General features: G+C 32.5%; 6 protein-coding genes and 5 pseudogenes across 10 annotated transcripts; 8 read left to right on the forward strand and 3 right to left on the reverse strand.

The window, feature by feature from the left end:
- Positions 1–8,912: 8,912 nt before the first annotated feature.
- Positions 8,913–21,256, forward strand: LOC130967530 (aldehyde dehydrogenase family 2 member C4-like). Of its 2 annotated transcripts, none has more exons than XM_057892426.1 (9): positions 8,913–9,169; positions 9,644–9,786; positions 18,828–19,211; positions 19,667–19,756; positions 19,847–20,020; positions 20,288–20,425; positions 20,553–20,690; positions 20,767–20,828; positions 20,906–21,256. In XM_057892426.1, exons 1-9 carry the CDS (start codon positions 9,073–9,075, stop codon positions 21,177–21,179), a joined length of 1,500 nt encoding a protein of 499 aa, XP_057748409.1. In that variant the 5' UTR covers positions 8,913–9,072; the 3' UTR covers positions 21,180–21,256. The 2 variants fall into 2 exon arrangements, with proteins under 2 accessions (XP_057748409.1, XP_057748410.1); XM_057892427.1 differs by having other exon boundaries at positions 8,916–9,169; positions 9,633–9,786.
- A 43-nt stretch (positions 21,257–21,299) lies between these two features.
- LOC130967531 (aldehyde dehydrogenase family 2 member C4-like) lies at positions 21,300–26,381 on the forward strand (annotated as a pseudogene).
- Positions 26,382–35,028: 8,647 nt separating this feature from the next.
- On the forward strand, positions 35,029–41,235 carry LOC130969651 (probable sulfate transporter 3.5). The gene is made up of 11 exons (XM_057895483.1): positions 35,029–35,105; positions 35,212–35,557; positions 35,778–35,985; positions 36,797–36,968; positions 37,338–37,403; positions 38,762–39,119; positions 39,218–39,504; positions 39,609–39,796; positions 40,418–40,491; positions 40,566–40,642; positions 40,724–41,235. Exons 2-11 carry the CDS (start codon positions 35,224–35,226, stop codon positions 40,928–40,930), a joined length of 1,971 nt encoding a protein of 656 aa, XP_057751466.1. The 5' UTR covers positions 35,029–35,105; positions 35,212–35,223; the 3' UTR covers positions 40,931–41,235.
- A 27,252-nt stretch (positions 41,236–68,487) lies between these two features.
- Positions 68,488–75,089, forward strand: LOC130970601 (uncharacterized WD repeat-containing protein C17D11.16-like; annotated as a pseudogene).
- Positions 75,090–75,865: 776 nt separating this feature from the next.
- On the reverse strand, positions 75,866–77,448 carry LOC130965954 (polygalacturonase-like; annotated as a pseudogene).
- An 8,406-nt stretch (positions 77,449–85,854) lies between these two features.
- On the forward strand, positions 85,855–90,540 carry LOC130965955 (serine carboxypeptidase 3-like; annotated as a pseudogene).
- Positions 90,541–95,412: 4,872 nt separating this feature from the next.
- LOC130968392 (uncharacterized WD repeat-containing protein C17D11.16-like) lies at positions 95,413–102,879 on the forward strand. 4 transcript variants are annotated; one of them, XM_057893630.1, is made up of 18 exons: positions 95,413–95,826; positions 98,159–98,309; positions 99,024–99,232; positions 99,311–99,495; positions 99,678–99,757; positions 99,839–99,937; positions 100,038–100,158; positions 100,364–100,422; positions 100,525–100,590; positions 100,667–100,737; positions 100,876–100,972; positions 101,254–101,328; positions 101,549–101,647; positions 101,757–101,900; positions 101,981–102,010; positions 102,106–102,168; positions 102,291–102,368; positions 102,453–102,879. In XM_057893630.1, the coding sequence occupies exons 3-18, from the start codon at positions 99,120–99,122 to the stop codon at positions 102,525–102,527; spliced, it is 1,455 nt and encodes a 484-aa protein (XP_057749613.1). In that variant the 5' UTR covers positions 95,413–95,826; positions 98,159–98,309; positions 99,024–99,119; the 3' UTR covers positions 102,528–102,879. The 4 variants fall into 4 exon arrangements, with proteins under 4 accessions (XP_057749613.1, XP_057749616.1, XP_057749615.1 ...); XM_057893633.1 differs by having other exon boundaries at positions 99,316–99,495; XM_057893632.1 differs by having other exon boundaries at positions 99,106–99,232.
- Positions 102,880–103,490: 611 nt separating this feature from the next.
- LOC130965957 (histone-lysine N-methyltransferase ATX4-like) lies at positions 103,491–105,521 on the reverse strand. The gene is made up of 8 exons (XM_057890713.1): positions 105,393–105,521; positions 105,095–105,178; positions 104,934–104,990; positions 104,730–104,819; positions 104,554–104,640; positions 104,362–104,436; positions 103,842–103,942; positions 103,491–103,732 (listed from the first exon to the last, which is right to left on the reverse strand). Exons 1-8 carry the CDS (start codon positions 105,519–105,521, stop codon positions 103,642–103,644), a joined length of 714 nt encoding a protein of 237 aa, XP_057746696.1. The 3' UTR covers positions 103,491–103,641.
- Positions 105,522–106,267: 746 nt separating this feature from the next.
- Positions 106,268–108,303, forward strand: LOC130965290 (histone-lysine N-methyltransferase ATX4-like). The gene is made up of 8 exons (XM_057890040.1): positions 106,268–106,350; positions 106,565–106,648; positions 106,753–106,809; positions 106,924–107,013; positions 107,103–107,189; positions 107,307–107,381; positions 107,797–107,897; positions 108,007–108,303. The coding sequence occupies exons 4-8, from the start codon at positions 106,927–106,929 to the stop codon at positions 108,095–108,097; spliced, it is 441 nt and encodes a 146-aa protein (XP_057746023.1). The 5' UTR covers positions 106,268–106,350; positions 106,565–106,648; positions 106,753–106,809; positions 106,924–106,926; the 3' UTR covers positions 108,098–108,303.
- Positions 108,304–115,517: 7,214 nt separating this feature from the next.
- LOC130969837 (uncharacterized) lies at positions 115,518–117,405 on the forward strand. Its single transcript, XM_057895734.1, has 2 exons — positions 115,518–115,652; positions 116,808–117,405. Exon 2 carries the CDS (start codon positions 116,810–116,812, stop codon positions 117,152–117,154), a length of 345 nt encoding a protein of 114 aa, XP_057751717.1. The 5' UTR covers positions 115,518–115,652; positions 116,808–116,809; the 3' UTR covers positions 117,155–117,405.
- An 831-nt stretch (positions 117,406–118,236) lies between these two features.
- On the reverse strand, positions 118,237–122,735 carry LOC130965230 (uncharacterized WD repeat-containing protein C17D11.16-like; annotated as a pseudogene).
- Positions 122,736–128,568: the final 5,833 nt, after the last annotated feature.

Here is a 128,568-nt window from a genome sequence, read left to right on the forward strand (position 1 = left end):
ATATATCAAAATTAATATTAGTATAAAAGTTTATAACTTATATGAATTTAAGCCAATATATTATAGGTTTACGTGGAAGTTAAATTTTAACAAAATTTGATAGAAATAATCTTAATAATATGCGATGATAATTCAATCGTTGTATGTTCACAAGTTTTATGAAAATGCTTAAAAAAAAATAATTATGTAGTGTAATTTCATTTTAGGATAACTGAGTAAAATTATTTTTCAAATGATTTATTTATGTATATTATTCTAAATAAAAAGTAAATTTTATAAGAAAGATATATGTAGGATAATTTTGCTTAAGTTTAAACTTCATTTATCCTAACTCCTTTTTTTAAATTCAACTTCACAATGAAACTATATAATTTATATTTTTTATATTTGCATACTTAAATTTATAAAAATATTTCTTGAAACATAATTATAATTTATTCAACTAATATTTTACATTATCACTACAACAAATACGGAGATATCTGCGGTAAATTTTTAACAGTGTCACTAACGGCAGCAATTCAGAATGGATAGTTGCAATCTCATCCCAAATCAGTCTATCAATACTGAATCGTTATGATTTAGTGTCGAACTTACCAAGCCCACCGCTAATCCCAATCCATCTAGTGACGATTTTACCCAAATTCAATTCAAAATATCCAAAATAAAAAATTCGAGAAACCCGCCAAAGGAGACTGCAGAACGCGCGAACCTTTTCCCTGCTCCACTATGCCCCACTTTGTCACCATGGAGTCGCGTGGCTGTCAATCTACCATTCTCCCCCTGCGGTCAACCTTTCTTACAATTAGATCCGTCGATCCTTTCGCGCACGAATCTTTGCCGCCGTTCCCCTCCGATCACCAGTATCAGTTGCATCGCGCTTCCCTTCTCAATCAAAAATAAATATATGTATAACGATTTTTTATTTGAATAAAATATTTTTTCACTTCACAATACTCATTTTATCTTAACATGTATTGTTTGTACTATTTATTTTATTTTTATGATTTTGGTAAATATTTTCTAAAAAATGAATAATATTAATAATTTAAAATTATTATTCATACTAATTTTATTTAAATATTCTCCTAACAATTCAATACCATAATTTATATAAGAAAAATTAAATACAGATGTAATTAAATTCAATTTATAAAATTATATAATTACATATTTTTTATTTTTTATTTAAATGAAAAATTCATTGAAATATAATTTCAATAACACTTTAGAATTTATATATTTTGTAAGCATGAAGTCATAATTCATAAGAGACAGAAATAAAGTAAGTTCAAAAAATTTGATGAACATTATTATCATATCAATGATTTACTGAAATAAAGACGGTGGACAAAAGGGTGCATCTACTGTACAGATGTACTTTTGTACAGATTTACAGATTTTTGTCTTTTATTGATTTAAAAGCGTGTCATTAAAAGTGTTGTTTAAAGAGAAAGTGTTACCCTTAATCGTTAACTTGGCTCTGATACCAATTTTTAAATGTAATTTCTTTTTCAAAATTTCTATTAACTCTTCATATTTTGCTTCGAATAAGTTTATAATTTGTATAGATTTGGTTGGTGGTACTTTATAGTTTACAATTTCATAAAAAGTATTGACAATTTCTACTATTACTAATTCTGATTTCATTTTTATAGTTTTTCAATCTTGTTTTAATTTATAATATTCTTTTTTGCATGGATTATTGTATATAAAATCTTTTATCTGTTTGTCTTTTTCTTTAATATAATTTTTCAAATCTTCAAAAACCTCTTTTATTTCTACACTTTCTGTTGTTTCTAAATATCTTTTTAATTTTTCAACTTCATTCTCCATTTTTTCTTTCAACAGCTTTAATTCTTTTAAGTCATAATATGGTTTTCCAGGCATTTATAAATTTTTTAAGTTTAGTTCCAACTTGTTTATATTTATTCTTATTTCTATCCTTTTTATTATAAGGTCATTAATTTCGAACTGAAGATTATTTAATTCCCTTTTATACCCCTTTATTTTACTTTTTAATTTTTTCGCCCTTTTGCTTTTTATTTTGTTTTCTGGTATTTCAATCTTTGTATACTTCATTATTTATCTTAGAATTTCTGCAAATTCTATCATCAATTCATCACTATTTTCTAGAGATTCTATTAATTTTTCTAACTCTTCAACTTCTCCTTTCAATTTGTCATAGATTATTTTTAGAGCTTTAAATGCTCTTTGATTTATTTCAGAAAACTGTAAATAATTCAACCGATTTTCTCTTTCAATGAGCTCTTGTTTCTTGTCTTGATAAGTTACATATATTTTTTCTTTATTTATTGTCATAACTTAGTGTTTAGGGTTTCATTTAATTTTTCGACCTTTTTTGTTAATTCTTTTATTTCAGAATTTTCTTCTTTGATCTTTAACTTAGATAAACTTAACGGGCTATTAATTTTGAATTCTCTTATTTGAAAATTTGATGAAACTAATTTTCCTGATGGTTCTTTTAGTAAAAGAACTGGGTTTTCAATAGCTTTATATTTTGGTATTTCTGTCTTTACAATTTTCTGAAATAATTCATCGACATAAATTCTTTCTCTATTTTTAAATATTATACTATGATGGCTATTTGTTAAAGCATAATTTATTGCATATGTAATTGAAAATGGTTCATCGTCTTGTTCCATTAGATTCTTTCTGTGAAATTTATAAGCCAAACTTATAGATCTTCCAAGATTTTCAGTTGATAAAGGTATAGCATATCCAAGATGGGCATTGAATTTAACATTTACGTTTGCCAAGTTTCCATGAACAATTCCAATTATTTGATCTATTGGGTCATCAGTAATTCTTTTGTCACAGATTGCTAAGCTTATTGGTGAATTAATTCCTTTCATATATGTAGATTTGATTAAGACTTGTATAGTACTAATATGAATCCATCCAATTTTAGATCTTTTTTGTTGATCCTTAATTTTCTCAATCTGTTTACTCAATTCTTCATCATTTATCAAAGCTATTTCAAGTTCTCCATTGGCGGATTTTATCTTTATAGGGGCTTCAAGTTGAATTTTTCCATAGTATATTATATTTTTTCTATTAAAAACTTCTTTTAAAAGATTTTGTTTATTAAAATTTTCATTTGATTTGAGATTTAATTCTGTTTTTAGAACAGCCTGTTTTTCATTATCTAGTAAGGCAGATAATCTATAATAATCAGATTCTTCCGTTAATTCTAAACTTTCTAAATAATTCATAACTATGAGATTAGGATAAAGGCGTACCTTTCTGGAGAAAAACTTCCTTTATTTAAAATATTTACATAAGATGTTTTTATCTCCAAAGGGGAGATTGTAGATACTAACTCCAGAGGAGAGTTTAGAATTGGTTTTTCCTAAGGGAATTCTTCTTCAGACTATAGAATCGCCTTGGCAACTTTCTCCTTGCTCTCCTAGCATATGAGTACTCTTAGCCTCCTGCTTTCTATTGTCTGATGCCTTCTACAATTGTCTAAGCAACCTATTTATAATGGTTGGGTCTGATGGACAATTCCCATCCTTACCCTTCTTATGACGTCATTGCTTACGTCATTGTTTATTATCTTGCACCAGCTACATTGTTGGTGCTTTATGACCTAAGCGCTTACGTCACTATGCAATAATGTTGAGAGATGCTTCAGATGTGCTGTCCTCCTCTTTCATCATGTGACCTTCAGATGCATTGTCTTCTTCCTTTATCATGTGAGTTGATTCCGTTTTATTATTGCTTTCTTCAGATAACTCTGAGACACATAGCTGGCACTTGTGGTCTTCTCTGTCTTTTATCAGATAGCAGAGATTCCTCTTTATCCCTTCGGGGAGCTTTTCTAAGAGTCCAGATAAGTTGTAGAATGCTGATTCAAATTTCACTAAGAGTCTCATCTCTCTTTCTTCAATTTCGTTCCTTTTACTGGACACAAGCAAAGTATTTCTGCTTTTATAATTGATTCTTGTGTGAGATTCTCTTATTATCTTTTGAGTTCTTTCGAAGACCCTTGCTAGTGTGCTGGCTAGTCTTCCTTCATGACTGTAGATTGTTAAATCTTGAACTTGATCGATTGGTTGAAAATTTCCTGGGAAGACGGACATGAAGATTACTTGATGTGCTGGAACCAAGCATTCTTCTTCTTCATTAAAAATAGGCTGACTATTCGTAAATTTTAGGGATATATCCCTTGGATTTACGTTGTCAATCATATTTTTAAATCTCTTTACTGCATCAATAAATCCTGTAGGAAACTCACTAATAATTTTCAAATCATTAAAAATTAAAATTGTATCAATTAATCCATACTGGAAAAACTGATAGGTGTCAGATGGGGAAGCATCTGGAAATATAACCAGCTTTGTTAGCTGTTCTTTGGCAATAGGATAATATCCCAAGATTGCCTTTTTTTCTTCAGTCCAATTTAGGACTATGTTAAGGGTTTCTCTGAGATTTGATCTACAGACCCTTTTCTTTTCCTTGATTTCAGCCCTTGTAGGAATGTTTCTTATTATCCCTGTTCTCTGGGTTTGAATTGGAGCTTTATCTGCTCTTTTTAGGGTTTGCTCTGGATGAAGAGCTTCATATTCCCTGAAGGATTCTTTTGCTTCTTCCAGTGTTAAAAACCCTCCTTTATGAATTATCCTTGATTGATGTGTAAATGGTGCTGCTTTTTCCCAGGCATCATATACTCCTTTCATGGGGCCATTATAAATTACATAATATTTTTTATCTTGGGTGGATTTTTTGATAATTTCAGCAATTGTTTTATTTTTTGAAATTTTTTCTTCACCTGATTTGTCCACCACGCTTAGCTGGCTGAACTCTGATGGTTTTGGTTGTTGTGTTGATTTCATTGCTTCGATGGCCTTCTTGAGGGATTGGATCTGTATCCTTATTTGCTGACAATGCTTGCATTTTTCGAGTTCTTGTTCGTATTTTTGAATTTCTTGATCTAATGCGTTGTAGACGAACTCCATTCTCTTGTTAATGTATCTGCAATAACATTTTTGCCACCCTTAATATATTCAATTTTTATTGGATATTGTAACAAAAATAATTGCCATCTTACCAATCGTCCATGATTATAATCAACTTTTAAATTATATCGTATAAAACCTGTTAGGTAACTTGAATCTGTCCTTAATGTAAATTCTTTGGGTAGTAAATCAATTTTCCATTTCTTAAGAGATTTGATTTCTGCCAGAGTTTCCTTTTCATGAGTAGTATATCTCTGTTCTGTTGGAGTAAAAGTTCCTGAAATATACCTGCAAAGTAATTCCTTTGGGGGATATTTAGAATCTAGTGATTCTTTTTCTTGTTCCAAGCTTTTTATAGCTTTCTTAACTTTTAGACATCCTGACCAGGTTATGTCTGAGGCATCTGTTTCTACTATTAAGTAATCATTTTCTTCTGGAATATAAAGTTCTGGAAGTTTTTCACATAATTCTTTAATTCTTTGAATTTGCATACTATCTTTTTCATCCCATTTCCATTCTTTTTTAGTATTTATTTTTGGAAATAAGCTTTTAGTGTATTCTGTTATATTCTTTAAAAATCCTTGATCAGAAATATAATTTATACACCCTAAAAATCTTTGTAATTGTTTTCTATCTTCTATTTTATTAGGAAATAAATTTACTTTTTCTAGAACATTTGGTTGAAGTCTTAGCTTTCCTTGAGTGGATAGAATTAATCCAAGAAACTCTATTTCTTGTTTTGCTATTCTTGCTTTCTTTTTGCTAAGAACTAATCCTTTTTCTTTACATCTTTCTAAAACTATTAATAATTTTTGAAGATGATCTTCTTTATCCTGTTTTGTAAAAATTAGTATATCATCAATGTACACTAAAACAAATTCATTTAACTCCTTTAAATTTTCTTCCATAAATCTTTGATAAATACCTGGGGCTTGTTTTAATCCGAATGGTAATACATTCCATTCATAGAGCAACACACTTGTTGATTCTTTTGTTGGGCAAGTAAAAGCAGTTAATTTCTTTGTTTCTTCGTCTAAACGAAGTTGTCAATATCCTGATTTTGCATCAAGAGATGAAAACCAAGTTGCTCCTTTAATTTTTTCTAAAACAGAATCTTTTCTTGGAAGTTTATGAGCATCACCAATAGTTGCTTCATTCATTTTCTTATAGTTTATTACCATTCTTTGTTTTCCCCTTTTAATTTCATTATTGTTTTCAACGTAAAAAGCTGGAGCCGCATGAGGATTTTTACTTAATCTTATAATTCCTTTTTCCAAAAGATCTTTACATTCTAGTGAGAACTCTTCTCTATCTCTTGCGGAATAAGAAATTTTATTTGGAACATTTATCTCTTTTGTGGGATCTTTAATTTAATGCTTACTAATTCGTTATTTGTATTTTTAATATCTAAAGGATTTTCAGGACAAATTTCATCCAAAAGTTCTTCTATCTTTATTTCAATATTATTTTTTGGAATATTTATCTGAAAGTATAGATTTAAATAACATGTTTCTAATATAGAAAATATTTTAAATTTTAAGATCTTATCTATAGTAGTAGTTGGTATTTTTATGCGTTTTGATTTTTGATTTATTGAAGAATCGTGTGGAGCTTTTAAAACTATGTATGTTAATTCTTGAATAAATGGATGATATAGCTTTAAAAAGTTATTTCCTATGATAAAATCCATTTCAGAATCTAACATATATATAGATGGAACAATAAACCTATAATTTTGAATAAAAATTTCAACCATCTCTGCTTTTTGGTCAATTTTATGTATTGATTTGTCAGCTATTCTAACTCTTAATGGTTTCTTTAATTTTTTCCAATCAAGTTTTATATTTGAACTAGCAAAGCATTGTGTTGCTCCAGAATCTATGAAAGCATTTATAAACTTTTCTGTTATTTTTATAGTAATAAATGTAGCATTATTACTCAGTCTCTGAGTCTGTTTTTGAGACATATTCAAAAATATAGTCTAAGTTATCATCAGATTCTTCTAATGGTTCCATGAAACAAGACTTAGCAATTTCTATTTGTTTAGTAAGATCCTTTTTATCCTTCTTTTTCGGGCATTCATTTGCGTAGTGTCCTTCTTCTTGGCAATACCAACATTTACAATTTTCTTTTTTATTCGGGCAATAGTTATTTCTTTATCTTTTGTTTTTATTGTTATTTTCTTTTCTAAAATATCTCTTTTTTCTCCAGTTTGGATAGTATTTTCTTTTTCTAAATTGATATTTTCTTTTTCTTTGAAAATTTTTATTAAGACCATATTTTTGAGGTATCTCTTCATTATCCTGACAGCAAATTCTGATTATATTTGCAAATCTTTTTTGAGTTGCTTCTTGCATACAACGTTCTTTTATTTCCTCTCTTATTGCAGAGGTTGCTCCGCCAAAATTATTTTCAATTGTTCCTCTATTTATTTCTCTTATAAATCTTCCCATTATAAATTCATTAGCAGGATATGGAAGTTTTGTTATGTACATACTAAGATAATGATTTTTATCTTCTTCTTTTAATTTGTAATAATGTATTCTATATTCACATATATAAGATTCCACATTACATAAATCATATATCTGAATATTAGCTAAATGGTTTTTTGCTTCTTGATATTCTTTATTATAGACTTCTTGTCTATGATCTATAATATTTTTTCCAAAAAATTCTTTATATAGAATCATCATTATATATAATATCTTATCATAAGCTGTTGTTTTTGTTTCAAATTCTTCTATTATTTGGTTTTCTATTGATGTCATATAATCTCTTATAGTTCCTTTAGTATGGAACCCTATGTAATTCCAAATGTCTCTTCCAGACAATTCACTAAGTTTTGGATTAGTAAAGGCTTCTAATAAGAAGGAATTTAACCAGTTTTCGAAAATTTCTTTTTCGTTCTTTTTGCAGTCTAAATCGAGCATTCTTTCTCCTTCCATTTTCTGGATTTTAGGAACGTATTTTGATGGTATTTTTGTATATCTTGAATCTTTATTTATAAAACCCTTTTTAAAAGCATAATTATCAAAACCTGTTTCCATTTAAATTGAGATTGATTTTCCTTAAATGTTCCAGCTTCATTTTTTACTTGTATTGGAATTGCTGGTTCTTCGTCACTTGAATAATCTAGAATGTGTTCTTCATTTTCTATATTTTCAGAATTAACTAACTCTTCTTCTATTTGAAAACCATGTTCCATAATATTATTTTCTTGAGCCATTTTTAATTGTTTAAAAAGCATTGTAACTTCTTCTAATTTTTCTTCAATATTCATAATTTCAATGGTGGTTTTACTTTTAGATCTGTTATGTTGATTATATTTTGAAGTTTTTCTTCTTTGGGATTCTCTTTTTCCTTATTTCTTTGAAATTTTATACATACTAATATTTCTTCGAGCATATCTACTATAGAATTTAATTGTGGGTTGAAGGTATGATAAAGATGTGGAGAATCATTTCCATGGTAATATTTTTTAGAAATTCCGTGTGAAAAATAAGTTTTTTCAGGTTTTTGAAGTCCTTCAATAAAACTTATAGTAAAATAAAGATTTTGAGAAAAATCATTTTGTATTGATTTTAAGAATTCGGTGTCATTACAATTAACATTAGTTAAAATCATTAATTTTTGATCTATTAATTCTGATAACTTAATTATTTCTTCTCTTAAATCTTCTAATTTACTTTTTTTTCATTAGGTGACGCTTTTCTTTATGAAGAGTTACGATTTTGAATGAAAAGTGTAGCTTTAGGATGGATGGTTTAGATTTTGCCACATAGTCAAATCTTTAAATCTGTACAGATTTAGATCTGTACCATATAATTTCCTTGGACAACAAGGTGCTTCACAGCTTCACCGTTATCTAACAGTAGCCACACACACACACAAAAAAATCTATATATATCGCTGTCCAACTTGTTTTAAACTTTTAATAGTAATATATAGAGTAGAGTATAGTAGCTGGAGCTGGTTCCAATTTCACAAGACACAAGTCACAAGATATATAGACATAGAATTACAATAGAAGAAGTCTTATTCCTCCATACAATCTCACCTGTTTGCTAATCCCACATACAAATTAAGGATGACTGAACTCGCTAATAATGGCCGTGACTGCTCTTCCGTCACCGTCAACTTCACCAAGCTATTCATTAATGGGCAGTTTCTTGATTCAGTTTCAGGTTAATCATTAATTCAATATTATGTATTATATATATATATATATATATTTAATTTATATATCTCTTTTTCTATATATTTTCCATTTATTTATTTGCCCTTTCATTGCAGATTATTCTAGTTTAGTTTCCTAGTCTCTCATCTCTGTCCTCTAGGAGTAATTATATCAAATATCTTAACCAACAACTTAGCTCGAGTCAAAATTTTAGGTTGTCACTATTATTGTTTTTCATCATTACTTGACATACGTATCGACAAGAAAGGAAGGAAGTTCCAAAGCATAAAATTATTGGTGAATTTGATAGTTAACGCGTTAACAATTTAGTCAAATATATTAAATTATCTAAAATTTTTTATTAATAATTTTATATAAAAACAATTACATAGGAATTTTAAATCTTTGGTCTGGTTATTACGTTGCGGCTTTTGTTGTTATTATGTTTAATTTGTATTGTTAAAAAATAGAAAATAAACAGGGAAGACATTTGAGACAATAGATCCAAGAACGGGAGAGGTGATAACAAGAATTAGCGAAGGAACCAAAGAAGACATAGATATTGCTGTTAAGGCTGCACGTCACGCATTTGACTTTGGTCCATGGCCTCGCATGCCTCCCTCTGTAAGTTTTTCTTTTTAATTTTTATTTTTCGGATATAGAGCGAAAGAATTTGAGAGTTTAATGAATAACGAAAAATGTTTGGGGAAAAAAATTCAGCCAAAAAAGTGTATAAATAAATAAACAATTCAACTAAGAAGTCAACAATTATTAGCTAATTTCAATCAATAAACAAATAAATTTAAGTATCACACTTTTTTTTACAATGATTATTTTACTTTTTATTTCTCACAAAATTTTGGAAATTAAATTAGTCATTGAACTGTTTTAATTAATAATTACTAATTTATTAGTTTAAAAATTTCAATGAAATAACTGAATTATAATAGAGTAATATATATATAAAGTTATAAATAAAAACAAAAAATATAAAAAAAATTTAAAGAATCAACTCTATATATAGCCAAATAATTAACTTTTTTTTTTCATTTTTTTTTTCTTCACATCTCTCCCTCCGTGCCACCTCTCCATCTGTGCCACCTCTCCATCTGTGCTGCCTCTCTCTCCGCGCATCTCTTTCCGTGTAACCTCTCCCTCCATGTTTTTTTTTATTACTTTTGGAAGTTCTTGTATAATAATTTTTAGATTTTTTTGTTACGTTTAAAATTTTTTTTTGTTAGATTTTGAATATTTTTTTACAATAATTTTATATATTTTTTATTATATTTTAAATTTTTTATATATTTTTATTTTTTTAAATTTTGAATATTTTTTAATTAATTTTAAATAATTTTTTTAATTTGTTTGCAGCTCAACTAATAATTAATTGATACTCCAATTGATTATTTTATTTTTTAACAAAAATAACCATTGTTTAAAAAACAAGTACATGATAATTGATAGAATCTCAATATTTGTCAATTTAATTATTTCTTAATTTTTAAATTCTTTTTTTTTTAAATATAATTTATATCTTTTATTTTTAATATATATTTAATTTTTTAATAAAAATATTTTGCTTGTTTTTTCGTCATCAAGTTATTCTTTTTTAGGATAAAAATTTTTAAAATGGTGGTCAACATTTTTATTTGAACTCATTTATTTTTCTTCTTTTTAACACTATAATTTCACTCACAACAACTAATTGTCACCACCAACAATACTTCTCCGCTACTGTCAGCCATTCTGCCAGCGGACATCATCATGTCACCACCGTTTTCATCCACTCTAAATTTTAAATATTAAATTTTAAATTTTAAATTTTATATCCTAAATTTTTAATTTAAAATCATGAACACTAAATTCTAAATCTTAAATTTTAAATTCTAAATCTCAAATTTTAAGCTTTAAATCATAAATTCTACATTTTAAATCTTAAATTTTTTAATTCTAAATCTTAAATTCTATACTCGAAATTTATTTTATGTTATTTCATCTTCGCAGGCTTTCCTTTTAATTTCATATGTTTTGTTTTTTTTTTTTAGTTTTAGATATACCAACATCGTTTTTATTATCTAGTTATTTAATATTTCTCTTGATCAAAACTTTTACTTGCGCGTCATAAATCAAATTAGTTGACTGAATTAATGGTGATTCTTTAAACTTTTTCATATACAAATGACAACATAAAATTATAAATAAATGCCAACATCTTTTTTATTGTCTAGTTATTTAATATTTCTCTTGATCAAAACGTTTACTTGCCCGTCCAAGTAAATTTCAAGTGCCTGAACATGGATGTCTACTATGGTACGATTGACCCTGTTATTACTTGAGCAATTTCAAAAGTCGAATGTATTTGGCCGATACCTTAAATGTAAATTGGTGCAAAGTATTTCCAACTACCTTAACTAAGGAGGCAATGAAGTGGTTTGACAATTTTTCTCTAGGTTGGTCACCTGTTTCGACAACTTGGCGAGGAGTTTTCTCACTCGACTCTCCATCCAAAAGGACAAAGTCGAGCACGCCTTAAGCCTCTTGAGTATCAAACAAGAGGTCTCAAGGCTTACATGGAAATGCTTAATAAGGCATGTTTAGAAATTCAAAGCTTGCCCACCAAAGCAGCTATCGTGAGGCTCGTCAGTGACCTCAGAGAAAGTCCTTTCTCGCAATCCATATTAAAAAGTCATCCGACCATATTGTACAAGGTTTAAGAACGATTTGAGAAATATATCAACATGGAGAAAACTACACAACTGAGAAAGCCTAGGTCAGGACCAAGTAGTCAATATCAGCCTCGAGAAAAAGAAAAAAAATCAAAGAAGAAAGAAGAATACAACTTAGACAAATTTCGAAGATACCATTCCTATACTTCATTGCGAGTATCATTGATTGACGTCCATAGAGAAATATACCACATGGAAAAAATACCACCTCTTAAGGTCATAAAGAGCAAGAAAGGCAAAAATCAGTCAGAATATTGTGAATACCACAAAATTTACGGTCATTCTACCAATGATTGCTACAATTTGAAAAACGTGATTGAAGAGTTGTCTTAAGAAGGGTGGTTGGATAAATAATTTGCTGAAAAGTCAGATGAAACTAGTAAGAGGAAAAGAGAAGAAGAACACAAAGGAAGGTGAGAGTGACCACAAAGGACCCGGAAAAAATATCCACACGATTGCTGGTGGTTTTGTAGGGGAGAATAACAAAGTTCTCTTGCAAATGACATTTGAAGGAAGTTTACCAGGTCGAAAAAGTTAGAAAAATGCGTGAATTACCCACAATAACTTTCACAAAGGAAGATACCCAGAGTATAGTACCTGGGCATGATGATCCAATTGTGATAACAATGATCTTAACCAATGCAAATCTTTATAGAACCCCTAGTAGATTAGGGAAGTCCATTCGATATTATGTTTAAACCAGCATTTGACAAGCTAGGCTTGAAAATAAAAGACTTGAATGCGTACCTATGAACTCTCTTTAGTTTGGGAGAATCCCCTATCCAACCTTTAAGGTTCATATCCCTTTATACCGCATTTGGCAAGAGATTGAAGATGAGAACCCTAAGCATCGACTACATCGTGGTAGATATCGCATTAGCCTACAATGCCCTAATAGGTTGGTCAACCTTAAACCAACTTGCTGTAGTAGTGTCAACTCCCATATTTGCATGAAATTTTCTATCTCGAGGGAATATAAACTATAAAGCAAAATAAAAAATTGGCTAGAAGATGCTACAATAAAAGTTTGAACCTACGTGGTGGTACAAAGAGAAAATAGGTAAATTCGATAAAACTCAGGCTTATCTGAGCTCCTGAAAAATTGAGACCTCAGCTTGAAGGAAAAATTAGAGAGGTGCAAATTGGAGAAAAAGTCAGAAAAATCACAAATGTCGGAGCAAATCTGGATCAAAAGTTGAAACAAGATCTTAGCAAGCTCCTACAAGACAATTTTGACATCTTCGCCTAGAAACCCTCTGACATGTTGGTATCCACCTCGACCTCATGTGTTACAAGCTGATTGTATACCTAGAGTCACAACCTATACAATAGAGATGGCGAAAGCTCTACCCTAAAACATCATAAGTCATGGAGAAACGAGTATAAACACTTCTGGAAGCCAGATTCATAAAGAAAATAAAATATCCCTTTATGATTAGCCAATGTTGTACCTATGAAGAAGTAAAATGGAAGGTGGAGAATGTGCATTGACTACACCAACCTTAACAAGGCTTGTCCAAAAGTCCCCTACCATTTACCTAGCATTGATGCCTTGGTAGATTCATCCTCATGTTACGAATTTCTCTCCTTCGTAGATTCCTACTCGGGATATAATCAAATCCTGATGTACAAGATCGACTAAGAGAAGACGTCTTTCATCACCCTTAAGGCCAACTATTGTTATGTGGTTATGTCCTTTGGATTAAAAAATGATGGAGCTACATACTGAGGACTTATGAACAAGGTGTTCTCACCTCCCTTGGAAAAACTCATAGAAGTATAAATGGATGACGTGCTTGTCAAGACCAACGAGGAGGTTAGTCTACTATCTGACCTATCAGAAGTGTTCCACACCATAAGGTAGCATGGGATGATAGTAAATCCCACCAAATGTACCATTGTAGTAGAAGTCTGGAAGTTCCTCGAGTTCATGCTTATCCAAAGGAGTATGGAAGCTAATTTGGACAAATATAGGGATATAATTGAGATGCGAAGCTTGATATGTTTGAAAGAAGTTTAACAACTAAATGGTAGGCTGGCAACCCTATGTAGATTCTTGGCAGGCTAATCCTTGAAGTCATTACTACTATTTTCAATCCTCATGAAAAGGGCATGACTACCAGTGGAATTCAAAAACTTTCTGAGTCGACCCCTGTATTAACCCAACCTGAAATAGGATAAAAACATGTGATGTACCTATTTGTTACTGATAAAGTTGTAGTCTCAGCCCTTGTCCGAGAAGATGAGAAGAGAAAAAGCTTGTATACTTTACAAGAAAGGTGTTGCATGGGGCAGAATTGAACCATCAAAGGATAGAAAAATTCGCCTACGCCCTTGTTTTGGCCTCTAGGAGGTTACGACCTTAATTCTAAGCTGATACCATCAAAGTCTAAACTAATCAACCCATTAAACATATTCTACAAAAATAGATATTGCAAGACGAATACTACAGTGGGATGTAAAGTTATCAGAGTTTAACTTAAAGTATGAGGCTCGAACAACTATTAAGTCGCCGTACTTAGCCGACTTCTTGGCCGTACACTAGGAAACAACAAGGGAGATGTACCACTTGGAACTTGTACATAGATGGGTCAACAAACGAAGCCAGTAGTGGAGATCTAATCATCCTTGAGAATGAAGAAAAAAATTGTATAGAACTCCCATTAAAGGTGAATCAAATGAATTTGCCAGGTAGAAGGCTATATTATCATGTTTTGATTTGACTATTGAACATATTAAAGGTGAATCAAATGCATTGCCTGATTTTCTAACATGAGAATTTTTGCAAGGTAGAAATGAGCACACAGCAAATAAGTAGTGAAAATCATGGTCAACCACTTGACCAACCAACGACGTCATTACCAGCTAATAATAAACAATTATCCATTAAACCTTTGATGATGTCTTAGGCCGTTAAAAGCAAAAAAATCATCTGCATCAACTAAAAGCATATATGAAGTACCTACAGCTAATAGATATGCATTATTACAACCATCTGGTCTTTTTAAAACCAAACCACTATCCGAAGAGTATCCTTATCATAAAAAATCTATGCCTATGAAAATAATGGCCTTAGAAAAGAATGGTTCAAAATTGACCGAAAAACCCTTTATAAAACAATATTCTCAAATACCTTCCATTATCCATTAGTGAGTATTTAAGAAATCCGAATTTTCTATGAGTTTATTCTAGTTGATACAGGATCAATTGAACTAACCCACAATAAAGACCAACCACAAAAAATGTAATATACTCCAAAATCAAAATCATCAAAGTAATAATTCTGTCAGAATAGAAAAAATCTCCCTTTCACTGTAAAAATTTTACCAGAAAATTTGAGTCTCAAAATTATTCCTATTATGATTATATAAATGCTTGGTGGTTTACCATGCACCTATATCTAAATCCACATTCATGGTTCATATGGTTTCACAAAAAAATTTTTCTAAAGTTTCCTAAATAGTTCAAGGTATGGATCCAAGAATTCGGACCGATAGAAACCATTTTTTTAAAGGAGGCTAGTCTGGCCTACGAATATTTTAAAAATAAGACCTCATTTTTAGACGGCTACAAAATGATTTTTTTTCATATCCACTATGGGAATATGCAGAATAATGACATAAGAATATGACTCAACAAGATATGAAGACACTCTTAGTGTGCAATATTTAATTTGAAACGTAAAAGTAAAATGGTGGAATGAATTTGATCTCAACCTAATCAGTAAAAAGGTCATTGATAACTGGATGACCATGTCTCAGAAAAGATCAGATCCCCTGAACCATAGTTCAGGGTTTGATAAAATATTATACGAAAAAGAGGCTCATTTTCTAGCGCGCAAAAAACAGACGATGGCTACCCATGCAGCAACTACCTCAGAAGAAGAAATGCAAAATTTTTTAAAAGCAATAAAATCAGTCCCATCAAAGAAAGATGAAAAAGTTCAGTACAACTCATGACTGTACATATTAGATACTAAAGACCCATTTGAACGTTAAAAAAAAATACCGAATCAAAAAATAAGACATATATTAAACCATAAAAAGAAGAGGTATTAAAGAAATTTCAAAATCAAGGAGACATCATATGCAGAAGACAACAACCTCTACCAGCAGAATACCAGTAGAATATTAACAGAATTATAAGACCAACTAACTACCAAATTTCCAAAATTATAACAGAATTAAAAATAGAAGCTATTAAATTAAAACAGAATTCCTGAATCAATCTACAGAAAAAATAAGCAGATTTGCAAAAATCAGAAATAAAATTGTAAAATAATTATCATAATAAAGGGGATAGTCCCCTGTAAATAGGGAGGGGGAGAAGGTGTTGAAGCATCCGCTTTTACACACACAATCTCTTATACTCTGTAATATCTAAAGCTTTCGTTGTTGTCTTTATATTTTCAGCAATCATTTTTGTATTTTTTTTAAGCTTCTGTAATACAATATAAGTCCGTATTTCGTTCATATTGTGAGTATTATTAGATAATAATTATCCTTATTAGTTCATTAGATATTATTCTATTGTTGATTATTTTTAGCTTTCTCTTATACTTTTGGAATTTTATAATTATTTAATAAAAAATAAAATCAATTTATACTTCTTTGAGTGGTTTAGTAAGTATTTTTAAGATTTTAAAAAAAAATTTATTTTTTAACAAAAATAACCACTGTTTAAAAAATTAGGACAAGATAATTGATAGAATCTCAGAATTTATCAATTTAATTATTTCTTAATTTTTAAGTTCTTTTTCTTCTTAAAAAACAAATATAGTTTATATCTTTTATTTTTAATTTTTTTAATAAAAATATTTTGTTTATTTTTTCGTCATCAAGTTATCCTTTTTTGGGATAAAAATTTTTAAAATGGTGGTCAACATTTTTATTTGAATTCACTTATTTTTTTTCTTTCTAATATTACAATTTCACTCACAACAACTAACTATCACCACCAACAATATTATCTCTCCGCTACTGCCAGCCACTGCTAGTGGACATCATTATGTTACTGTCTTCATCCATTCTAGATTCTAAATCTTAATTAAATTCTAAATATTAAATTTTAAATTTTATATCCCAAATTTTGAACTTAAAATCATGAACACTAAATTTTAAATCTTAAATTTTTTAATCCTAAATCTTTAATTCTATATCCAAAATTTATTTTATGTTATTTCACCTTCACATGTTTTTTTTAATTTCAAATGTTTTATTTTTTTTTAGTTTTAGTTATTTTTTTGTGTTAATTTCTTTCTTTTGTTGGCAAATTTTTAAATTAGTTGACTGAATTAATGGTGATTCTCTAAACTTTTTCATATATAAATGACAACATAAAATTATAAATAAATGCCAACATCTTTTTTATTAGAGAAAATATCACTCCCCTCTCCTACCAGATACTAAAGTCTAAAATGACACTCCTCTCTCCTCTATTTATAAAATGTATATTCTCTTCCCTTATAACTTTTAAAAAACCTCCTCTTTAATTCATTTTAATTTTTTTTGTGTTAATTAATGTTAACTTTATCCAATTTAAAAAAAAATAAATTATTTTTTATAAAAATATTCTTTAGAAAAAATTTTATTTTTTTATTAAATTTTGCTTGCCAAAATATTTTTTAATAAATTATTTTTTTATTGATTAAATTATATTTTTATTAAAATAATTTTTAAAAAATTTAATAATTAAGTTATTTTTTTCTAAAATACCCTTCAATAATTTTACCAAAATTTTCGTTAACAATTTTTTTTATATTTTACTATTAATTTTTTGATATTAATATATATTATTTTAACATTAAATAAAAAATCTTAGTAAGATTATTTTTTAATATAAATAATTAAATATATATTAATTGTTATACATATTAACAATTATAAGATTTTTTTATTTAATATTAAAATAATATATATTGATATCGAAAAATTAATAGTAAAATATAAAAATATTATTAACGAAAATTTTGGTAAAATTACAATTTAATAGTTAAAAAATTATTAAAAGATATCTTAGAAAAAATAATTTAATTATTAACTTTTATAATAAATATTTTGGTAAAACTACAATTTAATTAATAAAAAAATAATTTATTAAAGAGTATTTTGTTAAGCAAAATTTAGTGATAAAAAATAAAATTTTTTTAAAAGATATTTTTGTAAAAAATAATTTATTTTTTTTGAAAAATGGATAAAGTTAACATTAGTTAACACAAAAAATTTAAAATGGATTAAAGATGAAGTTTTTTAAAAGTTATAAGGGAGGAAGAGGAAAATATACATTTTATAAATAGAGGGGAGAAGAGTGTCATTTTAACATTTTACAGAGAAAAAGAGTGATATTTTCTCTTTTTATTATCTAGTTATTTAATATTTCTCTTGATCAAAACTTTTACTTGCCCGTCACAAAATCAAATTAGTCATACACTAATATACCATTAAATATGGATTGCCAATTAACTCTTATATTGATTTTTATTTTAAATATTTTTAATTCCTGATTTATGAAATTAAACGCAATTTGATTTTGAAAAATCAGCCTCCGTCTCCTAAGCAACTATAACTGATAATAATCATAACTTATGATAATTTTCCTCATTAATTTTTTCATATTTACCTTGAATCATTTTATCTTACTCCAGGTGAGTTTGGATTGACCCTTTTTTTTTAAAAATACTCATTATTTTAATCTTTTATAAAAACATCTGTTTTATCAGACAAAATATAATTTGGTGTTTTAAAAAAGCAACATATTGCATGTTTAAAATGAAAAGAGACACTTAATATGAGACAGATCGAGGGAGTATAACTTTACTTGTCACATAAACTCAATCATGATGGGTACTGCATGCAGATGCAGTAACATAAATTTCCCTGGATGTGTTACTTTGAATCCACATGAATGTTTTAAGCATATATATATGTATGTGGTGATCAGGAGAGAGCAAAGATTATGATGAAATGGGCAGAACTAATCGACGAAAACGTGGAAGAACTCGCGGCACTAGATACCATTGATGCTGGAAAATTGTATCATATGTGCAAGGCTGTGGACATTCCTACAGCATCAAACACTCTACGCTACTATGCTGGTGCTGCTGACAAAATCCATGGAGAGGTGCTAAAGATGTCTGGGCAGTTCCATGCATACACATTGATGGAACCAATTGGTGTTGTTGGACACATCATTCCATGGAATTTCCCAACCACCATGTTCTTCCTTAAAGTTAGCCCTTCTTTGGCTGCAGGCTGCACCATGGTCCTCAAGCCTGCAGAGCAGACACCACTCTCTGCTCTGTTTTATGCTCATCTAGCCAAACTGGTACCTACCATTATTATTCTACACATTCTTTTTAGAGTGCAAGCACAATTAGATTTTTGAGGATTTCGACCTTAAACTAATTAGTATCTAAAGAAAAAAAAAAGAAAAAGACTAATTAGATCCTCTATGATAGTGAACAGAGAGCAGTTGATGGTATTGTCCCATGCTTATGTGGCAGCAACAAGACATATTATGTATATAACGAAACATATGGGCAACTCTATTTCGTTTTGAATTATCCATTAACGGAAGGACTTAACGTGTCCATTGTTTACTATCCTGGAGGATCTAATTAGTATTTTTTTCCTTCAAAACTTATGTAATACGAGGTCAAAATTCTCATAGATCTAATTGTCATTTTATTCTGTTTTTTTTTTATTAAAACTACTAGCTAGAGCTAGCATCCTTTTTCATATTCATTTCTCTAATTGTTACCATAATTTCCAATTCTGAAGGCTGGAGTTCCGGATGGAGTGCTTAATGTAGTTCCCGGATTCGGCCCAACTGCTGGTGCTGCAATAAGCTCACACATGGACATTGATAAAGTAATTATTAGTTTAGTTACATGTTACACATTATTTGCAATGTTTTGAGTATGTAACATTTAATGAATAAATAAATATATATATTTTCAGGTTAGCTTCACAGGTTCAACAGAAGTAGGGCGTGAAATAATGCAAGCTGCAGCAAAGAGCAACTTGAAACAAGTGTCACTTGAATTAGGAGGAAAATCACCTCTCATTATCTTTGATGATGCTGATATTGACAAAGCTGCTGACCTTGCTCTCTTGGGCATCCTATTTAACAAGGTCAACAACATACATTTGTTTTCAATTAAAAATTACAAAAATGTTATGCGAATACTAAAAATCAGTGATCAAATTAGTTATTATAGATTTGTGTATAAATATACGTGTAATTTTTATTTTTTTATATATATTTTATATTTCAACGTATATTTTATATTATGACTCATTTTAATGTTGATTTTGATGTATACTTAGCATAGTCATAAGAATTATATCTCTGCCTATAATTCTTTTATCTGTTTCTTACCGCGTGTCACACACCATCAGGGAGAAGTCTGTGTTGCAAGTTCGCGTGTGTTTGTTCAGGAAGGTATCTACAATGAATTTGAAAAGAAGCTAGTAGATAAGGCAAAAGCATGGGTTGTTGGGGATCCTTTTGACCCTAAATCTCAGCAAGGACCTCAGGTAATTAATTAGTTGGTTAGTTAGTTAAGACTCACGATCAATATATATATGACACCTGATTGACACACTAACTCATTATGATTCTTAATTCTCTGGTGGCTAATTATTTTCGATATAATTAATGTAGGTTGACAAGAACCAATTCGAAAAAGTCCTTTCCTACATTGAACATGGAAAGAGACAAGGTGCTACCCTGTTGACTGGGGGTAAAACACTGGGCAACAAGGGCTATTACATTCAACCAACAATTTTTTCTGATGTGAAGGTGAGTAATTCTAAGTCATCAAGAGTTTTAATTAGGTAGATAATTAATTATTTTAACAACTGTACCGTTTAATTAGGAGGATATGCTTATAGCACAAGATGAAATATTTGGCCCTGTCATGGCACTCAAGAAGTTCAAGTAAGTGAGATAGATAATTCTATCGTTATCATTAAGGAAAAAGTGCAATAAGTATATTTGATGATCTGAAAAAACAGGACGATTGAGGAAGCAATTAAGAGTGCAAACAACACAAGATATGGGTTAGCAGCGGGGATAGTGACAAAGAACATAGACACAGCAAACACAATGTCACGGTCCATTCGTGCAGGGACTATTTGGATCAATTGCTACTTTGCGTTTGGGGATGATGTTCCTTTTGGAGGGTATAAGATGAGTGGATTTGGAAAAGATTCCGGATTGGATGCACTTCACAAATACCTACAAGTTAAATCTGTTGTCACACCTATTTACGATTCTCCTTGGCTTTGAATATGACATAAACTATATATAAATTCTCCTCCTGCATTTATATTATGTTTAATAAGGCAGGAGGATCACATTAGTAGGTAATCAATAATTCAATATGTTATTTCCTGCTTTCCGAGTTTGCGTATCGCACGGCAATTCTCGTCGTATAAAATATAGTTTCATAAAGTGCCTTTAATCAGATATTTTGTGATCTGCTATGATTATGAATCCAAAATGATCGATGCAGAACCCTCACGCGGGAAACATGTCACATTACTAAAATCCCATCATATACATTATTAACAGTAAAACGTACTAATTAAAGAATAGTAGTTTAAATCATGAAATTTGATAAAAAAATAAAATAAAATAAAATAAAATAAAGTAGTAGGTGAAAATCGATTATAAAGCTTTAATTTCCAATTTTCCATCCACAAGCATAGCAATAATTGATAAGACCTCTTATCTATAAGACTATAACCCCTCAAAACGATCCTGTATTCTTTTTATTTCTTTCGTTGCTTCCAATAATTAAGGAAAACACTCACGCACGCGCACACACAGGGGCGAGTCCTTACAATAGAGATGGTTGATAATGGTGTCTCTGATTCCTTTTTCAGGATGCCCAGCATTAATTTTACTAAGCTCTTCATCAATGGACACTTTGTTGATTCCATATCAGGTTCCATCTCTATTTCTCTTCTTTTTATTGTTCCTTCATTTCATCTTACTATACCAAGTTTGTTCCTTTGTCCTTTTTCCTTCAGTCTTTTCAATTCGCTGTATTTCATCCAATGTATATACATCTTTATGCTCCATTCCTTTAAAAAATAAAAAATAAAAAAGACAAAGTATTATATGTACCTCAGTTTTAGGGTGGTGGCTTCCAAATTAATGATACTTTATTTAATTGCACTAAAATGTTATTTTTTTCCATTTTTTCCCCTCTCTATAATATAATATAATATATTTATATAAAGCACATAATATATAATCAACTGGTGTATTAAGTAAATAGTAAAGAATTTAAATGACGTATATAAAGATAATCAAAATTTAGCTAGACTCATTGTCATAACTCATAAGTAATACAAAATAGATCCAATACTATGCTAAATAAAGTAAAATTTAAGTGTAGATGTCTTCATGTAGAGTTGTGATTAGGGTGAGTTTCGTAAAAGGTAGATTAAGTGAAAAAATAATGGTTAAGATGAGAGATTTAGAGTAAATATATTTGTGAGGAAAACACTTTTATTAATGACGAATAAGCAATACAAGAACTAATGATGAGAGATAGAGGTGGAGAACAAGTGTTTAAACCTCCACTAATGTCATAAGAGAATGAATGAACTTTGTTTAAAGTGGACAGAGGCTTGTTAATGGTTGTCAAGTGTTCTGGTGAAATACTCGAATGACAGTTTACTCGTGAAGAGGATGAATGAAATGAAGAACAATAAGAGAAATTTTAGCGAGAGAAAAAGATGGGTTTTTTAGCTTCTCAGCTTCAAAAGTAAAAAAAGCATGTAAGAAGGTCAAGATGAAAAGTGCTTTACAGAGGTGATTTGAGATCCTTTTTATAGTGTAAAACCATAATGAAGAGGAAATCTATTATCCAATGGTTTTAGTCTGATATTTGGTTTACTCTTTTTTATCCCAAATATCTTTTGGTATTCCCGTCACTTTAAGTCTTTTCAACTGTTCAATAGAAGAAGTTGATTCCCACAAGTTAAACTAAAGTTTCTGACATGTGACATTAGTGAAGGGACATCTAGTTTGATTTTCTTTCGACTAGACGACGCTCTTTATACTCTAAATCCAACCAATCCACTTCCACCAATATAGTTTCCACTTAAGAAAAATTCATTGGATTCCATCCTTTTATTGAATACCTCTAGGAGAAATTTAACTTTTTTTTGACCATGTTTTTAGATCATTGTAAAAATTATATATGTACAAAAAGGGTTTATATTTTTAGTACACAATCAAGTTATTAATTAAGAATCGTTATATAACAATTTAGTCAAATATATCAAATCATCTAATGTTTCTCGACTAATAATTTTATATGAAAATAACTCTTTATCATTAAATAATAATTTTGTATTTTGCTATACAAAACAAACAGGGAAGACATTTGAGACAATAGATCCGAGAACAGGAGAGGTAATAGTGAAGATCAGTGAGGGAACTAAAGAAGACATTGATGCTGCTGTTGCAGCGGCGCGTGAGGCATTTGACACTGGTCCATGGCCCCGCATGACCGGAGTTGTACGGACTTTTATCCCTCTTTCTTCTGTTATTTTTTCTAGAACTACTACTGTATAGAAAACCAACACGTAATTGTAAATTCAGGTGGTTAACAAAATTTGTTATTTTTTATTAATATTTAACTAATAAATATATTTTTATATTAAATTTTAAAAGTAAAATATTAATTTAAAATATTGCTTAATATTAATAAAAATATTAGTATCTAATATTTTTTAATTAAAATAAAAAATTTAATTTTTAGATATTATATACAAAAATAATTTTATATGTATATTTAATTATATAATATTATGTTAGTAAAAAAAAATTTATATTAATTGTCTGAAAATTCATTAAAAAAGGGATTTGATTATTGTAGAAATGTGTAAAAATTAAGTTGGCCACAATTATCTAACATCTATTCACAGTAATGTCAGATCAACGTTTTTTCTATATCGTTTTAGGGTTAGTTATGTTGCATTTCGTTGACTAAGGGAGAATATCTTGCCGGAAAAGTTTAGGGCGAGCAACTTTATTAAATTTTGGCCAGCATGTAATTAACAAAAAAAAGTGAGTTATTGTATGAAATCTCATACCAATCTCACACCATTAAAATCATCATTGATGGTTATTTGATGGTTACAAATCACAAAAATTATTGTTCCCCTAGCACTAAGCATAAATTTGGGTGTTAATGGCATTGGCTGGTGTGGAAATGAGCAGGAAAGAGCAAAAATTATGGTGAAATGGGCAGAGCTTATTGAAGAAAATGGAGAAGAGTTAGCAGCATTAGACACCATTGAAGCTGGGTTGCTATACCAATTCACCAAGTTTGCGATTCCCGCTGCAGCGGATATGCTGCGGTACTATGCTGGTGCTGCTGACAAGATTCATGGGGAGGTATTGAAGAGCTCTGGACAGTTCCATGCATACACATTAATGGAACCAATTGGTGTTGTTGGACACATCATCCCTTGGAATGTTCCTCTTATGATGTTCTTCACCAAGGTTGCACCTTCCATTGCTGCTGGCTGCACCATGGTCCTCAAACCCGCTGAACAGACCCCTCTCTCTGCTTTATTTGTTGCTCATCTAGCTAAGCTGGCATGTCTCTATTAATTAATCCATTCATTCATTTCTTTAACTAACTTATTTTTGAGTATATATTCAAATAAGTTTCTAAAGAGTTTTTACTTTTTAGGCTCTAACTCATTTTTATCACAAGAAAATTTTATTATATTAAAATTTTTGACTTAATAAAAATAAGATATATAGGTCTTTTTATTATACTTAATAATTTGTTTATTCAAATAAAAATGATAAATATGACTAAGTTAATAATTTATATATCTTATTTTTGTAAAATTTAGAGACTTGAATATAATAAAAAAAATTGTGAATGCAAACGTTTGACGTTAAATTTCTTAGGAGCTATTTGGATATATAGGCTTTATTTTTTTATTTTTGTAAGAATAACATAAATAATTATATTATTCCTGGTTTGAATAAATTGAAGGCGGGAGTTCCGGATGGAGTGGTTAATATAGTACCGGGATTCGGTCCGACTGCTGGTGCTGCAATAAGCTCACACATGGAGATTGATAAGGTTAGCTTTACCGGTTCAGTTGAAACAGGGCGTGAAGTGATGCATGCGGCAGCTAGTAGCAATTTGAAGGCGGTTTCACTTGAATTAGGTGGCAAGTCTCCCCTCATTATTTTTGATGATGCTGATCTTGACAAAGCCGCTGACCTTGCATTCTTCGGCATGTTCTTCAACAAGGCATGTGGAATTGTGCTGTGCTTGCTTTCATTACATCCAATAAACAAGCTAACATTTTTGTAATTTCAGGGAGAAATATGTGCTGCTGGTTCTCGTGTGTACGTTCAGGAAGGGATCTATGATGAGCTTGAGAAGAAGTTGGTGGAGAAGGCAAAAGCTTGGGTTGTTGGAGATCCTTTTGATCCTAAAACCAACCAAGGACCTCAGGTATATATATATATGTAATTATTAATTTAGTTTAATTTGTTGGCTGGATGGTCTAATATATAACATAAAAAAAATGAATTGCAGGCTGACAAGAACCAATTTGATAAAATTCTTTCCTACATTGAGCATGGAAAGAAAGAAGGAGCTACTCTTTTGACCGGGGGTAAATCCATCGGCACCAAGGGCTACTTCATTGAACCTACAATTTTCTCTCATGTAAAGGTAAATTCCAACTTTCCAACTCCACAATGTATCAAATTGGATAATTAGATAATAAATCATCACCATGCAATATTTTGTTCGTTTTTATTCATTAGGAGGACATGCGTATAACTCAGGATGAAATATTTGGCCCCGTGATGACGTTAATGAAGTTTAAGTAAGCTAAATCAATCTCTTCAATATATTATTTAGGTAATTATGATTGATGAGTTAATTATATATGAGAATGTGCATTCAACAGGACAATTGAGGAAGCCATTAAGAGGGGAAACAATACAAGATACGGGTTAGCAGCGGGGATAGTGACAAAGAACATAGACACAGCAAACACAATGTCAAGGTCCATTCGCGCAGGCATTGTTTGGATCAATTGCTATTCCATTCTTGAGAGTGACATTCCTTTTGGAGGGTACAAGATGAGTGGATTTGGTGGAAAAGATCTCGGTTTGAATGCACTTCACAAGTACTTGCAACTTAAATCTGTTGTAACTCCCATTTACAATTCTCCCTGGCATTGAATATTATATGTAACGTAATGTATCCCACTCCCTCCCATTTACACTTTAAATATCTCTCCATCATCTAGTTAATAAAAATGGGAGGTTGCATGCGGTCAATTTCCCATGTCTATGCAAGCACACTCTTGATTCTTATATATGTATTCTATATTTAGGGTACTCTTCTATTTATTATCATTCCCCCTATATATTTGTTAGATGAACTCAAAGTAACGGAGAAATGAGATGATTCTGTTATTGATTTCACTGATTGTGCTATATATACATGTTATGAATGTCACTAACTAACTCTGATACATCTAGCTACTATCTCACTAACTAATTAACTAATTCGATAACTTAATTGATCATGCTTGTTTTTATTAATTAATTAAGAGAAACTCTAGGGACCAATTTTAGCATAAACCAACACAATTTACTCTTTTTTGTATCTAATTTTAAAATTCCAAAAAATAGAAATAGTTGAAGGAACTGTCCGAGAGGACATTGAAGGAGAGATCAGATGAGAGGGTTAGAAAAAGAGTGGAAGACGAGAGGGTGTGAGAGAGAGTGTAGTTCGAAATGGGAGGAAGAGGATTCACAGTTTGAATTTAGGGCACGTTTATCATTGAATTTACCGGTGGATAAATTCGACGGTAAAAAGCTTCACGGATGCTCTAAAATACAACGTTTCGCTAACTAAGATTACCGTTGGATAAATTTGATAATAAATCTGATGGTAAAATATGTGCCAATTTTTTGTTTTTTCTTCTACTTATTATCGGTAGAATTTACTGTCGAAAAACAAAACATACTAATAACATTTTTACCCGATGAATTAATGATCAAATTTGCTGGTAAATCTATCACTAATATCTGATGCTAAATTTAACGGTATTCAGTATTTTTCTTTTTAGTAGACGATAATAATAATGATGATGAACGAGAAGGAAAAATAAAAAGAAAGAAGAAATAAAATCAAGAAGAAAGAAAAAAATTAAAAGAATGAGGAGGATGAAAAAAAAAAAAAAAAGAAAAAGAACAAAGAAAAAAATGTACATATATTATAATTTAGTTGGACTTAGTTACATAAAATATTTAATTGTCTAAAATTATTATTCATTTATTATTTGATATGACTGTAAATTTATTTATTTTCAAATTAAAATTTTAAAATTAATTATAATAAACAGATTCTCTAACTAGTAACTAACTACCACTAAATTAAGAAAAAAAACTCTTTCTATCATTTATATGTAGTATAATTTTATCTAATATGTGAAACAATGAATATAATATATTATAAGAATTTTTTAAAATTTTTACCTAACAAATAAATAGATTAATTCAGAGATTTAAAATTAATTTTAGATGAAGATTGCATTACCACTTGATATTATTTTATTAACTGAAGTACAATTTCATGTGACGCTTTGAATCACATAAGAAATCATGAGTTTCATATTAAGAGTCGTTTTACATACATATAAATCACTAGCAATATAATAAAACTTATTAAAAATCATTCAATTATTGTCGGATGATTTACGTTATGAAAAATGATTATTGAGAATCATAATTTATTTTTCTAATTATACAAAGTTTTAAATAATTTTTTAAAAATATTTTATCAGTTTTATGCTTTCAAAAATAATATATATTTAAATTTTTAAAATTGTTATGTACATACAAAAAATTATTCACTAAATGAATTACTATGTATTTATATATAAATATATATTATTTAATTTTTTAATGTATATTTATATATTTTAATATGTATTTTATATTAATATAATTATTTAATGATTAATTTTTTATATACATATATTATAGTTATTAAATTTTTTACTCATTTAAGTATTAAAAAAGTAATTAGAGAATGATTTAGCTAGGACTCCTAATATTACTCTTATGTTTTAATGTTTTTAAACTGGTGGTAGCTTTGTGTTTAAAGTAATGCTAGAGAGTCAACAGAATTTATTGGTTTTGTCCAACAGTTAGTTAATAATGTTTAAGAATATAGACGGAAAATATGTTATTAGATTTAAACTAAAAGAATTGAACTTATGACTAAGGTTATGTTTGGTTGGAATGAAAGAAATAAAGAAAAAGGAAATAGAAAGCAAAGAAAAGAAAAGAAAGAAATTTAGTAAATTTTTATTTTTTTAGATGTGTTTGGATGGAAGAAAAATAAGAACGAAAAAAATGTTATAAAAATATAATTTTACCCTTATATTATAATATTAAAAAAAGTAAAGAGATAAGATTGGAAATATAGAAAAAAATAAGTTTTTTCTTCTTTTTCTTTTCAACATTATTGGGGAGAAAAAAATGGTGGGTTCACTAATTTTTTTCATTTCTTTTTCTTTTTTTCTAATTTCTTTCCTCAATCAAACAATGAAAAATAGTTAATTTCTTTTCCTTTTTCTTTTCTCCCTTTTCTTTCCTTCCATTTTCCCTTCAAACAAACATAGCCTACACACTACAACAAATAAGGGTTTTCGCAACGGTCAAAAATCGTTGCTGTAGATTGAAAAACCGTTCCTAAAACTTTAGGCAACGCTTTGGCAACAGTTTTTGACCTGTGGTATATGCGGTCGTTGCCAATGCTCAAAGGCAACGGTTTTTTACCTAAGGCAACGGTAACAAAAAAACCATTGCCAAAGTTGCTGGCATAGACAACGGTTTTGAAAGAAAATTTTAAACAACGGTTTCGAACCGTTACTCGATAAACAACGATTTTAAACCGTTCTCTTTCATGATCCAACGGTTTAAAACCATAACTGGATAGGCAACGGTTTTAAACTGTTGTATTTTTATTATTCACAAAGCCAAAGTTTTAAAACATTGCTGTTGGTGTCATTTTTTGGCAACGGTTTTAACACCATTGCCATTTTGTTTTCATCTAAGACAACGGTTTTAAAGTGTTACCGTTAGTGGTTTTTTTTGCAACAGTTTTAATACCATTGCCATTTTGTAATCGTCTTTGACAATAATTTTAATACTATTGCCTTATATGACTTTTGATAACGATTTTTTGTAATATATAATTCTTTAATTATAATAATTTTCTCATTAATGAAATTAGTTCCAACTTTTTTTTTAATTTAGTATCAATAAATAATCTAAACTATTAGAATCAAATTACTAAGATCCACAATCACATTATATCATCATTGCAAAATAACATACACACTAGTCTAAGTCATAACTACTTGTACTTATATCATCACTATTTTTCAAAATACAACAAATATTTTTCTGCTTATACTTTTCAGTTTTCACAACCTAAGCAGGACTAATTAAGTTATGCAGTGTTATTTGTATGCTAATTCTCTAAATAATAACTAACTCTAGCCCAGATGTTAAAATTGACATGGTTAATATTCTTGTATCTTAACATATTACAAAATCATTCAAGCCAAAATTGAAGTTAATAAGGGATGAAACTTTCATGGAAAGAACTATCATATCAATTTTCTACCATGTCCTTCCAAAGAACATAAAAGTCAGATACTGCAACAGCCAGATAAAACATTGCACGTGAGCCAATATCCTTCATTGGCTTTGAAATTATTTGCAGTATCTACAAAATAAAAAACATATTTATCAATGATCAATTTGTGCCAAGATATATAATTATTAAGCACTTATAGTTAAGCTAAAAAATAACAAGTGGCTCTAACAATCTGATAAACCCATGGAAATGAAAAATAAACAAATAAACAAATTATTGCTGGCAAACACCAAGACAGGAAGAAATTATATACACCACATAACAGAATGCGCTGCATTTTTACATGAAATTAATACAAAGAAATTACAGTGGAGTGAAGCTAACCTGAAGATACTCAAATATAGTGCTGAAAGGAAGCTTTAACAGGAGACTACTATCCATACTGCCTGCAATAGTATGATATCGTAGTAAGGCTATACTTATTAACAAAGACAAAATGGAATTAGATGGAAAAAAAGACAATGAAATGACAAAATCTTAGCTACAGATCATACATCATGATGATCCACAATAGCAGTCTTTACTGCTTTAGAATAAGCCTCATGGACTGAAGTATATAACAGCATTCAGCAAAATACAGAAAACCTATATGTTTGAATAAAACAGCAAAATAAGAAGAAATGAAGTGGGCATGTAAAATAACACCATTACAAAATATCCAATTAAGCATCATTTTGAATGGTCTTCATCTAAAGACAAGATTAAAAAATAAAGAAAATTGCATTATATGATGGAATTTTGTCAGCCTTTAGTAAATCAAGATAAAAATTAAGAATCTTATAGAGGAAGAAGAGGGAAAAAAAATCTTACAAGACACTTAGCATCATTGTTTCATACAACTAATGACCTACATGATCAAGTCTTTTATTTCAGTTTATCACAATTTTTAGTGCAAATTCTAATGTGAAGATCACTTATATAACTTTTACAAGCAACAAGTTTTAGAAACCAACAAGTTTAGTATCTTTCAACTTATATAACTTTTACTACAAAATTTCAATTAGGCTAAAGTTTGGTTTGGAGACTCCTAACTTATCAAGCAACAAGTGTGTCTTGGTTGCAACCCAATTGCTATTCAATGCTAAGAGTTACAAGCATTGGAAGCTGATGCATAACTTGCTGAAAACATATTCTTTCCAGCCTTAATCATTAACTTTCAAAAATTCACAACTGCCAATCCTTAACTCCTAAAATTATGAAGTTTTAGAGCAATTAACCAAGTCAATCAAACTTTAAAACAAAATTGGTTTCATTCCAGAACTCAGCTCATAGGAATCGCAGCAAGACAAACAAGTTGCTGCCCTGTTTGAACTCTTCTGCTGCAGGACAGATTTAATGACTTAACTTTAAAAATTTGCTATAAATTTTCTATTTAACGAAAAGTCCTCAAATTTTCCAGTCCAGCTCCACACATTCCCAAGTTTAATCCAGACTTAGTCCCATACAATTCCGATAATCACATAATTAGTTATAGCTTTTCAAAGTTTCTGACTTCGTTTAAAAGTAATGCAAAAAATCAGATTTTGCAATTTAATTTTGAGAAATCATAACAAATTCTCTAGTTAATTCAAACTTCTCAAAATTGAATCCTAACAACAACTTTTATCATAGTTGCCTTTACTCTCATATCATTTCGATTATTGTTGAATAACTAATTTACTTCCAAAGTTATCTTTTAATTTCAAAAATCAGATTTTTAGCAATTGGTTCAACATTTCAAGATTCAGTCTTCCAATTATTCCTTAAACCCAGTTTCAATTAATCACCAACTAAGTCTGTTATAGTAAACCAGCTCAACAGCAACAATTTCAATTTGATCGATCAAAATACAAAAATCAATATAATCTCTCATCAAACAATTCATAATTCAATTTCACAAAATTAACGAATTCAATCAAAGTCCCAATCAAAATCTCAATCATTCCAATCATAATTTCAGCCGCAATTCAACATTCATATAATTAATCAATTACTCACAGCTATTAAACCTATTTGCAGTTATTCAATAAATCTTGTAGGCATTCTTAAATTAAAATAGTTTAAGTTAAACCCCCTACCTCGATGAAGCAATTGCATAATTTAACGCAAAAAGCCCCTTTATCCCCAATTCGTGGCAGCAGTAGCGATAATTCCAACGTAACCGGGACAGAAATAGCGGCACCAACTATGATCACACTCGTAGCAACCATTTCAACATTTCTGGCAGAACATAGCAGTGCTAAAACAAAGACATTGGCTACCGTAATTAAAATTAGAATATAACAGGGAAAAAAATACAAAATAGAACAAGAGTGGAAGCGTTACAGGATTACAAACGGGAGGTTTGGTGTTAGAACGAAGGGGATGGCGCAGCAGCTTGTCTTCTCCGGTGACAAGCTTCAGCTATGACGATTCCAAAAACGCAATAGAGCCAGGAACATCAGAAACAAATATAGGATTGTTACAAATTAAATAGGGTTCAGAGATAGTGGTTCTGGTAACTAGGACACGACTAACTTACCATGAACGACGGCAGCAACCAAGATTTCTGGCAACAGCAGTGGCAAATGAACGACTCCTCCTCTGCTGCGTCACTCATGCGCATCCGTTTCTCCCTTTCTGCGACCACATCGACGGCGACCTCATCTCCCTATTCGGCTCCCCGCAGCGGTGGCTCTCTCAATGGTAGCAGCAGCAAACCCTGATGGCAACGGGAATAAGGTGCGACAGTGATGAAGTCTCGATGAAGGCTGTGAGGCGCAATGGTGCAGGTCAGCATCTTCTCTTCGCGTCTCACCCTCAGCGAACGACAACGGCAATGCACGACCAATGGCGACGGGGCGTGACTCGACGGCGGCTCCTCCCTCTCCTTCGTGGGTCACGTTCTCCTCTCCCTTTCTTCTCTGCGACGGCAGCTCACTAGCGGCACCAAGCTCCACGGCGCTGTTCTTTCCCCTCTTTTCTTCTCCCTCATCCTCTGTGAGTCTGTCTCCCTTTCCTTCTTTCTTCTCTTCTATCTCCCCCTCAAGCTTCCCGTTTCCTTTCTTTCCCTTTCTTCTGCTCTGTGTGCGTGTGTTTTACATTAGGTTAGGGTAAGGAATTTGTAAAATTAGGGTTTTAATTAGGAATTTAGTATTAGGATAAAATTTATATGAGTAATATAATAAATTTATAAAATATTTAAGATAGAATAATAATTTAAGATTTAAATATAATATTATAAAAATTTAAAACGTATAAAATTTTATTTATCAATTTATTAATGAGCTTAAATAATTATTTTTAATTTAAATTACAAAATAAATATACTAATCACATTTTATAAAATACGGTTAGGGTATTGAAATTTGGGAAATAAGGTTTTTACTCAATTTAGGAATTTAGGGCTAAGAATAAGGAATTTTATAAAAGAATAAGGATAAATATAAATAGATATTTTGATAACATTAAAGGGTAGAATAATTTTAAAATTAAATGTGCTCCATTAAAAATATTTAAGAATATTATTTATCAACATATTATTAAGTTCAATTAATTATTTTTAATTTAAATTATAAAATAAATATATTAATCAAATTTCATATAACATAGTTTAAATTTAAAATATTAATTATCTAATTAAATCAAATACCCTTTTATTATTTTTCCATCACCAGAATTTTAATTCTAATTTATATGAAATAATTAATTATAATAAAAATTGTATATAAATATTTTGAATTATAAAATAAATATAATTATTTTTATATGTATTTTTTAATTTGTATAATTATTTAAATAATATTAAAAAATTGTTGTTTGATAAATAATTGTTGTAATAGTTATAAAACCGTTCTTTAAAATAGTCAAAAGAATGGTTTTATTTTATTGCTATAATGTAAAGAAAACTTGAACTTCAACAGCAACACTGTAAAAACCGTTGTCTAAGACCATCTAATAGAACGGTTTTAAAGTGTAGCACTTTGACAACGGTTTTTATGTGTTTCTTTTGTACAATTATTTAAACAACAATAAAAAACCGTTGCTTAAAAATAAATCATGGTAACGGTTATAAAACCGTTCTTTAAAATAGTCAAAGAGAACGGTTTTAATTTGTTGCTATAAAATAATGAAAAATTGAATTCAACAGTAATATTACAAAAAACCGTTGTCTAAAACTATCTAAGAGAACGGTTTTAAGACGTAGCTAAAGGCCATATTTGTTGTAGTGCTAAAAGTCTATGAAACACGAACACTTCCCTAATTTGCATGTCCGTGTTTCGAATATATTTCAGACACAATATTCAACGACACTCGTCCGACACACACGTCTTTTATGTCCAACCGTGTTTTAATAAAAAATAAAAAGTTCTTCTCTAGACACGGTTGGACACACCTAAATACCACCACATGTCAGCGTGTCTAGCCTTATTCTTAACATGTATTTTTAAAATGAGTTTAAAAATAGTATATATTATTAATTATTAAAAAATATTTTTAAATACTTTATATAATTAAAAAATATTAAAAATAATTAAAAAATTAATTTATATTTTAATATCAATAAAATATCAAAATATGATTACAATTTATCTAAAAAATATTTTATATATATTGTGTTCTTGTATTTTAGAAGAATTTTAAATTGAGGAAGTATAGGGAGCTAATGGAGTATTTATACAATGTGTACAATAGGGATATAGGGATGTTCAATTCAGTAGGATATCAAATGTTTATTATCCTGGTACCTGAATGGTTATTCTAGATAATATGAGTGTATTGTGTTTGAGAAATTAGTAGTATTTTACCCTGTATGTTTATTTTTTAATTCATATTGGACCAAATAAATAGCCCATTATACACATTGTATAAATACTCCATTGACTCTCTAACAAAATTCTTTTAAATTTGTTTATCCATATATCTTATATCATATTGAATTCCATATTCGTATCAATATCCATACATCATAACTAAAAGTGTTAGTCCAGAACAATAAACTCTTATAGTGGTTAAATTCACTACATAATTTTCAAGTTGCATGGAGCATTTATTAGTATATGCATATTGATTGAAGAAATGATATTTGCATACAATTCTTTTGTACATCTTTCTGTTAGTACATGTAAAATTCTTATGTTGATTGCACTTTGCCTACGTACTAACGATCTTTTGTTGTATGTAAAACAACTCTCTTAGTTTCTTGATACGAATTAATTATTTAATTAAACATGCATAGTGGCCCTATAATCATCAAAAGGAACAGAATCTATATTAGATTATTATACCATAATATATCAATGTCAGATCAAGAAAGTGAAATTGGTGTTGCGGCGCGGCTTTACGATGAAGTATTGAACTCTACTTTGATTGATCTGAACGGTTGGAGGCAACTTTTGTCAAGTTTATTCTAAGACTCAAAACGATTACTAAAGGCCAAATTCTTATATATAAAGAGCCTAAACTGCTTACCATTCTCCATTTCACTTCAACGGTCAAATTGAATGCCGAGGGTACTAATAAAACAAATTAAAACTTTCAAGTTCATTATTAATTTAAGGTTACTTTGGAGTGTACGTTTTCACTTTAATATAATTTACCTGTTTGGTTATTTTTTAGGGCTAATTAATCATGAGGATGATGGATTATAGCAATTGCTACCCGGAAGATCCACATGCAGTGAACTTTGCTGGTCAGAGAGGATTTCTGAAAGTATTGAAATCAGGATTCAAAGAAACATTGTTCCCTGACGATCCCTTCAGGGAGATTAAGAAAGAGGAGAAGCCGTTGTTTAGAGCTATAAAATGGCTTCAGTACTTGGTTCCAATCTTCCAGTGGCTTCCGACATACACTTGGCGCTTGTTCATCTCCGACTTCTTCGCTGGCATCACCGCCACCAGTATCGCCGTTCCCCAAGCCATCAGCTATGCCAAACTTGCTGATCTTCATCCCATTATTGGCCTATGTAATAATCAACTTTATTGTCACTGGTTAACTTAAAAAATTATTTATTAAATCAGTAATTTATATAGACTATATATTAAAATACAAAATAAATATTAAAAATAAATTAAATACATGTTTTCGGATATCTAAATACCTAATGATTGATTTTGTTATTTAATTTATGTGGTTTCATATCAACTTATTCACATGAAGCTGATTGTGTTGTTTTGTGAGGTTAGATACATGTTTTGTGCCACCTATTGTGTATGCTATATTTGGGAGCTCAAGGCATTTATCAGTGGGGCCAATTGCATCAGCATCATTGCTTATATCTCAAACTATTTCAACCGTGGTAAGGCCAGAAGAAGACCCCATATTGTATCTTCACTTGGTTTTGACAACTACGTTTGTTGCTGGCCTCTTCCAAACTTGTTTGGGTTTCCTCAGGTGACCAACCTTTTTTATTTCCACTACTACATATAGAATAAGTTTTAGTATCATAATTTGAATTTCACAAGTTTAATTAAACTCTTTTTTTTTTCAGAATAAACATACTAGATATACACTAAAATCAGTTATCAAAATTAGTCATTAAAATAGAATATACATTAAAAATGAGTTAAACTATACAAGTATACATATATTTATAGAAAAATGTCAAAAAATATCAAAATTTATTATTTTTTACCATCACTTAATTATTAACTCATTTTTTTTAATCTAATTATTTTAATTTATTAATCTAACAACATATTTTATACCATACTTTTAAATATTGATAGTTAAGTAATAATAAAAAATAATAAATTCTGATATATTGTTTATCAACTTAAATTTAACAACTTTAAAATAGGATGGAGTAAACAATTGGAGAAAAAACTATGGCACTTGTCTAAAGACAAGCAACTAATCAAGAGAATAATATTGTGTGAAATCTTCTGTAAAAATTAATACAACATATTTAAAGAAGAACAATAAAAATTAATAAACATATTTAAAGATTTTTTAAAAAGTTTAATTTTGACACAAATTAAAGTATATATAATTATCCAATTGAATTTGTATGTTTAGTTATTTTTGTCGGTGTAGTAATATACCATTGATTGTTTTTATTTTACCAATGCATAACATAATTTTTTTTAATGAGATAAATTAAATAGAAATACCTAAATAATTAGAAATTTCAATATAAAATAGCTTATTTCACTTTACTATTGTGGTGTGATTTGCACGAGATTTAACAGTGAAATTATTGCAGGTTGGGTATATTAGTGGATTTATTATCGCATTCAACCATCACAGGTTTCATGGGCGGGGCGGCAGTAATGCTTACCCTCCAACAGTTGAAGGGCATTTTCGGCTTAAAACATTTTGCACATAAAACTGGCGTCACAACTGTGCTCAAGTCCATATGGACCTATAGACATGAGGCACGTATGGATCATATCATTATATCACCCTAGTTTAGCAGAAATAATCTGCACCATTATTTGTGTATATATTTTTTTAATAAAAAACTAATTTTTAATTGATTTATATTAGTTAATTTTAAAATTTAGAATTTATCATTTAAAATAAAAATTAAAAAATTGTATAATTTAAAATCTAGAATTGAAAATAAATAAAATAATTTTTAAAAAATTAATTAATAATTTAATTGAAAAAAATTAATTATCTAATATTACTTATTTTTTATACACATTTTTTATTTCATATTAATTATTTTTAATATATATATATATAATTTTTTTAAATTATTTGTCTAAGCAAATAATTGGGTTTTTTTCCTCTATTGACAGATAAGGTGGGAAACCACAGTTATGGGTTTGTTCTTCCTTGCTTACCTGCAGTTTACCAAACACCAGGTCTCTGCTGCACCTATTTAATTTTTAATTAGTATGTTTATTCGTAATAAGGGAATATAAGTTTTTTTAAAATTACAGTTCATTTTTTGTTCTGATAGTATAGATTATGCATGACACGAAAGATTTATAAAATCAAACTACTTTTATATAAAAAAATTATAAGTTGACAAAAGTTTTTGGTTAAGAAGACCAAAGTATTTATAGATAAAAAATTAAATAATAAAATTTTAGTTATTATTTTTATATGAAAAAGTCTAATTTTTTATTAATAATTAATTTTAATATTCATTATCTAAAATTTAAAATAATTTAACGTGCATATTTTTACATTTAATTAGGTGTTAAGTCTGTTGCACAAATAAAAATAATTAATTTTTATACTTGTTATTTAAAAATAATATTTTTTCTCTCTATGTATATAAAAATATAATTAGATATTAACATAAAAAAATTATACTGATAGTTATAAGATTAACTCATCTATAGTTTTTTTAAAACAATTGAATATTGATTTTAACTTTTAATTATAACATTAGTATTATCTCCAAATTATATGTAATAAATATTTGAAAGAAAAAAATGAAAATATAAATTAAAAAGATAAACGGTAAAAATTTAAAACTAAATAAAAAATTAAAAAAATATGTATATAATAATAATAATAATAATAATAATAATAATAATAATAATATTTTTTATATGAATTATATTATTTTATTAATTTTACTTTCTGTAGAACAGAAAGATAGAAAAAATAAAGAAGGAGAGAAAAGAAAGAAGAAAATAAAAATGAAAAATGAGTGTGATATTGAAAGTGCGAGTGAGAGTTTGTTAATTTTAGAAGAAAAAAATTTATTTTAATTGTTGAAGGAAAGAAAGAAATAGAGAAAGAAAGAGGGAGGATCAGAAAATTCTTTAATATTTGAGGAAAATGTTTGATTTCAATTGCAATGAGAGTGATATGTCACATATTTTGGTTGTAAAATTAGTAAGGAAAAGGAAAGAATTTTTTAATTTTAGAGAAAAAAGATTTAATTTCAATTACAATGAGAGAATGACATGTAGCACATTTTGGTTGTAAAATTAATAAAAAAAATTTCTTAATTTTGGAGGAAAAATTTTGATTCTAATTGCAATGAAAAAGTGATATGTGACACACATATATATATATATATATATATATATATATATATATATAATAGATTTACATAAGAAAGAAATTAAAGAAACGGACACTGTGATTTATCAAAATATTGTACCAACTTGTTTTAAACATGCTGTCTTAAATTATTAATTAAATACACCAATGACTAATGAGTATGATATATCTCTTTCCGATATTGAACATAATCTTTCAGAGAAATAGAAACCGGAAACTCTTTTGGCTATCAGCTATGGCTCCCATGACAACTGTAATAGTCGGTGGCGTCTTTACTTACCTCGTCAATGGAAAACGACATGGAATTCAAACTGTGGGTCACCTGAGTAGAGGAATAAATCCTCTTACCATCAAATACTTGAAATTTGACAGCAAATATTTAGCACCGGTGCTGAGAGCAGGTTTTATCACGGGTATTTTGTCCATGGCGGAGGGCATAGCAATAGGAAGAAGCTTTGCTGTGGTTGAAAATACGCCTCATGACGGGAACAAAGAGATGATAGCTTTTGGTCTTATGAACATGTGTGGTTCTGTTACTTCATGTTACTTGACTACCGGTAATTAATCAATTAGTTTAAGCATGCATAATGCTTTAAACTTTTTAGCCTAATATTATGCTTATTGCTAATATTGTTTTGGCCCTTTTTTAATGTAGGACCATTTTCGAAAACGGCAGTGAATTACATTGCAGGGTGTAAGACTGCGATGTCAAACTTAGTACAAGCATTCCTAGTGGCACTCACGCTTGAGTTTTTGGCTCCTCTTTTTGGTTATACACCTCTTGTTGTTCTATCAGCTATCATCATCTCTGCAGTGCTGGGCTTCCTTAATTATGCTGAAGTTGTTCATCTTTATAAAGTTGACAAGTTTGATTTCATTATTTGCATGGCTGGTTTCTTTGGAGTAATCTTCGTGGCCTTGGACATTGGTCTCATGATATCTGTAAGTACTACTCTAATTATATCTATTATTTCCAACTTGTCAAACTCTTAGACATTGGAACATAAGACCTGATATATATAGATTATGTGAAATAATTAATGAAGGTGGGTCTTAGCATTCTTAGAGCACTATTATATGTGGCAAGGCCCGATTCATGTAAGCTTGGAAAGTTACCTGACTTGGGTTGCTATCGAGATACTGATCAATATACAGTTTCAACACTCCCAGGAATTCTAATTGTTCAACTTGGTTCTCCCATGTATTTTGCGAATTCTAATTATGTCAAAGAAAGGTAAAATTGTTTCTTCATAATTATATTTTGACATGTATAGGGGTGTTCATGGATCTGCATATCCGCAATCCGATTCGAAAATTGTGGATATGGATCCAATCCACAAGCTATTGGATCGGATCCGCATACTAATAGAATCGAACGGCGAATTTTGTGTAAGCATCCGGATATTCGTATATCCGTAAAAATAAAAAAATAAATAAATAAATATTCTTCTTATATTTTATTTTAATTAATAATTATCATATATATTGTATTATTTTAATTTATTATTTAAAAAAATATGTTTAATATTATTTTAAAAGTAAAAATATTTAAAAGAATAAAAAATAAAATTTTTTGATATTTTTTAAAAAAATAAGCTCTTAAAAATATTTTTATATTTCGCGGATATATTTGATATCCAATCTGATCTGTAAATGTGCGGATTAGATCGAATCCAAACTTAAAAATTGTGAATATTGAATCTGATCCGATCATTTTAGTGCGGATTAGATCAAAATTTTAGTCATATCTGATCCGATCCAATCAACGATCACCTCTACATATGAATGTCCCAACTCCTTACTTCTGGCCTATTGAAATATATTATTATATTATATTATATTATATTTGTATCAGAATTATGAGGTACATTCGATGTGAAGAAGACACTACTGGAATTACTGTTGAGCAGATCATACTGGATTTGTCAGGTTGGAGATACTAAAATCTTTCTTTAATTTGGAAATTTATAATTAATGATACTAGCTACTACTGGATATTACAGGAGTGACATCCATTGACACCACTTCTCTTGAAGGATTATGGGAAACAAATAAAACTATTGAAAATAATGGAATGCAGGTACACTACAATATACACACTGAATACGTAACGAATTGATATACAAAATAAATAAATAATATATGTTATTACATATTGTAGTTGTCATTTGTGAACCCAAGGATAGAGGTATTAGAGAAAATGGTAGCAGCCAAATTTGTTTCGAGGGTTGGGAAAGAATCATTTTTCCTTACCGTAGAGGATGCAGTGAAGGCAAGTCAAATAGCACTTCGCAAATCGAGGGCAAGTAATTCTGAAGATGGAGTTAGAGGAACAACAATTCATCAATCTGCAGTTGATTCTTGCTAGTCAGCCACAAAATTCCTTTCCGAATTTTGACTGAACAAATCGTGGGGATTTAATTATGCACTCTCTCTAGTTAATAACTTTTAAATAAATTCTAAGAGTTCAACACAAAATTCTTCAGCATATAATTTAGAATCAGTTAAATGCCTTTCTTTTATTATATGCAACATGCATCACTTGAAAGAGGGCAGCAATAAAGGAACAACTCTTTGCCTCTATCAGTCCGCGTGAGAAATGGGAGTGTTTCATTTTATCTGTTACTTTAATTTTTAAAATTTAATTTTGATGGATTTTTAGTGTAAGATAATCTTACACGTACATTTAATTATGTCAATAAAAATAATTATTTTTTATATTAATAATATAAATAAGCATAAAAGTAGATATAATTACACAATTATATAAAATACTATATAATCAATAAATTAAAATTAAACTCTAATTTTATGCACACACTAAATGTTATAACGCATAGAAATTAAACTTTTTTTTATATATTATTATCCTATTTTTAAATTGTGACAAACATGAAAGTTAAACGAGATTTTTTAAGATTTTCTCAATATTTGTGATGTGGACAACTGTTTTTTCTTTTAAAAATTTAGGTGTAATTAATTTTATATAAAATTAATAATTAAAAGTTATTAAATAATAATTTAATTAAATTTATTAAATTATTTAATAATTTTTAATTTCATGTCAAGTTAACTATACCAAAATTTTTACCCTGTAATAACGGTGTTTCTTCAGTGAAGGGATGTGGCGCCAAAGGCACTATCTCACATCTTATTACATCAAAATATCTTTTTTCCAAATTTTTTTTGGCGTTTTAGTTTCGTTTGGATATACCTTAAAAGTTTAACATTTTAATGATTTTTTATTTATATATTAAAATAAAAAATTTTTAAACTTTTACTAATCACAACCTTAATATATATTTGAGAAATAATTAATTTTATTCTTATTTTTAAACACTCCAAATATATTTTTTTTATATTATATATTTTATGAATTTGAAAAAAAAATGACATTGTCAAAATAAGAGAGACAGTATTTTTTTTATATAGATGCAAATTAACTTTCTTTTTTTCAAATATTGTTTGGTCTGAGATAATCCAGCACCACAATTACTAAACATTAAATTCTTGGGTTGTGCTAGGATGCTGAAGATTATTTTTTTTTTTTGACACCCGCTGAAATGAGTTGGCTGTAGACAAAGAGGGACGTGTGGTACTTTTGTTGCCAGACACAGAGACATAAACTGAGGTGAAATAGGTGTGCCAGGAATCTGTTTGATTGATGGGATCTGTTTATGCGGGCTACATGGAGTGGCATAATTAATATGGATTAATATGTTGTTAATTATGCATAGAATTGGGTTGGTCAGTTTTTGGGGTTGGGCTTTTTCATCTGTTTTAGATGTGGATTAAATATGTGTATGGTTGATCCAAGCAATCCTGGCATAAGGCCTTTGATCTAGGCAATCTTAGCATAAGGCCTTTTAATAATAATAATAATAATAATAATAATAATATATTCTGCTAATTCTTATAATTTTATTAAATTTGTAATTAAATTTTTATATATTTTTTAATTGAATTATTATACTACTTTTAATTTTGTAATGAGGTCTCTCATAGTATAAATATTGTTAGAGTTAATTGAATATTTCTCCACAAATTAAAAGTATTCACAATTTTAGAATCTAATTAGATATTTGACCATATATTTTTTAAAAATATATTTTATTAATTTTAATATTTTTGACATGAAAAATACATTATTACAAAATTAAAAGTAGTATAAGAATTGTAATTAAGTCATTTTTATGTCAAAAATATATTAAAATCTTAGTTAACTTTAATAACTTATACTCTATAAAAAACTTCATTATAAAATTTAAAATAATATAACATTTAATTTAAAAAATATAAAATTTAATTATAAATTTAATAAAATTATAAAAACAGAATAATTAAAATTTATTATTATTAAAAGGCGTTATGCCAAGATTGCATGCCTGAATCAAAGGCCTTATGCCAAAATTGTCTGGATCAACTATACACATATTCAGCCCACATCTAAAACAAAAATGCCCAACCCAAAATTTGTCTACCCCAATTCGATGCATAACTAATATCATATTAATCCATATTAATTATGCCACTCCATATAGCATAAACAGACCCCATCAGTCCGACAGGTTCCTGCCACACTTGTTTTACCTCAGTTCATGGCTTCGCGTCTGGCAGCAGCAGTACCATGCGTCCGTCTCTGTCCACAGCCAACTCATTTCAGCAGTGAAAAAAAAAAAAATCTTCGACACTCTAGTGCAACCCTAAATTCTTTAGTTTCCGTTATTTTCGGGTTAACCCAAAGTCACACGTACCAGGTTAAACTAAATACACATCATGTTCAAAGCAAAAAAAAAAAAAAACTAAATGCCCATCCAACTATGATCTCCAATTTGGGCCTCAATTATAGGAATTCGATTAGGAATTTAGGATAGCTCCAAAAAAAAAAAAATATATATATATATATATATATATATATATCTACCGTATATGCTAATATATTATTGTCGCGACTTCTTGATATAGGATTGTTTATGCTCATGTTATGATTTGTACCAACCAAAAGTCTAAAACAAAAAGTTGAAGTCATAAGATAAAAATAAATATTTTTCAGAAAGCTTATTCAATTTTAGATAAATAGAGAGTTGAATGGAAATTATGATGAGTGATGAGAATGGAAGAATCCATGCTTGGGATATTGGGACTATGCTGTTAGGTAGACACTTACATAATAATCTCATGTGTGCAGATACACAGTATCATTTCACGGCTTCACTCTTCATCAAATATGATATGATAGTACACATACAAATAGATCCTTGTGGTTCTTACAGTGATGAACCGTATTATATAGTACTTTTATTGGCTTCTATATACAATAGTGCTAACTCTAACTGGTACGCTTGATAGAGCAGTTAGTCCTCTACATTCTCCATACATGTTATCTAGAAAATTAATTAAAATTCATGTTATATTTTCTTTATTCGGATCTTGCTGCCTGATCAAACAAGAAATATCGCATAACTTTCGTTTAGCAAATCCAAGTTTTCATATATATTAGAAAAGAAAAATTGTTAGACTATGCTACATGTATATCAAAATCAGCTACTAAAATTAGCCACTGATATAAAATACATGTTAAAATATAAATACACATTAAAAATAAATTAAATTATACATGTATTTATACATAAATATATATTGGTAACTGATTTTAGTGACTGATTTTGATGCACGAATAGCATTTTTGAAAATTGTTATATGTATTAACATTCAATCACTATATATTTATGTATATAATTATAATATGTATATGTTCATATCTAGACTCAACTCAGTCAGATCCAAAAGCAGATAAAGCTCAACTCGTAGAGTCCAAACACACACTACTAATGCACCCAACCTCATAAGTCCGACCTAGTATCCAGAGCTTAATGACTCCTACAAACATGCTCATATATTTAAATATGAGATCTCAACAACCCCTAGATAAAAGAGAGTATAACCACCCATCAAGATAGGTGGATAAGTTATAGAAAGATATCTTATCATTCTCCTATATAAATACTCATCAAACATAGGTATGATTCAACCCTAATCTAAACAAAACATGCATAAAATTTTTGCTAATTTAAGTATCAAAATTCTTTGCAGGTACCACTCTCAGTCTCTCCAAAGAGTTTAGAGGGCTTTACCACTTCGGAGGGGACAAAGGAGTATCTCACTCATAAGGAGCTTGGACCTCACATTTATAACACCCTTGCTATCAGAATGTCACGCTTCCGGCTGCGTCACTCTAATAGCTTTGATATTACGACAACTATAACATATCATATACTAAGATAGGAGCTGGTTAAAACTTAAAACCGTATAACCTTTTAAAAGGACTTTTTAAGTGAAAAATATAAATACATACTTACAACCCAGATACAATACTTACAAAATATATATATATATATATATATATATATATATATATATATATATATATATATATATACAAATATTGCATATCATAAATCCTATCTCTCTTACAAAATCATAAGAATAGAGACGAGGAAAAAGTAATAATAACTAACTTTATACAAAGATATCGAATAAACAGAAAATAAGATAAACTCTTTCGAACTTCGTCGTTCATATTCTGAAAAGAAAAAACCTATAGGGGAGTGAGAACATCGTCCTCGTTGGTTCTCACTAGAAGGTTAAAGAATTGCAATAATAAGATACGTAGAATAAAACCATTTCCAAAGTATAGTGATCGTTGCTCGTCTTATATATCTTTTCAAAAATCAAAGATTCACATTGAAAAAACCAAAACTTTTTCCTTTCTGGTAAAATATTAAAAGTTTTCCTAGACAATATGAATGACCAACTTATCCCAAGTATAGGTTCATTAAGTCTATGTTAAACCAATTTGATTTTTCATACTTTACTAAACCATAAACATAAAAGAAGTTACCTAAACTGTATGAATGATCGTTCTGTTTCAAGCATAGGTTCATTAAGTATATGCTGAACCAGTTAGATTTTTCATACAGAACTAGACCTCAAACACAAACCAATCATGGCCTTCCGGCCAATCCCATAATCAAACACGGCCTCAGGTCCAAACAACTCAATCAACATCCAATCCACCACAATCTAACCAATTTTAGTCACAAACACTAGTAAAGAGGTTCAAACACAAATAAAGCAGTTACGTCAAGTATAGCAATTAGTAGTTAAACATAATTATTTACATAGACAAACCAATTACAGTATACACACCCAAACAATATCACATAGATGCTTATGATGAATGTTTGTCTTACTGGCTGTGATATCACATTGTCAGCTCAACTGCCAACCCGACACATTTTCATGAGAATGTCGCCTTTCGGTCACGAATATAAATGGGAACTCCCTACGGATATAATGTCGGACACACTACCCACGGATATAATGCCGGATACACTCTTGTAATCCGAAATGATGTGAGCAGGATACTCTGCCTCCAACCTCACATTACCCGCGCATATAGTGACGGGCACACTGTTGCGACTCACAAACCGCATCTCAATTAAAACCAAACTCATCTTTATCTCGATCTCAAAATCATTCTTGACTCATTTACTTTCAAAACCAAAACGTATCCAGTTCACATCTCGTCAAAAACTACTTTTCTCAAATCAATTTCCTTTAAAACCAAAACCCATTTTTGGTAACATTCTCCGAAAACTCCAAATAACTTCAAAATCATACTAAATTGAAAATCTCTTTGAAAGGACTCAAAAATCATTTAGTCTTAAAATCAGTCATGTAACTATTGTAAATTAGGATTTATAAATTAACCACCATGACAAAGTCTCAAGATTTTGAGAGAACCCACCAAATTTCAATTTCTTAAACTCATTATAGATCCTTAAAAATCATTGCTTCCTAAATTAAACCAACCGAAGCCAATCTCAGTTTCATTGTTAAAACCAATTCTTTAATTTTTTTCAAAATGTCGCAAACGGAGTTAGTCAATCAAACTCCAATTTCTTTTAAAATTACTAAAAACTCCTCTGACGAAATTCTTAAGTCCAACTCAAAATATAAGCCCTTTTTATATTTAAAATTGACATTAGAACATAATGTTTTTCTTAAGTGATTTAAAATCGTAAAGTAATTATTTTCTAAACAAATCGAACTCAAAACATATATTTTTCTTAAATAAAGTAAACTCGAAACATAACTATTTTTTTAATAGATCAAATAATACAATTTCTCAAATCCAAACTTTTCTAAATAACCTTTCAAACAAAGTCTCAGATTTTTATAGAAATTTTGGCAATACCTCTCCTAAAACTTGGACTTTGCCACCTTGTTCAAGGCCCATCCAAACCATTCCGCAACCCTTTTCAACGGGTTCAAAACCAAATCAGTTCAAAAGCAAGTTGAATCCAACAATTCATATCATTTTCACATCTCAAGAAAATCGATTCAAAATCAAATCTTTTTTTTTTTCAACGAATCAAACTCATTTCGAAAACTTTAAAGAAATCATTCGTTAACCTTCCGTTTAACCAAACCAAACAATATCCAATCAAATAAACAATTATATTCATCCAAAACAGCCAGACAATACATAAGACTTATACAATCACTAAAAAATGTATTTCTCACATTAATATCCATTTATAACAATTCCAAATTATAAAATTGAATTTTTAAAAAAAGTCCCTACCTTGATAAGCAAACCCGTAAACTAAACACATCACAGAAAATCTTTTTTCTTGGCCCGCGTTCAACAGAAGCCGCAACCTCAGCTCCAAACTATTTTCACAGCAACCACAGCAACATAAAAGTGACATATAACCACCAGAACCTGACCCTACGTTACCAAACATCATATTCTTTAACCAAACACAACAGAATACTAACGTGAGGGTTTTCAAAAAATAACTACTTACTGAAATAACAAAACGAAGTAACTGCAAACTCTGAGCATAACATACAAGCATCGATACTCAACCCTATAACAGACAACCCCGCAACACCCTAGCGTAAGATAACATAACAGCGACTAAAAGGGCTTTTCCGAATGAAAACGCTTACCAAAATAAAGGATTCAGCGGCAGTTTTCGGCGACAGAGGCAGCGGAGGCAAGGCACGGCGACACCCAGCAACTCTTCCTCCCTCCACGTGACCCACACAGCGGCATGGGTAGCCGCATCAGCATCGAGCTTTAGCTGCAATGGGAAACAGCAAAACAACGCCGTTCTTCCCCTCCTCCGCTTTCCCCTCTTGAACCCTGCATGTCCATCTCTTTCCAGGTGACAATGGCGATGAAGGCAATCTTGGGGGTGATGGTGGCAGCACGCAACGGTGGAGGTCCGCAATGAGGACAACGGCGGCGCTGGCTTCACGTTGAACTAACACAGTCTTCCTTACTCCTAGCAGTTCTGCTTCGATGGCGGCTCCAAGGCGGACCAGTGGATGGCTCCCCCTCTCTTCCTTTCCTTCTTCTCCGCGACCGCCTTCACCTTTCCCTTTTTTCTTTCTTTCCTTCTTTCTTTCTGCTGACCGTGGGTATGGGTAGGGGTGGCAAACGGGCCTTAATCCGCCGGGCCGGCCCGCGTAACCCGCCAAAAAAGGCGGGCTGGGCTGGAAATTTGGGACTGCCGTAAGACAAAAGCCCGCCTAACCCAAACCGTTTAAACCGTGGGCTTTGGCGGGGCGGGGCGGGCTGGCCCGGCGGGCTGAAGGTTTTTTTTTTTTTTTTTTGCTAAACCCATCACCCCATGAACCCAAACCCAGAACCCATGAACCCACCCCCAACCGACCCGACCCGACCCAATCCCCATTCCCCACCCACCTAAACGGCTGAAAGCCTGAAACCCTAAATTGAATCCCCCCATTCGGCCATTCCCCAATCCCTAATCCCCTCTCCTCGGTCACTCTCCTCTCAGTTCCTCGGTCACCCACCTAAACGGCTGCGTCACTCTCACAGTCACAGTCTCACTCTTCGGTCCTCTCCTCTCAGTTCCTCGGCAGACGGCAGCGCCACCCAGGATCTCAGTCGTCTCGTCTCCACTCTCCAGTCTCCTCGACGGATCTCACTCATCTCAGCCTCTCACTTGTCTCGTCGCTGGCTCGCTGCTGCCTGCTGGTCTCGGTCCTGGGCTCCTGGGTCTTGTGAGTCGTGGCTTGTCCTCTGAATCTGCTGCTCCTCGCTCTCGGTCACGGCTGCTCCTCGTTCTCGGTCACGGCTACTCCACGCTCTCGGTCACGGCTGCTGCCTGCTTGTCTCCTTGATCCTTCAAGGTCTGCACAACTCTAACCTTTGCTAATGCTATTACCTGAAGTCCTGAACATATATTTGTAACTAATTCTTTGTTTTCAAATTATTAACACAAGTTGATATATGATATACTTGATGATTGTAATTTATAGTGTGTGTTGCTAAGTGAAGGTGCATGGTGATGTACTGTTGTTATTTATTATGTACAGAAAAAGGGTGGAGTTATCTTAAGAGAATTGAACATGCAGCTGTAAAACTGATCAATGCACAATATTGCTCTATATGCAAAACTGAATTTTCCTTTCCTCTTTTTCCTTCTTGTTAAAGAACCTCCAGTATATATAGCAACACTCCAAATTTTAAACTCTGCAAAGGTTGTACACTCTTACTTCAACTTCCTCCAATCTGTTTCTTGCTGCACCAAAACATACACGTTTGAATAGCTCATAAAATTTTTTCTTAGTCCATAATAACCAAATTTAAATGTGTCCTCACAAAGTTAATTAATTTTTTAATTCAACAGAAACGAATGCTATGTAAATATTATAAATGTGACCAACATTTTGAAACCAAAAAAAAAGACTTATTTCAAAATGGAGGGAGGATCATCCTTGAATTTTAATGCTAACTCTCTTTTACTATACGCAATAAGTTCATCCATAGCTTTCTTAGTTTTTTGCCAAACAGATTAAAATAGTCTTCATGAATTATACAGATATAGAGGTTATTAATGATACATTTGTTTGATATCTTGAATCTTGAGTGTTGATTTTAGAGAGAAAATATTCATCAAAGTGAATCCTTAATAGGTAATGCACTAATACTTTCTGTTACCAAGCCAACTAAAGTTGCTCCACACCAACTCACTGGATAGGTAGATAGCAACAAATTGTTTTCTTTTCCATTGGTGTTTTGATGTTCTTTTTTCCATGCTTTGAATAAAAGTATAAAACATAATATTTATTGATAGTCACCTGAATCAATGAAGTCGCGGACAAGGCGAGTGCACCATCAATCCTTTGAGGAAACAGACTCCTATTTCATAATTCTCATTCTCTCTGTGTTTCTGCTTAGCTACCATATGTAAACTCCAAAATCTATCAAATTATATATTTCAAATATATCAGATAAATTAGCATGTTTTGGTTTCAGAGAATGAATTCTGATTCTATTTCCAGTTTTCAAAATTAGTTACATAGATATGTTTAAGTAGGATAATTTTTGGACATGGGTTTTGGTATTACTCGAATGTTATATTTAAGTAGGATAATTTTTTGCTGGGCTTGCTGATTTTGGATCATAGTGTTAACTGTTAAGAGAGAAAAGGTTTAAAAAACTTTGTTTGATCTACCGGGTCTTATGTTGGTTAAATGCTTGAATTTGATAATGGTTGAGTTTTGAATATACTTCATAATGGTTGAGTTTTGATTATGACTGAATACTTGCTGTTTTTTATTTCAGGAAAGATGAATTCTGAAACTGTGAGTAACCTTGTTACCACTGGAGTTGGTTCTGAGGCTGCTCCGGTCGAGGTTGATGAACCTAGTTCAAAAAGGCTGAGACCAGCAACCTCTGATGTTTGGAATTTTTTCAAAAAGTTCGGTCCAGATAAGGATGGAGTAGAACGTGCTGAGTGTAAAGGATGCAAGAAAGTGTTTAAAGCTGGAGGTAAGCGATATGGCACTTCTACTATAAAACGGCATCTTGATAGTTGTACTCAAATTAAGCATGAAGATATTGGTCAGACTATAGCAGAATTGCAACTTAAAATGGGTTCACTTAAGATTGATTCAGGAGTGGCTAGAGATATGTTTGCTGGGTATGTAGTTGCTGGGGATAAGCCTTTTAATATGGTTGATGATAGAAGATTTAGAAATTGGGTGAAATATATTAGTCCAACTTTGAAACTTCCTTCTAGGAATACGGTTAAAGCTGACATAGTGAAAGTTTACAAGAGAGAAGCTGCGAAACTTAAAAAAGTTTTAGTTTCCATTCCAAATAGAATTTGCTTAACATCTGATCTTTGGACTTCCAGTACCAATGAGGGGTTTATATGTTTGACTGCACATTTTGTTGATGAGAACTGGAAATTACAGAGTAAAATTCTCAATTTTTGTCATATGCCTCCTCCTCACACAGGATTTGAATTGTCTTCTAAAATCTTTACGCTGTTGACTGAGTGGAAAGTTGATAAAAAGATTTTTTCCATTACTTTGGATAATGCCTCTTCTAATGATACTTGTGTTGAACACTTGAAAAGTACTTTGGATGTGCATGGTTCATTATTGTGTGGTGGTGAATTCTTTCATGTTCGTTGCTCTGCTCATATTTTAAATCTTATTGTCCAAGATGGAATGAAAATATGTGGTGATGCAGTGTCTAAGATTAGAGAGGGTATAAAGTTTCTGAGAAAATCTGAAAGTCGAATGGTTAAGTTTAAAGAATGTTTTGAAGATATTGAGGGACTTGAGTATACGACTGCATTATGTTTAGATGTTCCTACTAGGTGGAATTCACTTTATGCAATGCTTGCAAGTGCTATTCCTTATAAGAAAGCTTTTGAAATGTATAAAGTAAAAGAAGCTGGGTTTAGGGAGTTTTGTCCTTCATCAGATGAGTGGAGAAGAACTGAAAAGATATGTGATTTCTTGTTACCATTTTATGAAACTACCAAGTTGATGTCTGGAACTTCTTACCCAACATCCAACTTGTATTTTTTACAAGTTTGGCAAATCCAGCTGATTTTAATGAATAGTTTGAAGAATGATGAAGTGCTTATAAGGAACATGGGAGAAAAAATGATGATTAAGTTCAATAAATATTGGGAAGAATACAGTGTTGTTCTTGCATTTGGGGCAGTTCTTGATCCTAGATTTAAACTCAACACTTTGGTTCATTGCTATAATGAGATTGATCCTATTAGTGCTAAAGACAAAGTGGAGCTTGTGAAGAGTAAGTTATACAAGCTGTTTGAGGTTTATGATCAAAATTCCTCTACAACTGTAGAGAGTTCTTCCCAACTTTCAAGTCATTTTTCTCAAGCAACATCTTCTGCAATTGGAACTCAACTTATTAAAGTTGTTGGTGTAAGTATTTTTATCTACTTGATTATATGTGTTTTTATTTTTCATGCTTTTTAATTCATATATTGTTTGTAATGCAAAGGATTTGATGTCCCGTAATCAAGAAGCTGAAGTGAAAAGTGGAAAGAACCAACTGGATATTTATTTGAGTGAGGCAACATTATTTTGCAATGATGCAATCATTGATGTTTTGCAATGGTGGAAAGACAACCATCATCGTTTTCCAACCCTATCACTAATGGCACGAGATTTGTTGAGCATTCCTATTACTACTGTGGCTTCAGAATCTGCATTTAGCATGGGTTCTCATGTTTTGAATAAGTATAGAAGTCGTTTGTTGTCAGATAATGTTGAAGCGGTGATTTGCACCAGAAATTGGATTCGTGGATATGATGATTTTGGTATATTATATTTATGACATACATACTTGAGTGATTTTGAACATTATTATGTACTATTTTGCTAATATATTTATTTACTTTTTTCTAGAGGAAGATAAAGATCAGGAAGATATTGCAAAAGGAGAAGGCTATTCTTCAGGAGTTGGTTCCAATGATGTTATTGACTTATATGAAGATGAAGATGAAAATTAAGTGTATTGAATTAAGTTTAATTTGCTTTGAAGACTATTTATAATTATGTTTTTGGACTTTGGATTATATATTTATTTTGTCTATGGGACTATTTATAACTATGACTTGAGTATTTTGGATAATTGGAATATTGGATTATGTTTATTTACTTTGAAGACTATTTATATCCTTTGAAGACTATTTATATTTAATATTTGTATTTATATTGATTTAAATAGAAGATATTAGATATGTTCTTCTAAAAAAAATAATTAATTAGGCGGGCTTAGTCCGATTTATATTAATTTAAATAGAAGATACTTTTTCTTATTTCAAAAAAAAAAAAAACTAATTAGGCGGGCTTAGCCCGCCAGCCCGCCATTAGGCGGGGCGGGCTAGGATTTTGGGACCGCCTGAATAGGCGGGGCGGGGCGGGCCAGCCCGCCAGAGAGCGGGCTTCCGGCGCGGCGGGGCGGGGCGGGGCGGGCTTCCCCGCCTGACACCCCTAGGTATGGGGCTAGGGGTTGAGTTGGGGAGTGTGTGTGAGAGAGTGCTGTATTGTGTTAGGGTTAGGGTTTTAATTTGGAAATTCTGAGTTTAATTAGAGTGGGATAATTTTAATAAAATTAGGGTATAGAAAGTATTAATTTAAAATCTAACGTAATCCTTAAAATTATTTAAAAAAATATTATTTATTGTATCAAAATACTAATTGATTCTCAATCAAATACTCTAATTGAAATTATAAGATAATAAGATTAATTTTCTTTATTCCTAAAACTTAAGGTATTAAATCATAAAAATATCAATTATTTGAATTAAATTATATAAAAAATTTTATTATTTCATAACTAGTAATTTTTATAATTTAAAAATATAAAATAATTCAATAATTATAAAATTAAATAAAATTCTAATTTAAATAGTCAAATCTCATTATTTCCAAATTTCTAAAACTTTAAGTTGAAAAAATAGAAAAATACTAAATAATTATAGAATTTGGATAAAAAGATTAATTTATTTCAAATTCAACTAATCAAAACTGTCTCTAATTATCTTTAATAAAATAATTTATAAAATTAAAACTATAAATAAATAAATAATTTCAAATTAGTTCATAATAAAACTTTTCAAAAGTTCTTGGTCTTACAACGTTCAGGATCAAATCACATCGGTTTCAGATAACCCCGGAAACATTGGCGCCTTTACTGAGGACTTGGAGTCTAACACCCAACCATGACAGATAATTACCCACAAGACAGACACATAGCATCCAAATCAGAACACCTAGAAGAAGAACAGATCAACGACGATCGGGCACTTGTTATCCCTTTGCAAAGAAATAGTGAGACTAACAAAGAGCGAGATGGGAACAACCAGGGAGGACAAAGAATATATGGGGTCCAAAGTCCATAGACTGGAGGTTTAGGGGATAGAGACGCAATGGAGCTAATGGGATTAGTTCATGGACATCAAGGCTGGCTGGAGCAGCTTGAGGTTGAGCTAGAGTGACAACATGAGATTAAAAGAGCCCTATAGCAAGAAGTAAGATGGGGTAGGGAGATGGAAGATAAATTGAAAAAATTGGAATCTGACCTTAAGGTTAGGAGATCTTTGGCTGAGCGAGAGACCATATCCTTGGAGAGTGAAGATCCATTCTCCGAAGAGATCATGCGACCCAAAGTCATCAGAAATTTCAAGAGCTTGAACATGGACCTCTACGATGGTACGATTGACCCTCCATCATCACTTGAAAATTTTCAAAAACCGAATGTATTTGGACGACACCTTAGATGCAACTCGGTGCAAAGCATTTCCGACTACCTCAACTAAGGAGGCAATGAAGTGGTTCAACAATCTCCTTTCCAAGTTGGTCACCTGTTTTGACGACTTGGCGAGGAGATTTCTCAGTTGATTCTCCATCCAAAAGGACAGAGCCAAGCATGCCCTAAGCTTCTTGAGTGTCGAATAAGAGGTCTTAGGGCATACATGAAAAGGTTCAATAAGGCATGCTTAGAAATTCAAAGCTTGCCCACCAAAGCAGCTATCGTGAGGCTCGTCAATGGCTTCAGAGAATCCTTTCTCACAATCCATATAAAACAATCATCTGATCTTATTGTACAAGGTCTAAGAACGAACTGAAAAATATATCAACATGGAGAAAACTACACAACTGAGGAAGCCTACGTCAGGACCAAGCAGTCAAGATCAGCCTCGAGAAAAAAAAAGAATCAAAGAAGAAAGAAGAATACAACTCGGACAAATTTTGAAGATATCATTTCTATACTTCACTGCGAGTATCCTTGATTGACGTCCATAGAGAAATATACCACACGAAAAAAATACCACCTCTTAGGGCCATAAGGAGCAAGAAAGGCAAAAATCAGTTAGAATATTGTGAATACCATAAAATTTATTGTCATTCCACCAATGATTGCTACAATTTGAAAAACGTGATTGAAGAGTTGGCCCAAGAAGGGCGGCTGGATAAATACCTTGCTCGAAATTCATATGAAACTAGTAAGAGGAAAAGAGAGAAAAAAAGCCAGAAGAAGGTAAGAGCAACCATAAAGGACCCCCGAAAAACATATCCACACGATTGTTGGTGGCTTTGTAGGGGGAGGAATAACATAGTTCTCTTGCAAATGACACTTGAAGAAAGTTTACCAGGTCAAAAAAGTTGGAAAAATGCCCGAATTACCCATGATAGCTTTCACAAAGGAAGATACCCAAGGTATAGTACCCGGGCATGATGATCCAGTTGTAATAACAATGATGTTGACCAATACAAATCTTCACAAAACTCCTAGTAGATTAGGAGAAAAAGACTTGAATGCGTAGCTAGGCACTCTCTTTGGTCTCAGGAGAAAGGCAGGATACCTTCAACGGGACGGACATTAAAGTAATAGTTCTAAAAAATCATGGGAAATGGCTTGTGCAACGACTTTGAGAGTAACAATTACTCACAAGCAACCTCGAACAGGGGCAATCGCCAGAGGGAGAAGAAATTCGAAGAAATTGAAGCTCTGGAGGCGAAAAGGAGGAAAACGGTTTTGCAGAAAAGGAAAGGAAAGAAGGTGATTTTTGAAGAGCAAAGAAAGCTTTTTGTAAAATGAAGAAACAAAGAAGAAGAAGAAGAAGAGAAGAGTTGTGTTTATATAGTAGTACGGGCAAAACAATAAAGTCACCCCATTTTAAATGATGGAACACAGTTACTGAAAAAGCGCGTGAACAGTTATGGAGCGAAGAACATTACAAAAATGTTACAAATACTTAGATCACATCGATTTTCTTACCTCTACAAATACAAATCATGTCGAGATCCCTAACTTGTTCCCTCAAATCACATCAAGAATCTGACGCGAACGACCTACTCAAGCAATAATGGCAAGATTTAAAAAGCGACTCGGTAGAATGCTCATCAAGCCCAACTTACAAAGAACTTGGCCTCGAGTAAGGGTACTGTTCATATCTTGGTCCACAACTCATCTAGGCCTAAAAGCAGATAAAACCCAACTCGTAGAGTCCAAACACACACTACCGATGCACCCGACCTCATAAGTCTGACCTAGTACCCAGAGCCTAACTACTCATACAAACACGCTCATATATTCAAATACGAAATCTCAACAACCTCTAGATAAAAAGGGAGAATAACCACCCATCAAGATAAGTGGATAAGTTATAGAAAGATAACTTATTCTTCTACTATATAAATACCCTTTCAAACTTAGATATGATTCAACACTAATCTGCATAAAATTTGTCTAAAACTTTTACTAAATTAAGTATCAGAGTTTCTTGTAGGTGCCATCTCCAATCTCTTAAAAAAATTCGGAGGACTTCACTATTTCAGAGGGAACAAAAGAACATCTCACTCACAAAGAGCTTGAACCTTATGTTCAAGTCCAAAGTACACTAGTTTTAAATCATCTTCGAATCAGTATGTATAAAGAATTAGCCACCAAATTGATTATTTATATAAAATATATGTTATAATAAAAAATATAAATTAAAAATATGTCCACCAATATAATACATGTAAATATATACTCATTCCGTTTCAAATTTGTGGTCTCTTTTTAGTTGTACATAATTATTAAAACCATTATTAATTTTTTTGAAAATATAAACAATTAAAAAAACTAAAATATTATTAATTAATACTATTTCTCTGTCTATTTCTTTAGTTTTTTAACTTTCTTTTTATTAAATAATAGAAAGCATAATAGACAAAAATTAATTTGCAATAAAAATAAAAGTAAAAAGAATAATCAATATGAAACTGAGGGAATGTTAGCTAATGTTTATATAGTTTTAACATGTATTATTTAATATGATGGTTGATTTTAAGGTAGCAAATGTTCAAAGAAATTGTAATTAAGCACGTATCAGATTGGTGCCTAACAAGTAACAACAATATATACAACACAACTAATAATAAGGATACGCATCATTATATTCTCCTTGGCATGAGGAGAAATTCAAGATTGCATAGTGCAATATAAATGCTTGCAGTGTTGAACTGCATTCCACTCAAATAATTCATCAATTGCTAGTTAGGCGGGCTTTTAGGTGCAAACAAAAATCTAGTCCGGAAGATGAGTTATGTGTCATCATAATAATGTGGTTCCACCGACACGGCCAACCACTGTAGCAAAGTGGGACATTTAATTATGTGAACACACATGTTTCAGTACACAGCAGGGAGCAATATTAGCAATTTTCTTGCCACTCATTTTTGCTTTTACAGATGCTGATGAAAGGCACGCAAATTAACATGGGAAAAACAATAGTAGAGTGAAAACGAACATATATATTCAATGGAAATCTTATAAACACGTAAGCTTGATTCGAGTGTTACGTTACATGCATATGCCATACAACTGGTGGCACAATTTGTGTGTGGGCCAAAAAAAAACGTATGTTTGTGGTAGTTAATCCGAAATATCTATAATCTATGTTACTATATATTAGGTGTTTGCTACAGTACGATGATAAATTCATACGTACTGATACATTTAAAATATAGACAAATAATAATAAGGCACGTGGAATTTATTTTCCACATCAAAATTTGATTTTTTCTTTTTAAAATATATAGTATATCACCACTTTTACTAATACACCCTTTTAATTAAATAAAAATAAAAAATATTTTTTGTTTAATTTTATAAAAAATCTTAAACATTCTTACTTTATTTAATTAGACAAAAATACCATTTTAAATTAACCAAATTTTAGAATTCAGTTAATCTTAATTTTATAATTTCAAATAATTTAAACAACAAAATAAAAACATAAAAAAAACTAAAAATCAATCGTTCTTTATCTTCTCCAATTTCCCTAATCATTCGTCCCCTCCCTCTGAAGCAAACATATCAAAAAAAATAAAAAATCAATCGTTCTTCATCCTCTCCAATTCCCCTAATCATTCTTGCCCCCTTCTGAAGCAAAGCATTGAAAGTCCCAAACCAAAACGGCAAAACCCTAGTCCTAGGTTCTTTGCCGCGGCCGTCCCCAGGTTCTTAGCGCTTCCGCTTCTTCCTCTTCCCCCTTCCCGGAACCTAGGTAGCTCGGCACGTCGTCCCCATCCTCGCCGACTTCTCTGTCCGTGGCTTGGACCAACTCGCCTTCGGGTCACCGCTTGCCATCGTCTCTGCTCTCGCCGTCATCTCGCCGGTTGCTGCCGTGTCTCCGTTGAAGGTTAGTGGCCCTGCTCTCACAAAAAATACATGTTTCAAAGAAACTATTGGTAAAAGGCGTTTCGGTTATAGAGATTGCGATGCTTTTCATGATGCAGGTATATATATCTTGGGTATTCGACAGTGAAGTAGAAGCTGCAAGGTCCTAGTGACACATGAATTACATTATACCTGCACTGAATTTATTACCCTGAATTTTCAAGCTCACCAGGGCTCCAATCCAATACGTGTATCCCTTTTGATTTTCTGAAATTCAGAGCTTATGACAAGGCTGCCATCAAATGCAATGGAAGGGAAGCAGTGACTAACTTTGAGCCAAGTACATATGAAGGAGAGATGAAATCTCCAGCCATCAATGAAGGTATAACAATGATCTATTTTGCTCCTCTTAATGTACAAGTGACTATGTCACTGTAAAATTGAATTTGTGTTTGTTTTCTACAAGTGGCATTCCTAATCGTGAACTTAATTTGAGCATAGCAACTCCAGGACATGGTCTGAAAGAAAATAGGGGGCAACTCCAGTTCTCCTGGGTCCCTTACAGCATGCATGCTGGAAGAACAATGGTATAGTTGAACATCAAATCTACATTTTTTTTAAGGTTCATTCAAAATTATGCTTTCACAAGCCTTCATTCAAATATGGCTTTCTCTTTTTGAAGGTTTGTTGTATAGTTCTATTAATTCTTCACGTCTTTGTCCTACCTAGTGATCATAACATGTCAGGCTCTCTTCGTTTGCAGGTGAAAACCAATGTTAAAAAATAGTGACACATCTTCTAAAGAGACCATATCTGATGATAACCGTTCCAGCTTATAACAAACACCAATAAATATGTGTTTGATGTGGATAACCTTATTTAATTTATGCTCTTAGCTGTAGAAAAAGATTGTAGAAAAATGTTCCAAATTATAGATCAGTAATTTGTAAAAATGTAGGGGACCATGTAGACCTTATGCTAAGTGAATGTTGTTTTTCTTATTTTAATTGAAATTCTCAGGGCTTCCTAAGCTTCAAATGCTTAAAATTTACCAATGGGAGAAAAAGAGAATGGAAACTGCTTCACAGCCAGAGAATTTATCAGAATATTCCAGAACTATTTACCACATGTGATAGGAGCAGTTCTAATATTTTAACAACATATGTGATAAGCCGAGTCTCTAGCCTTGCTAAAAAATTTTGAAAAAAAATTCTCTGTCATAACCAAATACATATACAACTAAAGGGTTTCCTCTATAATGTAGCCAACATTTTCATGAACAAATATCTGGGGTGTCAATCAGGCATCTTAGAAGGATGTGGACTCCATTTGTAGGGATAGTAAAATGCTTTCCTCGCCAGATTCTTGAATTGGTCCCCTGGTGGTGTGGTTAGGTGATCCACCATCTTCCGGTGAGATGCGGTCAAGGTCGATAACTACGAAATTCTGTGCTGTTCTCAATGCTTCTAGTTCTGCTGAAACTTCTTTTATGGTTGGTCTTTTTTTCCCACCGAGTCTCAAACAACTCATTGCAAGATTTGCAATGACAAGAATGTGACCTTCCCTTGCTTCCTTAAGCACTTTGGCATCCAGAATTTCAAAAAGTTGGTTCTCTTTTATCAGAGAAATTAATTCTGCTATCAGATCCTGACCCTTATTTTCTAATCATATGTGTCATTGTTATGTTAATGCATGGGTATATATATATACATTACCAATGTTTCTTTTCCTTTTGTTCTCCTAATGTCTTCGGCCTAGTATTCTTTTTCTTTTTCTTTTAAATTTTAATAATAATAATAATAATAATAATAATAATAATAATAATAATAATAATCAATTTAAATTTTTGTCTATCAAAATAATTTCTAATAAATAATCCAAACTAATAGAATAAGTCATAATTAAATTAAACTTTAATAATTATAAAATTTTATTTTATTATTTTTGATAAAATATTTTTTTTTAAAAAATAAAATTTCAACAAATATAATGATTCATAAATAATTAATTATTTAATTTTAGTCACAAAAAAATTAATTATTTAATTTTTAAAAATCTGGGTGTTACACAACTTGACTATTACAGTTTTTCGTGAAGAGCTAATTCTTAAATGCTTAAATTTACCTCTGCTCTTCATTATATAAATTAACAATCTTCCAATGAACCTCATTCTACATGACTTTCAATGTTTAGTACAAAGCATAAATGTTAGAAACAGAACGTGGTTAAGAACTTGTTTGTGAGAAACTAAACTTCATATATTACATTTTCAGTAGTTACATATACAAAAACAATAGCAAGAAGGTATAATATCATTTACTATAAATGAAATTGTAATTCTCTGCAAAAGCTATTTCCTAGGATTTTAGTTTCCAATTCCATGTATAATCATGCTTTGGTCAAACATAAAACTACTCTAACAATTGTATGCAACCTAGATTGTCATGACTACCATTCTTGTTTAGTTATGCAGGCTTGCTTGAGCTAGGCTTGTGTATACTCTTCAATTAAGTTCATAAGTGCCAGTTTAGTTGAAACTGCAGGCTATTATATATTTAAAAATTTTGAGGATGTTTTGTGGAATCGGCAAATCAATAGTTATATCCATTGATAAAATGGTCTCTTGTTTTCATTCTCCTATTGCACTAGCAGCATACTTGTTTCTACTTGCCATTATTAGTTGCAAACTTGTTTGTTATAGTTTGGATCTTTCTCATTCATTTTGGTATATGCATAGGGTAAAAAAAAGGGTCACCAGCCAACTTCATAATAAATCACTACTTTCTATGATTTGTTGCCAATCTTATCTCTATAATTTTAAATTGTTTAATATAAGTTATACTTTTTGTTTTTTATCAGCTTGTTTTCACATTATTTTTGTTTGTTTCTTTCTTCATATGAATTGAACAGTAAAATTGAACAAAGCTACATTAAGTATGGACATGCAGCTTAAATGTGATCGGATTTGAAAAGAAAAAAGAAATCAAAATTATTTGTAAATCTTAAGTTCAATGAAATGATGAATCTTGCATTGACATTGCAAACGCATGATAGAAGTTCTGGCCAACTGATTCATGGGTCACAATGAATATACCTATTGAATTTGTTATCAAATTCTAGGCTCTAAAGGCTGTAACAAGAAGTTTATTTGAATCATTAGTAGACGAATATGATAAAGTCAAACAGCACTGATTGACTTGATTAAGAGAAGTCAGAGGCCTTTGGTTTACATCAAACTTGAAACACAATTCTGCATCTTGAGTTCCACAACACTGCATATGGCACAAGCTATCTAGAAATCTGAACATTGCATTGCTTGAGGTGTGCCATTTGAAATGACTATGATAACTTTGATGTAGCTAATATTATGTTATGCAGCCAAAAATGTAAGATGGTTTGAATTCGTCTTTTCAAGCTTTTGAAATGGCTATTTAAAGGAGAGATCATTAGAGCTTTAATTAAACAATGTATGCAGCTAGTGAATAACTTAAAGAAGTGACATAGCTGAAGGTTGTTTCCTTTTATGTAATCCCACATTCTTTTTATAACCTCAGCTCTTGATAACTCACTTTCTCCAGTACCAAGAAAATTTACAAGGGCATTAGATAGTTAAAGAGGTGCAAGAAAACCTGATTTCTCCCCTTCTGACGTTTTTACTTTTTCTTTGGTTCCTCTGATTCTTTCAGAGTAGGTAAAGGATGCTGTGAACATGCTATTTTCATATAAAACTTGTAGCAACAAGTATAGCAACACGAAAACCACTACCACATACCATGAGTTACCCCCAAGTTGGAGATATTAATAAGACAATTTTACAGATGATATATATGAACTTCAAATAGCATAGAGAACCCAGTTTTTTTTTCACCAAATAATTATGTCATTTTCTGACCCCTAAATTAAATGTTCATGTGACCTAAAAATAGTTCAAGAACAACACTATGATATCAGGAAAACAAAGAAAAATATATATTCCCCATAATAGATGATCTCATGAAATTTTGGATCAACTTCCACTGTCCACTGTAAATACAAGTCATAAAGAAAATTGTCATTTGAGCACAAACTAAAGTTTACAATTAACTTAGAACAAACTGTGAATAGATTTGGCAAACAACATTGTACTTATCAGCAATTACACCAGCAAAAGAACAATTGTGAGACTGTTATCAAGTTTCACTAGGATCTTGCAGCTTCTACTTCGCTGTCGAATAGCCCAAGATATATATACCTGCATCATGAAAAGCATCGCAATCTCTATAACTAAAACGCCTTTTACCAATGGTTTCTTTGAAACATGTATTTTATGTCAGAGCAGGGCCACTAACCTTCATCGGAGACACGATGGCAACCGGCAAGACGACGGCGAGAGCAGAGACGATGGCAAGCGGTGATCTGAAGGCGAGCTGGTCCAAGCCACGAACAGAGAAGCCAGCGAGGATGGGGATGACGTGCCGAGCAACCTGGGTTCTGGAAAGGGGGAAGAGGAAGAAGCGGAAGCGCTGAGAACCTGGGGACGGCCGTGGCAAAGAAACTAGGGCTAGGGTTTTATCGTTTTGGTTTGGAACTTTCAATGCTTTGCTTTAGAAGGGGTAAGAATGATTAGGGGAATTGGAGAAGATGAAGAACGATTGATTTTTTATTTTCAGAGGGAGGGGAGGAATGATTAGAAAAATTGAAGAAGATAAAGAACGATTGATTTTTAGTTTTTTTTTATATTTTTATTTTGTTGTTTAAATTATTTGAAACTATAAAATTAGGATTAATTGAATTCTAAAATTTGATTAATTTAAAAGGGTATTTTTGTCTAATCAAATAAAGTAAGGATGTTTAAGACTTTTTATAAAATTAAACAAAAAATATTTTTTATTTTTATTTAATTAAAAGAAAGTATTAGTAAAAGTGGTGATATAATATATATTTTAAAAATAAAAAATCAAATGCTGATGTGGAAAATAAATTTCACGTGCCTTATTATTACATGTCCATATTTTAAATATATTAGTACGTATAAATTTATTATCGTACCGTAGCAAACACAAAGAAAAAATTAGGAAAGAATGAATGGATGCGGCAGGTTTGGGAAAATAGAAGCAATGATGTGCGAACAAGTCAGATTAGTTTTGTGGATTTTCCAAAAAAAACATTAATTACGTGCAACAAGAGCATCATTAATTGGCAGTGATGTTCTTCGTCTCCATGCAATTCAAATCGCATTGCATTGCCACAATGGATATGATATCATCATGAAGGGCCTCTTCAAGAACAAGCCTCGCACCCCTGCGGAGCTCGTCCGCCATGTGCACCACCTCCTTCTCCTTCTCAGCTCCAAATCTGACATCGATCAAAAGCGTGAAGAAAAGGTTACTTAATTTCTTCAAAAAAAAAAATTCTCCCTTTATACTTTCTCTTAAACTGATTATTTGAACAAAAAAAAACGCGATTAAGTCATTTATTTCTTATTTTTAGATTAACTTTTTATTTGTTTTATATACTTAGAAACATATCAATTTTTCTTGTCTATACCAATAAAATATTTTTTGTGGTTTTTGCAAGACCAATTTTATATAGTGCCTACAACATTTTTTTACCTAAATTATTTAAATATAAGTATTGAAAAATAGAATCAATATCTTTTCAAAATTAAAGATTGTATTATTTATATAAACACCGTAGACACACATTCTTTCAATAATGTGATTGTTATTTTCTAAAGCAGTAAGGGACAATCAATATTCTATAGACATAGTTATATTATATTATATAGAATGAAAATTATAGACAGAATAGAATAATATAATTAATTAATTAGGGGGTCCAACTATTAGTAGTAACATGTATGTTTGTGTACGCGTGAATGATGCATTCAATTCGAACATATATATTGATGGTAGATGACTATATGAGTTATCAGCCTCCGAACTTGACTTTGTTGAAAAGTAAAGTTTTATTTTACTCTTTAATATTTGAGATAGTTATTACTATTTGATAATTTCAAAGTCACAGAAGCTCAACATCGAGATTTCTAAGGAGGAAGACCCCATAATGCAACTTGAGCAACCAAAGCTCATTGGCAAGCAGTATTTATGTGTTGAACTTAAATCATCATAACCAAAACCTTTTTTGTCAAAGAAAATAATCATATCACTCTTTTTTTTTTGTGACTATCATATCACTCATATAAAAAGCTTACTATACACGATAATAATAATAATAATAATAATAATAATAATAATAATAATAATAATAATAATAATAATAATAATAATAATATAGCAAAAGATATAAAATGAAAATAAAAAAATTATCATGATATTTTAAAAAAAAAACTTAAATTAACAGAAGAAGAAAATAATCATATCACTTATTTTTTTTTGTGACTATCATATCACTCATATAAAAAGCTTACTATACACGATAATAATAATAATAATAATAATAATAATAATAATAATAATAATAATAATAATAATATAGCAAAAGATATAGAATGAAAATAAAAAAATTATCACGATATTTAAAAAAAAACTTAAATTAACAGAAGAATACAACGTAAACTATTATAAGCAATTATATATCTCTAGGGTGCTAGTATTTATCTGATAATATAAATGATTAGATGATCAAAATATCAAATTTATTGTGAAATAACTAAATAAATAAATAAATGAATAAATAAGAAAGAGGTAACAAATATAAAATATGAAAATATAATTAGATAGTTTTAGTAGTAATGTTCACTAAAATTATTATATTAATAGTGTTACGATAAGAATGAAATGAATGACCATCGGTGGCTCACTTTTTTCATATATGTTACCAAAGTCCTTATATTTAATAATAGTGGAAAAAGGTAGCCTCCTTACATGTATAAATAGAGGTTAAACCTCAGTACGTAACACATAGTTACACAACAATAAGAAGTGCTAGGTAAATAATGATCATCTTAAACAATATGAACAATTACCAATCAAATAAAAATACACTACACCCTAATTGAATGCTACTAATTAAATTTAAGATTAATTTACTCTTTTAACTCTATTAATTCACATTGTTCACACATTGTTCAAAAATGTTGTTGGTAACATATACTTTTTCATATTAAATATTCTTCGCTCTCTCTCTCTCTTATACTATTCTCTCTCTTATATTCTTTACTGCGATATTATTAAATATATCTATTAATATAGTAATTCTAGTGAACATTACTACTAGAACTATCTAATTATATTTTCATACTTTATATTTGTTACCTCTTCCTTATTTATTTATTTAACAACACATTATCAGTATGAGACTCTGATCAAATTTTTAGGAAGACTCAGGTAACAAATTTTCATTATGTCGAAGCTCTCTCATCTTAAATTCAATGCTCTTGATATATCTGGAAATAATTATTTATCATAGATACTAGATACTGAAATTCATCTTGATTCAATAGATCTTGGAGATACCATAAGGCTGAAAATAATGCATCCCAGAAGGATAAAGCCAAAGTCATGATTTTTCTTCGTCGTCATCTTGACGAAGAATTGAAAAATGAATATCTCACATTAAAAGATCCTGCAGATCTTTGAAAAGACCTTGAAGAAAGGTATAATCATCAGAAAATGGTGATACTTCCTCAATTCTCATGTATCTCAAATGATTCTGCAACAGATAATGTAACACAAACAACTGGGAGAACCAACACAAGGAGAAATCATCCAAGGCCTCAACCGTCTGGGCAAAGAATTGTACCTAGAAAGGAGGATCAAGCACCAAGGGTAGAGGTGCCTAACTCGAATAGAGAAGATGGTGAAAGTGAACTTGAGATGTACCAATTTGAGTCTAAAGAACTCTATAGCCCTCCTGCATCTGACGATGAAGAGGAACCTGTATTTCCTCAACATAATCCCAACACGCCATATGGAAAAATAACTCTGGAGTTGAATATGGAGTTCGAGACCATGGACCACTTCAAAGCAACAGTGCAGAAGTATAACATACAAATTGGGAGACAAGTATTCTATCTGAGGAATGAGAAGAAGAGGTGTAGGGTGATTTACTATGACCCCGACTGCCCATGGTTGTGCTACTGTGCCAGGACCAACTACCCAGCATCCTTTCAGATAAAGACATTTGTGGATGAACATACGTGTCCTAGAAGCAACAAGAGTAAGTCTATTAGTTGTTCTTGGGTTGCTGAGGAACTGGTGCCAAAGCTCAGAATCCATCCCAATATGCTGCAGAGGGAGACACAGGAGTGGTTTAAAGTGGAGTATGACATATCAGTTAATGAGAAGATGATGTATAGGGCTATGGACAAGGCCAAAGAAGTTATTGAGGGAGCAGAGAAAGATCAATACCTAAGGCTTAGAGACTATCTGAACGAAATCATGAAGGCTAATCCTGGTTCAAGAGCCAACATGAGGACTACTCCATAGCCAGAGGGGTTGCCTAGGTTTAGGAACTTGTACATCTGTTTGGCTGCTTGCAAAAATGGATTTAAAGCAGGGTGTATACCCTTTATAGTTTTGGATGAGACGTTTTTGAAAGGCTACTTTGGAGGGCAATTACTAACTGCCGTTGGTCAGGACGCGAACAATCAACTTTTTCCAATAGCGTATGGGGTTGTTGATGCAGAAACTAGGGAAAATTGAAGATTCTTTCTGGAGGAATTGCACACTGACATAGGGGACTACAATGAAAATGGCTGGGTTTTTATGTCGGACCAGCAAAAGGTGATGTGCACTAAGACTATTGTATTTGAATTCTTGTGTGTTTCTAGATGTAACTTCTCGAATGTCTCCTAATTAATTGTGGTAACCATTCAATGCAGGGATTAATACCAGCATTGCAGGACGTAATGCCGGGGGTCAAGCACAGATTTTGTTGTATGCATATGTGGAGAAATCTGAACAAGAGATGGAAGGATAAGGAACTTAAGGCAGCATTTTGGCAATGTGCAAAAGCAACAACTGATCAAGAGTTCAATGATGCAATGGCAGCTGTAAAACGGATCAACAAACAAGCATGGGAGTATTTGTCCAAATTTGAACAAGAACAGTGGTCGAGATCAAGGTTTTCAGAATGGCCAAAGGTAGATAATTTGACAAGCAATAACTGTGAGTCATTTAATTCAACAATTGTCGGTCTGCGGGGAAAGAGCATTTTGACAATACTTGAGGAGCTTAGGTTCTATATCATGAAGACAATGGCAACTCACAAGGACTCACTAATGACTTACACTGGACAGATAACTCCTGTACAAGTCAGTAGGCTAGAGAAAGAAAAAAGACAAGCTAACTACTGGGAAGCACAATTGTGTGGTGATGATGGGCACAACCAGTTTGAAGTAATAAAGTGGCAACATAGAGTGAGAGTCAATACACGAGAGAGGACATGCTCATGCAGAAAATGACAGCTGACTGGACTACCATGCTGTCATGGGATTGCAGCAATCCAGAGAAAGAATGAGAAGCCTGAAGACTATGTCCATCACAAGCTCACCATCGAGGCATATAATAGGACTTACCAGTTTCACATTAGCAGCATGCCGAGTCAAGAGTACTGGGAACATCACAAAGGGCTGCCATGTCTGCCCCTCCATACAAGAGGCCTATTGGCAGACCTACCAAGAAGAGGATAAAGGATAGCACTGAGCAAAGCTTTGGGAGCCAATATAAGGCCAAGAGAAGATACGGACAGATAACATGCCAAATCTGCAAGAGGATCAGTAATGTTAATATCTATTTACTTCACATTTTATTTGCCATTTGTAAATTTGATGAATGCTGATTTACCTTATTCATGTGCTCTTTGTAAGGTTGGACATAATAGCAGAACTTGTCTTGAGAAAGGAACTGGAAGAGGAGCTGAAGAACTAGATCTTGATGAGGAAGAAGCTAGGGAGCAAGAAGCTAACTGGGAGGAGACCATGGAGGCTGCACATGCTGCACATGTTGCAAATGAGGAAGACCTCACTCAAAATCATCCACAAAGTCAGCCTGATCAGGTAAACAATGTGATTTATGTTACCTTATTGTTCCAAACTCTTGGATCTGTTTTCATGAATGGAAAAATTGATGCAGAATAACTTGGTTAGTCCAACACAGGGGGGAAGAGGGAAGAGGGAGGAAGGAGCGGGGAACGAAAAGTGAAAAGAGGAAAAAAAAATTTCGGTGCCAAATCAATTTGGACTTCCAAATATTTAGGCCTTTATTGGGCTGGGTTGAGTTTGTTTTAAGGCCCGTTAAGCCATCACCGAACTGGACCATTAAGGGTTCTCCTTCTCCTCCTCATTACTCCCTGCTACTGCTAGCTAGCTGCTGCCACCACCATTCTACACACACACACACACCACTTTCTTCTTTCGTTTAATTTTGAGTCTCAGAATGATTTCAACTATTTTATGGATACCGATAGGTGCTTTGAAGGCGGAACCCACCATAGCTGAACCTCCTTCCAAGGAAGAAATTCAAGATATAATCACCACCGTCGCCGCCAGGTCTTTCTCTACTTCTTCAAAACTCACTTAGCCAATCATAAAATTTTATCAAATACTTTACAATACATGTATGTTATGCAGTACAGCAGACAGTGAAAATGAGGAAGAAGCAGGGGATGAACGCATGAATGATGCCGGTGGCGCCGTTGATGAAGTTGCGCGAGCACTCAATGTTGCTGATGCTCTCGGGAAGGCTGATAAATTGGACGATATTGCCCTCGGTTTGAAGGAGCTTGACATGGAACATTATGATGATGAAGATGAAGGTATACAATAACATCTCAGGGAGTTATCTATCATAGTTAGTTAGTTAGTTAGTTAGTTAGTTAGCGGTTTTAATTAGAGTTAGCTATCGAATCACTTAGCATGATATCAGCCATGGCTATGGTTAGCTAGCTAGCTTTGTCTCCTTGTGTTGTCTGTGTTAATTTGCATCATTTTATTGATCTTAGGAGTTGAGGTATTTAGTTCCAGGATTGGTGATCTTTATTATCCAAGTAACGACCTGGATCCTTATATCAAAGATAAGAACGTAAGTTCTAATACTTTGTCTGCATTCTGCTATTGACCTTTATTTGTGACTCTACAACATCATATTGTTTTACATTGTTAAGGATGATGATGACTCTGAGGAACTTGAAGACATGCTCATTAATCCAACTGATTCCGTCATTGTTTGTGCTCGTACTGAGAACGATCTCAGTCTTCTCAAGGTAAACAAAACCTAACTGGGGAGGAGACCATGGAGGCTGCACATGCTGCACATGTTGCAGATGAGGAAGACCTCACTCAAAACCATCCACAAAGTCAGCCTGATCACGTAAACAATGTGATTTATGATACCTTGTTGTTCCAAACTCTTGTATCTGTTTTCATGAATGGACAAATTGATGCAGAATAACTTGGTTAGTCCAACACATTCTGGGAACACTACAACAAATGCTGCACCCCCTAATGTAGCCACTATACCAGCACCAACCAACTTGGCACCTCCAACAACTACTTCGCAATCGGCACCAACACCAAAGAGGAGGGGCATACCATCTTTTGTAAGGGGCAACCCAGTTCCACCAAGAGGAAGGGGCAGCACCACTCCAAGGCAAAATGCAGCAGCTGCACCATCACCCCCTGCTCAACCTAGGGCTGTCAGGCTTGATCTTGGGTCTAGCTCCCAAATTCCTGCACCTCTATCCAATGCTGCAGACCCATATAGTGGGACTGGGTCAATGCCACAGGGTCCATTAGTTAGGCCCAATCTTCAGGACCAACGTGCAACACCATTTAGGCCACCAACTGTGACTAGGGAGACCATGACAGCAGCAGGTCCAGCCACACAGAGGAGGTTCACTGGCTTCATGCCCACCCTATCCTTGAAGAAGAAAAAGCCATCCAGACCACCACCATCAAAGCCATCAACAAATGACAACAACTGAACTGATTTTGATCTTGGGTTTTTTAGCTTGTTATTAGCTCCTGTTTGGACATGATTTAGTTAACATAAACCCAAGTGCCATTATGGCATGTAAGTGCAAACTAAGTCTTTTTGTGTTTTGTTTGTGTCATTTTGGGTCTGTTGCAGCTACTATGAACATAAGTGTCATTTTGCTAGTCTTATTTTGGGGTCTGAACTTTGTTAGTCTGAATAGTTAATGGTTATAACTTCATTTTATAGCTCCTGGTGTTTTATTGAGGTTCTGTTCACAAATCTATTACATGGCTTACTATTAATCTGTATAGCTTGCTTACATCAGGACGACAAAAATTTCTTCACAAATCTGTTCACAGCATATATTAAATCATCTCAATTACAATGAGGAGAAGATTACAAAATTTCAAAGTGTCATTGTTATACAATTATACTATGCACTGTCTACCTACTTAGCCAAACTAAACATAATCAAAGCCACATTTATCCCAACCAATATACACATAAAAATTAAGCACAACTCAACCCTCTTCAGATGCTCCTTCATGTCATTCACCACAGATAGTACCATCATCATCCTATCAATTTCCTGGCCATCCCCACATTTGACATTGATTCTGCTTTTCTATTTTGGTTCTGATTTGCCCAGCATATTACTATTCTCTGAAGAAACTTCTCCTTCCACACATTCCTCTTGTATTTCATCCAACCATTGAAAATACCCGCAACGCATTTGTGTGTTCTAGCATAACAGGAAAATTTCAAACATCAGACAACAATCAAAAACTACAACTGAATAAGCACAGACGACAAACCAAGAAGGGATATTGCATTAATTCGTCACATATACATCAAAATTCCAAGCTTACCTTCCACATAGGGCAGCGTAGAAACCATCTATCAGGGTTGCTACTTGTCTTCGACTTCAACGGAACCACTGGAAGGGGACAAAAGCAGCAGCCATCGTAAGTTTTTCTCACAACACCGGAAGCACCATCCACGTCTAAGGCTTGCATCGATGACTACCTTCTCACCGTTGCAGCTTTTCCACGAGCCCTTGCTGTATGCATCTTCCAAATTTTGGCTCCCCTCCTACGAGTGAACGAAGATAGCAGTATTGGGGATTAGGGCAAAGAGCTCTGATTTTGGGGCCAAATCAATTTCAATTAATTTAATTTTCACCTAGGCTAACAAATTACTTAATTAAAAATTACAACCCAAATAAAACATGTTTTGTCAGCAAAATCCGGTGTCCAGGTCAGCATTGTCCTCACCAGAACTTAGGTCCGGCAATAACTTGGACACGCTTATCAGTTTTTAAAATTTTTCGGGTGTCTTTTTGTCAAATACGAGAATGAGGTACCAAAATGTCAGCGTTTCAATCTTTCGGTACTGATTTGGTCATTACCTCAACTTTATACCATTATGATTTTCTTTCTTCCAATTTTTCTTCTCATCCAAACAAAAAAAATTCTTTTTATTTTCTTTCCATTCATTTTCTCTTCATCCAAACAACACACAAATAACTCTACTTTTCCTTCTATTTTCTTTCCTTTCATTTTCTTTACTTCTCTTTTCTTTCCTATATCCAAACAATGCCTAAGGGTTCTCCTTCTCCTCCTTGTTACTCTCTGCTATTGCAAGCTAGCTGCTGCCACCACCATTCTACACACATACACACACACCACTTTATTCTTTCGTTTGATTTCGAGTCTCAGAATGATTTCAGGTATTTCATGGATACCGATAGGTGCTTCAAAGGCGGAACCCACCGAGTTGAAACTCCTTCCAAGGAAGAAATTCAAGATATAATCACCGCCGCCACTGCCACCGCCAGGTCTTTCTCTTCTTCTTCAAAACTCACTTAGCCAATTATAAAATTTTATCAAATACTTTACAGTACATGTATGTTATGCAGTGGAGAAGACAGTGAAAATGAGGAAGAAGCAAGTGATGAACGCATGGATGATACCGGTGGCGCCGTCGATGAAGTTGCACGAGCACTCAATGTTGCTGATGCTCTCGGGAAGGCTGATAAATTGGACGATATTGACCTCGGTTTGAAGGAGCTTGACATGGAACATTATGATGATGAAGATGAAGGTATACAATAACATCTCAGGGAGTTATCTGTCTGTTTAGTTAGAGTTAGCTATCGAATCACTTAGCATGATATCAGCCATGGCTATGGTTAGCTAGCTAGCTCTGTCTCCTTGTGTTGTCTATGTTAAGTTGCATCTTTTTATTGACCTTAGGAGTTGATGTATTTAGTTTCGAGATTGGTGATCTTTATTATCCAAGTATCGACCTGGATCCTAATATCAAATATAAGAACGTAAGTTCCAATACTTTGTCTGCATTCTGCTGTTGACCTTCATTTTTGACTCTACAACATTATATTGTTTTACATCGTTAAGGATGATGATGACTCTGAGGAATTCGAAGACATGATCATTAATCCAACTGATTCTGTCGTTGTTTGTGCTCGTACTGAGGACGATTTTAGTCTTCTCGAGGTAAACAAATCCTCACTTATTGGCTGATGTATTTTTTTATGGATGTTATGTGATGCAATGGTAGACTTATATGAGTTGCATCTTTTTCTACTACAAGGTTCATATACTTGAGGACGTCGGTACTAGTGAGATGAACATGTATGTCCATCATGATATCATAATTCCTACATTTCTACTATCCACAGCTTGGCTTGACTGCCTTCAAGGAAGAGAGAAAGGTGGAGAATATTGCCTTTGTCAATGCATCTCGTATGTTTACCCTTTTTTTTATTAAATATGTTGATTTTTTGTGCTCTTGTTTGTTTTAGTAAATAAGTTATAAATTCTAGTCTTCATTTGCATGTTCAAAATTTGACTTGATCCCCTTATGCTTCCTCTACTTTCTATCGCATTATTATTTCATTATCATTGCAGGAAACTTCTTAGCTGTTGGTTCAATGGAACCGTCAATAAAAATTTGGGACCTTGATGTTGTAAGTGAATATGGTTAATAAATTTCACTAAAAAGTTGGAAACATCATTCAGAATATAAAGCCACTTTCATTGAATACCTTCTAAGCTTTCTTTATTCCCAGATTGATGTAGTGCAGCCATGCATGGTTTTAGGTGGCATTTCAGAGAAAAAGAAGGGGAAGAAGGTTTGTAAATCTTTTTATGTTGAAGTACAATTCTGAGTATAGACCCAGTTACTGATTCTGTTAATTGGTTTTGTAGAAATCAATCAAATACAAAGATGGCAGTCACACTGACTCTGTACTTGGTCTTGCCTGAAACAAAGCGCTCAGGTTTGTTAAATTTAAAACTGGATTTTGGTATTATTTCATCTGTTGGGCACCTTTTGGGACATAAAGGTTTCATTTATTACTTATTTTGAAACTCTATTCTTTTAAACCTCTGATGGCAGTCATTCTTAAAATATTCAGGAATGTACTTGCTAGTGCCAGTGCTGACAAGCGAGTCAAGATTTGGGATGTGGCTACTGAGAAGTGTGAGAGTACAATGGAGCATCAGTCAGACACAATTAATTATTACAAATATGAGCTTCTTTTATTGATAAAGAGGACTTTCCCTCTTCATGTCCATCATCTTTTCTTTTCTTTTTTCCCTTACTTTTAAATAGTGTACAAATTCAGAAATATTACTTATACGTTGGTAGGAAAGATTTTTTACTTTTTTCCTTAATTAAGTCATTTAATATTGTATATTTTGTCTTACTAACATTAATTTAGGTTGCTTGAGTCAATATGTTGTCTAATGGCTTTGTTCATCTATCTTGACAGGTTCGAGCAGTTGCTTGGCATCATCGTGAACGAGAAATTCTTCTTAGTGGTTCATTTGATCATACTGTGGTCCTGGTAGTGACAGAATATTTCTTATATACTCTATATTTTTGCATTTCTTTTTTTATCTGGAATGGATACTTATTACACTGTAGATTTTGGTTGTATAATATTCATGTGCCAAAACAGACTTTCTCTTTAAAAATGTTCACATTGGAATTTCTGTCTGTCTTTTTTCTTAGTTATCTAACATTCTAATGCTTTCAATGCCTTTACACTTTGCAGAGGGATGGAAGGATGCCATCCCATCCTGGTTATAAGTGGTCAATCACAGCTGATGTCGAGAGCTTGGCCTGGGATCCACACACTTACCACTATTTTGTGATGTGTTATGGTTAATTTTGATTTCTCGTTTCAGTGATTGAATTGGTAATTGTATTTTTATGGATGCATAGTTTTAGCTTCACTAATAATAATTAAATTGTGCTTCTAGGTGAGTCTCGAGGATGGTACTATCAAGTGTTTTGATGTTCGGACCGCAAAGTCTGAATCCACATCTGATCTAAGTTCTACATTTACTCTTCATGCACATGACAAAGTTGTTACCTCAGTATCCTATAACGTTTCAGCACCTAATGTATGTATTTTCAATATCTTGGTGAGAAATACCAAGTTATTGTGTACTCTAGTTTAACGGTACTTTGTTGCCTTCTTGCAGCTACTTGCTACTGGATCGATAGACAAAATGGTAATTGTGAAGTCATTTTGTTGTGTTCTTATTCCTATATACTATATCTTGCAGAATTTGAAATCATCTCATTCGAGTACTGTTATTTGTTGTAGGTAAAGCTTTGAGATTTATCGAATAATCAACCATCTGTTGTGGCATCTAAAGCTTCCAATGGTGTAAGTTTGCTTCTTTTATTTGTTGAGATTTTAACGGGAAAAAGGTATTCTCTAGTTTGAATCATGATACAAGTAGCATGGTTGACTTCTGTTTTTGGATGTGACTTTTCAGGGAGCTATATTTTCTTTTTCGTTCTCAGAGGAAAATCCCTTTGTGTTGGCTATAGGAGGCTCAGAGGGAAAATTGCAAGTGAGTGAAAAGGGCCACAGAAATTCAAATTTGTGTTCTTGATAGATTTTTCTGTGAAATTTACTGTTGTCACTCATACCTTGTAGGTTTGGGACACTTTATCTGAGTCTGCTGTCTCTCGGCGTTATGAAAGTTACAACAAGAATAGAACTCGGTCGTGATATAATTGAGTCATAATAGCCTTCCTGGTCTCCCCTTCATATGTTACTGGTAGGCTAGAAGTATTTAAGTTAGATATAGTTATTGCGAAACAGGTTGAAAGTAATATATTAAGGATGGTAGATATATAGAGTTTGATAGCATGTTCTCTCTCATAATTCATGTAACATCCTTATAAGTTTTGAATGAACATTTGTTCTACAGTTTTGATCATTGAGTGTTTCAATTTTTCGCCTTTGTAATATAATTGCGGTCATGCGCTTGTGAGTTGTGAATAACGAGTTGCAGCGTCTTCTGTAATCGAACTTGTGAGCCAAACTGCCAACGTTGTACTCAACTGTTTATTACAATGGTAAAGCAAACGAGTTGTTTGTTTTAATTTTCTTCAAATTGATTTTGAAATACTAGGTGTGTGTTTGAATTATCGTTTGTCAAACTAAAATTATAAATCATATTATGAAAAAAAATATAACACACACAAAATTACATAAGTGTATTAAAAATGAATAAAAAAATTAACATCTCTTTCAGCTATGTGTTGGCTGATGCTTTTGGACATTTTCTCTTTCTTTTGGAATTTTTAGACTTTTATATGTCCACATAATTTGGCTCTTTCACCAGCCATGTTGGTATCTTCTGCCAATGCACGGGCCTCTTCTGCTGTTGTTTGAAACATCTCCAATTAATCAAATACTATTGATCTTTGAACCAACTTGTACGAAGGAGCATGTACCGTAACTCATAAAGAGCACTACAACTTGTATATATACATGTATTAAGCAAAGACTCTAATTAGCAGCTACGAATGGAAGAGCTCTTCCTGCAATGGTTGGCCTGACATTACGACATACGGCGACTGCCAAAGCTCCGTTGAATTTGAGATCAATATCACATAACATGACCTGCTCACATGACAGAACACTGCTGCATATGAGGTTCACCCCTTCCTTGGTTAATGAGGTGCCCCTAATGTTCTTGAATGAAACATTTCTTATCCTTATTTTTGATGGATTCTAAACAAGTGCACAGAAACAGAAACAATTAGTAACAATTAATAATGTATGTATATATGTATAGTGATGAATAATATATACCCGTTTATTACATTGGTTCCAAGGGCAATCTCCTGGTCAATGATTATAGGGTTCCTGATATTAATCATGGTAACGTCTTCATAATAAAGATTAGAGATAGGAGAAGTTCCAGGAGCACTAGGCCAAGACTTGATCCTCAAACCATTGTCAGTGTTTGTTAAAGTGACCTTCTTGAGAATAAGACCTTCCACAGGAGCCTCAGTGGTGTACTTGCCAAGGCTTCCAACACTGATGCCATGGCCAGGTCCACACTTCACATTGTAGATGTGTGTGTTCACGCTTCCGTCGTCGATCGAGATGCAATCGTCTCCAACTGCTATGTCTGTGTTCAGAATCCTCACTCCATTTGATCTTCCCAAGTGGATGCCATCTGTGTTTAGGCTGTTCCCTGGTGCAATGACCTTGAACCCATCAAAGGTGAAGTTTTGGCACCCCAATTCATTTACATTAAAGTTCTTGCTATCCTTTGATGTTATTATCCTAACAACTGCATGTTTCATGAAGTTGAAACCAAAATTCTATCATCAAACACAATTCATTCATCTTTTAGACATAAATATATAAATTTGGTTTGAAAATAAGTAACACAAAAATAGTTTATATACTATCTAGACAGTATTGATTTAAAAAATGCTAATTAGCTACTATATACGAATGTCTGATTTAGTAGCTGATTTTTTTGTACGCGTAGCATGGTTGTAAAATGTTAAGAAATTGAAAACCAAAATAACTGGGATGGAAAAGAAAAATTTTATTCACCATTGGAGTCCTAGCACAATTGACGTTGGTTCCACAATCATTTTGTTGCCAAGCTATTGCACCTTGACCGTCAAAAACACCATTGCCAGATAGGGTAAAGTAATCAACATATTGAACCTTAACCCATTGTCATTCATCGCCAACATCACGAGGGTTCATTGGTGCTATAATTGTTCCATCAACATAAAGCTCAATAGGAGCCTTACAAGGCCCTTTCAAATCCACTGTCCTCATTCCCACGAGGTATCACAATCTTGCTTGCTGTTGGTGATACACATGCTTCTCTCCATGCATTTGTAAGAGCCTATATACACACGGCACTACAACTAACATCATTGTTCAAACAAAATTTATCAATGATATTATGTACCAAGCTAGCTAGTTATCATTACCTGAGTTATATCTGAATTAGGTACCCCACTATATTTTGCAATAGGAACGACAAGAGATTGAGTTATGCCACACGCAGCCAGCAATATGAATAAAACAAGCGTTGTGGTGCTCAACTCCATATCCATGTTTATTATTGTTCAAACTTTGTCCTTTCTTTTTCCAAGAAAGAAACTAATGTATTGGTTGAACTTCTAAAAAGTTGCTTTCCAAATGTGTTAGGAACGATATTTATTTGGGAAATTATATGGTGTGGATTGTGGCGACCTTTGTTTGTGGGTTCAGGAGGCTGGCACCAGCAGAGACATTTGACTTATTTATCTCATATAATCATTTTTAGAAATTTAATTATATATGATTAATGGAATGTTCTTTGTAATTTTTGCTGTTGAGGACTTTACCAAATATCTTCTGTGAGCATTTTAATTAGCCATGATGTAAGCTATTTGTAAACCAGTCTTTTATTTAGGTATTGTCACTATTAATAAATTTTTCTATAAAAAAATAATTAGAATTTATTTCTAAAAAAATTGTATCTTTTAATAATAGGTCCCATGACCAAAAGAAAAGCAAAATTATTTAACATAGGTCTATTCTATTTCTCTTTTTATTAAAAAATAACAAATTGATAATGATGATTATTTACTTATTTTACATGTGTAATTTTTTATTTTTAAATATTTACATTTTTATTTTTATTTATCATCTTTTTATTTTTGTAACATAACTAATTTAAAATTAGATATTTTATTTTTACAAGATCAATAAGAAATAACAACATTGCAACTTCTAAATACTAATAGCAATGACTAATGCTAACGCACCTTAAGAAAAATAGAGTGATATTCTTTAAACAATAATTAGAATACAATAAGTAAAAAATAGATATCGCCATTTTTATTTTAATAAAGTCACTTATTTTTATAAATTCATATAAATATATAATATAAAAAAGTATATATGAAGTGATATTATAAAAAATAGTTGTGACAATATTATTATCCTAATAGTTAATTTTAAATTAAAAATTATGACTATTTTAAAAAGATATATACAAATTAATATTTAAACTCTATATCATATTATACCATGATAAATTAGACAACCAAACAAATAAATTATTTTTATAAATCTAAATTATCATACAAGAATGCACTCTATTAATTACACGTAATTAAGTTTCTAAAGATGGCTATATGAGATAGGAAGTATTTCAAGTGTATCGGGAATACTGGTACACTAATTATTTTAACCGTTGATCTAAATTATAAAAAATATATATAATATATATTAATTGAAATCAACGGTTAAAACAACCGGTGTACCGATACTTCCTGGAGCATTTAAAATGTATCCTATGAGATATTCTGAGCCCACACAGGAAGATTGTCATAACCTGTTCCTTACCACATGTTTCAAAATGGAGCAAACCACTTAGGATCTATAGGTGTGGATGTTTTATAGGATATACACCATAGACGATCCCTATTTATAATGGTCTTGTGAAGCTTCAGAACCGTTGATCATGTTAGTTAACTAACTTCTTTAAGAGTAATGCAATCCGCATACTTGGTTGATTATTTATCTCGGATTGTTTATCTATTTATTCTATTATATAAAAATTAGATTTCTGCACTTAATGATGGAGCTGACATGACATATTTTTAAAGGTATTTTATAATTTATTTCTTTTAACTCATTAAATACAAGTTATTACGATAAACTAACTATATAAATTAATTGATTAGATTAGATATTTAAATATTATTTAATTTATTATAATTTATATCAATTTAATTTAGTAGTATTTTTTAATTTTTTTAATATTCTGTTAATATTTTTTAATTTATTTCTTTTAATTTATTAAACTAAATTTATTGTGTGTACTAATTAATTAATTTGATTAATTTATTAGTCATTAAAATAATAAATCTATGAATAAAATAGGCAATTGAAATATTTTCAATTAATAATTAAATCAAATCAAATTATATCATATATATTGAGCTCAATTCAAATCATATGAATTAAGAACTAAATTAATATAAGATAATTTCTTATTTATTCAAGTTGAGTGCAATAAATATAAATTAATTTTGTTAGATAATCATAGTTGTCTGGTCTACTATATATAAATGGCCACACAAAATGATAAGAATCGTAATTTTTATCGCTCTTACTATTTCAACTCTTCTTTTTTTCTTTTTCTTTTTCTTTTTTATGTATAATTTTTTTTATGTATAAATGTATCCAAAATGAGAAAGTACAGATGAGTGTGTTTTATTGATTGTTTGTTTGATGAATATATCTCAATTTAGGCATTCTACTACTGTGGATGGAAGTTGACTTGTAATAATTCAAAATGGCCAATGTATTTTTTATAGTATTAGATAGAAGAATATTTGTTAAAATGAATATATCCATTGTAATAATTTTTTTCAATTGTTATATTTTTATGTCAGTCGTGTAAATTCTTTGAAGGCACAAGATAATAAAATAGGTTGACTTTAATATTATTAGAAGCTAAATTTAATAGTTCAAATAAGCAGCACTAATTATATTAAAAAAGTAATTTTATAATAATAATAATGTGATTTACATATTAATTTTTGAGTAAATTTTTCAAAATTAAATGTAAAAATTAGACTCAATTACGCTAAAATTTTAAAAGTAATATAAAATTTGACAACAAAATTAACATTCATTAAGAAAATAAATGAGATTTTTATTAAAAAAAATTCACAAGATTGTAATGCAATTTTATTTTAATTTTATCCTTAATATTTAGTTTTAATTTTACCTTCAGAGTTTCAATATGTTTCAATTATACCATTAGAGTGAATAACATTAATTATAACAAATCAATTATATTATTTGATTTGACCAAAAATAAATAAATATTAAATTATTTAATAAATAATAAATAAAAAAAATAAAATAAATGAATTTAATTTGAATTATTTTTTTATTATTTTCTATATCTAGAAATCAGAATGTGCTTTTATGTATTTTGATTAATAATTCTTAAAGGAGTTACTATTTTATTTACTAACATTTTAAATTTTTTATAATATTTTCATAAAACTTGATTAATAGGTTCTTTTTCACAATATTTTTCTTGCATTTTTTAACAAAAATATATTTTAATTTTTGTCTTTCATCTTTTATATTTATTTATTATACTAATTTTTTTACAGTATATTTTTATCAACTACATACATTATTTTTATGTCTTTTTTATTTTTTAATTATTTTATTACCTTATTTTTAATTATTTATTTTACTTTCACTCCACATATGTTTATTGTATTTTAATATGTGGGGTAAATCACCTTTATAAACTATTTGTATACCAATTTTACGTATATCCTCCAAATTAAAAAAAGGCTATGTACATGTCTCAATTTACATATCTATGTAAATCAAATTTATGGAGTTCGAATGATGTGTTTTCATAGTAAATCGAATTACTTGGATGCTATTTATGCTACTAAATTGAACGAAGGAGATTTATTTAAAATAAACTGGATTGCTATTAAGTGAGTATAAATCGAACCTTATTACTTCGATTTAGCATGGATCATATAAATCGAACCTTATTGCTTCGATTTTATATGTTTAGGCGGGGTGGGGCGGACCACCCACTATATAGCGGACTTTTGGCGAGACAAGGCAGGTTTTTTCGTTTGCTACTCCTAATGGAGACACGAACATAAGTACCCGCCCCATGAAACCTATTAAACATACACAAATATAAAATTATTAATTTATCCTAATTTCTATATACATAGATCTATTTCTTGAATTTATTAATATTAATTTCTACCTCCAATTTGAATTTTTCCATTTTCTTCCAAGCTCATTCTCAACCTCGATCCTGTCTCTCTAACTCATTTTCTCTGCCTCTCAAGTCCGTCACTACGTCGCTCAATATTGTCCCAAAAAATTATGTTATGTTATTATGTTGGAATATGTTTTTATGTTTTCTCCTTTTAAAATATTATTTTTCATAACGAATATGTTATAAATTGTGTTGAATTATATTAAATTATTTTATAATTATTATATTATGTCTTTTTGTGTTATTTTTTTTTCAAAAGTTTTCAAAAAATATTCGTAGATACCCAAGAAGATCTATGTTCCCTAAGGAATAATTAAATAGAAATTTGCAATGACGAAGAAGGAAGGGGGACATTTTTTTTAAATAGGAATGAGGAATAGGAAGGGGGCTTCTCACGCTCCCCTAAGTACTCATTACCATATCTAACTAGTAATGGAGATCCAATCTGAGTCGATTTAAGAGGAGACGCGTGGACTTATCTGCATTGAGTCTTTAAGGTAATGAACCTAAGTTAGATTTGGGGTTTTTTTTTCAATAATAAAATAAAAAAAATTATTATTTTCCCAAACATGATTTTTGAAAAATCGTATTTGGAGAATTAAAGTTCGAAAATCATGTTTGGAGAAATAATATTTTTTATTTTATAATTGAAAAAATTCTATATTTGGGATACTAACAATAGATTTTAGTTAATCTTGCAAGCATTGAGATTTTACTAGGCTCAAATATATCTTGGATTAATATTTTGAGTCATTGTTATAGCAAATACTATACTATTTATATTATAACACTTAGTATATAAAATTGGATATATTTATAAGATATTTTTTAATTTAAATTAAAAAAATTAATTATCTCTTTTTTAGCTTTAAATATTATTTTTTAATGTAACGAAAAAATAAAAATAACAATAATCACTCACATAATTAAAATAGATAATCTTAATATATACACGACACTATAGATATCAAGGATTATATATGATATATAATTATTTTCTTTTCTATAATGACTATTTATATAATTTATTAAACAATTTTTTCATCTTAATATTTAATAAATTTAACATACAAAATATTATTTAACATATAAAATAAGTAACTTAAGTCATCATCTAAGACAATAAGTATAATAGTGTAAATACTTATTTATTTGTTAGTAGTGAAAAAATATGTAAATAGTATAAATTGACATTTTTTAGTATAAAAACAATAATAAAAGTTAATTACTTAATTAAAAAATTATGAAGAATTTCTTAAATAATAATAAAAAAAATAAGATCACTATTTTTATATATTACAAAGTTTATAAAAAATTTTTGGATAATAAATCAATCCTCAATGAATTATACATTAATTCTGTCAAAAAATAAATAAATAATCAATACATGGATATCATTATTTACGTACTAATATAATATATATTATCGATTATTAAGTTTATAATTAATTTTTAACCCAATTTTTTATAATTAAAATTTAAATGATTGAAATTATTAAATGTTGAATATTTTGTATCTAACCAATTTATTTTTTTATTGAAATTAAAAAGGATGAGTTGTTAATCAATTCTAAATTTAAATTTAAATTTGAGTAAGAAAATAAAAAAATATTTTAAATTTTATCTCACTGACCAGAATTAATTTTAAGATAAGAAATTACTTTGTACATCGTATATGTTGTAGGATAGTATAGTCATTTATTATTTTTCAATAATAAATAATGGTGTAAGAAATTAGAAGAAAATGTATTTATAAGTTTAGAAAATATTAATTTAATTTTCAATAGAATAAATTATATATTAAATAACAAAAGTTATTATTAGTTTTGGTACACCATGTTATCAAAAAATATTAATCGATCTAATAACTTTTGTAATGATATAAGTTTATGAATTTGAAAACTTAAAAATTATTTCATAAAATGTGAAGTTTTAACGAGTAAGAATGTTGATCATATTCTTTTAACTTCAAAAATGAATATGATACTAACAATAAAATTGTTCCAAGTAAATTTCAACAAAAACAAAAGTCCATAAGTATTATTATTAATGAAAAATTAATCTTTTTTAATGAAAAATTTAAACACAATACTTTAATTAAAAATTATAATTAGATTTTATTTTTAAATAAATACACATTAAAATCACTAACTAACTTAATTGCATCAACAATATTTCATATGAGAAATTTATAACTTTATGACATTAAATACTAAATTAGAAATTAACAGAATATCAACGGTGTAAATAGAATTAAAAATAAAACCACAAGCAATAACCAAATAACTTCAATTTATATTGAAAAAATTTTAAATTCCAAACATAAAGATAAAAAAGAACCAAAAGAAAAATAACAACTCAAGAAAAGATAATGTTTCTACCAAAACAAACATATGCTTGGCATTATTCTATTAGATAGACTCTAAAAGGGATTCCAAAACACGTGCATCCAAATTCTCAAGTTCTATTCTCAATCTTGATCTTCTTGCAAGTTGAGGTATTTCCTTGCACCTTCGAATCTTCCGATTCCGAGGATAGTCGCTTGGCTGGTGTAATAGTATTTTTCAACACTTCGAATTCATCATTGTCTGCAACTTTATTAGAGAATTCAAGCAACAATTTCTGTACAAAATACTACGTTAAATTAAAGACTTCCTTCTCACCTTTAATTTTATCTCAATAATATTTTTTTGAATAAAATAAATATCTAACTTTGAGAAAATAAACAAACAAAAAATTCATTTTTTGAACAAATACCTTAGCACTTTCTACTTTCTCTCCTTCAATGATTGAGGATACCTTTGAAATTGGAAACAAACCATCGGTGTAGTCAAAGACTACGATTACACCTACTCACGTCTTCATCGAGCCAAACCATCTCAATTGAGTATAGCAATGAAGAATTTCCGTAACTTGGTAGTGTCCATAACCATATCACTCGTATACGTACACACAAATTGTCAATTGTAGGATTGATTTATGCGATTTTGTGAATACCAGCCATTGGAATAAGTAGAGAAATTTTAGATTTTGGATATATGTAAAGAAAGGATTTGATGTACTTTGAATTGTGGTGCTGCACATATCTCATAACTTATACTTTTATAGTTGACTCATAGTTAAAATTTTTTAAATTTGGTTGACTTTAATTTAAATTTGAATTAAATTTACGCTGCACTTTTTGAAAAAAATCTACAAAAATTTAAAAAAATAGTGCTAAAAAGAATCAACAATAATAATTTAAAATTTAAAAAATAACAACCTAAATATAACAATCTAAACAAATAATTTAAAATTTGAAAATAACAACCTAAACAAATAATAATTTATAATTTATAAATATAAATCTAAAAATTTATAGTGATGACACCTAAGCAAATAAACTCTCAGACTCAACGTATGAGCGCCACGTCAGCATATGAGCTCCCAATTTGTATACTATAAGGATAAGGATAAGGATAAGGATAAGGATAAGGATAAAGATATATATATTTATTTATTTTTTAACTTAATAATTAGCTATAAAATAATCAAAGTTAATATAGTAAAATAATAAATCTGCACTAGACAAATATTTATTTATGGTGTTTGCTAATAAATTCATACTTACCGATATAGACAAATAACAATAAGATATGTAGAATTTATTTTCCACGTCAACATTTAATTTTTTTTAAATATATAATATATCACCACTTTTACTAAAACACCTTTTTAATTAAATAAAAATAAAAAATATTTATTTATTTAATTTTATAAAAAGTGTTAAACATTCTTCCTTTATTTAATTAGACAAAAATACCCTTTTAAATTAATTAAATTTTAGAATTCAATTAATCCTAATTTTATAGTTTCAAATAATTGAAACAACAAAACAAAAATATATAAAAAAATAAAAAATCAAAATTATTCTTCATCTGGGTGGGTTCAGAAACTTTCTCCGTCTCTCTGCTCCTCCATCTCTCTCATCTGTCTCAATGTGCGTCTCACATAAGACGCTATCGTTTTGGATTAAACTATATCGTTTTGGTTCCCGCACGGATGACCTTCCCCTTACCTTCAGTCTTCATTCCAATTTCCAAACCCCTATCTTAACAGCTTCTCCCCAAATCAAAAAAGGGAGTTAAAACAGGAAACCCTAGCCTCTCCACCACTGCCACAAGGACTGCCACTGTCCGTCGCTCTCAGGCACTACCATCGTCGTCTGGTCGTCCGTGCTTCTTCCTCCTTCAAGAATTGCAGCTTCTTCTTCCTCGAGCTCGGCGTGTCAGTTCCTGGTATTCATCTGCTCCATCGCGCTCCTGCCGCCGTCCGTCTGGCGCTCAGTCACCATCGTCTTCGTCTGGTCATCGCAGATTCTTCCAACCCACCATCGTCTTCTGAGTTGTGTTCGTCGCCTGGCCTCTGTCTCCGTCACGATTCTGCCCCCCTCTTCTCAGACTGCTCAGAAGAAAAACCCATTTCCATTCCAGTTTCCTTCCTTCGAGTTCAGAGAGCAGAAGCTCAACCAAGAAAAAAACCTTAGACTTCGACGGTCAGTTCACTGCTAACTTCTTCTGCTTTTTTTATTTATGTCATGTTCAATGATTATTTGATTACTGAATATTTGAATGTTTTGTGTTTTAATTTTTTATTGAATGATTATTTGATTACTAATGAAGAGTGAAACAAATTGATTGATTAATTATCATTAATGCAGGGAGTAATTAGTGAAGAAAAAGTGGATTCATTCAATGTGCCTTTGATATACCCTTCTGTTAAGGCTGTGAAGGAAATTCTTAGAGGATGTGATGAATGTTTCAGCATTGAGTGGATGGAAATATTGGAATTCAAGAACATGGTGTCATTGCCAACTGTGCAAATATTTGTTTCATGGTTCAGAGCTGCACTGCAAGGGATGATTGAGAAACACTTTGGAGCAGAAATAGTTGATGAGCTTTTCGAACGCTTTGCCGAGAAAGTTAAAGAATTTCCAGACATCATGGACACAGATAGACTAAAACTTGATGTGCTGTTTGTTCTTCTCAGGAGAAAGAACAAGGCAAGGCCATATGCTGTGTTATTCAATGTGAACATCATCAGGTTTAATTAGTAAATGGGGATATAATAAAGAGTTGGTTCTATTCTTGTACTACTAATTATCTTAAACTGGATATGAACCGTCTAGTGACATACGACATTATATTTTGTTTACGTTTGTGTTGGTATTTGTTTGCCGGATTATTTAATGTCTCCATTTGACTATGTATGAATTTATACTCTTTTGGTGATTGAAATTTAGTTCTTTTATACTCTTTTAGTTCAGTGGCATCGTCTTTCTTGAAAGCATGTTTCCTTGCGGGGATGACCCTACTCTTTTATAATCATGAGAGTCCGTCTATTCTGAAGTTATCCTTGAGGCTTCAAGTTCTTTCACTATGCTGTGCTGGATCTAAGGCTATCAATGATCCAAAAGGTTAGTTAAAGAAAGCTCTATAGCAATTCTTTTATGAACCCTGCTATGCAATTTAAAGTTCAAATTGAGTTATTTACTTATCAAATTCTCTGCTAGCTTCATGTCAAAGAAAGCTCTATAACACTTCTATGCAGTTATTGAGAGAAATAACTGCCAAGAAGTTGGATATTTTGGTTAACAAGGTTAAATTTCTTGCCACTTTCTCATATAACTCAAGCTGTTTCATGAGTTGTAAAGATTCTTTAAATGATTAAGGCTCAAATATTTATTTATCATCACATGACTTGTACTGGTTTAGGCTTATAAACAACGCTTGCCTGTTTCCTTGCATATTAAGAAAATCAAACTTATTTTTTAGCCAAAATATACATATATTAAGGCACTAATCTATGGTCCTAACTGCATGAAATCCCCCCCAAACTCTCTTCAAATCAATGGTGCAGGATGTTCTACTTTTTCTTCGAATCTCTCAATAAGAAGGATGACCCTATTGTCATATGGTTGACCGGAGGACCAGGGTGTAGCAGTGAGCTTGCTTTATTTTATGAGAATTGTCCTTTCCAAATCACAAAGAACTTGTCTCTTGTTTAGAATGAATTTGGCTGGGACAAGGTGCCTATAAATTTTCTCCTGCATTTTCTCTCAAAATGTTACTTTAACATGTTCATTCCATGCAAATGCCTCGCTTTTGAGAATAGTTAACAAAAAAGAATGTCATAACTTATGTCTCTCAGCACATTCACACATAGGGCTATGGCTGGCACCTATCTCAGAGAATCAAACTGTTACATAAGCTTTATTGGTTATGGTTGGCATCAATGTTTACTTTTGATTTTAGGCATCAAATATTCTTTTTGTAGACCAGCCTATTGGGACAGGCTTTAGTTATACTTCTGATGATGATGACAACCACCATGATGAAGCAGGTGTTAGCAATGATCTCTATGATTTCTTGCAGGTAAAGTCTATTTTATAATTGTGACTAAACAAAACAATTCATAAAGTGAAAATGCATGGTGGTAAAAATAATTAGTAGACTCCTATTCTGCATCAATGGCAGGCTTTTTTCAAGGAGCACCCTCTATTTGTCAAGAATGATTTTTATATCACTGGAGAGTCATATGCTGGACACTACATTCCAGCTCTTGCATCAAGGGTTCACCAAGGCAACAAAGCAAAGGAAGGAATAATAATCAATCGCAAGGTATCAAAACTGTCTACGTACATTACAAGGTTTGTTAATTACCTTTACTTGATAATAATTATACTAATTTTCTTGATCAATTTCATAAACAGGGTTTTGCTATTGGTAATGGTCTGACCAATCCAGAAATTCAGTACTAAGCATACACAGACTATGCATTAGACAGATGACTGATTAAAAAGTCTGATTATGATAGTATCAGCAAGTTGATCCCATCATGCAAAGATGCCATAAAAAGCTGTGGTATGTTATGTTAGGTTACAAATTAAATTTTTTAACCCCATGATGAATGATCTTAGAAAAGAAAAACAGGATGGGAGAAAACTTACCAGCTTATTGCTCAAACAATATGTAATTTTACTTGTTTGACACCCTTAAATTATATTGTATTTGTCAGGTACCGATGGTGGAGATGCATGTATGACTTCATTATATAAATGCAATGCCATCTTCAGTCGGATAATGTCCATCACCAGCAATATTAATGTATCGTATCATAAGAACATAGTACACTTTTCTTACCAATCTAATTATTTACCTAAAAAACCTACCATAGTTTCACTTATGAATTCTTCTACTATTGAAACTGCAGTACTATGACATTAGAAAGAAATGTGAGGGAAATCTGTGTTATGACTTCTCTAATGTAGAGACATTCTTAAACGAGAAGACAGTTACGGATGCTTTAGGTGTTAGGAACTTGGACTTTGTTTCGTGTAGTAGCACAGTCTATGATGCTATGATGCAGGACTGGATGAGAAATATCGAAGTTGGAATCCCGGCTCTTCTTGAGGATGGAATCCAGGTTCTTGTATATGCTGGAGAAGAAGATCTCATATGCAATTGGCTTGGTAAGCTTTGTGCAGCCAACTCAATTAATTTGAAGCTAAAGTTGGCTTTATGCAGATTCTTAATCCAAATCCAGATGCAATGTCTAAGATGATAACAGAAAATGCAAATGAAGAATTCCTTCATGCATTGAGTAATTATTGTGCACTTCAGGTAAATGGATTCTTATTCTATTATGATGGTCATTTGCTCTTTTGCTGGAGCTTGACAATTATGTCTTGCATTCTTTCATGCTAGGTACTTTAATGTGAACCTCATCAATTTGAAAGGAAAAAAGTTATACACCACTGGATTTTTTGGTTGGCTCCAACTTTCTTTAAGTCACATGCTTAGTTATTATTGTATATTCGTATTGTTCTTTAGAGCAAGCTTTTTCCATTTATTCATGAAATAATTCATAAATGTTCCAAGCCACTAGAAGTCTAGAAGAATCTTATTAATAAGATTTTACTTCTACTTGCACAACTTATCCTTGATACACTCTTGTGATAAGTTGTTTTGGCTTTGTAGAAATATCTTTGATTGATGTATTAGATGATTTAATGCAGCATTCTCATATTTACTTTACTTTGTATTTAGGGTTTTGTGGAGGATTAGTTTGGCTTGGGTTTAATTGCTAGGGCGGTTGAAGAGGGGATATCAGTAATCAAAGTTGCCGGAATTATGATCTTCAATATGGGAGGACGACCAGGTCAAGCTGTTTGCAAAAGGTTGTTTGAACGACGGGGTTTCTGCATTACAAAGCTTTAGCAAACCAAAATTCTTTAGGTTAGAATTTAGAAAACAGATATTTGGCTATACATCAATTCTCCAGTGAAAGTGCAATATTAATGAGAAATATTGGTATAGGCTAGTGACACAGATATTGCAGCATTGGTCGAGATTGAGAAGAATAGCCTCCACTGTTTTGAATTCTTTATGGGACTTTCTGGTGATCAGCCTATTTGTGCAAGGACAGCATGGGCCTATGGAAAGGCTGGTGGCAGAATTTCTCATGCTTTATCAGTTTACGGTTGTCAACTTCGTAATCCTACCTAGGTAGGTGCTTCTCTAAAGCTTGATATTTCAAGAAGATAATATCTGTTTTTCTGAAGGAAATTGATGCAAAATCCATTTGTATATGACAGATCAAAGTTATTTTTGAGTTTCTTAAAAATTGATTTCAAGGGATCAGCAGCTCTCTAGATTTGTCCTTTGAGGATAATTCTGTTGCCGATGAGAAGATTCCTTTTTTGGCTTATCTTGCAAGCACTTTAAAAAATAGTTCTTATTTTCCATACGAGCCACCTGCTGGAAGCAAACGTTTTGGCAATCTCATTGCAGGGTTTTTGAAGACTTATCACCATATTTCCGATGCTTCTTAAGGATGGAAGCCAGGTTCTTGTATATGCTGGAGAAGAAGATCTCATATGCAATTGGCTTGGTAAGCTTTTTGCAGCCAACTCAATTAATTTGAAGCTAAAGTTGGTTGTGTTGGAAGGACAAAAAAAGAAGTGCAATTATCAGCATTCTTAATGCTTTTGTTTCTCATTGCTCAGGGAATTCAAGGTGGGTTCATGCAATGGAGTGGTCAGGTCAAAAGGAGTTTGGAGCAGCTTCTAATGTCCCATTTTTGGTAAATGGCGCGGCAGCAGGGACTCTTAAAAGCCATGGACCTCTTGCGTTCCTCAAGGTTTGTGTTCAAGGGTGTGTTCTTGAGTTGACACTGTTATATCCACTTTTGATAACTTTATTTTGTGAAAAAACAGGTGAATGAAGCTGGGCACATGGTTCCTATGGATCAACCAAAAGCTGCACTTCAGATGCTAACAAACTGGATGCAAGGAAAACTAACACCGAAAAAGAGTGGAGCGAATGTCTCTCCTAAATGATGGACTCAAAGCAAAAATAACAAGGCATAGCTTGTGATCATATTAACTTGTGGGCATGGCTCCATGCATAATATATGGGATTGTCTAGCTTCTACTACTATCCCTGAAATTGTGCGTAAATCTGTATTTGATTTTATTCATTTAGAAATAAATCTTTGAATAAATATGTTAGTTCAGCATGATGCCATGATCCTTAGTGAATGATCTTTTTCTTTTCTCTTTTACTTTGTCATGCCATTAACTGGCACATATATTAAAAAAAAGAGGACTAAAAATTATACACAAAGACTGTATAATGAAATAGAGAGTTTTCAGTATGGAGACACCATCCAAACAAGTAAACTAAATGGAGCTAATATTTCTTTCTCATGAATCATGGCTAACATAAAATGAAAATAACTAAAATTTATTTCCCACCTTCTTGTACCTTAATTATGCCACTGTAAAATGATTTTCACTTAAAATTTTTACACAAATAAATTGTGACTATGAACTAGTACGTGATGATGTGTAGTATTCTCTTAAAACCTGAATGATGGGCTGAAATGTAGAGCTCAAAGGAATAGTCGATGCAAGCCTTAGATGTCTAGCATTGCCATTGAGGGGCTTGGTTAGAGACATAGTGAACATCTCTCCCTCCAGAATCTTATTTACAGTCACACCTGCAGATACAAACCAGGTTCAAAGCTGGATGAAGGACTCAAAAGGGGGGGGGGGGGGAGAAGGAATCTTTCACAGTATAAACTCTATGTTCACGCTCTACATCATTGAGAGCTTGGATAATCCAAATTCCAAATGAAGGGGGTAGAAGATTACCATCCTTGCTGCTTCCATTCTCAATTACTATGAATATCTCTATCAACCCTTTTAAAGTTCTAATATACTAAGAAAATAATGAATAAATAAATAAAATCCAATTAAAAAGGATATTATGATATGAGCAAATTAAAATAGAACAAGTGAAAGAATGAGCTTTGCACTTAGTTCATTTTTTAATTTACTGAAGTTTTAGTTTATACATATTAGTGAACTTATTAATTTCTTTGATTTATTAATAAACATGTCAACAAAAAAAATTTATTTTAGAAATTTTGAAGGCCAATGCGTGCAAGTTAATGACCATTGGAACTTGGAAGATTTGTTCTTGATACTATGAAAGTAAATTACACAGCAATTTACACAGATTACTGCTCTCCTTATTGAGAGACGAGTCCTCTACAAGATTCTACAAAATACATGGGGAGAAAAATAGATACCAATTCACACATACATAAATGAGCAAAAAATTTTCTTCTATTTCTGTGTAACATACAACTACAAGAAAAATAACTGAGTAAGTTTACATTGTAGCTGTTGAAGTACCAGTATGAGAGTTGTCTTGTGTGATAATATGAATAACTTGAATGGCATTGAAATGGCTTGTTAATACTGTATCATCATATATGCTGCTCCAAATGGTAACTGGATCTATGTAGATCCCCAAGTATGATATCAGTGGATCAGCTCTAGACTTGTTAATAACAAGCATCAAATGCTGAGATTTTACTTTTGGAAACAACAAAAGCCTCTGATATCCAATTGTGCCTCTGATATCCAATTGTGGTGCCATTTGTAACTCTCTTCCATACACCATCTTGTTGCAATGCCTCGAGGTGAAATTCACTCACTCTTTGTCCCATTTGAATAGGCTCTTGTAGTTGCAGAACATTAAAAGATACTAGTTCTTGAAGATCTATGTACAATATCCACCTTGATTAATACTCCTCTGGAGCCCAATAAGTGTATATGCCTTCTTTCAGAACATTGTAGGGACTAAACTGTGAATCACAAGTTCCTCAACTAAACATCAGTGTAAATGATTATATACACATTAGAAAGTAGAGAGCAATTCCAACATTGTCATTGAATTTTATACCTAATATGTTCCTCACACGAGCACTTTAGACTAGAGTCATGCAAAAGACACATTCTAATATTACCATTCCATATTTTTTATAGGAAGAATGCAAACTACAATAAAAATTGTCGCCATTTTGGTCAAAAAGTGTCTGATCAAGTCAATTGCCCAATTTAAGCATAAGTTCTCAAATAGTTTTATATCTAACTAACAAAATAAGTCCCATTAAACATATAGCATTCTGGTTAAAAATGATGATCAGCAATTTCACCTTATCATTTTGACAGCACCAAACCCAAGACTATCATGAAACAAATTTGTCATGTATTTCTTCTGTACAAGCAGCTGAACCTTAGGATTGTTATATATAGCTGGAAGATATGCCTCACCCGCACCATGTCTGTGCTCATCCCAAAGAGCAGTGAATTTGTGATGGAAAAGATTCCAGGTATCTTCAATTGTCTTAAGAATCCACTCCTTGTACGCCTGCATAATGTAAATATCAATATATATCAGACAATAAACAACACACTTTAGCCCCAGCAATCAACGATCTTCACAATTATTACTAAATGCACAACTATAACAACTCCCAGCTTGTCATTGATGCTGCAGTCCTAAGCAATAACATTTCCAGAGCCTCAAGTCCAGCAAAATGAAGAGAAATAATACAACAAAAGAAAATGGTAGTTATAATTGGTATCCTACCAAGTCTTGTTTTATAACTACAGCTCATATTTCTGTAAACTATCTCTACGACTTCTTGGATTTCACATGATATAAATCTGATAGCTCATCAATGTGCACATGCACACCAGAAAATTCTTCTCTTCATTAGTATAATAAGGCAAAGTCACTAGCACTACACAAACAAGACAAGGCAGGACAAAACAACAGAACAGTCCAAGGTATTTCAAAACTGTAAAAATGCACAGATTTGGCCTCCGAAAAGAACCAAAGAGAATCAAAAGTGTTTAAATCAGATTATGCAGAATAGGGTGTGTGTGCCTGTGTGTTTTTCTGTTTCATTCCTTCTATTTTTTTTCCGATAAAAAACTTTGGACTATGCTAAATGCAGAAGCCACAAAAACCATTACTATAAACGGTCCGGTCCACTATCCAAAACCGTTGGAAGAAAAACCGTACAAAAACCATCGAATCGGCCGAGAACCGGTCGGTTGGACCGAACCGGTAACCGACCGGTTCGAATAAAGCGACGCCGTTTTCTATTTGTTAAAAAAACGAAACAGATCCGTGAAGTGTGAACCAACCCTTATTCCCCCAATTCATTCGTCACTCACTCACACCCTGGATTGGAGAACTCTGAACTCTGAAGCAAAGGGAACCCTACCCCTTCTTCGCCGCCGCCGGTCCCAGGTCGTCAGCGCCGCCGCCGTCCCCAGGTCCTCAGCGCCGCCGCTTCTTCCTCTTCCCCGTGTCCAGAACCCAGTTGCTCGGCATGTTCTCTTCATCTTCACTGGCTTCTCGGCATGGAACCCAGGTTAGTGGCTTCTCCTCTTCATCTTCACTGAGGGCTCAGTCTTCTTGGTTTGAAGTTCCGAAATTGTTGTTCTTCGGTCTTCTTCTTCGGTATTCTTCTTCAATTTTTGTTCCATTTTTCTTCAATTCTTCTTTTTCGGTCTTGGTTTGAAGTTTGGTTCTGAATGTTTTGTAAATTGTAATTTCCTGTTGTTGATAGATCTGTCTTGTACTCTTGAATTTGCTGGTTGCTGATGGTTGAAAATTTACAAATTTGCAAATTTGTATCATATGGTTTTGAACTTCTGATTGCTCTGTTACTCTGTTAAATCATGTGTATTAAAATCATGGTTTTGAAAACCGAACCGGATCGGCCGGTTCAACCGGAAAAACCGGGAACCGGTCACCTAACCGGTCCGGGTAAGGTCAGAAACCGGCTGACAAAAAACCGGTGAAAAAACCGGTCGAACCGGCGGTTAACCGGTGAACCGGGAGAACCGTTCGGTTTTTTCACGGTTTATTGGTTTGAATACTAAACTTCAAAACGGCGTCGTTTTGAAGAAGAAAAAAAAAAAAGAGAAAAGGGCTATCACTCTATCAGCATCAGGTTTCCTTCACGAACCCTAAATCCCTAATTGCCACCAGCCACCACCCTCAGTCAGTATCTCAGTTTCTCTCACCCTCTCACCCTCGCACAGGCCACAGCCCCTCATCGCCGTCGCACCTCTCCTCCATCGCCGTTGCGGAGCTCCGCTCCTCCATCGCAGTCGCCCAACTCGCCACCTCCACCGTCGCACCTCTCCTCCATCGCCGTCGCCCAGCTCCCCACCTCCACCGTCGTCGCCCAGCTCTCCACCTCCACTGTCGTCGCCGAGCTCTCCACCTCCACCGTCGCGCCTCTCCTCCATCGCCGTCGCCCAGCTCCCCACCTCCACCGTCGTCGCCCAGCTCTCCACCTCCACCGTCGTCGCCGGTAATACTCTGCCTTCCACCTCGGTTCATGTATGCGGGCATGTTTCTGTTCATGGTTCTGTTCTTGTTCCTGTTCCTCTGTATCACAGAAAACATGTTGCTCTCTGTTCATGTTCCTTTCTGTTCATGACTTCATGTTTATCTTTGATGTTTCTGTTCCTATATCTGTTTAATTTTGATGCTTCAATTTTTTGCTGCTTAAATTGGGCTAAAGTTGAATTTGAACATGTTTCTGCTTCCTATATCTGTTCCATGGTTCTGAAAACCGAACCGGACCGGCCGGTTCAACCGGATTAACCGGGAACCGGTCACTAAGCCGGTCCGGGTAAGGTTAAAAACCGTTTAGCAAAAAACCGGTGAAAAAACCGGTCAAACCGGCGGTTAACCGGTGAACCGGTAGAACCGTCCGGTTTTTTAACGGGTTTTTTGGTTTGAAAGTAAACTCCTAAACGGCGTCGTTTTATCTCTAAAAAAAAAAAAAAAGAAAGAAAACCCCAAACGTTTGAACCCTACATAGCCCCAGCCCCTTTTGTTCAGTCCCACACCTAACCACACCTCAACCCTAATTTCCTTTCAATCTCCCTCCAACTCCAACGAAGAGCAGCCGCCGCCAGCCCGCCACCATCACCGCCATCCACTCCTCATCGTGGGTCGTCGGTGCTTCTCCCCTCCTCGCCCTGCTCCTCGTCGTTTTTGGCCGTCACCTCTTCTCTGCTTCCGTCAGTCTTCCCGTTGCTGCCTCTTTGCTCCGCACCGTGTCTCGTCGCCGTTGCAGACGTTGCTTCTCCTTGCCGTCGTCGCCTCTCAAAGATCTGCTTGGAGCTGTTGACGTCGCAGTCTCTGTCGTCGTTGTCCTCGAGCCCTCTCTCTCCTTCTCTTTCTGTCCGAGCTGAATTTTTTCCCTCCTTGCCGTCACGTCCCTTCCTCCCTCGTTGCTGGTAAGCGTGCTACTTCAATTTATGATGTTGTTGGATTTTGTTTTGAATGATTCTGTTGAATTTTTTTTTTTGCAGAGTTAATTTTGTTGATGGAATTTTGAGTTGGGGTTGATTTTGTTAATTTTGTGTTCTGAGTTGGGGGTGGTTGGTGATATAATTCTGAATTTAATTTAGATGCTGATTGTTGAGTATGACTTCTTTGTTTATTTTTTCTGTTTTTTTATTTTCTAACTTTGGATGCTGAGTTCTGTGTGTTTGGATTTGAGTTTTTATTGTTGAATATTTTATTAGAATTTTTGTTAAAATTTTTTTGATTCTTAATTTTTTGTTGCTGGTGGTTTGACTTTCCATGTAAGTTTGTTATTCTGATTTCTTTTTTGTGATTCTTGAACATGATCTTTTGGGTTCTGGCCTCCAAAAACAAGAAGTGTATGTTGTTGCCAAGGATGTGATTAGAGGTAAAGGGGAATTGCTCTAAGATGATGAACCTGGATAGCAGAATTATGTAGCACCTGTTTGTTGTTGTGCGAAAAGTCAGAGAGAATGAAAGAGAATTTGAGAATGAAAAAAGAAATTGATTTAATCATGATCTGTAGGTTTCTTTTACACTGAAATGGACAAATATTTATAATAAGTTCCTTTAGTTTCTATATATTTACATGTATATTAAATTTTATTAATTTTATTATATATTTTATTTAAAACGGTTTAACCACGGTTCAACCCCGGTTGAACCGTTAAACCATTAAACCGGCTACTTGACCGGTTCGATGACCGGTTCGGTTCTCGCAACCTTGATCTGTTCCTATATCTGTTTAAACATGTTTCTGCCTTCATCAGTGAATTTGTTTTTGATTGCTTCATGATTTTTGTTTGCTGCTTCTGATTTTTGTTTGCTGCTTCATGAATTTGATTTTCTTTGATTTTTTTGATTTATTTGCTGAGGTTATTTGTTCATCAGTGAATTGGGTTTTGATTGCTTCTGATTTTTGTTTGCTGCTTCATGAATTTGATTTTCTTTGAATGTTTTTGATTTATTTGCTGATGTTATTTGTTCATCAGTGAATTGGGTTATTTGATGCTATAAATATCATATAAATGCTAATTCTGTATAATTCTGTATATATACTTTGAATGGATGTCCTACTCTTCTCTTGTGTTGATTCTGATTGCTAAACTATATCTTCCATGAACATGCTGATCATTTACCAAAATATGTTGTTAGACAACTATAGAATAGTCCCATAGGCAAAGGCATAGGTTTCACATGATTACTTGAACTCTTTTCATTACATTGAAAAATAAAGCTTTTCAAAGCTACAAGTTTGTTCAGTTTAAGAATCAAAACACAGTACCTTATTACTTGTGAAAGTATTTTAGTAAAGATTTTGCCAAGGTATTAGTTAAGAATTGTAAATAGAAAATACTCAATAATAATCATTACATTTGAAAATTTCAACATATATTTTACATCTCTAAGATCAGCTTTGTGTGTGTTTAGATAAACTACAACTTACTAGGGTAGTGGCTGGGGTAAGCTTTTGTAGAACTCATTCGAAATAAACTTTATTGGAGAAATGTAAAGCATGTGTTATATTGAAGCAAATGGCATTTGCATGCAGCCTTCCACGAGATCAAGTAAGCAGAGAAGTCCCCTCCAAAATGGTTTGAAGATGTGGTCCATTTCTTTCATAATTCACATGTCATTTTTCTTTTCAAGTAAAGAAAAGCCATCCCATCTTGTCTACCCTCTAAAAAGTCCATGCCACCCCATAAAGATAATGAAAGCATTCATAATGGCTCATCAGTCACAAGTCAAAGTGTGAAATCATCCACATGGACCTAAATTTTGATGTTTGAAGTTGTTTGTAAACTTCTAATATTAAGTAATGGATAATTTATTATGTGAAATTTTAAATTTTATTAAGTTAGAAATTATTGAATTATATATTTAAAATTATTTTTAGGTTTTTAATAATTTTATTTAATATTTAATAAACCGGTCGAACCCTGGTCGAACCCCGGTCGAACCAGTAAACCATTGAACCAGTAACCTTACCGGTTTATTGACCGGTCCGGTTCTCGCAACCTTGATTAAAATAAACTTACTCTGTTATATCATTTGTATCAACCAGAACACCTAATACTTACTCTTTTATTCTGTTTTAGTGTTTTCTAATTGCTCGATGGCTCTGATAGTGTTTTACTGGTTCACCAGTTGCTGATGGCTCCTAATTTTTTTTGTTCATATTTGCTCATGGTCTGTTGCAAAAATTAGAAATCAAATCATTATTGAAATTTTTTTATTTTTGTTTATCTTTATTGATTTCAGGTTTAGTGTGGTTACTTTATGCTTGTTTTATAATGTTTGTTGCTGGATGAAGTGTGCTTCACTTGGCATGCCTTGTATCTGATGCTGGAATGGTGGAGCTGCTCCTACAATTTAGAGGGAAGATTGCAACTGCAAAATTACTTATTTTAAGGTAGTTATGTCAGTAGTTCTTCTATCTTTTAGATGATGTACTTTATGCTCTAAAGTGCAACTTGCCAAAGGCTGCACTAAGAGGAGACAAACCCATTCGTCTTCATACTGTGTGTCCTATATATTATATGCCTTTGAAATTATCTATCCTAGCTATGAAGATCTACCCCGCCTCTTGTTATATTTCTGTTTCTGCACTTGTAGTCACATTTCTTATCTTACTTTATGTGCTAAACATCTAGTTCATGAGAAACTTCATAGAATTAAGGCTAGTGAAACATTGTTATAATTTACTGGATAATGCATGTTTTTCTAAGTAATACATATACATTTGGTACTTTTCAAGTGTTTCAAGTGATAACAGCACTCGAGAGCATTATATTTATGCATGTTTTTTTTTATTGTTGGAATCAGCCACTTTCTGAGGTAGTTATTAAGGGAGAGGGCATTTATTCAGTTTCATTATGATTCATTTTGTGTTCATTTTTGAGATATTTGTTTGGTTGCATCAGACATTTTTGTGAATATGATAAACACATGATTTGGTATGTGTATAAAGTATAAACTTTTTTTCGATTTCTTACGGTACATACAATTAAATATCTAAATGACTTATTGCTTGAGTTTTATAGTTTATTTTCTAATGATTTATTAGAATGTTGTTAGTTTATAATATAATGATAACGCGTATTTTATTCTAAAACGGTTTTTCCAGTTGAACCACCGGTTAGACCGGTTGGACCAATAAACCAGTGAACCAGTAACTAAAGCAGTTTGAAGACCGGTCCGGTTTTCAGAACCTTGCTCAAGAATGATTTCAGCTATTTCGTGGATACCAATAGGTGCTTCGAAGGCGGAACCCACAATAGCTGAACCTCCTTCCAAGGAAGAAATTCAAGATATAATCACCACCGCCGCCGCCAGGTCTTTCTCTTCTTCAAAACTCACTTAGCCAATTATAAAATTTTATCAAATACTTTACAATACATGTATGTTATGCAGTACAGCAGACAGTGAAAATGAGGAAGAAGCAGGGGATGAACGCATGGATGATGCCGGTGGTGCCGTTGATGAAGTTGTGCGAGCACTCAATGTTGCTGATGCTCTCGGGAAGGCTGATAAATTGGACGATATTGCCCTCGGTTTGAAGGAGCTTGACATGGAACGTTACGATGATGAAGATGAAGGTATACAATAACATCTCAGGGAGTTATCTATCATAGTTAGTTAGTTAGTTAGCTAGTTAGCGGTTTTAATTAGAGTTAGCTATCGAATCACTTAGCATGATATCAGCCATGACTATGGTTAGCTAGCTAGCTCTGTTTCCTTGTGTTGTCTGTGTTAATTTGCATCTTTTTATTGACCTTAGGAGTTGAGGTATTTAGTTCCGGGATTGGTGATCTTTATTATCCAAGTAACGACCTGGATCCTTATATCAAAGATAAGAACGTAAGTTCCAATACTTTGCTGCATTCTGCTGTTGACCTTCATTTGTGACTTTACAACATCATATTGTTTTACATTGTTAAGGATGATGATGACTCTGAGGAACTCGAAGACATGATTATTAATCCAACTGATTCCGTCATTGTTTGTGCTCGTACTGAGGATGATCTCAGTCTTCTCGAGGTAAACAAATCCTCACTTATTGGCTGATGTATTTTTCTTTGATGTTTGTTATGTGATGCAATGGTAGACATATATGAGTTGCGTCTTTTTCTACTACAAGGTTCATATACTTGAGGACGCCGGTACTAGTGAGATGAACATGTATGTCCATCATGATATCATAATTCCTGCATTTCCACTATCCACAGCGTGGCTTGACTGCCTTCAAGGAAGAGAGAAAGGTGGGGAATATTGCCTTTGTCAATGCATCTTGCATGTTTACTCCTTTTTTTTTTAATTAAATATGTTGGTTTTTTGTGCTCTTGTCTGTTTTGTTTTAGTAAATAAGTTCTAAATTCTAGCCTTCGTTTGCATGCTCAAAATTTGACTTGATCCCCTTATGCTTCCTCTACTTTCTATCGCATTATTATTTCATTATCATTGCAGGAAACTTCTTAGCTGTTGGTTCAATGGAACCGTCAATAGAAATTTGGGACCTTGATGTTGTAAGTGAATATGGTTAATAAATTTCGCTGAAAAGTTGGAAACATCATTCAGAATATAAAGTCACTTTCATTGAATACCTTCTAAGCTTTCTTTGTTCCCAGATTGATGCAGTGCAGCCATGCATGGTTTTAGGTGGCATTTCAGAGAAAAAGAAGAAGGGGAAGAAGGTTTGTACATCTTTTTGTGTTGAAGTGCAATTCTGAGTATAGACCCAGTTACTGATTCTGTTAATTGGTTTTGTAGAAATCAATCAAATACAAAGATGACAGTCACACTGACTCTGTACTTGGTCTTGCCTGGAACAAAAAGATCAGGTTTGTTAAATTTAAAACTGGATTTTGGTATTATTTCATCTGTTGGGCACCTTTTGGGACATAAAGGTTTCATTTATTACTTATTTTGAAACTCTATTCTTTTGTACCTCTGATGACAGTCATTCTTAAAACATTCAGGAATGTACTTGCTAGTGCCAGTGCTGACAAGCGAGTCAAGATTTGGGATGTGGCTACTGGGAAGTGTGAGAGTACAATGGAGCATCACTCAGACAAGGCAAGTAGTATGCTAAAGTTCAATCAATTATTACAAATATGAGCTTCTTTTATTTATAAAGAGGACTTTCCCTCTTCATGTCCATCATCTTTTCTTTTCTTTTTTCCCTTAGTTCTAAATAGTGTACAAGCTCAGAAATATTACTTATACGTTGGTAGGAAAGATTTTCACTTTTTTCCTTAATTAAGTCATTTAATATTGTATATTTTGTCTTACTAACATTAATTTAGGTTGCTTGAGTCAATATGTTGTCTGATGCCTTTGTTCATCTATCTTTACAGGTTCAAGCAGTTGCTTGGAATCATCATGAACCAAAAATTCTTCTTAGTGGTTCATTTGATCATACTGTGATCCTGGTAGTGACAGAATGTTGCTTATATACTCTATATTTTTGCATTTCTTTTTTTTATACTGTGATCCTGAAATGGATACTTATTACACTGTAGATTTTGGTTGTATAATATTCATGTGCCAAAACAGACTTTCTCTTTAAAAATGATAACATTGGAATTTCTGTTTGCCTTTTTTCCTAGTTATCTAACATTCTAATGCTTTCAATGCTTTTACACTTTGCAGAGGGATGGAAGGATGCCATCCCATCCTGGTTATAAGTGGTCAGTCACAGCTGATGTCGAGAGCTTGGCCTGGGATCCACACACTAACCACGATTTTGTGGTGTGTTATGGTTAATTTTGATTTCTCGTTTCAGTGATTGGATTGGTAATTGTATTTTTATGGATGCATAGTTTTAGCTTCACTAATGATAATTAAATTGTGCTTCTAGGTGAGTCTCGAGGATGGTACTGTCAAGTGTTTTGATGTTCGGACCGCAATGTCTGAATCCACATCTGATCTAAGTTCTACATTTACTCTTCATGCACATGACAAAGCTGTTACCTCAGTATCCTATAATGTGTCAGCACCTAATGTATGTATTTTCAATGTTTTGATGAGAAATACCAAGTTATTATGTACTCAGTTTAACCATACCTTGTTGCCTTCTTGCAGCTACTTGCTACTGGATCGATGGACAAAACGGTAATTGTGAAGTCCGTTTGTTGTGTTCCTATTCCTATATACTATATCTTGCAGAATTGGAAATCATCTCATTCGAGTACTATTATTTGTTGCAGGTAAAGCTTTGGGATTTATCGAACAACCAACCATCTGTTGTGGCATCTAAAAACTCCAATGCTGTAAGTTTGCTTCTTTTATTTGTTGAGATTTACCCGAAAGAAAAAAAGGTATTCTCTAGTCTGAATCATGATACAAGTGTAAGTAACACTGATGACTTCTGTTTTTGGATGCGGCTTTTCAGGGAGCTGTATTTTCTATTTCGTTTTCAGAGGACAACCCCTTTGTGTTGGCTATAGGAGGCTCAGAGGGAAAATTGCAAGTGAGTGAAAAGTGCCACAGAAATTCAAATGTGTTCTTGATAGATTTTTCTGTGAAATTTACTATTGTCACTCATACCTTGTAGGTTTGGGACACTTTATCTGAGTCTGCTGTCTCTCGGCGTTATGAAAATTACAACAAGAATAGAACTCGGTCGTGATATAATTGAGTCATAATAGCCTTTCCGGTCTTCCCTTCGTGTTACTGGTACTGGTAGGCTAGAAGTATATATGTTTGATACAGTTGTTGCGAATAATTAGAATTTATTTCAAAAAAAGCTGTATTTTTTAATAATAGGTCCCATGACCAAAAGAAAAACAAAACTATTTAACATAGCTCTACTCGAACCCGCAACCTAGAGGGAGTCTATGCCTTTTTTTTTTCTTTGGTCGGAGATAGTATTTTATTTTAATTATTAAATGAATATTATTTTAAGTGGTGTAAAATTGAATAGGCTTTTTATGCTCATCGCTTTATCGCTTTAATTTAATTTAATTTTTTTTTGTAATTAACTTACTGTATTATGCTTTGGACCTTTGGTAATGTCATCACTTAAGTATTATGTTTTAACATATGACAACTCAATATTGATTCAAAAGCTGTAGAAAAATAACAAAATAAAGATTATAAGATACCTGTCAAGAGAATTATGATAGTGATAATTAGTTGTACCGTTTGTCCCAATAATATTAAGAGCATAATTTTATTGTAGTTTTTTTGATATCCCAGAGTATACTAAGATTATATTACAACAAAAGCTGCAAAGTTTAATCAAATTAAACAATGAAATTAATTCAATCACACTTTAGTCACAATTAACCAAAAAATCTAAACCCTTAAATATTTAAACCAGACTTTTTCTTTTTAATCATTTCAAGCTCCATATCTTTCTTGCATGAGATAAATGTAAACTTTAGCCACACAATCACAAGAGTTCTGCATGCAAAAAATGCTGTATATTCATTATTGAGCCTGAAATGAATATACATAAGAATATGCTCTGTTCATGCACATTTTGTTTTCCAAATGTCATGTCAAAAATTTTGGAGAATATACAAGAATGGGAGAGGCAATTTACAAAAATGCCTCTAATTCATTGATCTGAATATCTTTTTTCCTAATTTATGATATGAGCAAAAGAATATACAATTATAATGAGATTGCAAAAACGATATACCTATCAATGGACTACTGTTTACTCTATACTATGGCCTATGGTTAGGAATCTGCAATTGCTCCAGTAAAAAAAAAAAAAAAAAAGTAAAATGCCAACCCTAGTTCATAAATTTCCTACAATTGGAGGCTTTGCAAAGGCAGGGAACTTTCAGTTCATCCTGCTCATCTGGATCGAATAAGTAATCATACCTGTTGCAACATCAAAGAAAAGGGATTACATATCATATTAATCCAAAATATAATGCCAATGAAGAATAATGCCATTAACATAAATACGTAGAGACAGAACAAACCGTACGTTAATTCTTCGCCAGCAGAAACATTCGTCTTGGCAATGAGAACGATCCGACTCTCTTGATCACCCAAACTCATAATCCTTGCATAACAATTTGGCATGCACTGCAGCAAGTCAGGATGAACATCAATACTTCATCTAGCAATCAAAATATAGAATAAAAGCCTTAGACTGTAGTGCCTTTGGTGTAAGTTTTTATTTTCTGTTTTCATTTTCAATATTTTCTGTTTCAGAATTTTGTAAAGAGAAAAGAGAAAACAGAAGGTAAAACTAAAAAACAGGAAAATTTTTTTTATCATTTTTATTGTTTTCTCTTTTTCCTTAATAGAATCCCAAATTCAGAAAATAAAAACAAAAACCAAATGCACCCTAGGTTGCTGCGACGACCTGCCCAACCACTCCTTTATTTACAAATAAGGATTAAGGTGTAGGGCAAATTGGGCAAATTCATGGGGCATTCCATTGATGAAGGAATACAGAGATAACATTTATAAAGTTACAGCAGAGTTTGATTATAACTTACAGAATGGTTTATTAGCCGTGCTATATTGCCCTTGTACGTTGCATCAATTACCACATCCTCACTGATCTTGAACAGCTGCATTATTTATTGTTTCATGTTAAGATCAGAAATAAAAGAGTAACCTGTCTGAAACAGGCATTTCAAGCACAGAGAAAATAATGGAGGATGTTTCATAAATCACAAGAGACTCACATAGCAATCTTTTCCTTCTGCACGGTATTTCACTTCCCTTAAATCAGCAACACTTCGCCTTACCCGCTCAATGCGATACTCAACAACCTTCACACAAACGTAAACACAAAATTAAGGTGAAGCAACTATTCATCTAATATGTCATCCGCATTGACCATCTTAGAATAGTAAGTTACCATCTCTCCTTCTTGTATATCTCTACGAGCAAAAAGACCCCATCCATGGATACCCGATTTTCCAAAGCAAACTCGAAGCTTTTCCATTTTCTGAGATATCAAAGTGAAAACTTTTAAGACTTCACTAAAAAAAAAACAGAACATAAATTTTTTTCCCCCTCTGAAATTAAAATGAAGTAATTGACAGGAGCACACGGGGTTAACCTGTAAATGATGAAGTCGTTCCTTGAAAGAAGTAAATACTTTAGAATCTTCAGAATCCTATCAGATCAAGACATACAAAATTTACTTTTCATCACATAACACAATCACAATCAGAGGGACAAGAAGATCAAACACATAACCCCTTGACCATGAAAGATTACCTTATAGTTGTTCAACTGAGTTATTGCACTTAAAGAATGATGGCCGGGTCCCTTCAGCAAGTGAATTATTGGTATTTCAGCCTTCTGGCAATACGTGAGACAATAATTGAATCAGACCAAATTGAAAGAAAGTGGTTAATGAAAGTAATTAAATCCTTAGCACAGAATAACATTAGCAGCCTTAATGAAGGAATGCAAATGGGAAAAAAGAAGACAGCATAGTAATAACAAAAGATTAGGCAAGTTTCAATATGTACACACATTATTACAGTCATAATTATATATCTAGAATCATCACCTTATTCAGTGATCTACAGTATACATGACATCTTGCAGCAGAAAATGGCTCAATCTTGTCACCTTCAGAGTTTGAAGATTGAATAAGCTCTACATTCTTTGATGAAACCAGCCTTGACCCCGGAAGCATCTTCTATGATTTTCAAGAGAGGCTCTGGGAGAGAAAACCCCAGGGGAGTATGTACAACCAATACAGATTCTGGATTTGGGACCCTGAAATCGAAGTAGCATAAACATACAGAACTTAAAAGAACACCAAGATATCATTAAAGATGATTCAATCGCCAGAGCTCAAACCTGTGAACTGCACAGTATATTAGCTTCTTTGTTATTTGAGTCCCATTCTTCTCCACAGAATGCAACTGTAAGTTTAAACAACATTAATATATCACCTTAACATATTTCCACAGCTCTTCTAACCCTCATATAAGTTATTGTTAAACAACATTAATGGATGCTTCCGGGGGTCAAGGCTGGTTTCATCATATAAGATTGAATAAGCTCTACATTAATGTTGTTTAACAATAACTTATATGAGGGTTAGAAGAGCTGTGGAAATATGTTAAGGTGATATATTAATGTTGTTTAAACTTACAGTTGCATTCTGTGGAGAAGAATGGGACTCAAATAACAAAGAAGCTAATATACTGTGCAGTTCACAGGTTTGAGCTCTGGCGATTGAATCATCTTTAATGATATCTTGGTGTTCTTTTAAGTTCTGTATGTTTATGCTACTTCGATTTCAGGGTCCCAAATCCAGAATCTGTATTGGTTGTACATACTCCCCTGGGGTTTTCTCTCCCAGAGCCTCTCTTGAAAATCATAGAAGATGCTTCCGGGGGTCAAGGCTGGTTTCATCAAAGAATGTAGAGCTTATTCAATCTTCAAACTCTGAAGGTGACAAGATTGAGCCATTTTCTGCTGCAAGATGTCATGTATACTGTAGATCACTGAATAAGGTGATGATTCTAGATATATAATTATGACTGTAATAATGTGTGTACATATTGAAACTTGCCTAATCTTTTGTTATTACTATGCTGTCTTCTTTTTTCCCATTTGCATTCCTTCATTAAGGCTGCTAATGTTATTCTGTGCTAAGGATTTAATTACTTTCATTAACCACTTTCTTTCAATTTGGTCTGATTCAATTATTGTCTCACGTATTGCCAGAAGGCTGAAATACCAATAATTCACTTGCTGAAGGGACCCGGCCATCATTCTTTAAGTGCAATAACTCAGTTGAACAACTATAAGGTAATCTTTCATGGTCAAGGGGTTATGTGTTTGATCTTCTTGTCCCTCTGATTGTGATTGTGTTATGTGATGAAAAGTAAATTTTGTATGTCTTGATCTGATAGGATTCTGAAGATTCTAAAGTATTTACTTCTTTCAAGGAACGACTTCATCATTTACAGGTTAACCCCGTGTGCTCCTGTCAATTACTTCATTTTAATTTCAGAGGGGGAAAAAAATTTATGTTCTGTTTTTTTTTTAGTGAAGTCTTAAAAGTTTTCACTTTGATATCTCAGAAAATGGAAAAGCTTCGAGTTTGCTTTGGAAAATCGGGTATCCATGGATGGGGTCTTTTTGCTCGTAGAGATATACAAGAAGGAGAGATGGTAACTTACTATTCTAAGATGGTCAATGCGGATGACATATTAGATGAATAGTTGCTTCACCTTAATTTTGTGTTTACGTTTGTGTGAAGGTTGTTGAGTATCGCATTGAGCGGGTAAGGCGAAGTGTTGCTGATTTAAGGGAAGTGAAATACCGTGCAGAAGGAAAAGATTGCTATGTGAGTCTCTTGTGATTTATGAAACATCCTCCATTATTTTCTCTGTGCTTGAAATGCCTGTTTCAGACAGGTTACTCTTTTATTTCTGATCTTAACATGAAACAATAAATAATGCAGCTGTTCAAGATCAGTGAGGATGTGGTAATTGATGCAACGTACAAGGGCAATATAGCACGGCTAATAAACCATTCTGTAAGTTATAATCAAACTCTGCTGTAACTTTATAAATGTTATCTCTGTATTCCTTCATCAATGGAATGCCCCATGAATTTGCCCAATTTGCCCTACACCTTAATCCTTATTTGTAAATAAAGGAGTGGTTGGGCAGGTCGTCGCAGCAACCTAGGGTGCATTTGGTTTTTGTTTTTATTTTCTGAATTTGGGATTCTATTAAGGAAAAGAGAAAACAATAAAAATGATAAAAAAAATTTTCCTGTTTTTAGTTTTACCTTCTGTTTTCTCTTTTCTCTTTACAAAATTCTGAAACAGAAAATATTGAAAATGAAAACAGAAAATAAAAACTTACACCAAAGGCACTACAGTCTAAGGCTTTTATTCTATTTTGATTGCTAGATGAAGTATTGATGTTCATCCTGACTTGCTGCAGTGCATGCCAAATTGTTATGCAAGGATTATGAGTTTGGGTGATCAAGAGAGTCGGATCGTTCTCATTGCCAAGACGAATGTTTCTGCTGGCGAAGAATTAACGTACGGTTTGTTCTGTCTCTACGTATTTATGTTAATGGCATTATTCTTCATTGGCATTATATTTTGGATTAATATGATATGTAATCCCTTTTCTTTGATGTTGCAACAGGTATGATTACTTATTCGATCCAGATGAGCAGGATGAACTGAAAGTTCCCTGCCTTTGCAAAGCCTCCAATTGTAGGAAATTTATGAACTAGGGTTGGCATTTTACTTTTTTTTTTTTTTTTTACTGGAGCAATTGCAGATTCCTAACCATAGGCCATAGTATAGAGTAAACAGTAGTCCATTGATAGGTATATCGTTTTTGCAATCTCATTATAATTGTATATTCTTTTGCTCATATCATAAATTAGGAAAAAAGATATTCAGATCAATGAATTAGAGGCATTTTTGTAAATTGCCTCTCCCATTCTTGTATATTCTCCAAAATTTTTGACATGACATTTGGAAAACAAAATGTGCATGAACAGAGCATATTCTTATGTATATTCATTTCAGGCTCAATAATGAATATACAGCATTTTTTGCATGCAGAACTCTTGTGATTGTGTGGCTAAAGTTTACATTTATCTCATGCAAGAAAGATATGGAGCTTGAAATGATTAAAAAGAAAAAGTCTGGTTTAAATATTTAAGGGTTTAGATTTTTTGGTTAATTGTGACTAAAGTGTGATTGAATTAATTTCATTGTTTAATTTGATTAAACTTTGCAGCTTTTGTTGTAATATAATCTTAGTATACTCTGGGATATCAAAAAAACTACAATAAAATTATGCTCTTAATATTATTGGGACAAACGGTACAACTAATTATCACTATCATAATTCTCTTGACAGGTATCTTATAATCTTTATTTTGTTATTTTTCTACAGCTTTTGAATCAATATTGAGTTGTCATATGTTAAAACATAATACTTAAGTGATGACATTACCAAAGGTCCAAAGCATAATACAGGAAGTTAATTACAAAAAAGAAAATTAAATTAAATTAAAGCGATAAAGCGATGAGCATAAAAAGCCTATTCAATTTTACACCACTTAAAATAATATTCATTTAATAATTAAAATAAAATACTATCTCCGACCAAAAAGAAAAAAAAAGGCATAGATTCCCTCTAGGTTGCGGGTTCGAGTCTCCTATCTTTTCCAAGTTATAGCCAATGAGTAATAGCTCAAATGGCATAGTCTCCCCATACTCAATTAAGAAGTTGCGGATTCGAGTCTCCTAGCTTCAACTTCTATGCAGTGAGGCGTTTGAAGTATGATTTTGCGTTTTGAGGTAGGGGCCTTTCATACAAACTAAATCATTTTAAATTAGAAATTGTTATAAATAGATATGTTGTGCGGAATGTATTCCTGGTGATTATGTGAGCCTTATGAATTGTCTGATTTTATCTTGAATGAATATGGTTGCCTGTTTAATTGAAACAATGTCTGATTTTGATAAATTAGAGATTTTTGGATTGGTTGATTTGAATGATTTTGACAATCTAAAAGTTGAGTTTTTGTTTATTGGAAACTGATTTGGTCTTAAACCTATTAGAAAGAGTTGATGATTGATTTTGTTGGGACCCGAAAAGGGTGGCAAAGTCCGAGTTTTAGGGGAGATACTGCCAAAATTTCTAGAAAACATGAGATTTTGATTGGGATTGTTATTTTGGAAAAGAATGAATTATGCTTTGACTTAAATGTTTGAGAAATAAATTATGTTTGAACTTGCCTTATTAGAAAAATCTCTATATTTTTGATGTAATTATTAAGAAAGGAATTATGCCTTAAAAATCAATTTAAATATGAAACTTTTTATGTTTTGGAATTTGACTTACGTAAATAGATTTTGGAGGGTTTTAATGGATTTAAAATAAACCTAGTTTTCAATTAATCTATTTCACTTTACGACATTTAGGAAGAACTTGAAGTATTTTCTGGAACTTTGATTTATTAAAATTGAAACACTTCCCAAGCCCTTAGAAACAGATTTAAGAATGAAACTGAAATTGGTTTTCGGTTAAAAAAATGATTTGGTTTTGGCTTAAGTTTGGTTGGTTTTGAAATTGGTTCGAAATAATTGGAAACACGATTTGGTTTTGGGTTTAAACCCTATTCTATTTATTCAACTCAAGAAGTTAAAGTTTCGGAGGTCTTCAAGGAATTTAAGAAATGAGTTAGGTTATTCTCCCCTGAAGTCTTGAGACTCTGCTGAGGAATCTTACGACCAAATCTTAATTTAGAAATGAATGATTTTGAGTCTTTCAAAGAGATTTTGAACTTGGCATGGTTTTGAGATTTTTAGAAGTGTTGGAAAGATGTGGAAAGTGGCTCCCTTTTGAAAAGTGATTCTTGGCTAGATGTGATTTGACTACGTTTGTTATTTAAAAGTAAATGGGCCAAGAATGATTTTGAAATAAGATATTGAACCTGATTGATTGTGGATATCATCAAGATTGATGAGTTATTGTTTGGTAGGCATAAGGACCGGGTTCGTCCCGCTTATGCTGAGAGATTTAATAATTGACGAGATTGTTGATAAGTCACTTGCGCCTGGAAAGGACGGTGGTTAATCCCGCTTGTCGAGGTTGCGGCACCCGCGTAAGGACGGTGGTTAATCCCGCTTACGTGTAGATGTGAGGTCGGAGGCAAAGTATCCCGCTCACATCCTTTCGGATCACAGGAGTGTGCAGGCACTGACATCCTGGACCGTGTGGCGGGCACGTTATCCCAGAGGGTTCCCATTTATACGTGACCGAAGGGCAACATTCCCATGGGAATGTGTCGGGTTGACAATTGAACCGACAATGTGATATCACAGCCAGTAGGATAGGCATTCATCATTTGCATCTATGTGATATTGTTTGGGTGTGCATATTGTATTTGGTTTGCCTATGTGAATACTTATGTTAACTGCTAACTGTTATACTTGTTGTAATTGCTCTTCATTGTGTTTGATATTTGTGATTGTGTTTGATTAGTTGGTTTGTGATGAATTGGTTGATGTTTGAGTTGTTTAGACTGGGGGCCGTGTTGGATTATATCGGCTTGAGGCCGTGGTTGGTATATTGAGTTCTAGTTTTGTATAAAGTACCTGACCGATTCAGCATAGACTTAATGAACCTATGCTTGAAACGGGATGGTCATTTATACCGTGTAGGTAACTGCTTTCATGGTTGTGGTCTAGAAAAGTATGAAAAATCGAACTCTTACAGCATAGACTTAATTGAACCTATGTTTGGGACATGTTGGTCATTCATACTGTCTAGGAAAAACTTTTCAGATTTTATAAGAAAGGAAAAAGGTTTTTTTTTTTAATATATTTGAGAAATTTATCAAGACTTTAAAACGGGATTTTCTTGATTTCGAATGTGAACCCATGGTTTTGGAAAGACTTATAAGACGAGCAATGATCACTGAACTCTAAGAATGATTTTATCTTTACGTATCTTGTTATAGCAATTTCTGTAATCCTATAGTGAGAACAAGCGAGGACGACGTTCTCACTCTCCTACAGGTTATTTCCTTTTCAGGATATGGAAGACGAAGCTTCAGGAGAGTTATGTTTATTTTCTGTTTATTCGGTCTTTTTGTATTACGATAGCTATTGTTTTTCCTTGCCTTTATCTTTATTAAGTTTGTAAGAGGGATAGAAAATTATGATATGTATATTTGTAAACTAGTGTTATATATATATATATATATATATATATATATATATATATATATATATATATCTTAAGGTTGTATCTGAGTTTGTATGTACATGTACGTTTAGGTTTTCACGAAAAAGAGTTATCGAAAGGTTATGCGGTTTTAAGTTTTAAATAGGCTCATATTTTAGTCTTAAATATTATAAGATTCGTGGTAATACTCGAGCTATCAAAGTGGCGCAGCCGGAAGCGTGACTAGGGGTGGAAAAAGGCCAGGCGGCCTGCCAGGGGCCTGCAGCCTGACCTGTGTTTGGCCTGGCCTGGTCTGGCCTGTTATAAAATAGGTACAGGCCCAGGCTCTTTTAAAAGCCTTAATACATTAATAGGCCAGGCCCATGCTTACTAATTAGCCTTATAGGCCTGCTTGAGCCTGTTAAAAAAATAATTAAATATATAAATAATTATTTATTATTAATAAAATTATGAGATATTTTAAATTTATTATATTTTACTATAAATATTTTTGTATATTTTGAATATGTTAAAAGTTTAAAATTTTTTATAAATATTAAATATATGACATATTACATATAACTATTTTTATTAAAAAATAATTTTTTAAATAATATTTTTATTTTTGTAAAAAAAATTATCAGGCCTTTTAACAGACTTCAGGTCAGGCCAGGCTGAATAACAGGCCAGGCCTAGTACTTTATAAATAGCCTATAACAGGCTGCAAGCCAGGCTCAGGCCAATCAACTATATGGCAGGCCAGGCCTGTTAAGAGCAAAGCCTGGTCTGGCCTAGCCTGTTTCCACCCCTAAGCATGACATTTTGATAGTTAGGGTATTACAACCAATATTTCCTTCAGGATCCTCAAAGAAATCAGATACATCATAATGAGTGGTGGAATTTTCAGCATCATTTGAAACGAAATTCGACTCTTTTTTCTTGTCGTCCTTTTTTAAAGATGCCTGGTAAAGATCGACTAGGTGCCTTGGGGTACGGCGGGTACGTGACCAATGGCCCTTTTCACCACAATGGAAACACTTATTCTCTGTTGATTTATTCTACCCGATATTTCTTTCTTTATCCCACTTTGGGTGAGATACTCTCTTTTGAATATAATTCCTTTCCCTTTCATAATGTTTATTGTTATTAAAACCTTGCCATTTACCTCTTCTGGGGTAATGATTTGCCGCATTTACTTCAAGAAAGGGGGCGGCGCCCGCTGGACGCGCTTCATGATTTTTTAAAAGTAATTCATTGTTGTGTTCAGCAACGAGAATGCAAGAAATTAACTCAGAATATTTTTTAAACCCTTTTTCTTGATACTGCTGCTGCAGGAGCACATTCGAGGCATGGAAGGTTGAGAAAGTTTTCTCCAACATATCATGGTCAGTTATCTTTCCCCACATAATTTTATTTGTGAGCTGATTCGAACATTGCAGAATTATATTCATTTATGGATTTAAAATCATGTAAACGCAAGTGCGTCCATTCATATTGGACTTGAGAAAGTATCACCATTTTCTGATGATTATACCTTTCTTCAAGGTCTTTCTAAAGATGTACAGGATCTTTTAATGTGAGATATTCATTTTTCAATTCTTCGTCAAGATGACGACGAAGAAAAATCATGACTTTGACTTTATCCTTCTGGGATGCATTATTTTCAGCCTTATGGTATCTCCAAGATCTATTGAATCAAGATGAATATCAGCATCTAGTATCCATGATAAATAATTGTTTCTAGATATATCAAGAGCATTGAATTTAAAGATGAGAGAGCTTCGACATAATGAAAATTTGTTACCTGAGTCTTCCTAAAAATTTGATCAGAGTCTCGTACTGATAACGTGTTGTGAAATAAGTAAATAAGGAAGAGGTAACAAATATAAAGTATGAAAATATAATTAGATAGTTCTAGTAGTAATGTTCACTAGAATTACTATATTAATAGATATATTTAATAATATTGCAATAAATAATATAAGAGAGAGAATAGTATAAGAGAGAGAGAGAGCGAGGAATATTTAATATGGAAAAGTATATGTTACCAACAACATTTTTGAATAATGTGTGAACAATGTGAATTAATAGGGTTAAAAGAATAAATTAATCTTAAATTTAATTAGTAGCATTAAATTAGGGTGTAGTGTATTTTTATTTGATTGGTAATTGTTCATATTGTTTAAGATGATCATTATTTACCTAGCACTTCTTATTGTTGTGTAATTGTGTGTTACGTACTGAGGTTTAACCTCTATTTATACATGTAAGGAGGCTACCTTTTTTCACTATTATTAAATGCAAGGACTTTGGTAACATAGAACTTCAGTATGAAAAAGGTGAGCCACCTATGGTCATTCATTTCATTCTTATCATAACACTATTAATATAGTAATTTTAGTGAACATTACTACTAAAACTATCTAATTATATTTTCATACTTTATATTTGTTACCTCTTCCTTATTTATTTATTTATTTAGTTATTTCACAACAAATTTGACATTTTGATCATCTAATCATTTATATTATCAGATAAATACTAGCACCCTAGAGATATATAATTGCTTATAATAGTTTACGTTGTATTTTTCTATTAATTTAAGTTTTTTTTTAAAATATCGTGATAATTTTTTATTTTTATTCTATATCTTTTGCTATATTATTATTATTATTATTATCGTGTATAGTAAGCTTTTTATATGAGTGATATGATTATTTTCTTTGACAAAAAAGGTTTTGGTTATGATGATTTAAGTTCAACACATAAGTACTGCTTGCCAATGAGCTTTGGTTGCTCAAATTGCATTATGGGGTCTTCCTCCTTAGAAATCTCGATGTTGAGCTTCTGTGGCTTTGAAATTATTAAATAATAATAACTATCTCAAATATTAAAGAGTAAAATAAAACTTTACCTTTCAACAAAGTCAAGTTCGGAGGCTGATAACTCGTATAGTCATCTACCATCAATATATATGTTCGAATTGAATGCATCATTCACGCGTACACAAACATACATGTTACTACTAATAGTTGGACCCCCTAATTAATTAATTATATTATTCTATTCTGTCTATAATTTTCATTCTATATAATATAATATAACTATGTCTATAGAATATTGATTGTCTCTTGCTGCTTTAGAAAATAACAATCACATTATTGAAAGAATGTGTGTCTACGGTGTTTATATAAATAATACAATCTTTAATTTTGAAAAGATATTGATTCTATTTTTCAATACTTATATTTAAATAATTTAGGTAAAAAAATGTTGTAGGCACTATATAAAATTGGTCTTGCAAAAACCACAAAAAATATTTTATTGGTATAGACAAGAAAAATTGATATGTTTTTAAGTATATAAAACAAGTAAAAAGTTAATCTAAAAATAAGAAATAAATGACTTAATCGCATTTTTTTTGTTCAAATAATCAGTTTAAGAGAAAGTATAAAGGAAAAATATTTTTTTTGAAGAAATTAAGTAACCTTTTCTTCACGCTTTTGATCGATGTCAGATTTGGAGTTGAGAAGGAGAAGGAGGTGGTGCACATGGCGGACGAGCTCCGGAGGGGTGCGAGGCTTGTTCTTGAAGAGGCCCTTCATGATGATATCATATCCATTGTGACAATGCAATGCGATTTGAATTGCATGAAAACAGAGAACATCACTGCCAATTAATGATGCTCTTGCTGCACGTAATTAATGCCTTTTTTTTGGAAAATCCACAAAACTAATCTGACTTGTTCGCACATCATTACTTCTATTTTCCCAAACCTGCCGCATCCATTCATTCTTTCCTAATTTTTTCTTCTATGCTTTTAACCAAAAATAAATAAATATTTGTCTAGTGCAGATTTATTATTTTACTATATTAACTTTGATTATTTTATAGCTAATTATTAAGTTAAAAAATAAATAAATATATATAGTATATAATTTAAATAACACATACATTGATTTATTGTCCTTTGTTTTATATTTATAATTTTTTATTTATACAGATGAGAGTGAGTGAGGGGGTCTGAGTCTTAGAGAGTGGTATACGCGCTCTTATCGAAGCTCTGCAACTTCTTCTTCTTCTTCTTCTTGAATCTTCAGGTAATGCTATGCTCTCTCCATTCACCTCTTCTTCTTATTCTTCTTAGTCGGTGTTCTATGTGCAATGTATCAATCAATTGCTTCATTTATATTCGATTACTTGTTCCCTGTTTTCTCACTTGCTTTCTTTGCTCTTGCCCCACCCACTAATCCACCATCTCATCTACTTGTGCGTAATCGAATTGGGGCATCGCACAATCTTAGCTTCTGCGTATTATACTTATTGCTTAGTTCGTTTATGTATTGTTTGTTTCGTTGTTTACTGCTTGCACACAACCTGTTTGATGCAATTCCCCAACCACAATTTGAATTTTCAACAACCCATTTTTCATTATTTGTAGCTCTTCCCTCTCTTTTTTTTTTCCTCTTTGGGTTTCGTGTGCATTGATCCTCAATGTTTTTAGATGCAGTGGTTGCAAAAGTTACTTTCTTTTTTGCTTAATTACGCTCTCCGCATTTGCCACTTTCTTGCTCTGTATACTCTGCTTAATTGCTGCCTTGTGCCTGAGTTATCGTGCCCTTATTGGTGTCTTGGAAACAAAGGAAGTTACTAGCTGCTGCTACTACAGTGCATTAAAGTGAAGAAAAAATGAAAAAAGTAAAACCAAAAAGGACCCAATATGGTGCACGAATAAGTTAGCAATTTTAGAGACTTAGCAAAACTTAATCTCTTGTGAATCAAGTTTCTTTTTTGCTCGTGTTACTTGTTCTCCTTAATGTTGATATTAAGCTGTTAAAATTTAACTTCCCCCTAAATTTGCTGTTGCATGCTTACAAAATCAAACACCAGCTTTGATTACCTCTTTTTTGCATATAGCAAATTTTTGGGACTGTTGCCAACTTTGCTCATAGATTTCTCCTGAGCTTGCTAATAAGTTTTATCGAACTCTTAAAGATATATGCTACATGGCCCATATCCTTGATTAATTTTGCATAAGGTAATCCATATAGGAATGTTGAGAGGGGAAAAGTTTATATTTTGCTGATAGATTGAAATGCTAGCCTTCTTTTGTTCAATATTCAGTTCTTTGATGTGGTGGAATGAATGAGGGAGAAATAGTTGTTGTGACTGTTGATAAATAACTGAGTTTTGTGTGATATGCCAAAAAGTTATGTGATACTAACAAATGAAGTTTCCTTTGCACCGCAAAACAGACATGGTTATCCCTTCTCCTGTAAGGCCTCCAAGGATCACACAATTTCTAAAACCCTACGTTCTGAGGATGCATTTTACTAATAAGTATGTGAGTGCCCAGGTGATCCACACGCCAACTGCTACCGTGGCCTCTTCTGCTAGCTCACAGGAGAAAGCATTGAGATCAAGCTTGGAAATTAAGCGTGATGTGGCCGCGGCTGCAAAGATCGGAAAGTTACTAGCCGAATGCCTCTTGCTTAAGGACATTGCTGCTGTTTCTGTTCATTTGAAGAGAGAACAGAAGTATCATGGGAAGGTTAAGGCAGTTATTGATTCTCTCAGGGATGCTGGCGTTATGCTTCTTTGAGTTTAAGGTGGTTGTGTGTGTTTTAGTTGTACCCGAGTGAGTGACATCATCATTATTGGAACTTGTCTTTAAGGAGAAAAGAAAGATGGTTGGAAATTTCTGGTACTTTTGTATTATTTTAGTAGAAAATAATAACTAAAAAGTTAAATCAATGTAATATCTTTTTATTTTGGTAGTACCCTCATATCAAGAAGGTTCACATTTTTTATGGTGGTTTGTTTGCTCGACAATCTACATCTTTTACGTATGAACATAACTTGCTTCAAGGGATAGTTATTAAAAGGTATGAAAGGATTACAAATCTTGCTTACGGATTATAACGTCAACACTGCGAAGAGTTTCTTCCATGATTAATAATGAAATGAAAATTATGATTAGTCAGTAATGGATATGAAATATTCTTAAAGTCAATATTTACAATATTAAATTCTAATCTGAAGGTGGTTGTCTAATTTTAATTTATCATGTATAATATAATATAGAATTTAAATATTAATTTGAAGTATATATCTTTTTAAAATAGTCATAATTTGCAATTTAAATAACTATTAGGATAATAATATTGTCACTACTATTTTTGATAATATCACTTCATATATACTTTTCCTATATTATATATTTACACGAATTTATAAAAATGGGTGACTATCAAAATAAAAGTGATGATATCTATTTTCTAACTGTTGTATTCTATTGTTTAAAGAATATCACTCTATTTTTCTTAAAGTGCATTAACATTAGTCATTGCTATCAGTACTTAGAAGTCACAATGTTGCTATTTCTTATTGATATTGTAGAAATAAAATATCTAATATTAAATTAGTTATGTTACAAAAATAAAAAGAGGGTAAATAAAAATAAAATATGAATATTTAAAAATAAAAAATTACACATGTTAAAATAAGTAAATAACCATCCTTACCAATTTATTATTTTTTAATAAAAAGAGAAATAGAGTAGACCTATGTTAAATAGTTTTGTTTTTCTTTTGGTCATGGGACCTATTATTAAAAAATACAGCTTTTTTTGAAATAAATTCTAATTATTCGCAACAACTGTATCTAACATAAATACTTCTAGCCTACCAGTAACACGAAGGGGAGACCGGAAAGGCTATTATGACTCAATTATATCACGACCGAGTTCTATTCTTGTTGTAATTTTCATAACGCCGAGAGACAGCAGACTCAGATAAAGTGTCCCAAACCTACAAGGTATGAGTGACAATAGTAAATTTCACAGAAAAATCTATCAAGAACACATTTGAATTTCTGTGGCACTTTTCACTCACTTGCAATTTTCCCTCTGAGCCTCCTATAGCCAACACAAAGGGGTTGTCCTCTGAAAACGAAATAGAAAATACAGCTCCCTGAAAAGCCGCATCCAAAAACAGAAGTCATCAGTGTTACTTACACTTGTATCTTGATTCAGACTAGAGAATACCTTTTTTTCTTTCGGGTAAATCTCAACAAATAAAAGAAGCAAACTTACAGCATTGGAGTTTTTAGATGCCACAACAGATGGTTGGTTGTTCGATAAATCCCAAAGCTTTACCTGCAACAAATAATAGTACTCGAATGAGATGATTTCCAATTCTGCAAGATATAGTATATAGGAATAGGAACACAACAAATGGACTTCACAATTACCGTTTTGTCCATCGATCCAGTAGCAAGTAGCTGCAAGAAGGCAACAAGGTATGGTTAAACTGAGTACATAATAACTTGGTATTTCTCATCAAAACATTGAAAATACATACATTAGGTGCTGACACATTATAGGATACTGAGGTAACAGCTTTGTCATGTGCATGAAGAGTAAATGTAGAACTTAGATCAGATGTGGATTCAGACATTGCGGTCCGAACATCAAAACACTTGACAGTACCATCCTCGAGACTCACCTAGAAGCACAATTTAATTATTATTAGTGAAGCTAAAACTATGCATCCATAAAAATACAATTACCAATTCAATCACTGAAACGAGAAATCAAAATTAACCATAACACACCACAAAATCGTGGTTAGTGTGTGGATCCCAGGCCAAGCTCTCAACATCAGCTGTGACTGACCACTTATAACCAGGATGGGATGGCATCCTTCCATCCCTCTGCAAAGTGTAAAAGCATTGAAAGCATTAGAATGTTAGATAACTAGGAAAAAAGGCAAACATAAATTCCAATGTTATCATTTTTAAAGAGAAAGTCTGTTTTGGCACATGAATATTATACAACCAAAATCTACAGTGTAATAAGTATCCATTCCAGGATCATAGTATAAAAAAAAGAAATGCAAAAATATAGAGTATATAAGCAACATTCTGTCACTACCAGGATCACAGTATGATCAAATGAACCACTAAGAAGAATTTTTGGTTCATGATGATTCCAAGCAACTGCTTGAACCTATCAAGATAGATGAACAAAGGCATCAGACAACATATTGACTCAAGCAACCTAAATTAATGTTAGTAAGACAAAATATACAATATTAAATGACTTAATTAAGGAAAAAAGTGAAAATCTTTCCTACCAACGTATAAGTAATATTTCTGAGCTTGTACACTATTTAGAACTAAGGGAAAAAAGAAAAGAAAAGATGATGGACATGAAGAGGGAAAGTCCTCTTTATAAATAAAAGAAGCTCATATTTTTAATAATTGATTGCACTTTAGCATACTACTTGCCTTGTCTGAGTGATGCTCCATTGTACTCTCACACTTCCCAGTAGCCACATCCCAAATCTTGACTCGCTTGTCAGCACTGGCACTAGCAAGTACATTCCTGAATGTTTTAAGAATGACTGTCATCAGAGGTACAAAAGAATAGAGTTTCAAAATAAGTAATAAATGAAACCTTTATGTCCCAAAAGGTACCCAACAGATGAAATAATACCAAAATCCAGTTTTAAATTTAACAAACCTGATCTTTTTGTTCCAGGCAAGACCAAGTACAGAGTCAGTGTGACTGTCATCTTTGTATTTGATTGATTTCTACAAAACCAATTAACAGAATCAGTAACTAGGTCTATACTCAGAATTGCACTTCAACACAAAAAGATGTACAAACCTTCTTCCCCTTCTTCTTTTTCTCTGAAATGCCACCTAAAATCATGCATGGCTGCACTGCATCAATCTGGGAACAAAGAAAGCTTAGAAGGTATTCAATGAAAGTGACTTTATATTCTGAATGATGTTTCCAACTTTTCAGCGAAATTTATTAACCATATTCACTTACAACATCAAGGTCCCAAATTTCTATTGACGGTTCCATTGAACCAACAGCTAAGAAGTTTCCTGCAATGATAATGAAATAATAATGCGATAGAAAGTAGAGGAAGCATAAGGGGATCAAGTCAAATTTTGAGCATGCAAACGAAGGCTAGAATTTAGAACTTATTTACTAAAACAGACAAGAGCACAAAAAACCAACATATTTAATTAAAAAAAAAAGGAGTAAACATGCAAGATGCATTGACAAAGGCCATATTCCCCACCTTTCTCTCTTCCTTGAAGGCAGTCAAGTCAAGCTGTGGATAGTGGAAATGCAGGAATTATGATATCATGATGGACATACATGTTCATCTCACTAGTACCGGCGTCCTCAAGTATATGAACCTTGTAGTAGAAAAAGACGCAACTCATATAAGTCTACCATTGCATCTCATAACAAACATCAAAGAAAAATACATCAGCCAATAAGTGAGGATTTGTTTACCTCGAGAAGACTGAGATCATCCTCAGTACGAGCACAAACAATGACGGAATCAGTTGGATTAATAATCATGTCTTCGAGTTCCTCAGAGTCATCATCATCCTTAACAATGTAAAACAATATGATGTTGTAAAGTCACAAATGAAGGTCAACAGCAGAATGGAGCAAAGTATTGGAACTTACGTTCTTATCTTTGATATAAGGATCCAGGTCGTTACTTGGATAATAAAGATCACCAATCCCGGAACTAAATACCTCAACTCCTAAGGTCAATAAAAAGATGCAAATTAACACAGACAACACAAGGAGACAGAGCTAGCTAGCTAACCATAGTCATGGCTGATATCATGCTAAGTGATTCGATAGCTAACTCTAATTAAAACCGCTAACTAACTAACTAACTAATTAACTATGATAGATAACTCCCTGAGATGTTATTGTATACCTTCATCTTCATCATCGTAACGTTCCATGTCAAGCTCCTTCAAACCGAGGGCAATATCGTCCAATTTATCAGCCTTCCCGAGAGCATCAGCAACATTGAGTGCTCGCACAACTTCATCAACGGCACCACCGGCATCATCCATGCGTTCATCCCCTGCTTCTTCCTCATTTTCACTGTCTGCTGTACTGCATAACATACATGTATTGTAAAGTATTTGATAAAATTTTATAATTGGCTAAGTGAATTTTGAAGAAGAAGAGAAAGACCTGGCGGCGGAGGTGGTGATTATATCTTGAATTTCTTCCTTGGAAGGAGGTTCAGCTATTGTGGGTTCCGCCTTCGAAGCACCTATCGGTATCCACGAAATAGCTGAAATCATTCTTGAGCAAGGTTCTGAAAACCGGACCGGTCTTCAAACTGCTTTAGTTACTGGTTCACTGGTTTATTGGTCCAACCGGTCTAACCGGTGGTTCAACTGGAAAAACCGTTTTAGAATAAAATACGCGTTATCATTATATTATAAACTAACAACATTCTAATAAATCATTAGAAAATAAACTATAAAACTCAAGCAATAAGTCATTTAGATATTTAATTGTATGTACCGTAAGAAATCGAAAAAAAGTTTATACTTTATACACATACCAAATCATGTGTTTATCATATTCACAAAAATGTCTGATGCAACCAAACAAATATCTCAAAAATGAACACAAAATGAATCATAATGAAACTGAATAAATGCCCTCTCCCTTAATAACTACCTCAGAAAGTGGCTGATTCCAACAATAAAAAAAAACATGCATAAATATAATGCTCTCGAGTGCTGTTATCACTTGAAACACTTGAAAAGTACCAAATGTATATATATTACTTAGAAAAACATGCATTATCCAGTAAATTATAACAATGTTTCACTAGCCTTAATTCTATGAAATTTCTCATGAACTAGATGTTTAGCACATAAAGTAAGATAAGAAATGTGACTACAAGTGCAGAAACAGAATATAACAAGAGGCGGGGTAGATCTTCATAGCTAGGATAGATAATTTCAAAGGCATATAATATATAGGACACACAGTATGAAGACGAATGGGTTTGTCTCCTCTTAGTGCAGCCTTTGGCAAGTTGCACTTTAGAGCATAAAGTACATCATCTAAAAGATAGAAGAACTACTGACATAACTACCTTAAAATAAGTAATTTTGCAGTTGCAATCTTCCCTCTAAATTGTAGGAGCAGCTCCACCATTCCAGCATCAGATACAAGGCATGCCAAGTGAAGCACACTTCATCCAGCAACAAACATTATAAAACAAGCATAAAGTAACCACACTAAACCTGAAATCAATAAAGATAAACAAAAATAAAAAAATTTCAATAATGATTTGATTTCTAATTTTTGCAACAGACCATGAGCAAATATGAACAAAAAAATTAGGAGCCATCAGCAACTGGTGAACCAGTAAAACACTATCAGAGCCATCGAGCAATTAGAAAACACTAAAACAGAATAAAAGAGTAAGTATTAGGTGTTCTGGTTGATACAAATGATATAACAGAGTAAGTTTATTTTAATCAAGGTTGCGAGAACCGGACCGGTCAATAAACCGGTAAGGTTACTGGTTCAATGGTTTACTGGTTCGACCGGGGTTCGACCGGGGTTCGACCGGTTTATTAAATATTAAATAAAATTATTAAAAAACCTAAAAATAATTTTAAATATATAAATTCAATAATTTCTAACTTAATAAAATTTAAAATTTCACATAATAAATTATCCATTACTTAATATTAGAAGTTTACAAACAACTTCAAACATCAAAATTTAGGTCCATGTGGATGATTTCACACTTTGACTTGTGACTGATGAGCCATTATGAATGCTTTCATTATCTTTATGGGGTGGCATGGACTTTTTAGAGGGTAGACAAGATGGGATGGCTTTTCTTTACTTGAAAAGAAAAATGACATGTGAATTATGAAAGAAATGGACCACATCTTCAAACCATTTTGGAGGGGACTTCTCTGCTTACTTGATCTCGTGGAAGGCTGCATGCAAATGCCATTTGCTTCAATATATAACACATGCTTTACATTTCTCCAATAAAGTTTATTTCGAATGAGTTCTACAAAAGCTTACCCCAGCCACTACCCTAGTAAGTTGTAGTTTATCTAAACACACACAAAGCTGATCTTAGAGATGTAAAATATATGTTGAAATTTTCAAATGTAATGATTATTATTGAGTATTTTCTATTTACAATTCTTAACTAATACCTTGGCAAAATCTTTACTAAAATACTTTCACAAGTAATAAGGTACTGTGTTTTGATTCTTAAACTGAACAAACTTGTAGCTTTGAAAAGCTTTATTTTTCAATGTAATGAAAAGAGTTCAAGTAATCATGTGAAACCTATGCCTTTGCCTATGGGACTATTCTATAGTTGTCTAACAACATATTTGGTAAATGATCAGCATGTTCATGGAAGATATAGTTTAGCAATCAGAATCAACACAAGAGAAGAGTAGGACATCCATTCAAAGTATATATACAGAATTATACAGAATTAGCATTTATATGATATTTATAGCATCAAATAACCCAATTCACTGATGAACAAATAACCTCAGCAAATAAATCAAAAACATTCAAAGAAAATCAAATTCATGAAGCAGCAAACAAAAATCAGAAGCAATCAAAACCCAATTCACTGATGAACAAATAACCTCAGCAAATAAATCAAAAAAATCAAAGAAAATCAAATTCATGAAGCAGCAAACAAAAATCAGAAGCAGCAAACAAAAATCATGAAGCAATCAAAAACAAATTCACTGATGAAGGCAGAAACATGTTTAAACAGATATAGGAACAGATATAGGAAGTAGAAACATGTTCAAATTCAACTTTAGCCCAATTTAAGCAGCAAAAAATTGAAGCATCAAAATTAAACAGATATAGGAACAGAAACATCAAAGATAAACATGAAGTCATGAACGGAGAGCAACATGTTTTCTGTGATACAGAGGAACAGGAACAAGAACAGAACCATGAACAGAAACATGCCCGCATACATGAACCGAGGTGGAAGGCAGAGTATTACCGGCGACGACGGTGGAGGTGGAGAGCTCGGCGACGACAGTGGAGGTGGAGAGCTCGGCGACGACGGTGGAGGTGGGGAGCTGGGCGATGGCGATGGAGGAGAGGCGCGACGGTGGAGGTGGAGAGCTCGGCGACGACAGTGGAGGTGGAGAGCTGGGCGACGACGGTGGAGGTGGGGAGCTGGGCGACGGCGATGGAGGAGAGGTGCGACGGTGGAGGTGGCGAGTTGGGCGACTGCGATGGAGGAGCGGAGCTCCGCAACGGCGATGGAGGAGAGGTGCGACGGCGATGAGGGGCTGTGGCCTGTGCGAGGGTGAGAGGGTGAGAGAAACTGAGATACTGACTGAGGGTGGTGGCTGGTGGCAATTAGGGATTTAGGGTTCGTGAAGGAAACCTGATGCTGATAGAGTGATAGCCCTTTTCTCTTTTTTTTTTTCTTCTTCAAAACGACGCCGTTTTGAAGTTTAGTATTCAAACCAATAAACCGTGAAAAAACCGAACGGTTCTCCCGGTTCACCGGTTAACCGCCGGTTTGACCGGTTTTTTCACCGGTTTTTTGTCAGCCGGTTTCTGACCTTACCCGGACCGGTTAGGTGACCGGTTCCCGGTTTTTCCGATTGAACCGGCCGGTCCGGTTCGGTTTTCAGAACCATGATTTTAATACACATGATTTAACAGAGTAACAGAGCAATCAGAAGTTCAAAACCATATGATACAAATTTGCAAATTTGTAAATTTTCAACCATCAGCAACCAGCAAATTCAAGAGTACAAGACAGATCTATCAACAACAGGAAATTACAATTTACAAAACATTTAGAACCAAACTTCAAACCAAGACCGAAGAAGAAGAATTGAAGAAAAATGGAACAAAAATTGAAGAAGAATACCGAAGAAGAAGACCGAAGAACAACAATTTCGGAACTTCAAACCAAGAAGACCGAGCCCTCAGTGAAGATGAAGAGGAGAAGCCACTAACCTGGGTTCCATGCCGAGAAGCCAGTGAAGATGAAGAGAACATGCCGAGCAACTGGGTTCTGGACACGGGGAAGAGGAAGAAGCGGCGGCGCTGAGGACCTGGGGACGGCGGCGGCGCTGACGACCTGGGACCGGCGGCGGCGCTGACGACCTGGGACCGGCGGCGGCGAAGAAGGGCTAGGGTTCCCTTTGCTTCAGAGTTCAGAGTTCTCCAATCCAGGGTGTGAGTGAGTGACGAATGAATTGGGGGAATAAGGGTTGGTTCACACTTCACGGATCTGTTTCGTTTTTTTAACAAATAGAAAACGGCGTCGCTTTATTCGAACCGGTCGGTTACCGGTTCGGTCCAACCGACCGGTTCTCGGCCGATTCGATGGTTTTTGTACGGTTTTTCTTCCAACGGCTTTGGATAGTGGACCGGACCGTTTATAGTAATGGTTTTTGTGGCTTCTGCATTTAGCATAGTCCAAAGTTTTTTATCGGAAAAAAAAATAGAAGGAATGAAACAGAAAAACACACAGGCACACACACCCTATTCTGCATAATCTGATTTAAACACTTTTGATTCTCTTTGGTTCTTTTCGGAGGCCAAATCTGTGCATTTTTACAGTTTTGAAATACCTTGGACTGTTCTGTTGTTTTGTCCTGCCTTGTCTTGTTTGTGTAGTGCTAGTGACTTTGCCTTATTATACTAATGAAGAGAAGAATTTTCTGGTGTGCATGTGCACATTGATGAGCTATCAGATTTATATCATGTGAAATCCAAGAAGTCGTAGAGATAGTTTGCAGAAATATGAGCTGTAGTTATAAAACAAGACTTGGTAGGATACCAATTATAACTACCATTTTCTTTTGTTGTATTATTTCTCTTCATTTTGCTGGACTTGAGGCTCTGGAAATGTTATTGCTTAGGACTGCAGCACCAATGACAAGCTGGGATTTGTTATAGTTGTGCATTTAGTAATAATTGTGAAGATCGTTGATTGCTGGGGCTAAAGTGTGTTGTTTATTGTCTGATATATATTGATATTTACATTATGCAGGCGTACAAGGAGTGGATTCTTAAGACAATTGAAGATACCTGGAATCTTTTCCATCACAAATTCACTGCTCTTTGGGATGAGCACAGACATGGTGCGGGTGAGGCATATCTTCCAGCTATATATAACAATCCTAAGGTTCAGCTGCTTGTACAGAAGAAATACATGACAAATTTGTTTCATGATAGTCTTGGGTTTGGTGCTGTCAAAATGATAAGGTGAAATTGCTGATCATCATTTTTAACCAGAATGCTATATGTTTAATGGGACTTATTTTGTTAGTTAGATATAAAACTATTTGAGAACTTATGCTTAAATTGGGCAATTGACTTGATCAGACACTTTTTGACCAAAATGGCGACAATTTTGATTGTAGTTTGCATTCTTCCTATAAAAAATATGGAATGGTAATATTAGAATGTGTCTTTTGCATGACTCTAGTCTAAAGTGCTCGTGTGAGGAAACATATTAGGTATAAAATTCAATGACAATGTTGGAATTGCTCTCTACTTTCTAATGTGTATATAATCATTTACACTGATGTTTAGTTGAGGAACTTGTGATTCACAGTTTAGTCCCTACAATGTTCTGAAAGAAGGCATATACACTTATTGGGCTCCAGAGGAGTATTAATCAAGGTGGATATTGTACATAGATCTTCAAGAACTAGTATCTTTTAATGTTCTGCAACTACAAGAGCCTATTCAAATGGGACAAAGAGTGAGTGAATTTCACCTCGAGGCATTGCAACAAGATGGTGTATGGAAGAGAGTTACAAATGGCACCACAATTGGATATCAGAGGCACAATTGGATATCAGAGGCTTTTGCTATTTCCAAAAGTAAAATCTCAGCATTTGATGCTTGTTATTAACAAGTCTAGAGCTGATCCACTGATATCATACTTGGGGATCTACATAGATCCAGTTACCATTTGGAGCAGCATATATGATGATACAGTATTAACAAGCCATTTCAATGCCATTCAAGTTATTCATATTATCACACAAGACAACTCTCATACTGGTACTTCAACAGCTACAATGTAAACTTACTCAGTTATTTTTCTTGTAGTTGTATGTTACACAGAAATAGAAGAAAATTTTTTGCTCATTTATGTATGTGTGAATTGGTATCTATTTTTCTCCCCATGTATTTTGTAGAATCTTGTAGAGGACTCGTCTCTCAATAAGGAGAGCAGTAATCTGTGTAAATTGCTGTGTAATTTACTTTCATAGTATCAAGAACAAATCTTCCAAGTTCCAATGGTCATTAACTTGCACGCATTGGCCTTCAAAATTTCTAAAATAAATTTTTTTTGTTGACATGTTTATTAATAAATCAAAGAAATTAATAAGTTCACTAATATGTATAAACTAAAACTTCAGTAAATTAAAAAATGAACTAAGTGCAAAGCTCATTCTTTCACTTGTTCTATTTTAATTTGCTCATATCATAATATCCTTTTTAATTGGATTTTATTTATTTATTCATTATTTTCTTAGTAGATTAGAACTTTAAAAGGGTTGATAGAGATATTCATAGTAATTGAGAATGGAAGCAGCAAGGATGGTAATCTTCTACCCCCTTCATTTGGAATTTGGATTATCCAAGCTCTCAATGATGTAGAGCGTGAACATAGAGTTTATACTGTGAAAGATTCCTTCTCCCCCCCCTTTTGAGTCCTTCATCCAGCTTTGAACCTGGTTTGTATCTGCAGGTGTGACTGTAAATAAGATTCTGGAGGGAGAGATGTTCACTATGTCTCTAACCAAGCCCCTCAATGGCAATGCTAGACATCTAAGGCTTGCATCGACTATTCCTTTGAGCTCTACATTTCAGCCCATCATTCAGGTTTTAAGAGAATACTACACATCATCACGTACTAGTTCATAGTCACAATTTATTTGTGTAAAAATTTTAAGTGAAAATCATTTTACAGTGGCATAATTAAGGTACAAGAAGGTGGGAAATAAATTTTAGTTATTTTCATTTTATGTTAGCCATGATTCATGAGAAAGAAATATTAGCTCCATTTAGTTTACTTGTTTGGATGGTGTCTCCATACTGAAAACTCTCTATTTCATTATACAGGCTTTGTGTATAATTTTTAGTCCTCTTTTTTTAATATCTGTGCC

This window comes from Arachis stenosperma, chromosome 3 (assembly GCF_014773155.1).
Source record: "Arachis stenosperma cultivar V10309 chromosome 3, arast.V10309.gnm1.PFL2, whole genome shotgun sequence".
NCBI lineage: Eukaryota > Viridiplantae > Streptophyta > Magnoliopsida > Fabales > Fabaceae > Arachis > Arachis stenosperma.

Bases quoted from the DNA above. Each gene is read 5' to 3' on its own strand.
- LOC130967530 (XM_057892426.1), top strand. From the start codon at position 9,073: ATGACTGAACTCGCTAATAATGGCCGTGACTGCTCTTCCGTCACCGTC. The intron at 9,787-18,827 runs GTAAGTTTTTCT...TGTGGTGATCAG, and splicing joins GGCCTCGCATGCCTCCCTCT to GAGAGAGCAAAGATTATGAT. The intron at 20,829-20,905 runs GTAAGTGAGATA...CTGAAAAAACAG, and splicing joins ATGGCACTCAAGAAGTTCAA to GACGATTGAGGAAGCAATTA.
- LOC130969651 (XM_057895483.1), top strand. From the start codon at position 35,224: ATGAGGATGATGGATTATAGCAATTGCTACCCGGAAGATCCACATGCA. The intron at 36,969-37,337 runs GCACGTATGGAT...CTCTATTGACAG, and splicing joins TATGGACCTATAGACATGAG to ATAAGGTGGGAAACCACAGT. The intron at 40,492-40,565 runs GTTGGAGATACT...TGGATATTACAG, and splicing joins GATCATACTGGATTTGTCAG to GAGTGACATCCATTGACACC.
- LOC130968392 (XM_057893630.1), top strand. From the start codon at position 99,120: ATGATTTCAGCTATTTCGTGGATACCAATAGGTGCTTCGAAGGCGGAA. The intron at 100,423-100,524 runs GTAAGTGAATAT...CTTTGTTCCCAG, and splicing joins AAATTTGGGACCTTGATGTT to ATTGATGCAGTGCAGCCATG. The intron at 100,591-100,666 runs GTTTGTACATCT...TTGGTTTTGTAG, and splicing joins AAAAGAAGAAGGGGAAGAAG to AAATCAATCAAATACAAAGA.
- LOC130965957 (XM_057890713.1), bottom strand. From the start codon at position 105,521: ATGCTTCCGGGGTCAAGGCTGGTTTCATCAAAGAATGTAGAGCTTATT. The intron at 104,437-104,553 runs GTGAGTCTCTTG...TAAATAATGCAG, and splicing joins CAGAAGGAAAAGATTGCTAT to CTGTTCAAGATCAGTGAGGA. The intron at 103,943-104,361 runs GTAAGTTATAAT...GACTTGCTGCAG, and splicing joins CACGGCTAATAAACCATTCT to TGCATGCCAAATTGTTATGC.
- LOC130965290 (XM_057890040.1), top strand. From the start codon at position 106,927: ATGGAAAAGCTTCGAGTTTGCTTTGGAAAATCGGGTATCCATGGATGG. The intron at 107,014-107,102 runs GTAACTTACTAT...GTTTGTGTGAAG, and splicing joins ATATACAAGAAGGAGAGATG to GTTGTTGAGTATCGCATTGA. The intron at 107,190-107,306 runs GTGAGTCTCTTG...TAAATAATGCAG, and splicing joins CAGAAGGAAAAGATTGCTAT to CTGTTCAAGATCAGTGAGGA.
- LOC130969837 (XM_057895734.1), top strand. From the start codon at position 116,810: ATGGTTATCCCTTCTCCTGTAAGGCCTCCAAGGATCACACAATTTCTA.